Here is a 121,896-nt window from a genome sequence, read left to right on the forward strand (position 1 = left end):
AGGGCAGGTCGAGGCAAGGCCGTATGTTCAGGGCACCAGCACATAAGCCCACGGCATGCTGTTGCCACTGTCCCGTCTGTCCAGTGGCCTTTGCAGCAGCCGAGAGCCTCCTTAGATGGGGGCAGTCCCAGGAGGGGTGGCGTAGGCTCAGGCCAAGGGCATCAAGACCCCCAGAGCAGGGCCAGGAATGGGGGCTGTGTGCTCACAGTAGTGGGGTCCAGGTGGCCCGGGCCCGCCCACAGCCTCCCAGCTTTCCGTACGTCAGTGCTCTGGGCCTTCAGCCCTCCTGGGCAGCCTCCTTCTCACACCCCTCGTGGGCTGCCCCCAGAGCACCTGCTGTGCATGGCCTGGCCAGGCCCTAACAGAGCAGCAAGTGCCACTTCCTGTGGTTGCTACGGTCCCGGGGCCTGCAGGGTCTCACAGCAAGAGGCAACAGGCCCACCGTGGCCTGTCTGAGCTCTCGGGCCATGGTGAATTGGCCTCACTTTTTCCACCCTTTCCCTCCCCCTCATCTTCCTCTCCCTCCTCCCCTTTCTCCAACTCCTCCTTCCTCCCCTCCCCCTTCATCTTCCTCTCCACCTCATCCTGTCTCTGAAGTCATCCTGGAAGGCAGGTGGGATCCAGCTGAATACCTTCCCAAAGTGCAGGCCCGTCTGAGACGTTACCTAACCGCACCTTCTTACCTAATCCCCCAGCCATCTCCTGCTTCCTGCGCCTGCCCCCACCCCAGCAGGGCCAACCTGGGCTCGAGCCCAGACTTGCCTCTGGCCACCTGTGGTCTTGGGCTGCCTCCCCAGGATGTGGTCCTACAGGGCAGGCCTTCCCCTGCCTCAGATTCTGGGCGGGCCAGCACGAGCTTGTCAGCGGGAGGAGGCCAGAGACAGGGGCAGGAGAGACTACAGTCACTGGGCAAAACGGGTAGCTGGAAAGGAGAGTGACAGCCTGGCACTTTGTCCTCACAGTGCGCACATTCACACATACACACGCACAGACACGTGGACCCAGCGCCCCCACATGTTTGCACACAGGCACACAGACACAGACACATGCAGCGTTAGCCAGGTGCACAGAGCTTATCCACCGCATATGGAACCCAGGATCGAGGGGAGACCTGGGTGCCCAGATAGGGATCCTCGGCAGGGGGCCGAGTGCCCAAGTAGGAGGAGGTTGGCCCTGGCAGGCGGCTGTGCATAGTGACCTGTCCAGCCTGTCCTGCCTGGCTGGCCCCTTCTCTCCTCTGCAGCCCCCACCCGCTTGCAGCCCTCAGCCTGCACCTGGGTTGGTTTCAGCTACAGTTTCAGCCACCCGTCACCCAGGAAGAATGGCCACATTCAGGCTGCCTGCTCTCTAACCCAGGCAGCTCGCAACCCTCTCGCACCCGGGGCACAGAGGCCTGAGCCCTCTGCCTGCCCCTCCATAGCGGTGCCGGGCAGGAGGTCTCGGTTTTCACAACATGCGAAGACGGGGAGTTGCCCCCACGGGCCCCCCACGTGGCGAGAGGGCCCTCAGTCCCCCTCTGCCCTGTTGCCACCCACCCCCATCCCTCACCTGTGGATCCCGGTGCCTGGCTGAGGGGCCTCTTGGAGCTGCCAGGTCACCTTCGGCCTGGCAGAGGGTCTGGCCTCAGGAGGAACCATCCGGTCTCCAGTGGCAGTGTTCAGGAGGGCAGAGAGGGGGTACTGTAACCCTTCCGCCTGAGTACAGTGATTAGGCAGATAATTCCACGTTCCTCGTGCAGCAGCTCCTCTCCTGGGTATCCAGGGGGACTTGGACAAGACCCGAGGTGCCAGGGAGGTGACCTCCCAGGAGAGGGACCACCAGGGTTCCAGCAGGGCACATCACAGCTGTGGGGGAGGAGGACACACGAGATGGGCTCGAGGGAAGACAGAGGCCAGCAGGGAGGGTGGAAGGGCTAGGGACTGGGGACAAACTCGGTGGAAGGGGGTTGTGTTGGGCCCAGAGGGCCCCAGACTCAGAGCAGGTGGACGGACAGATGGACAGGCTGTGTCAGGGACTCAGTGCTGGGATGAGGCACAAGGAACCTGCTTCTGGAAGAGGTTGCAGGCTTAGAGTGAGGGAGAGAAAACTGGGGGTCGAGCAGGCATCCTGAGAGGAGGCAGAGGGCGCCCTCCGGCTAGCCAAGGGCCCCCACACACATGGGGGGTCACATGCCCCCGTGAGATAGGGAGAAGGTGGCCAACACAGGGGCCTAATTCATGTACTGCGGGATGGGCTGAACCTTCAGCCGCTCTCTGCAGGAAACAGGCCTTGAGGTGATGAGGGAAGAATTGCCAAGAAAGAGAAAGTCTTCTTTCCTAACTGAGCAAGAGAAGGAGATGTGCTCTGTCCTGTCCACCACAGTGCCTGGGCCCACCCTTGCTCCACACTCCTTTCCCTGCTCAGGGACCAGGTCCCAGGTCTCCTGGACTGCAGTGGTTGGGGCTCTGTCCCCCAAAGTTCACATCCACCTGAACTTCAGGATACGACTTTATTTGGGAAAGGGTCTTTGCAGATTATACTTAGTTACTTGAGTCAATGATTTCAAGATCAGAGCATCCTGGACTGTCTAGGTGGGCCCTATGTTCCATGGCAGATGTCCTCCTAAGAGACAGAGGGGAGAAGACAAAGAAGACACGGAGATGGCCACATGAAGATGGAAGCAGAGACGGGAGTGATGTGGCCACAAGCCCAGGAATGCCTGGAAGAGGCAGGAAGGGTCATCCTCTAGAGCCTCCCGAGAGAGCTCAGCCTGCCCACTTCTGGCCTCCACAGCCGGGAGAGAACAAATTCCTGTTGCTGTAAGTCGTGCCCCTCACCCTGTTTGTGGTCATTTGTTATGATTGCCCCTTGACTAATACAGGGGACAAAGCCCCCCAGCAGTCCCCACACTCCTGCTCCAGAGGAGAGAGTGAAACAGGGCCTCAGCAGGCACTCTGGTGGAGATGAGGGTTTGGAGGCTCACTGAGAGCACTGCTTGAGGGTGTGCTGGGACAGAGGCCAAGCTCGAAGGAGCTGGGCATGTGGTCCTCCAGTGCCAGCCTATGAGAGGATCCATGGGGCCACTGAGTGACAGGGGACCTGGGATATGGTCCCTGCACATGAGAGCTGCTGCATCTCCAGGTGCTAACAGGGAACTACCACCCCCTCCCACCTCTGGGGAGGGCTGGGCTGGACTTGGTCTGTGAGAGGTCTGTAAACCCTCTCGTCTCCCTGGGCCCTCCTCCCTCAGGCCTCCTCCTCACACAGGCCCTTCTCCCCAGGACCACTGGAACCCCGCTGAAGGCAGCCAATGAGATGAGGCTATAATTTAAAAATACATTTATTTAGTGTTTCCATTTGTTTCTGTTCTGTTACACAAGGCCATTAAATAAATACATTCTCCAAGTCACTCGAGTACACACCTACTCGCTATACAGATGAGGTAGAGAAATCAACAGGCTCACACAAGACTTCTCTCGTGTGTGAATGCCCCTCTCCTCCCGCCCGCCTGGACCTGGCCTAACCAAGCTCGGAGTCACGTCTGTGCATGCTGAGAAGAGAGCAGGTGGCCGGGACCCGCCTGGCCCTCAGCATGGCTCTGCCCCTGCGGCCCTGGGGGGGTCGGGGGATCTGGACCCCGCCACAAAACATGTTTTCTTTTAGAGATCCTCTGCTGCACAGAGAGAAGCATGTTAATGAGAGGCTCCGTCAGCGGGAGTTGTTTCTTTGCTTAGCAAGACATTTTGATATATATTTATGTATAAACAAACCAGCCAGCAGACGTTTTCAATCTGCCTTGTTTAAAAAAATACTTTTCTTAATATTTATGACATAGAGCTAAATGTGGTATTTGATTAAAAAAAATCCTTCCTCTGACTTGCCGCCTTTCCAGACCCAGTAGTGACCGAGCTACAGTCTTGTCATAGAAGCATGGCCAGGTCTGCGTGCAGGTGGGAATGCTTGGGGACAACTGGGATGCACCCCAGCCTATCCTCACCCTCTCCAGCCAGGCGTGAAGGAGACTGAGGGGCAGACCCACATCGTCCACTGTCCCCTCCCAGGGGACGTGCCTTGGCTGCACCACTCTGTCAGCATGCACTTATTCATGGGGCTGTTCTCTGAACCACAGGAGAATAAACTTTACTATTTACACTATAAAACAGGGACAAAGAGACCCACATCCACATAAATAGGTTTTCTTTTAAAAACACAGTCCCCAGGGTTCCTGAAGCCCCCCTGGACTCCGAGGAATCCCTTCACTCAGTAGTTCCCGTGTCCACGCTGCCACCCAGCTCTGCGCTTGCCCAAACCCCAGTGCACACCCTCGGGGCACAGTCATAGAGCTGAGCAGGATGGGCCCAGGGCTGGAGGCCCCACCAACATGGGAAGTAGAGCTCCACACTTAGGAAGGGCACAGGGCAGAGGCCACACCCCAACCAACCACTGACCACAACCCAACACAGTGTGCATGATCACACACACCACACACATGCAGACATGCTTACGCACATGCGTGCACGCACACACGTATGCTCACACATGCACACGCAAAGCACAGACACCACACATGCACAAACATGTGCACATGGTCACACGCATACATGCATCCGTGTACATACATGCACACCCATGCACAGATGTGCTCATTCTCACGCGTGAACACACACCACATGCAGATAATATACGTGCTCACGCACATGCACTTATGCATACACACATCACATACTCACACACATGTACACTCATGCATGCACACAATCAAACATGCTCATGCACACACACCACACACTCACGCATGCATACACACATGCACACATGTGTGCACACACCCTCAAACCAAATCAGGTCAGCGCTGGCCATCCTTTTCCCTTCCCTGCAAAATCAACAGCATGGCCAAGGAGAACGGCCTTCCATTTGCCACATCCTAACCTAGACTCTCTCCACCCATGTCTGTCCCCGCCCTGCCTCCCCCACAGTGATAGAGAGCAAGCTGTGCCTTCCTCATGAAATGAACCTCCAAGGGGCTGGCCCTGCCCCTCTGCCCATGCCCACCTCTGGGGGAGAACAGGCCACCTTCTGCCACCCCCAGCCCCAGAATCTGCATTGAGGAGGCTAGAGTGTGGAGCCACGTGCCCACAGGGTGCAGAGCAGGGCCCGTCCACTTCCCAGGTCAGCCTTGCTATGGGTAGCCGGCCTGGACCATGGGACCTGGCTTCCAGAAACCCTGAGGGTGGTGGCCAGACACAGCCTGCTTTACTTCTTCAAAAACAACGACAGCATGTCTCTCTGGATTTAGTGGTTTCAAACGACAAAGCAGATCAGGCGAACAGTTTAGGAGGGGGCGTGGAGGGGAGGGAGAAAGGGGCCCCTCCAGGCGAGGCTCTGCTGAGAGGGGGAGGAGCCACAGCCTAGGAGACTGCAGGGATGGAGAAAATAATAATTATATATTAGTTAAATAAAAATAACTTAAAAGTCACTGATATCACTCCAAAGAGAAGTACTCGATGTCAGAGGGGGCCGGCAGTAGAACCCCCGCACCTGGGCAGCCAGGCATCTGCTCTCTACCCTAGTGGTTTGACTCTAAGCCAGTGCTGGTGCAGGACAGGCCACAGGCAGCTCACACAGAGGCCGTGTGGTCACGAAGGTGTGCCCACTGCTCCTCAGAGGGCACCCAGCGCAGGAGGGCCACCTGGTGACTCGGGGACACAGCTTGGAAAGCATCTGTGCAAAGCTCTCAGGTCATGGGGAGGGACAAACAGAGGGGATGCAGAGGTCAGACTAGGCCTTTGAGATGGGGAGATAAAAGGGCAGAGATGGCCAACCCAGCCAACTCCCTGGCCTCTGCCCCTGCCTTGTAACCAAGTATACTGGGGGCGCCCGGGTCAAGGACTCAGCCCCTGCAGGTCTAGACCCCTCACATGGCACACACCACCTGTACCCCTGCAACAGCCTGGCCAGGCCCAGGGGCTCAGCCCCTGCAGGTGTACACCCCTCACATTGCACACACTGCCTGCACCCCTGCAGCAGCCTGGCCAGGCACAGGGGCTCAGCCCTTGCAGGTGTAGACTTCCTCGCGCTGGGTGCACTGCCTGCACTCCACATAGCAGCACCAGCGCACCTGGCACTGGCAAGGCCGGGTCACCACCCGACTCTGTGTGTTGTGACCACGCCCGCAGCAGATACTCTCGCAGTTCTTCTCACGGTGGCACCTGCGGCCGGCAGTGCCTGGGGAGAAGCGGCCGGCCAGGCAGAAGCTGGGTGAGTCGTCCAGGTGCACTAGCTCCGGAGTGCGGGGCAGTGGGTCGCCACCACCCGTCCCTGTGGCCCGGCCCCGCGGTGGTGAGATGGCGCCGGCCTCGCCGGTGGCCTCATTGGTGGTGCTGCCCACCTTGAGCGCTGTCTCGTACTTGTGCTTCAGGCGCTTGCCCACCTCATGGAAAGGCGCCAGCTGCCGCCAGCACGTCCGCACGGTGCACGAGCCTGACACGCCGTGGCACTTGCATGTGGTCTCCACCCCAGCCTTGATCACCTGGGAGGGAGGTGGGCATAAGGGCCACTCTGAGCAGATTGGAGACCAGTCCCCAAGGACAACCCTCAGAGGGGCTGGAACTGCCATTCACCCCAGGGCCAGATCTCATGGCCCCCCAGACCCGGGCCCAGGCAAAGGGGGTCACCACTGCTCATCACCCAGGCCCCCTGGTACCCACACATGTCCCTCCCTCTCCAAGTCATGAACCACCCAGGACAGAAACCCCATAGCCAGCACCACACCTTCAGAGAGGCCACTGCAGCACCCTGAACCCACCTCCTGCACCATCATGGTCCTCCCTTCCCATCCCTGCATCCCAGGCTGCCCTCTGCAAGGCAGGGCACACCTCCCCACTAGCCCCCCTGTCAGCACCCCCCAGGACCACACAGTCTGTCCTCAGCAGTCTGCTCCTTGAAAAAGTAAGGACAAGCAAGTTAGCTTGCCTAGTGGACAGAACTGGCCATGCCCCTGCCTGAGCACAGGGATCAGATGCTACTGCATGTGCAGGCACCATCCCCCACCCTGCTACTTGGAAAGTGGGAGAAAGCCTCCAGAGAGGTCCAGATGGGAGGGGGCTGCACCCACCGCACACATGCAGGCAGGAGCAGGCATGGCCCAGCACCCACACTCCGCTTGGGATCTGGGAAGCTGCCCAAGACCCAGGCTGGGCCCTTCCCCTCCCAGGACTTGGGTCCAACCTGCAAAGCCGTGGAGTCAGCCCAGCTGTCCCACGGGGCCTCCTGCCTGACTTTCCACACTGGGGTCCCTAGAGGGACACGGGGAAGAAGAACGGCAGGGGAAGGGGAGGTCCCTCTCCCAGTGGGCCCCAAGCCAGGCCTGAGCTCCCACACTGCCCCCAGGGAGAGGCGGCTCAAGGGGGATTAAGAAACATAGCTGCCCTCCAGCCAGGCAACAGAAGAGTCACATTTAATGATACTTTGCTGAGAAACCCGGACAAATTTAATTAAAACGAGGCTTACCCAGGACCAGTGGAGCTAATGGAGCACTTTCATATTCTGACTTTTCATTAATAGCTTACAAAAGAGCGAGTGCAGAGGAAAAGAAAGGGCCTCCCATGGGGGATTTAATCAGCCTGCACCCCTCCCCAGAGGGTGGAAGGAGAGGCAGAGCTCCTGTGGAATAGGGGGAAACTGATTCTTTAATAAGCCCACACCTCAGAACTCTGGCTTCTCAATAAAGAGGGGCTCAGAGTGAGGCTGGCATTAATGACCTCACGCCCCCCTCCAGCCCCTAGGCTGGGGCTCCATATCGCAAGGGCTGCCCAGCAAGCACGCAGCTCCCCCTCCCAGCCCCTGACTATCCCCCAGCTCAGGCTGGGCCTTGGGAGGCGTTTGACTGGCCAGCCTGTGCAGGGACTAAGAGGGTGGGGTGTTCTGTCCACAGTGAAGGTGGTGGGACCCGATGCCTCCTCCAGCGGCGTGGAGCCAAGGGGCTGGCGGGTGGGTAGAGAGTGGCTGCGGAGCCAGGTCCCCCCAGGTCCAGCCATGCCTGCAGCCAGCAGCTCCCAGAAGGGCCCAGCAAGAGAGCTGAAACAGTCCTTTTCACCTTGAGTCTTTTGTTTCAAGTTTCCTCGGAACAGTCCTGGCCATAGACAGGGTCCCTGAGGTAGCAGCCGCCTCCCCAGCTTGAGCCAGCCACACCCCCAGCTTTTCCCTGGGACCCCTGGACCACACACTTACCTGTTTGCTGTCCACCTAGGTCCCTGGTGACAGGACCACCCACCCCTCAGCCCTGGCGGGTAGGGACCAGTCCATTGTCTTCCTGGTTAGATGGTGCCCAGCAGGGAGACCCTCCCTGTGGCCTTGACCAGCCAGGACCCACCTGCCTGTTCACCAGCCAGCAGCAAGTAGGCCTTCTGGTTCCACCCAACCATGGGAGACCACGGGGCACCCCTCCATGGAGTTCCCCACCATGACAACTAGTATCCCTGCCCATCTGGTAAGTAATGAGCCTTATAAGCAGAAGGACTGGAGGCCCTGGCTGTCACCAGTGGCTGGAACAGAGCCCCAGAGGCAGCCGACTTCACCTCCTTCCAGCCCTCTCCACCACCAATGCCCCTCCCTCAGCCCCTGCACCCCAGCCCTTAAACACATATGCACCCTGCCCACCCCTCTGCACTTTCCCGCCCTGCTCCCCAACTCACACCACCTGCAACCCCACACCCACCCCATGCCCTGCCCTGTGCCCTGTGCGCCCCCCACCCTGCACCGTTTCCCACTCCGCACCCCACCCTGCTTGCCTTCACACCCACGAGGTTGTTGTGGAAATCCACACGGGCTCGCAGATCCTTGCTAGACCGCCGACCCAGGAACTCCTTGACGAACTTGCTGCTGTACTTGAGATTGTCCCCGCAGCCACCCCACTGCCAGGCCTCTCGGTTCTCCAAGTCAGGGGCCTCATCACAAGTGCAGCGCTCCATGCGGCCTGCACTGCACGCCTTGGCCAGTGCATGCGTCAGGCCAGCAGAGGAGATGGCATAAAGGAAGGCTGTCTCCTTGAAGCCTGGGGTGGTGGGGGCAGGGGCAGGTCAGCAGGCCACAGCGGCCCCCGTCTCCCTCAGGTGCAGCCAAATCATGGCATCCCCAGGCACACATTCCGTATAGAGCAGGGTCTGCGGGAAGGATCCTTCCTGGTGTGTTCCATGCAGGGAGGGGCGTACCTGCCTGGGCTGCCATGTGCACCTGGGGACAGGAGGTGCTCCCTCGTGCCCCAGACATAGGACTGGTCAGGGGCAGGAGAGAACCCAGAGTGTACTGGGCCACAGGTGTGCCCAGCAATCGGAGACCCTATCCATCTGGGTCTCCAACCTACTAGACTGGCCAGGGCCCTCTGTGAGCCTTGCCATGCCCTGGGCCTCAGGTCCCTAGTTTTGTTTTTTTTTTAACATCTTTATTGGAGTATAATTGCTTTACAATGGTGTGTTAGTTTCTGCTTTATAACAAAGGGAATCAGCTATACATATACATATATCCCCATATCTCCTCCCTCTTGCATCTCCCTCCCTCCCACCCTCCCTATCCTACCCCTCTAGGTGGTCACAAACCACCGAGCTGATCTCCCTGTGCTATGCGGCTGCTTCCCACTAGCTATCTATTTTACATTTAGTAGTGTATATATGTTCATGCCACTCTCTCACTTCGTCCCAGCTTACCCTTCCCCCGTGTCCCCTAGTTTTTAAAACAACGCTGTTGAGAGACTCAGATGAGAGTCCCCCTCGGCACCCTCATGCAGAAGGAGACACAAGAGAGGAGGCTCCGTGCTCTGGGCTGGGGCACCAGCTGGACCCCTGCTCCTGTGCCCAGGCACCGGGCCTCAGCCACTGCCATGTGGCAAGAGCCATCAGAGCTGCCTCAGGCCTTGTCACAGCTGACCACATGTGCCTTGTGCCACCAGCAACTGTTTCATGCAGGTGTGAGAAGGGACCGGGCATGGGGGAGAGGGTAGGAGGCAGGGGAAGGGGGGATCGGGGGGGTCAGATCCCACCCACCGCCCAGTCACCTGGAACTCAGCTGAGGTGCTGCACTAGGGGCGCACACCAGGGCCAGGAGGTCCTGCCTCCCTGCTCCGGCCCAGTGTCCCAGCACACTCACCTCGCTTGAGCAGACTGGCCCGGTAGCGACCCTCCAACGTACAGTTCCAGCGCTCAAACCGGAACTGGTACTGGCACTCGAGAGCACTCATGCTGACCGCTTCCACCAGCGTCTCAGCCACACCGGGGTCCCGGCGGCACATGCGCCGCTGCTTGCGCTCCAGCTTCAGCCGGTCGCAGGCCTTGTAGTGTGCCTGGGCAGCTGCTTCCGGCTCCAGGGTCAGCGGGAGGATGGTCAGGGGCTCACTGCCCGTCAGCCTGGGCACAGAGAGGCCAGAGTGAGCCCTGCCCCAGAGGCAGAAGGTGGGCGCTGGGCGAGGGCTGCAGATGCTGGGGCAGCAGAAGAACCTGCTCAGCCGGAAAGCATGGTGGCAACTGGATAGGAGCCCCAGTGGGCCCACCTGGGGGACAGAAGGGGCAGCAGGCCCAGGGACGGTATAGAAAGGTCACAGAGAACCTGGCAGCGGAGGGGTGGTGAGAAGGCCGTGGGACCCTTGCCCACCAGGCATCCTCTCTACACCCGCTTGCCCCCATATCCACTCACGCCCTGCCCTGCCAACTGCTTGTGGACCCCTGCCTGGCCCCCTGCACGCCCTGGGTTCTCACACTGGCTGCCCAGTGAGCATAACTCAGGTATCCACACCGATGCTGACCACTCCCCAACAAGTCCCTTCAGGGAGTCACACCCCAGCTGACACCAGCCTCACTGCCCAGGTCTGATGACAGGGGAAGGAACACACAGCTAGAAACTCATACACACACACCTGGGAAGACTGCCCAGCCCAGGGTATTGGCCAAGGGCAGACAACCAAGGCAGGGAGCGGGCACAGTTGCCTCAGGCCGCATGAGACGTACATCTACTGTACCCTCCCCGACCCACTCCCATGTCTGCTTACCCAGCTTGCTCTAGGACCCCCACACTCTGCCATCCCCAGCTAGGGGTGCCCCCCACGGCCCTGTGGTCCCTTGAGGATGGCCCTGGCTCACTCCCTGTCCTGCAGCCTGTGCAGATGGCCCCCATGGTTCCAATGGGGTCTCCTGGAATATGTGCACCAGAAGGGGCCTCTCGTCCCAGGACCCAGGTGCCACCTGGGAAGTGGGCTCCTGGTCCTTGTGCAACTCCACCCCTTCTCTTGGCTGAGCCAAGGCCCTGGCCTGGGTCCGTCTTCCTCTGTCTGGCCTGCCTGCCCTAACTCCTTACCAGCTGCTCCATCCAGGGACTGACTGGCTCTGGCCTTCTGCCTGCTCTGTGCTCAGAACCATGGGCCTCAGTGTCCCCAGACAGACAACTGCACATCTGGGCTCCAGGAACGTCCAGGCCCAGCCCCACCCAGACCTTCAGCCCTCAGGAGGGAGAGGTGCCCACCTGGACGTGAATGGGGCTCAGAGCCCACCACTAGAAACAAGCCCCAGCCCCCACCTCTCACCTCAGCCAACCCCAGGAACCAGGGGTATCAGGAGTTCACAGATACTGGAGCCCCACACCATGCCCCATTCCATTTCTTGCTGTCCTTCCAAAGCCCCCTCAGGGGTACGGTGGCCACTGGGCTGACAAGGAGAGCTGCAGCTTTCTGCAGGGGAAGGGATGTGGGCAGGGCCTTCTAGAACCCAACCCTCTAACAGACTCCAGCAGTAATGCTGCAGGTTGAGGTTCCCCTGGGGACAACCTCGGGTACCACATTTTGTAGCTGCATGCACACACCCCCCAGCATGCCCTGCCCTGCCTAGTGGAGAGGGGAGTCGCTGCATATCCACCCTGGTAAGGGTGGGGCCCGTGCAAAGCAGAATCGGCCCTACCCTGAGGCCTCTGGATCCCGGTCCCTGAAGGAGTTGCCCCTGTCTCACCCTTGCTGATCAGCTCCCTGAGAACAGCAAAGCAGGATGCTGAGGCTTGGGAACCAGGCTGACAGGAGGCCCAGGCAGCATTGGGCAAGGAGGCTACCAGAACACCAGAGCTGACTGGTCAGGCCTAGGGGTGCAGAGCAGAAAGGACCACTACCCCCCACCTCTGCACACTTAGGTGCAGCATGAGTGAGGCCATGGTGGGCACGAGAAGACCCACCCCAGGCCTTGGCCCTGCTCTCCACAGTGCTCAGAGCTAGTGTACCGGTGAGCTGTGGGAGAGCAGAGGTGGCAACTGCTCCCAACCCTGAGACCAAGGGCGTGGGTGAGCAGAGCCCACAGAGGCATCCCTGCCAGCTCAAGTCTGTGCAGACGTTGCTGAAAGACCCGTGCCCCTCTCCGTAAGCAACACTCTGAATCAGGAGGCCCCTGGGTGTGCTGTGGGAGGCCAGCATGGGTGCTGGCTAGAGGAGAAGCTCCAAAGGTCCCTGAGACACGGACAGATCCTTTGTGGGCCACTGAGCAGTGGGGATGCAGAGGCAGTAAGACCTTCGGGGAGAAGACACGTGAGCTTGGAGCTGGGACGATGCATTGGAGGGGTAGCAGCACACGGCAGCCCCAGTTACCTGCACCCCTTATCTAGCATTAGGACTTCATGCCTAAGGACATGGGGATGTGGCAGAGGCTGACGTCAGGGGGCAGTTTTGTGGACTTCCAGGCCCCTGCCTGAGGACAGCTGCTGCACTGGGGCAGGGTGAGCAGGCAGGGGCCCGAGGACCCTGGGCTGGAGGCCGGAAGAGCCATACTCCTCACACAAAGACAGCTCACACAGTGGAGACTTGTCCCCAGACAGGAATGTCAACAGCTGTGCCCAGAACTGCGTGCCACATGGCTAAAGCACTGTAGCCTCCAACCAGCACATCCCCCAGGCAGGATTCAGATTAACCAAGCTCCCACCGCTGCCAAAACATTCCGGCATCCAAGAAGACCCCTACTGTAAGGCCATCCTGGGGGGACCTGGGGCCAGGCTGGAAACGGACGAGGAGAGGGAGACAAATGGCAGGTGATGCTGCCTTCCAGTCTTCCAGGAGGCATTGGGGGGGCCTGTGTCCAAATTCTGCACATGGGCACTGAGGACAGGGCCCCCCCCCCACCTGGTGCCAGCCTGTGTCCACACTGCACATGAGGAGCTAACTCAGGGGTCCCCCACACCCAGGACCAGTCTACATAGCTACAGGTAGTTTCACTCCCACCTGGCCTCAGCATGTCCACCAGGGTATCAGAGGCAGCTCCATAAACACAGCCACAGGCAAGCTGACACTCTCCTGAGGCCAGGTGGGGTCTACATCTGTTCTGGGCAGAAGGATGTTGAGGAAGGGTCAGCTCAAGTCCAGGAATGGCCATCTGAAAATCGTGTGGCCACATGGCTGAGGCCTGAGGCCCAAGGGCCAGGCCTTTCCCCTGAGCCATCACCCAGCTCCCATGGTAGGCATGAGGCTGAAACCCAAGGGGGCAGCACTGCTCTACCCCCCGGCGTCCCTCATCCCAAGATGGCACATCCCCACCTCCCTTTTATGGGGGCCCAGCTGGCCCCTGCCCAGGCCCCCTTAACAGTCAGTGTGGACTCAGTGCAGCCAGCCTGTGAACTTATGGCCCGGAGTGCAGCAACAGAGGACAAACCCTCACGGAGGTGCAGGGGTGAGACAATGCATGGGGTACAGGGAAGAGGGTGGCCATCAGGTGGGTCCGGGCTCAGTGGAGAAGGTCCCAGGGACAAGAGGCAGAAACGACAACACAACGAGGAACCCACAGAAGTGCTGGAGGAAAGATGAGAGGTTCATAAAACATTCTTAGAATCAGGGAGGCTTTTGTCAGAGTGACTCAGAATCCAAAATGCCTTTAAAATTTAATAAATTAGACTATCTAAATGTACAAGAATCTCTGCACAGAAAAAAGTAGCATAGAACCCCAAGACCAACAGAGGAAATGCTGCAATTCAGATCCCAGGCCAAGGACCAAGTTTCTTTGCTTGTGTGTGGGCATGTGCATATGGGCACATGTGCATGTGTTGCATGTACATATGTGGACACAGGCGTATCTTTTCCTCTAGATCAATAACAAAGGAATCAACTGTTAATTGGATACAGGATATGAACATACAGTTCAAGGGAAGGGAATATAGCTGGCTGTTAAAAACTTATTTGCATTTCACTCAAAAAAATGCAAAATAAAACTATATTGAGGGCTTCCCTGGTGGCGCAGTGGTTGAGAGTCCGCCTGCCGATGCAGGGGACACGGGTTCGTGCCCCGGTCCGGGAAGACCCCACATGCCGTGGAGCGGCTGGGCCTGTGAGCCATGGCTGCTAAGCCTGTGCGTCCGGAGCCTGTGCTCCGCAACGGGAGAGGCCACAACAGTGAGAGGCCCGTGTACAGCAAAAACAAAAACAAAAAACTATATTGATAGGTTATTTTTCATTCATCAGAGGAGTACAAATCAATGTCTGATAGGATTATTGTCAAGGACACAGGGAAGGAGGTGTTCCTCCTTGGCTGGAATTCTGGACTGACATATCTATAAAAATTCACCCACCAATTCTCTTTCTAGAAATACAGACTACAGATATGTTATCTTAAAACATATAAGCAAAAAAAAAAATTTAATGTCAGCAGCAAGAAAAAACGTACAAGTGTATGTCACTCACACGTTACCCAATGCAATGCTGTCGTGCAAAAACACTGGAAGCACTGTTTGGTATTCAAAAAGACTGGAGATCGGCTGAATAAATGGGCTCCATCCACTCCAGTATTCAGCAGGCCTCAGAAATGCCGCAGCCCACCTGCCGTGTACACTCAGTGCAAGGCACAGGCCTACCTCTGCAGAGTACCTGCGTGCACACCTGTGGGTGCACGGGGCAACCCAGGATAAAGGCAGCCTGGGGCAGAGGAAACACGTTCTTCTCCCTTATGGCGTGTGAGCCACTCACACGTTGTCCCATGCACTTGTGGCCCATTCAAAATGACAAAGTTCAACATACAGCCAGTGGCATGGAGAAGTCCCTCACAGGCTCTCAGCCCTGTATGCCAGCCTGGAGCAATGAGCCTCTGCCCACACAGCCTATCTCCAGGGGCTGCGCCTTCCAGCCCAGAAAGCGCCCAGGCCACCCGGCACAGCACAGACCCTCCAACCACCCAGCTGCCCACACCAGTGCACCTGCCACTGTGCTCAACACAGCTGCCCCTCCCTCTCTGTGGGCATCTGGTCTGAGACAGGCGGGTCGATGGGCACATAAGCCTGCCCAGGAATCCCATGGAGGACTTGAGTCCAGGTTGGCTGCCCTTGCTCCACCTGGCTGTCCTCTCCCAGCGCTGGACCCATTTCCTGGGAAGAAACGAGACCTAAATGTTGGTCTGGTACTTTACAACACTCAGGTATCTTCAAAAGATATAATACACACATGGAAGTGAGCAGCACAACTGGGAAACACAGCTCTCACCCAGCTCAAGAAACAGCCTTGTGCCCAGGCACTCTCAACTGCCACCACTAATGTCATAAACAATCTCCTAAACATCTTCCAAAAGCTTCCCCATCTTGCTGTGCACATCCAGCTCTCCATCCAGCTGACACCAACATCTGCCCATGAAGTATGGTGGGGCCAGCATCCCTCCCTCAGGATCCCAAAGGTTCCATCTCCTCGCTGCTCTGTGATGTCACAGCAGCCTCACATGTGGCTCATTTCCAGGCTCCACCCTGGGCTAGTGTCACGAGCTCCTGACGTTTTACTGGGATTCCGTCAGGAGCTCCTTCCAACAGATTCCAAGGGCACACGTTGGCTCTGCATTTGCACACACGTGACAGGGTTTGCTGGGGTGGTCATGACTGCTCTGTGCAATTTTTTAAAATAAATTTATTTATATATTTTTGGCTGCATTGGGTCTTCTTTGCAGTGTGCGGGCTTTCTCTAGTTGTGGCGAGCGGGGCTACTCTTTGTTGCAGTGCACGGGCTTCTCATTGTGATGGCTTCTCTTGTTGCAGAGCACGGGCTCTAGGTGCGTGGGCTCAGTAGTTGTGGTGCACAGGCTTAGTTGCTCTGCAGCATGTGGGATCTTCCCGGACCAGGGATCGAACCCGTGACCCCTGCATTGGTAGGCAGATGCTTAACCACTGCGCCACCAGGGAAGTCCCCTGTGTGTGTAATTTTGAATCTCTCCATTGGTGAGAACAGCATCTCTCTCCATTTACTCAGGATTCCTTCCTGCCTCTCTCTGAAGTCTTACACGTTCCCCCACTGAAGTCTGAAGTCTTACAGCCTCCCACAGGGCTGGCCTGTATTAGAGTCAGTCTGTGTTCCAGAGTGATAGTGTATAAAAATAAAATAACTTTATAAAGTCAGTCTTCCCTCTGTTGCTGACCTACAAAAGTCCAACTGACCCTATGCTGATTTAGTATTTGGTGACCTTGCTATGTGTTGTAATTCATCTCTGATGATTTTCAGATGCTCTGTGTACAATCATGCAGTCTGCAGAGACACCAGTCTATTTTCTTACTATGCGGTTCTTCCTGCCTTGCTACACTGGCTAGGGCCATCAGCATAATCGTGCAGAATCTGCCAGCTACCCTCTGGGACCCAGCCTCCTGACCCCCAGCTCCACAGCCACCAGCCAGCACAGAGCATATGTGGCCATGAAGTGAAGGAGAGAACTGTGGGCACCACCACCAGAAAGTGGGGACCCTCATCCTCGCTCATCTCTGCTACCCAGACCCACCCCTCCAGACGCAAGGGTGCCCTAAAGACTGGCACTACAAGGCGAGAGACCAGGAGTCAATGCACTCACAGAGCCAGAACGTGATTGCTACATGAGAGAAAAGACTCCCATCATGCTTGAGGGTCTGTTAAGACAATTGGCATCACCCAGATTTAGACAACGGTGACGACAGGCATCCCTGTCTGACTCTTGGTTTTAAAAGGGAAGCTTTTGCCATTTCACCGTTAAGCATGAGGTTTGCTGTGTGTTTTTCTGGACACCCTGTATCAAGTTAAAGAAGTTCCCTTCTGCTTTTAGTTTGCTATGAATGTTTTTAAAATCACAAATGGATGTTGAACTTTATCAAATGTCATCCCTGCATCTTTTGATGTGTGATTTTTCTCCTTTAATCTGCTAAATTGAGGAATTTCACTAATTGATTTTTCTAATGTTAGACATTAAGCATTCCTGGAATAAACCCAGTTGGCCACGATGGGTTTTATCCTTTCTCTGTTTTGCTGATGTAACTTGATGATGTTTTGTCTAGGATGTTTGCATCCGTGCTTGTAATTTTCTTCTCCCATGCTCTTCCTGCTGAGTTTCAGTGCCTTAGCAGGAGTTTTTTTTTTTTTTTAATTTCCTAGAAGAGTTGTGTCAGATTAGAATCGTGTCTTCTTGACTGTTTGGTGGAACTTGCCATGAAGCCATGCAGGCTGACCTTTTCTTGGTGGAAACATTTCTTTTCTGGTCCAATTTCTTTTTCTTTTCTTTTAGAACACCTTTATATATCAAGATATAATTCACTTACCATAAACTTTGCCCATTTAAAGTATATAATTCAGCATTTTGTAGTGTATTTGCAGATATATGCAAACACCACCACAGTCAATTTTAGGATATTTTCATCACTGCAAAAAGAAACTACTTAGCGTACTCTTTAGCTATTACCTCCCTATTCCCCTCCCCCAACTCCTGGCAACCACTAATCTACCTTCTGCCTCTGTGGGTCTGCCTGATCTGGACATTTCCTATAAAAGGAATCAAACAACGTGTGGCCTTTTCTGACTGGCTTCTTTCACTTAGCACAATGTTTTCAAGGTCCCTCCGTGTGGTAGCATGTAATAATATCCCCTTGTATGGATATACCACATTCTATTTTTCTACTCCTCAGGTGATGGACGTTTGAGCTGTTCAGTCTTTTTATTTATTTTATTGATTTAATTTATTTTTTGGCCGCGTCCTGCGGCATGAGGGATCTTAGTTCTCTGACCAGGGATGGAACCCGTACCCTTGGCATTGGGAGCGCAGAGTCTTAACCACTGGACTGCCAGGGAAGTCCCTGAGTTGTTCACTCTTCAGCTATTGTTCATAATGCCACTATGACCACTCATGTACACATATTTTTGTGAACATATGTTTTCATTTCTCATGGGTATAAACCCAGGAGTGGAACTGCTAGGTCATAGAGGAATTCCATATTTAATTGTTTGAGGAACTGTCAGATTGTTTGCCACAGTGACTATACCACTTTACATTCCCAATGACCCAATTTCTTTGCTTACTATAGTGTTAGTCAGTATTTCTATATCTTAAATCTGTTTCTGTTACTTTTTTGGTTTTCTCCATTTCCTCTGAATCTGCAGATTTATCAGCATGGAACTGTTCATTACATTCCCTTGTTTTTGTTTGCAGAATCTGTGATGATGTTCCCCGTAGCTGGACACTAGCACTCTGAGCCTCCTCTTCACTGGGTTAGTCTCCTCAGGTGTTTCTAAGACCTTCCCAGAGAGGGATCTGTTCATCTTTAATGCACGTTTTTTTTGTTGATTTCTGCACTACTTCTACTTTCTTTCGGTTTACCTTACTTCTCTTCCTCACTTTTGTGATGGACACTTGCTGAGTGCTTTCAAGTGTCTCTCCACTTCTAAAATATGCATTTAAGCTACCACTGTGGCTGCTTCAGCCTCTCCGAAACTGCAGCCTCAGGGCACCAGACTGAGCCTGACACAGCCCCAGGTCACTGACTAAAACAGTCACAGCTCAGATCACTGTGCTGAGTCTGAGCCTCTCTCTACTCTCATTTCCCTCTTTACCTTATGGCCCATTGAGCTGGTGTGTTCTCTCTCCATCCTCTTATGTTCTCTATCCTTACATCGTGTGTCTCTCACCCAGAGCCTATAATTAGACTCAGGACGTGACCACAACCCCAATCACCTCAGCCTTATGCCTGGAACATTTCATCCACTGGGGTCCTGGGGTCTCAGTTTATCCTTTCTGCTGGCCATGCCTCTTCTTTTTCTTTTCTCCTCTCCTGCCTTCTTTTGGGTTATTTTCATTATTCTCCTTTTCCTTTTGTTAATTTGAAGTCATATATTTCCATTATTTTCATGGTTACCCTCAAAATTACAACATGAGTCTATAAGTTACCCATGTTCAATGTTGGTCAATACCACCCCCTTCTCAGTAATATGAGGCCTGAGAACACAACCTTGCTGACTCCCTGGAATTATATGCTGTTGTGTATTTTAGTTCTACATTTAGGACCCAACAGGAAGTTGTTCAATGCTCCCTTATCCCCTCCTTCCCTGTGACCTTCTCCTTGCTGTTCACTCCTTTTTGTGTCTGGAACACAGCAGGGCCATTTCCCATGCCTAAGCTGCGGCATCAACATTTCCTTCAGAGCAACTCTCAATTTGTCTGAAAATGTCTTTATTTCACCCTCATTTTACAGTAATCTTCACCGAGCGTAGAGTTCTTGGCTGGCAGTTATTTTCTTTTCATGCACCAAGGGGATGGTCCCACCACCTCCTGGCTTTGCTCTCAGTTCTGAACTTAGCTGTCAGCCTGACAATCCTTGGAAGGTAATCTGTATTTTGTTTTTTGGGATTGCTTTGGTGTTTTGCAGTTGCAATCTGTCATGTTCTGGCATGAGCTTTTTTTTTTTTTTTCTGCTTAGAAAGACACTGGGCCTCTTGAATCTTCTTGATTGTTCTGATCAGTTTCAGAAAAACTCTCAGCCATTCTCTCCATGTATCACCCCATCAGTTTCTCTTCTCTTCTACCTCTGGGCCTCTGGTGGAGCATGTGGGACCTCCTCACTGTGTCCCCAGGTTTCTCACCCTCTCTGCTTTCTGTGTATCCGCCTTCCCATGCCACACTCTGTGTAATTTCTCTTGACCCATCTTACAGTTTGCTAATTCTCTTCAACTGTTTATAATCTGCTTTCAAATCAGTCTACTACTTAAAATTTTTCCCAGTTCTATTTGGTTTTTCCAAACTTGCTGGGTCAGTTTTTGTGGCTTCTCATTCCTTACAGATATCCCAAGCTTATCTTGCTCCTGCAAGCACAGTGAGAGTTGTTTTATTCAGTGTGGGATGCTCTGTTTACTGGTCTGCTGCCATCATTTCTGCAAGTCCTTTGGCTGCATTTCCCTGCACACCAAGCTATCTCTGACCATATGCTGGTCGCCGTATTTGAGAAACTGTTTGCAGGAATAATCTGAAGCACAGGATAAAGGTCCCCAAATTCACAGCCACCTGGAACCTCAGAATGTGCCTTCTTTGGAATAAGGCTCTTTGCAGAAGTAATCAAGGTAAGGATCTTGAGACCAGATCATCCTGGATTAGGTCCCACGTTGCTGAGGGCTCACCCCGCTGACGAGCTCTGCAGAGAGCACACTCCAGCCCTGGGGCAGCAGGAAAGAACCTAGGACAGACAGAGCCAAGTCTGGGGATGCCCAACCCCCTCTGTGGACCAGGCCTGAGGCTGTCATGCCTGACTGCTTGGGGACTACTAGCGCAGCCCCTCTGAGCACCCAGCCAGTCACACATCCTCACATCTGCCCCAAGGACAGCCAGGTAGCGGGACGGGCATTGTCGGAAGAGGGTGGGTGCAGGTTTGGCCCGCGCTGGTACTGGAGCCATCCTTGTCCCACATCACTCAGCCCCTAGAACACCTCACCCCTTCTCACTCACAGTTGGGGTAGGGGAACAGATTTCGATTGCCCTTCCTCCTGCCTACAGGCCCAGCCACCACAAGGGCCACCCTGCCCGCAAACCCAGCTCCCCGGGCATGGGGAGCTGAGACCCTGGGCTGGGCGGAAGGAGAAGAGGCCGGAGTTCCAGAAGCCACAGCGCCCTGCCAAGGAAACCTCAGCCCCACCAGACGGCGTTTAATTTCTGTGTGAATCAAATTCAAAACAAATTCCAGTGCTGAGAACTGGTTCTGAGATTAACCCTCCATCCTCCCGTGGCCTGCAGCCTCCCACCCAAGCAGGCGGGTGTGGGGTGGGCATAGACGCCACCAGAGCCTGGGGCTCCCCGAGAGCTCCACCATCACTTGGTGCCCTGCCGTGCCAAGGAGGAGGTGAGGGCCAAGGGATGGGGCTGAGCAGGGCGGGAGGGCAGCTCCCCGCATACAGGTCACACTGTGGCAGAGACCTTGTGTCTGTGACAGCTGTCACCTCCATCAGCTGTGAGAACTGCCAGGCCCCGACTTCCCCACCTCATGGGGCCCGAAGATTCCAGGGCACGAAGAGCTCTTAGTCAGTCCGCAGATCCATCACTGTCCAGGGGATTGCCTAGCTAAGGCCTGGCCACCCTGGGGGTCAGCTGGCAGACACAGGACTCAGCAAACTCCACTACACTGGGACCCACAGCACTGCCCACCAGGCCTGGCACCCCCAAGCCTAACAGAAAGGTCCTCATCCACACGAGGCCCCTGAAGCGAGCAGAACTCGTGGGACCCCCAGACTCTGAGGGCCACCAGCCAACTGCCCCCTTTCCAGAGCAGGACGGTGGAGCCCAGATTGGACAGTGGCATGCCGAAAGCCCCCAGGAAGGTGGCTGAGGCTGCATGGGACCCCCACATTCACTGACTGCCGCAAGGAGAAGACGGGCTGCAGTGGCTTCATGGAGGAACCAGAGTGACCAGGCCATCTCTGTGCCCTGGTCACCACACCCCCAGGCCTCAGAGATGGCTGTGGACCCACGACGGGGCTGCCACAAAGGACAGGCAAGATGCAGGGCAGGTGCTCGGAGAGCCACCGGACCCCACCACCACCGCCGCCACTACCAGCATCACTTTGATATCTGGTTTCCTTCCTGGAGCTGGCCTCCCAGGGGCCTAGCACCATGCCAGACACAGATGGGGAACACTGGGACAGCCTCAATCAACACCCCACCCTGGGGTGGCCTGAGGCAGCCACTGCTGCTCCCTCTGTCCAAGAGGGAGCCAGGTCTGGTGTGCTCTGGTCTGGGAGCCCCTGGCAGCCTCTACTCTCGGGCCAGACCACTTCCCTGGCCACGTCTACCTCAGGTATCGCTAAGAAAAACAAACGCAGCTTGAGGCTTGCCTTTTTCCATTCCCTCGTCCGGCTGCCGGTCTCGAGGTGCAGGGCCTGCCAGCTGGGCGGCCGGGTTTCCTCCTGTGGCTAGGGGCACCAGGCCAGCCAGGAACCTCACTGGGAGGAGCAGGGGAGCATGGCGGGCTGTGCCCGCAGGTCACAGAGCCAGATGGCCAGCACACCACCCAGGTTGATACTGTCCTGAGTGGGGCTGCCCTCCTCTGGAGACCCTGGACCAGCCCACAGATGTCCGTTAATGATTAGTCCCTGCAGGAAAACAGGCTGGTCATCGTCCAGCCCACGCTACCAAGCCCCACTCCAGAGGCCTGCTCAGACCTGCTATGCACCGTGGGCAGCCACCTGCTCCCACCTCCCCGACCCTCGCTCAGTGGGGTCCTCAACCCCCACCTCCCACCCTGGGAGCTCCAGCAGAGCCCTCTCCCCTCAGCACGGCACCACAGCAAAAACGCCCGCAAAGCCTCTGTCCAACATCTAGGCCCCATTGTCTTGTGTCTGCTGCACCTGGCCCACCATCCCTGCACTGGAAGGTGTAATGGCCCAGTCAGCAAGTGTGGGTGCAGCGTGGTGGAGGTTAGGGCCAGGGGTGAGCAGGGGGCTGGGCCACCTGGAGAACGAGCACCTCAGACCCCACACCAGGCTCCTGGGTGCAGAGCCAGGAAGCGGAGGGGCCCCCTCACAGGCCTCGGAAGAGTCAGCCTAGCGCAGTTTGGAGGAGACACCACAAGGGAACCTCCTGGCTTCCCCAGAGGTGAGCTACAGGTAAGGAGTGATACTTCTGGGCTATGCTCTGGCTTCCTGGAAGAGGCAACAGCTGAGGCAGACGCAGGAGGATGGGTAGCCCCATGAGGACAGTGGCCCTGCTCCCCACCCACCAGAGGCTGACCTTCAAGCAGGGACCTGGCCTCACCCACTTCCCAGACAACTGCGCCTCCTCTGAAACCTCCTGCAGTCTGCTGAGCCAGGGTGGGCACTGCAGGGGCACCCCCACCTCTGGGACAATACACAAAGGGAGCCGGGTGCCCCCCAGGCTGGGATTAAGGGGGCTGAGTGCCGGCCCTGCTGACAGGTGTCATTTTTCTACAGCCAGGAAAGCCAAGCCAGGCCCCTTATCAGCTCATCGCTCCTCCCCGAATTCAGGGCCCACAGCCCCCCGGGAGGAATCGTGTGTGTGCATTCTTTTCCAGGAGAAAAAATACCCACACACTTCTATTGTCCTCTATATCACAAGGCCCCTGGGGTGGGTGGTGGGCGCCACCCTCAGTCTGGGGCCACCCTGAGAGCCTGGGCAGGATCATGCTAGTGCCCATGGCTCTGGAGTCAGGTCCTGGACCACAGTGGCAAGGACGGGGGTGAGATTAGGCCAGCTGTCCTCCCGTCCAGACGGCCGCCGGCTGTGGCAGAACATCTGCTCACACAGCTGAGGGGAGCCAGATGGCGGCGGCTTCCTCCTCACCTCAGACCCCACCAAGAGGCCACCGGACTCCACAGCCTGTGTGCACGAGATTCCCAGCCCAGAGGCCCAGTCCTGGCCTGATGCTCCCACCTGCCTCTATCTGGTCTCTGTATTAGGGGGCCAGGGCAGGGCCCCCCCAGGAGCCTATGGAAGGGGACAATAGGCCAGGCAGGGGCCAACGGTTTGGGAGTCCACAGCCCCCCAGAGAAGACTGGCCAGGAGAAGGGGGGAGGCAGGAGGGACTCTGGAGACGAGAGATGCAAGGGGCAGTGAGCTCCCCAAGGGATCCCCTCTGCCTCCCCCGCCTGCTCTTTCCAACTGCCTCCCCATGTCTGCCCTGGACCCATAGGCTGGGAACTGGAACACCTAGGTCCCTCTACTGGCCACAGAGGTCCTGGACCATAGTCCAAGAAGAATCCCCCCTCCTTTGCAGGCAGGAAGCCCAGGCCCCTCCACACACCACCCCTCTATCCTCTCCTGTCCCTGGAGCTCCCTTCCCTGACCTGAAGCCCTCCCCACATCCCCAGGCACCTTCCCTCAGCCTGCTGCCCCTGCCCTGCATCCCTCGTCACCTGCTGTTCTGAGGTCTCACCCACAGGGCTTCCAAGGGGCCTCAGCAATCTCCCTGCCAGCCCCTCAGCTGCCCTGGACACTGTGGATAGGGCCCCATCGCCTGGGCCCTCCCCCACCTCAGCTGCCAGTGCAGGCCTACCCTCTCCTGACCCTCTGAAGCACACTGCTCTCCATGGCCTCTCCCTCAAACACCAGACCTGAGGCCTTGCAGGACTGTTTCGGGCATGTCTGTCCAGAGGTGGGTCTCCATGGGTAGCACCTGCCCTGTTGCCCAAACCCATGTGACTCCCCAAGCTCCTGCCTGCTTAGCTCACAGCACCACCACCCCTGGCCAGGGAATCCCCTGGGACACCTCTCCCTCTGTCAGCCCCTCCCTAGCCCCAGTGGACTCTGGGTCTCCCCAGCCTCTCTGTGAAAGGCTGACCTCCCCTACAGGTGAGCCCCAGCCCTCAGCCCCATACACAAGCCCGCCCAGCCCCTGTCAGAGCTGTCTCGTTCTCTTAGCAGGGCTCCATCTTACCCCTTGCCCACTCACAGGCTCACCGTACAGCCTTGTCATTCTACCATTCTACCATTAGGCTCGCTCCTGCTGCCCAGGAAATCTTCCCTCCTTCTTCCTACTCTAGGGACCAGCTGGGAGCCCCTCCTCCAAGCAGCCAGCAGGCACGTGGCCACACAGGACTGCCAGCTGAGCCCCAGGCTCAGTATTCAGAGAAGCAGAGGAGATGCCCTCACCTCCTGGCGCTGGGCAGTCGACCCTCCCTGACCCGCACTCAGAGCCCTCCCTCACCCCAGTGACAGCAGCCCCTCTGGGGCAGACCTCGAGCACAGTGCCAGGGCCCCCAGCTAGCCCCAACCCCAGACCAGGCTCCAGCAAATGAACAGCCACCTGCACCCTGGCCCCCCACATAGTCCACTGGGGGCCAAGCAGGGGGAAGATCTGTTGTGAAGACCCATGGGTGCAGCCCCTGTATGAAGGGGTGAGAGCATGCCAGCTCACAGGTCAAGAAAACAGGTTTTCCTCAGTCCAAGAATAGATCTAGAACATTTAAAGAGCTCTTACAACTCAACAGAAAGACAAACAACTGAGCCAAAAAGTAGGTAAAGAAACTGAATAGACATTTCCCCAAAATAAGACAGTATAAATAGCCACTGTGCACATGAAAAGATGCTCAACATCACTAGTCATCAGGGAAATGTAAATCAAAACTACGAGACACCACCTCAAATCGACCAGGGTGGTCAGAATTTAAAAACAAACAAAAAAATATGTTTTCTTTAAAATCAGAGAATTAACAAGCATTGGCGAGGAGTGGAGAAATTGGAACCCTGGTGCATTACTGATGGGAATGTAAAATGATGCTGTGGAAAACAGTTTGGTGGCTTCTCAAAAGGTTAAACGTAGCATTACTATACGATCCAACAATTCTACTTCTAGGTATGTACCGAGAAAAACTAAAAACATACAGCCAAAAAAAACGTGTACACCAATTTTCACAGGAGCATTATCCACGATAGCCAAAAGGTTGAAACTACCCAAGCGTCTATCAACAGATGAATAGGTGGAAGAAAACTGCCCTATGTCCAGCTAGTCAAATATTATTTAGTCACAAAAAGGAATGATGTACTGATTCTTGCTACAAAGGTGAATAAATCGTGGAAACAGCATGCTCGGTGAAAAGAGCCAGACGTGAAAGGCCACATATGGTATGATTCCATTTATATGAAATGTCCAGAATAGGCAAATCCACAGAAACAGAAAGTGGATTAGTGGTTGCCAGGGGCTGGGGGAGGGGGAGACGGGATATGAGGTTTCTGGGGTGATGAAAATGTTCTGGAATTAGATAGCGGTGCTGGCTGCACAGCCTTGTGGGTGTATTAAAAACCACTGAACTGTATACTTCAACTAAGTAAATTTACAGGATGTGAGTTACGTTTCAATAACAAAAAGACCTTTGGCCCTAAGGCCAACTGCCCTCCCCCATGTGCGATGGTCCAGAGCACCTCAGCTGCCTTTCAAACTGGCTCCCAGCACCCCTCATGGGCTAGGGAAGCCCTTAGTGTCACGCCTGGTGCTGCCTCTTCCATGCAGGCCTCCAGGCTACTTGGACCAGAGAGTTGGGACGAGCCCAGACCTCACAGCAGTGCCCCACTCCCCCACATCACCCTGCAAATGCTTCCTGTATAATGTGGAGTGCTGAAGCCAACACCACGAAAGAGCCTCAGGGCTCACCGTGCCCCTTCTTACTTCTATAGAAGATTAATCACGTTGGAAGCCTCAGGCCTCCGCTGGCCTGTGCAGCCCCTGGATGCCTGTCTAGCAGTTTCCCCAGGGGCCTCTGCAGGGGGCTGGCTCAGCACACACACGGGACCTCTAAGAAAGAGGCAGCAAGGTGCTGGGGAGCCCAGACCCTGCTCTGGCAAGCACAGATCCCCCACATCCCCAGATCCAGCCCCTGGCTCCAGGCTCAGGGGAGCACAAGGGTGGCTTGCCCCAGGGCCTGGGGCATCCCTTCCTGAGCAGGTTTCAGCACACAAGGCCCACCCTTTAGCTCTATATTCTCACCTGAGGATAACGCCAAGAGAGGAGCAAAGTATGGGAGAGCCCACCCAGATCTATGGGGTGGGGCAGGGGGCTTGGTGGTTGGCAGCAGGGAGGGGTGTCCAAGTTTGTATCTCAAACTTGCCACAAGACCTTGGGACAGTCTTTTCCTCCTTAGAGCCAGGCTCCACTTCCTTCCAAGAGAGCATCAGGCCAGCTGTCTAAGCCCCCAGAGCACAGACATCTCTGTAGCCCCAGGAGAACCAGATGGAAACACCACCTGCTAATCACACCAAAAAGAATGGTCAGGCCAGGGAGGAAGAGAGGAGAGCCCCTTTCCCATGGCAGGCAGGTGACCTGGAGGGCCCTGCCTGGTGGCCAGAGGCTGAGCAGGACAGCAGGAGCAGGGCGGGTTGGGTTGCAGCCTGGGGGGGTGGGGGGGGCGGGGCGAGGAGGGCTCCCACCACCCACGTGATCCTCCCCCAGGCCAGCCTCTCTGGGTTTCTGGGCTGTAACTGGAGCTGCCCTGCCTGTGAGCCTCTGTGCCAGGCAGAGCTTTCAGAGTGGGGGAAGGGAGAGGAGGGCTGGATCCCAGCTCCTTCCCCCTGTTCCCTCTGTACTTGGGGTGGGGAGGGAAGCCCCAGCACAAGGCACAGAGAGGCCCCCTGGCTCTGGCCCAGCCCTGCCTGGCCCTGCCTGCCTTGGGCCATCTCCTCCTCCCCCTCCCCTCTGGCTCCTGCCCCTTTATTAAGCCCGGAGAAAGGGCCCCAGACCCAGGCTCAGCCAGTCACTGCTAGCCAGAGGCTGGGCCTCCATGCCTGGTGCTATCCTGAGTGGACTCCAGCACCAGGTCCCTTACCTTCCCTGCCTGTGGAGCTGGCACAGAGCCTGCCATCCTCCAGGACCTCCATCCACCAAGCTGAGTCTTGTCTCTCTTGTCTGGTGGCAGGGGGAGGGGGGAAGTGGGGTGTACCCCCAGCAGAGGCAGCAGAACTGCTTTCTATGCTACCCACGGGGCAGGACTTGGGAAGCCTCATTTGAGGGGGCCTTTGGGATTAAAGAGCAGGGCCAGAAGGGCTAGCTGGAGAAGCCACAGGGGCTCCAAGCCCTCCTGACTTGCCACACAGCCACTGGCCACACTTCCCTGAAGGTAACAAAGTGCAGAGGAAACACGGAGAAAAAGAGGGATGCTACAGGGGTTGGGATGGAGGGCGGGAGCCAGGACCCTGAACGCCACCCTGTGGGTCTGATCTTCCCAGAGAGAAAAGGCCAGCAGCAGGGAGACTCCAAGCAGAGCACAGCGTGGCGCAGACAAGCCTAGGGTGTGTCTGAAGCCTGGTGAGCAGACCCATGGCTGAGCCCGGACAGCGAGAAGGCACAGCTGGCTGACAGGCCATCGTGACTCACCGTGGACCTGCAGCCAGACAGCCAGCCTCTGACCCTCCCTCTGCCCGAGAGGGTGAGGCAAAGGCTGCACAGATGGCATGCAGGGGCGTGCCAGCCTCTGCACAGCCTGGGCCCCAGGCGGGCCAAACCCACAGCCACAGCTCTGGCTGCGGGGTGGGGTCTCCAGGGTAAGGAGACAGGGAGCTGACCCTGGAAGACAACCCAGGAAAAAAGAACAGGAGAAGGGGGAGGGGGGAGAAAAACACAAAGGGAAAGTTTCCCATGAAAATATTTTATTTTCTTTGAGAACAGGATACACCTGCAGGGCTTCTCGCCCAGTCGGCCTCTCCCCGCCCTGGCAGTGCCACATTTCTGGACCAACGGGGCCCTCTGCCGGCCAGGACGCTGCGCGCCGGCGCCTGGTCCAGGGGAGAGGGAACAGGTGACGACGGGTGGAGGGCGGCAGCCCGGGAACGGCCGCAGGGCACGCAGGACAGGGACTGGGCAGGACGCGAGGGTGGCCTCGGCTCCAGGAGTGGCACGGGGTAAGGAGGCGGGGAGACTGGGGAGATCCGGAGGGCTGCCCACACGATGCCACCCAGACCCCGGTGTGCCCATCTGCAGAGTACAGCGAGGGTCCCCAAAGCTCGCCCGTCTGGACATCCCAGATCTGAGAGCGAGGAACGAGGAAGGGCAGGAAGGAACGTCGGAGAGAGACGAGCCCAAACCACACTAACTGCTACTGCGGAGAAGCGCGCAGGACAGCGACCCTGGAGGCGGCGGGAGGCAGCATTCACGGCTGGGCTGGGCCCTGCGCACCGGAGAGGTCCCACAGACGCGCTCCCGCGGGCCGGGGCCCGAGCGAACGTCAGAAGCAAAGCGCAAGAAAAATAAAATTCCTCCAGTCTGGAGTTTTTTTTTCCCTTTGGGGCTCAGAGCAAGGAACATCTGGATTTTGTACGTATTTTTTTGTTGTTGTTAAATTAACTTCTCGAGGAGAGAAAGGAGGGGGAAACTGCAAGGGGGGGTGGGTGTGCAGGGGCCAGGGAGGCTCCAGACGTTTGGCAAGAAATCCTGGCCTAAGGGAGCCGATAACCAGAGCTTGGTCCCGGAGCTCCAGGGAGCCTCACGCACGGCCGCGGGAGCGGCCGCAGCGACTACGGCTCCGGGGTCACGGAGGACCGGGGCCTCACGCCAGCCCGTCGGGTACGCCGGCCCCTCTCCGCGCTCCGCGCCACGGGGACACCGACTCGCGGACCCAGCGACGCGGGCTCCGCAAACAAACAGCTCCAGGCAACCCGGGGGCCCTCGCTAGCCCGGGCACCGCGCCCCGCGCACCTGGGTCGCCCCCGCCCTCGCGCCCGCGCCGGCCTCGGGCACGGCCCGCCCGCCCCGCCCGCCGGGCTGCCGAGGCACCTACCCGAAGTAGGCGGCCGAGGGGCGCAGCGCGGCGAGCAGCAGCGTCAGCGCGAAGGCCGCGGCCAGCCAGCGCGCCAGCAGGGGCCCATCCAGCATCTTGCCGCGCCGCGGCGGCTGACCATCGCGCTCCCGGCCCCGCGCTGGGCGCCCCGCAGCCGCCGCCCTCTTATAGCGCCCGGAGCGCCAGGCCGGGGGCGGGGCGCCGGCCAGCTGGCCCGGCCCCGCCCGCGCCCGGGGAGGGGTCACGCCGGCGCCGGGGGCGGGCCGAAACCCGAGCCAGCGCCCCGCCCAGCCTCGTTGCTGCCCGGCCACTCGGGTCTCAGGGCGCGCCTCGCGCGTGGGAAGGGAGGCACGCGAGGGGGCGGGTGGGAACCGGGGCGGCCGGAAGGGGCGGGAGCGTGGCGGGGGCCGGGGGAAGGGAACGAGCCCCAGGGCGGCTGTGGGGGTGGAGCCAAGACAGAGCGTTGGTGGCCTGGGGCAAGACGGCGGGGCCGGCGTTGGGCGGCTAGCCGGGTGGGAGCAAGCGGGTGGGAGCGTTGGGGGACCTGGGGGTGGGGGACTTGGGGCGGCCGCGGGGGCGGGGTGTGGCCTGGGGCGGGGCCAAGGCGGAGTTCTTGGCCGGGAGGCAAGGGGTAGTGCCGCAGGGGACTCCGGTGTCAGTCCGGAGCTGGAGCGCGCGCGTCGGCTCCCGGAGGAGTTTGCATGAAAGGGGAGACAAGCCAGCAGGTGATGCCCCTGCCTTTTGCGAAGACTGACAGTTCAGGAAGCGAGGCCAGAGGGGCTCTGCTCCCTGGTTTGTTGTCCTGGGAATGAGGCGACCTGATGAGGGATGGTGCGGGCCGGGTCGCTCAACATTTTGGGACCTCTCTCTTCCTATCCTTAAATCAAGGGAGGTGAACTAGAGGCTGAGGTCACTGCCAGCGCTGATCCTCGGGTGACCTCCTTCTCAGAACCTCTGTACTGTGAGAACTGGACAAAGGAGTCTTGGCGCTGCTAGAGGCAAGAGGAGTTGCCAGGGACACGGAGGAGAGATGACGCAGAGCCACTGCTAAAGCAAGTCAGTGTCCGAGAACCGAAAACCAAAATTAAAACAGGTAACACGAATTACCAGACACAGGATGGGGTCAAGGAGAAACCTTAGAAACCCCTGAGCCAAGGGTTCTCCATGTCAACAGCCACAGACCAGGGAGGAGAGCACTGCTCTGGGGTCCAGGCTGTGGGATAAGTGTCCACGAAATGCCAGCCTTCGGATGACACTAGAAGCTCCATGGGCCCACTAGGCCAGGGCTGCCAGAGCCCTCAAGTCCTGGGCCTGAAGGGGAGAGCCCAGCTCCCTATCAGACATCTGTACTCAGAGTTGCTGCTTCTGGGCACAATGACCCAGAGTCTGGGAGTCTGAGCACCCCCCAAAGGCTGGGCTAGTGGGCTCTGAGGATCTACTGCTTTGTGACCTGTGTCAGGACAGTGCTGTGACGCAAAACAGGAGGGCCAAAGATGTACCCTGACAGTGGCCCGTAGAGCAGGACATATCCTTGGGCTCTCCCCTCTCTTAAAAGGCCACCCAGGTGAGCATACCCCATCTTTCCTGGGGACCTGGGTGCTTGGCTGGGTGAGAAGAGGGTGGGGAGAAGATGGGGCCTGAGCAAATCACTTCCTCTCTGGGCCTCAGTTTCCCCATCTGAGACCCATCCAACTCCAGGGAGTCGTGTTTCTAAGTTGTAATGTCACACTGTAGAAACCTCTGCCCATAGTTCTGCCTCTCTGTGGGTGTGACCAGCCTCACATCATTCCCCAGTCCGGGGACTCTTCCTGTGGGAGGGGGCCCTCCAATGCCTTCATCTGCTCACACCACACTCGGCCACCTCACCAACAGGGCTGGCACAGCAAAGAGAACACCAACCAAAGCAGCCCCAGCCCACCTGGACTGCAGGGCTTGGGGACACCCTGTCATCCCCACCTCCGAGGGCCTCAACACAGCCCCCAGGGCCTCCACCTGAAGGGCTGGCTCCCACACCCGGGAAGTGTGAGGCATGGGGTGAGGGGACGCAAAGTGATGACATGTTTAAAGGCACAGAGATTACGTCCAAAAAAATGAAGTGTGAGATTGTAAATGTGTGTCTGGAAGGCGCTGTAGGCCTTATAGAGTTCCATTCTGTGGGGCGTGGAGGGTTCTCTTCTGGCCACCCAGAAAGTCCCAAGGAAAGAGGCGGCCAGCTGAGGTTCCAGCCAGTGACTGGCAGGGCTATAGTTGGCAAAAAGGGGACTGGAGAGATGAGCACCATCTGTGGAAGGGGAAGGAAGACTGGGGTTCTGCTTTCACTGGGGGCTGTCAGCTCATAGCAGCTTGGGGGGCTATCCCAGCCGGACTGAGTGGCCCTATGGCACCTGATTTCGAGTGCTAAGCCTCCCCCAGGTATCAGCAGGGGAGGAATTCTGAGAGACCCCTTCAGTCCAGGGAGTGAGAACCAAGGTCTATAGGAGGACCAGACTTTGCCGGGCCATGCAACATGGGAGTGGAGTGGAGGGGGGGTTGGGGGGGGCAGTGCGCGGTGCAGAGTGACGTTGGGAATACCCCTGAGGGTCTGGGAGAGGCTGCCCTTGCCCCCTGTGCCTGGGGTGACGGCAGCAACTGAGGTGGTGCCACCAGCTACCCCCACCCCAGCTGGACCTGGGGACACAGGTTCCCTCACCCGGGAGTCTCCCAGGCCTCATACCTCCCCATCAGGTCTGACCTCCTCACCCCGCCCCTGCCTGCATTCCCATCTCCTCCATGGCCAAGGTGGCCCTACTGCCTACAGACCTCAAGGCGCCCATGCAGTCTGGACCTCTTTGGAGGGGGCCAGGTGCTTCCCACCTCTGTGTCCACAACTCCTGCCTCCCCCACACCCAGCCCCAGCCCACCTTTGCAGCTTCTGGTCACCTGCAACACCTCCCCTGGCCATCCCACGTTGGCCTCGCCTCACTGTGTCTGCCCAGCGTGGAGAAGGAAGGTAAATTAACGTGGAACAGCCACTGACAGACCAGCACCTGGTTCAGTTGACCCTGGATGGTAAACTGAGGCCTAGAGAACTCGGCAAATTAGCTCAAAGGACACAAAGCAAGTGGGGGTGGGGCAGTGGCAAACACATGATCCCAGTCTCCTGCTTTCACCAGCTAAGCCACCTCCAGATAATCTTGCTGGCCTCAGCACAGCATGAGGAGGGTGTGTTATCCAAGGAGGTCAGAGCTTTTTCTTCCAGCATAGCATGCTCTGGCCAATGGCAAAGTGGCCCCGTGTTTCTGTTAGAGAAACCTCGGCTTGGGGCTTTTTTTATTCCCCCTGCCATGGCCACCCAAGCCTGCTTGGCATAGGCCAGCTTTCTGGGAAAGGACATCCAGAGTATGAGGCAGGACAAGCTGACACTAATAAGGGGGCTGCAGCCACCCTGTGCAGCATGAGGGAAAGCAAGGAGTGGTCCAGGCTGGGCTGCGTCTCTACCCTGTACATGTTCCTAACCAGAGTTATGGCAGTGCTCTCCAAGGGGCTGATGGGCACAGCTCCAAGAGGACCTCATCAGCGCCAGGGAGGGGTGTGTACTGTGAAACAAAGCCCACCCCGAGACAGGAAAGATAAGGGTGGTAGGTTGTGACGGCTCACTGGCACTTTTGCAAACATCCAACTTCATGGAGACCTTGGCGCTGTGAACTGCCAGAATCATGCACAGCAGTGGGTCCTGAGAATGTTGACACCCAGCCATGCAGAGGGGGCTACCCAGGTCTCAGCAGAACAGCAAACTCCTGCAAAGCTGGGGGTGCCCACCATGACCCCAAGCTGGGCAAGGGCAGCCCACCTCCCTGGGCCAGGCCCACCCGACATCTTTAAGGCCTAGTTTGGATGCAGAAGCAAGGCCTCAATTGTCAATTCAGTGGCTTTCTCAGTCGCCTCCTCCCAGGGCCAGAGACAGAGACTGAACGCACAGAGGACCGCCTTCCCAGCTGATGCCCACCCACTCCTCAGCCACTCAGGCCTCAGTTGCCCAGCCAACAGCATGATGAGAATGAGGTTTGGGGAGGATCTAGGAGGGCCAGACTGGGGAGCTTGCGCTGCCCAGATGCTGCCCGGAACAGGGAGTGGTTCTCTCAGGTGGTCTGGAAGGAGTGGGTGAGCAGCTGCTTATCAGAAAACATTGCCTAATTGGGGCCTAATTGGGAAGGTTTATGGGGCCAGTAAGGGGGGCTCCTTGGGGAGATGGTGAAAGCCACTCATGAGTCATTTGAAACTGAGCCGGACAAAGAGCTCAAGGAGAAATGATCCCACCCAGCCTGCTAGCCATGGGTAGAATGAGCTCATGGGCTCTGGGATGCACATGCGTGCATGTGTGTGCACGTGTGTGTGTGTGAGAGAGAGAGAGAGAGAGAGGGAGGGGAGGGGAGGAGAAGAGAGGAGCTGGTACTCATACAGCTGGTACTCAGAAGCTGAGCCCTGCAGAGCCTCCACTGCGGGCCCCATCACTAGTCTAGGGGGCTAGACTGCCCCCTGCAGGTCGGGGAGGGAAGGGCCCAGTATCTCAGCCAGCGTCCTGGCTTAGCATCCTCACCCAGCATCCAGGCCAGCATAAACATACCTTCTCTGCAGTGCCCAGCACAGGACCTGTCCTGGGACAGATGCCAAATGGACATGGAGCTTATTCTTCACAGTGGGACACCATCTGTTCACACCATTTCATCCTCTGTGAGATGTGTGTTGGAGACTTGGATGCATAATAAACATTTTAACATGTTTATTCAAATGTTTAAAACTTGTTTTGAAAGAAATGTAGATTCACATGCAATTGTGAAAAATAATAAGAGACTCGTTGTACCCTTCACCGGGCTTCCCCTAATGGACAATATGACAGCCAGGAAACTGACATTGACAAAATGCATGGACCTTGCTACATGAACTTATCTGTGTGCATGTGTGTTTAGTTCTATGCACTTTTATCACACATGGAAGTTCATTTGTCCACCACAGTCACACTGAACATCTCCATCACTCATGGAGATCCCTTATGCTGCCCTGTTATAGCCACACACCCCTGGCGTCTACTAAATCCACTCTCCATCTATCATTTTGTCAGTTCAGGAATGCTATATACACGGAATCATACAGTAACCTTTGGGGATTGGCTTTTGCACTAAGCAAAATTTCCTGGAGATCCATTCAGGTTGTCAAGTGTATCAACAGCCCCTTCCTTTTGATTGCTTCATAGGATTCTACTGTATGGATATACCATTCACACACTGAGGGACATCTGGGCTGTGTCCAGTTTCTGGTTATTATGAATAAAACTGCTGTTAACATTTGTGTACAGGTTTTATGTGAACATAAGTTTTATTCGTCTAAGATAAATGCTCGGGAGAGCAATGGCTGGGTCATATGGTAGCTGCATGTTTAGTCTTGTAAGAAAATGCCAAACTGTTTTCCGGAGTGGCTGCACTGTTTTACATTCCCACCAGCAATGTACAAGAGATCTAGTTTCTCCACATTCTCACCAGTATTTGGGGTTGTCACTGTCTTTTTATTTTAGTTGTCCTTATAAGCATGCAGTGGTATCTCATTGTGGCTTTAATTTGCATCTCCCTAATGGCTAATAATGTTGAACATTAATGGATTTTATTGCCTCTTTGGTGAAATGTCTATTCATCTTTTGCCCATTTTCTAATTGAATTTTTTAACATTGAGTTTTGAATGTTCTTTATATATTGTAGGTATGGTTTCTTTTGTCAGATGCTGGTTTGCAAATATTCTCCCAGTCTGTAGTTTGTCTTTTCATCCTCCTCACCTGGGCTTTTTCAGAGCAAAACTTTAATTTAGTATTTCCTTTTATGGTCATGCTTTTGGAGTTATGCCTAAACTCTTTGCCTAAGCCAAGATTCTGAAGATTTCTTCTATTTTTTAAATAAAAGTTTTATAGTTTTACAGTTTACCTTTAAGTCCATGATCCATTTTGAGTTTTTATATAAAGTGTGAGGTTTAGGTTGAGGTTCATTTTTTTGTCTATGGACATCCAGTTGCTTCAGCACCATTTGTTATAAAGGCTTCTTCCTCCATTGAACTGCTTTTGTACATATTTGAGTGCAGCTATTTCTGGATTCACTGTTCTGTTCATGTATGTGTCTAACCCTCTGCTGATACCACACTGTCTTGATTTCTGGAACTATATAGCAAGTCTTAACGTTGGATAGGGTGATTCTTCCACTTTGTTCTTCTTTTTCAAGACTGTTTTAGGTATTCTAAGGCCTGCACCTTTCCATATAAGTTTTAGAATAAGCTTGTGTGTGCCTACCAAAAAAAAAAAAACCTTACTGGGATTCTGATAAGAATTACATTAAACCTATAGACAAATTTGGAGAGAATTGGCATATTTGCTATGTTGGGTCTTCTAATCCGTGAATACAAAATGTGTATTTATTTAGGTTTTCTTTGACTCCTTAAAATCATCATTTTGTAATTTCAGCATAAAGATCCTGCACGTTTTGTCAAGTTTATAACTGAGTATTTCATTTTCTTTGGAGTGATTATGAACAATACTGTGTTTTACATTTCAGTTTCCACATGGTTGTTGTAAGTATATGGAAATGTGATTGACTTTTGTGTGTTGATCTTACACACAACCATACAGAGCTTACTTAGTGCTAGAAGGTTTGGCTTTTTTCTTTTGAAAGGTTCATTGGGATTTCCTACATACAATAGATAATTGTGTCATCTGCCAATAGAACTTCCAATACTATGTTGAAAAAGAGTGGTGAGAACAGACATCATTGTTCTCGAACATTAGGGGGAAAGCTTTCATCTTTCACCTTTAAGTATGATGTTAGGTGTAGGGGGGTTTTTTAGGTGTTATTTATCAGTAGGGAAAATTCTCCTCACTTCCTAGTTTGATGAGAGTTTTTTTCATAAGTGGATGGGTTTTTTCAAATGCTTTTTCTATATCAGTATAAGCATATGATTTCTCTTCTTTAGCCTGTTGATGTGATGGATTACATTGATGGATTTTCAACGGTTGACCAAGACTTACATATCTGGAATGAATCCCACTTGGCCATAGTATTTAATTCATTTTATACATTGCTAAGTTCATTTTGTTAATATTTTGTTGAGAATTTTTATTTCTAAGTTCATAAGTGATATTAGTCTGTAGTTCTCTCCAGCTCTGTCTCTATCTCTGCCTCCCTGTCTATCTCTATCTCTCTTTGGTACTGTCTTTGCCTGTTTTGTGTATCACACAGGGTAATACTAACTTCCTAACATCAGTTGGGATCTATTCCCATCTCTTCTATTTCCTAGAAGAAATTGTATAAAATTGGTGTAATTTCTTCTGGTCATGGGGATTTCTTTGGGGGGGTGCTTTTTATTTACACCAATTTTTGAAATGGTTATAGGACTATTCAGGTAGCTTATTTCATCTTGGTTGAGTCTTGGTAGTTTATAGTTTGTGAGGAATTGATTCATCTCTTCTAAGTTGTTGGATTTATAAGTATAAAGTTGTTCATAGCTTGCTTTATTATCTTTGTAATGTCCCAGGGTCTGTAGTGATGTCCCCTGTTTCATCCTGATTTTGGTGATTTGTGTCTTCTCTCTTTTTACATTCTTCAGTCCTGCAAGAGTTTATAAACAATTTTAAAGACTAGCTTTTAAAAATTGATTCCTCTATTGTTTTCTGTTTTTTATTTCTTACTTCTTGCTTTGGTTTTATTTTGCTTCTCTTTCTAGTCTCTTGAGACAGGAACTTAGAATATTGACTTGAGACCTGTCCCCTTTTCTAATGTAGGCATTCAGTGTTACAAATTTTCCTCTCAGCACTGTTTAGCTGCATCCCACATATTGTGACATGTCGCACTTTCATTTTAATTTCCAAATATGTACACAACAAACAACAGAGCCTCAAAATCCATGAATTGAAAACTGATAGAGCTGAAAGGAGATGTAGACAAATCCACAATTATAGTTGGAGACGTCAACACCCCTGTCAGCAATTGATAGAACTACTAGACAGAAAATTAGCAAAGACATTTAAGAACTCAACAACCCATTGACCAAGAGAGTTTGATAGACGCCACCCAAAGTACATTCTTTACAAACACCCATGGAACATTTGCCAAGATGGACCATACCTCATGGTGTGAAATAAACCCCAACAAGTTGAAAAGAATTGTAATCATACAGGGTGTGTTCTCTGACCACAGTGGCATTAAACTAGAAATCAGTGCCACAAAAGACATCTGGAAATCCTCTAAACACTCTGAAACTAGACAACACACTTCTAAATAATCTATGGGTCAAAGAGAGTCTCAATGGAAATCTTTAAATATGTTTTTCAAATTTAAAATTTTTAATTAAAGCAGAAATAATCTACCCCCTATTTGGAGAAAAGATTTCATTTCTATAATCTACTCCAAACCAACTTTCTGAATGGTCTCTTTTCCTCCCTTGGTTTATCCACAGCTAACAGGGACAGTGCCACTCCAGAGACACTCTCACATCTGTAGGGCGGGCAGAGAAAAGGGGAAGGCACTCAGACTGAGACACCATTCCACCTGGACCACAGGTTGGGACTTGGTGGAAGGGGAGCTATTTGCACTTAGGGGTTATACTGGAGTATGCCAGGTGCAGGGCCAGTGTCCCATTTTTGAAGTCCCATCCTCATGGCTGGGACTCCCGCCCAGCCTGCAGTCTCCCTGTTGGGGCTAGGGAGCACGAATCCTGCATCCAGGCTTTTCCTGGCCCCTTGCACCCATGCATTCCTACCCCCCCCAGGGAACAGCCTCACTCTCCCATCCAGGCCTGGGTGGAGTTCTGACGCCAAGACCATCATATTCAGTCAGGTGCCCAGATAAGATGCCCTGAAAGGTGTTCCTGTTCCATGGGGCTCACTGGCCTCCCCGGTGGTTAGCATGTTCCCCAGTGCCTGGCCCCAGAATTAGGAACTCACCCCAACAATTTCAGGTTCCTCTGAGGCCGCAGGGATGACTGTTAGGCTCAGCAACAGGTTCCAGACTCTGCTAGCTGCCACTTCATCTCTTGGAGCCCTGACTGCCAAATATCACCATTTGCCAGGTTGGACCTGCATTTCCCATGGCTTCTTCCTGAAGATTCAGGCAGCCTGGACACCCCAGGAACACTTTGTGTGGAATTTGGAATGAGTAAGTGGAGGAGAGCTATGTGCTTTTGTGCCCAAGGGGTGGATGCCAGGCCTGGGTGCTCCCCTGTGGTCAGTGAGGCCCTCCAGCTCATGCTGGACCTCCTGGATTGGCCAGGGTGTGCTTACCACAGTACAAAGGGCAATAGCACATCCTGCTAAGACACCTCCATCTGTCTCCATTCCCTCCTGGATTTCCAAATGAACAGCTTCATAGAGACTGTGTAACCATCTCCAAAACTGCATGAGGTCAAATCTTTGTCATGAATATGAACGCATCTCTGAACAGTTTACGTCTGTGCTCAGACCCTACAGTTTGATGACAAAGACTTCCTGAGATGCCAGTTAACTTGGTGGCTGGTAAAGGTGCTATTTCAGTGTCAGTGAGGGAGGCTGCTGGTGTCATAGTAGGGCTGCCAGGGAACAGCAGTCATCCTTGAGAGTCCAGGCCCAGAAGCTGGTCCCACCCTGTCTGTGTCCCTCCCAAATGCCAGGGCCAGCCCTAAGCCCAGTGTGAGGATGGAAGAAAGCATAAATGTCCAGCAGGGTTGAAAACTGATTTAACAAGAACTAATGAACTATTTGAAAAAGAAAAAGAAAGTCACACCCTAGCTTTGCCATAAACAATTTTCAGAGGGATCAGAGACTTTAAAATAATGAAAATATAGGACACCTTTCCATTGAAGGGTTAGAATGATTTTTGTAAGCATAAGTAGAAAACATTGGTAAAATGATGCACCTTTTTAGGCCACCTGGCAATATATCTGAAAAGTTTTAACACTGTCAAAACTTTGACCCAGTCTCTGGGCTTTTATGCTAGAAAAGGAACAGAGATTCACAAACATTCTGGGAGGGATAGGGATCAAAGCATCATTTTTAATAGTACAAAATTACAAACATTATAAATGTCTTCCAGAGGAGATCTGTTTCCAGGAATGTTTAACTGCTTAAAGATACAAGAAAATTTCTGGTTAAAGATGGCTGTTGGGGCTTCCCTGGTGGCGCAGTGGTTGAGAGGCCACCTGCCGATGCAGGGCACATGGGTTCATGCCCCGGTCCAGGAAGATCCCACATGCCGTGGAGCGGCTGGGCCCGTGAGCCATGGCCGCTGAGCCTGCGCGTCTGGAGCCTATGCTCCGCAACAGGAGAGGCCACAACAGTGAGAGGCCCGTGTACTGCAAAAAAAAAAAAAAAAAAAAAAGTTGGCTGTTGGATGTTTTTTCAAAATGGCGGAGGAATAGGAGAATGTGGAGTTTATCTCTCTTCACAAATGCATCAGGAATATACCTACAGATGGAACAATTCACACAGAGCACTGGCTGAACACTAGCAGAAGACCGTGAACACCGGAAAGGACAGGAAAGATCCCTTCATAACCAGATAGGATGCAAGAAAGAGAAGGGGAAAAGAAGAGGAGAGGAAGGAGGGTGGGACCTGTGCCCCTGGTGGGGAGCTGAGGAAGAGGAGAGGTTTCCACATCTGGGGAAGCCCGCTCATCAACAGGGAAATCAGTTGGGACAGAAGGAGCATCTGAGGCTGTCAGAGGAGGGTGAAACAGCTGGTCTGTGGCAGACAGGACAGAGTGTGACCTACACAGATGGTTCATGCCACAGCCCTGTGGGGCCCAGACTGGGATGTGTGTCTGCCAGTGTATAAGGGCTGGGAGCTGGAATGTGGAGATTGGAGAGCAAAGCCGGGGAGAAGACTGTCATTGGCTGTGAGGAGACAGCCTTAGGGGACAGGAGGGAGGTAATCCAGAAATGGGAATGCTTATGGAGGAAATCCAGACTGCCACAGAACCAAGGTGACACTGTTGAGTGATGTGCAGGGGGTGGAGCCACCATTGCAGCCTCTCTCTTCCCACGTGCCAGCCTCTGCCCCCACCAGGCACTAAGAAAAGGCCCCTGCCAAGGCTGGCACACACGTGCCTGCCTCCAGGTGCTAGGAAAAGCCCCTTCCAGGGCTGGCCTTCTCATGCCTGTTGCTGGGCAATAGGAAAGGCCTCCACCAAGGCTGGCACACACGTTCTTGCTGCCAGGCACTAGGAAAAACCCCTACTAGGGCTGGCCTTCTCGCACATGCTCCTGGGTACTAGGAAATGTCCTGCAAAGGCTGGCGCACACAAGCCTGCTGCCAGGCACCAGGAGAAGCCCCTGCCAGGGCTGGCCTTCTTGTGCCTGCTGTCAGGCATTAGGTAAGGCTCCCGCCAGGGCTGATCCTCTCACAACAGATGCCGAGTGCTAGGAAAGGCTCCCACCAGGGCTGGATCTCTCGCACCCGTAGCTACCAGTTTCCCCGCAGACCTCCTCACCATCCAGATGGATCTCTCGCAGCCGCCAATCCCCCACCCACCAACGCACCTGTTGCCACTGGGGCTCCCGTGACCCCAGAAGTCATGCCACCTCTGTGTCCTGTCCTCACCAGGGCAGACCGACACACAGAGGTGGGGCTAAAACCACAGCTGAGCTCCACGGGCGGAGCAGCTAAGGAAGAGGAACGAAAATCTTTCTCTGCAGCTGCACAAGCCATGGATTAAATTCCCACGATCAGCTTGGTAAACCCTGCATTTATGGAACATCTGAATGGACAACCAGTGTTCCCACAACAGAGACTGGTCTATGGGGGTAAGTACATGTGAGAGTTGGGCCAGGTCACAGTCTGAGCTGCCCCCACAGTGCCCACAGTGGGTCCAGAGACCTACCTAGAGGTATTAGAGGGCCTCCTGGGGAGGCGGAGGTTGGCCGTGACTCATGGTGGGGGAAAGGACACTGACAGCTGAGACCCCAGGAAAATATTATTATTACTAATATTTTTAATCTGTTGTTCTGTTCTTATTTATTATTATTTTATTTTTTAATTAAAAAATTTTAATGGTCTTAATTTTTTATTGTTATTTTTTATTTTTCTATTTTTACTTTTTCATTGTTCTGTGTTTTTTCCTTGTTATGTTTTGTTTTTAATTTTTTTAATCATTTTTGTGCATCTGTTTTATCTTTTCTTTGCTTTTTTTTGTTTGCATTCTGCTTCTGTTTTGTTTCTTGTTTTTTGTTAGTTTTGGTTTAAATTGTTTGATTTTATTTTGGCATTCTTTTCTTTGTTTGGTTGTTCTCTGGTTCTTTGTTTTTGTTTCTTTTGTATGTGTGTGTTTCTTTGTTAGTTTTTGTTTGTTTTTGCTTTTACCATTTGTCTTGGGTTTTATTTGTCTGTCCATTTGGTTTCTTTTTTTCTTTTTTTTTAACTGTTGTTACTGTTTTTTGTCTTTGTCTTTGCTATTTGTCTTGGGTTTCATTTGTCTGTTTGTTTTCTTCCCCTTCCCTTTTTTTTTTGCCACACCATATGGCTTGCAGGGTCTTGACTCCCCAGCGGGTGGTTGGGCCTGAGGCTCTGGGATGGGAGTGCAGAGTCCAGGATGCTGGATCGCCAGAGAATTCCCAGCCCCGGGAAATATTAATCAGCAAGAGCTTCCAAGGAAGTCTCCATCCAACTGGCCCCACCCAACTGCCTGCAGGCTCCAGTGCTGGAAGCCTCACACCAAACAACAAGCACAACAGGAACACAAACCCACCCATCAGCAGACAGGCTGCCTAAAGTCATACTAAGCTCACAGACACCTCAAAACATATCACTCAACGTGCCCCTGCCCATCAGAAGGACAAGATCCAGCTCCACCCACAAGAGCACAGGTACCAGTCCCTCCCAGCAGGAAACCTACACAAGCCACTGGACCAAGCTCATCCACCAGGGGCAGACACCAGAAACAAGAAGAACAATGACCCTGCAGCCTGTGGAAAGGAGAACTCAAACACACTAAGTTGGACAAAATGAGAAGACAGAGAAATATGTTGCAGGTGAAGGAGCAAGATAAAAACCCACAAGACCAAATAAATGAAGAGGAAATAGGCAATCCACCTGAAAAAGAATTCACAGTAATGATAGTAAAGATGATCCAAAATCTTGGAAATAGGTTGGAGGCATGGATCGAGAAAATACAAGAAATGTTTAACAAGGACCTAGAAGAAATAAAGAAAAAACAAACAGTGATGAACAACAAAATAACTGAAATGAAAAATACACTAGAAGGAATCAATGCCAGAATAACTCAGGCAAAAGAATGGATAAGTGAGCTGGAAGATAGAATGGTGGAAATAACAGCCACAGAGCAGAATAAAGAAAAAAGAATGAAAAGAAATGAAGGCAGTCTCAGAGACCTCTGGGACAAAGTTAAATGCACCAACATTCGAATTATAGGGGTCCCAGAAAGAGAAGAGAAAAAGAAAAGGTCTGAGAAAATATTTGAAGAGATTATAGTTGAAAAGCTCCCTAATATGGGAAAGGAAATAGCCACCCAAGTCCAGGAAGCACAGAGAGTCCCATACAGGATAAACCCAAGGAGAAACACACCAAGACACGTATTAATCAAACTAACAAATTAAATACAAATAAAAAATATTGAAATATTGAAAGCAGCAAGGGAAAAGCAACAAATAATATACAAGGGAATCCCCATGAGGTTATCAGCTGATTTTTCAGCAGAAATTCTGCAGGCCAGAAGGGAGTGACAGGTTATATTTAAAGTGATGAAAGGGAAAAACCTACAGCAAAGATTACTCTACCCAGCAAGGTCCTCATTGAGATTCAACGGAGAAATCAAAAGCTTTAGAGACAAGCAAAAGCTAAGCAAATTCAGCACCACTAAACCAGCTTTACAACAAATGCTAAAGGAACTTCTTTAGGCAGGAAACACAAGAGAAGAAAAAAGACCTACAGAAACAAAACCAAAATAATTAAGAAGATGGTAATAGGAATATACATATTGATAATTACCTTGAATGTAAATTATTTAAGTGCTCTAACCAAAAGACACAGACTGGGGGCATCCCTGGTGGTGCAGGGGTTGAGAATCTGCCTGCCATTGCAGGGGACACAGGTTCGAGGCCTGGTCTGGGAAAATCCCACATGCCATGGAAAACTAGGCCCATGAGCCACAACTACTGAGCCTGCGCGTCTGGAGCTTTTGCACCACAACAAGAGAGGCCGCAACAGTGAGAGGCCCGTGCACCACGATGAAGAGTGGCCCCCACTCACCGCAACTAGAGAAAGCCCACACACAGAAACGAACACCCAACACAGCCATAAATAAATAAATAAATAAATAAATAAAAGACACAGACTGGCTGAATGGATACAAATACAAGACCCATATATATGCTGTCTACAAGAGACCCACTTCAGACCTAGGGACAAATACAGACTGAAATTGAGGGGATGGAAAAAGATATTCCATGCAAAGGGAAATCAAAAGAAAACTGGAGTAACAATACTCATTTCAGACAAAATAGACTTTAAAATAAAGACTTCAAAGAGACAAGGAAGGTCACTACATAATGATCAAGGGATCAATCCAAGAAGAAGATATAACAGTTGTAAATATATATGCACCAAACATAGGAGCACCTCAAGACATAAGACAAATGCTAACAGCCATCAAAGGGAAAATCGACAGTAACACAATAACAGTGGGGGACTTTAACATCCCACTTATACCAACAGAGAGATCATCCAGACAGAAAATAAATTAGGAAACCCAAGCCTTAAGTGACACATTAGAACAGATAGACTTAACTGATATTTATGGGACATTCCATCCAAAAGCAGCAGAATACACTTTCTTCTCAAGTGCACATGGAACATTCTCCAGGATAGATCACATCTTTGGTCACAAATCAAGCCTCAGGAAATTTAAAAAAATTGAAATCGTATCAAGTATCTTTTCCATCCACAATGCTATGAGATTAGAAATCAATTACAGGAAAAAAAAAAACCTGAAAAACGTAAACACATGCAGACTAAACAATATGCTACTAAGTAACAAAGAAATCACTGAAGAAATCAAAGAGGAAATCAATAAATACCTATAAACAATTGACAACAAAAACACGATGACCCAAAACCTATGGGTTGCAGCAAAATAAGTTCTAAGAGGGAAGTTTATAGCAATACAATCCTACCTCAAGAAATAAGAAAAATCTCAAATAAACATCCTTACCTTACACATAAAACAACTAGAGAAAGAAGAACCAAAAAACCCCCAAAGTTAGCAGAAGGAAAGAAATCATAAAAATCAGAGCAGAAATAAATGAAATAGAGATGAAGAAAACAATAGCAAAGATCAATAAAACTAAGAGCTGGTTCTTTGAGAAGATAACCAAAATTGATAAACCTTTAGCCAGACTCATCAAGAAAAAAAGGGAGATGACTCAAATCAATAAAATTAGAAATGATAGAGGAGAAGTTAAAACAGACACCACAGAAATACAAAGGATCATAAGAGACTACTACAAGCAACTATATGCCAATAAATGGATAACCTGGATGAAATGGACAAATTCTTAGAAAAGTACAACCTTCCAAGGCTGGACCGGGAGAGAATAGAAAATATGAGCAGACCAATCACAAGTAATGAAACTGAAACTGTGATTAAAAATCTTCCAATAAACAAAAGTCCAGGACCAGATGGCTTCACAGACAAATTCTATCAAACATTTACAGAAGAGTTAATACCTATCCATCTCAAACTCTTCCAAAAAATTGCAGAGGGAGGAACACTTCCAACTCATTCTACGAGGCCACCATTACACTGATGCCAAACCCAAAATATCACAAAAAAAGAAAATTACAGGCCAACATCACTGATGAATATAGATGCAAAAATCCTCAACAAAATACTAGCAAACCAAATCCAAAAGCACATTAAAAGCATGATACACCATGATCAAGTGGGATTATCCCAGGGATGCAAGAATTCTTCAGTATATGCAAATCAATCAATGTGATACACCATATTAACAAATTGAAGGAGAAAAAACATACGATCATCTCAATAGTTGCAGAAAAAGCTTTTGACAAAATTCAACACACATTTATGATAAAAACTCTCCAGAAAGTGGGCATAGGGGGAACTTACCTCAACATAATAAAGGCCATGTATGACAAAGCCACAGCAAACATTGTTCTCAATGGTGAAAAGCTGAAAGCATTTCCTCTAAGATCAGGAACAAGACAAGTGTGTCTACTCTTGCCACTATTATTGAACATAGTCTTGAAAGTCCTAGCCATGGTAATCAGAGAAGAAAAAGAAATAAAAGGAATCCAAATTGGAAAAGAAGAAGTAAAACTGTCACTGTTTGCCGATGACATGATACTATACATAGAAAATCCTAAAGATGCCACCAGAAAACTACTAGAGCTAATCAATGAATTTGGTAAAGTTGCAGGATAGAAAATTAATACACAGAAATCTCTTGCATTCCTATACACTAACAATGAAAGGTCAGAAAAATAAATTAAGGAAACACTCCCATTTACCATTGCAACAAAAAGAATAAAATACCTAGAAATAAACCTACCTAAGGAGGAAATAGACCTGTACGCAGAAAATTATAAGATGCTGATGAAAGAAATCAAAGATGACACAAACAGATCGAGAGATATACCATGCTCTTGGACTGAAAGAATCAATATTGTCAAAATAACTATACTACCCAAAGCAATCTACAGATTCAATGCAATCCCTATCAAATTACCAATGGCATTTTTCACAGAACTAGAACAGAAAATTTTACAATTTGTATGGAAACACAAAAGACCCTGACTAGCCAAAGCAATCTTGAGAAAGAAAAAAGGAGATGGAGGTATCAGGCTCCTGGACTTCAGACTATACTACAAAGCTACAGTAATCAAGACAGTATGGTACTGGCACAAAAACAGAAATATAGACCAATTGAACAGGATAGGAAGATAAACTCACGCACATATGGTCGCCTAATCTATGACACAGAAGGCAAGAATATACAAATGGAGAAAAGACAGCCTCTTCAATGAGTGGTGCTGGAAAAACTGGACAGCAACATGTAAAAGAATCACACCATACACAAGAATAAACTCAAAATGGCTCAAAGACCTGAATGTAAGGCCAGACACTATAAAACTCTTAGAGGAAAACATAGGCAGAACACTCTATGACATAAATCACAGCAAGATCCTTTTTGACCTACCTACTAGAGAAATGGAAATAAAAACAAAAATAAACAAATGGGACCTAATGAAACATAAGCTTTTGCACAGCAAAGGAAAACATAAACGGGATGAAAAGACAACGCTCAGAACGGGAGAAAATATTTGCAAACGAAGCAACTGACAAAGGATTAATTTCCTAAATTTACAAGCAGCTCACGCAGCTCAATATCAAAAAAAAACAAACAACCCAATCAAAAAATGGGCAGAAGACCTAAATAGACATTTCTCCAAAGAAGACATACAGATGGCCAACAAACACATGAAAAGATGTTCAGCATCACTAATTATTAGAGAAATGCAAATCAATACTACAATGAGGTATCACCTCACACCAGTCAGAATGGCCATCATTTAAAAATATACAAACAATAAATTCTGGAGAGGGTGTGGAGAAAAGGGGACACTCTTGCACTGTTGGTGGGAATATAAATTGATACAGCCACTATGGAGAACAGTATGGAGGTTCCTTAATAAACTAAAAATAGAACTACCATATGACCCAGCAATTCCACTAGTGGGCATATACCCAGAGAAAACCATAGTTCAAAAAGACACATACACCCCAATGTTTATTGCAGCACTATTTACAATAGCCAGAACATGGAAGCAACCTAACTGTCCATCGACAGAGGAATGGATAAAGAAGATGTGGCACATATATACAATGGAATATTACTGAGCCATAAAAAGAAACAAAATTGCACTATTTGTAGTGAGGTGGATGAACTTAGAGACTGTCACACAGAGTGAAGTAAGTCAGAAAGAGAAAAACAAATAGCATATATTAATGCATATATGTGGAATCTAGAAAAATGGTATAGAATGATCTTATTTGCAAAACAGAAATAGAGACACAGACATAGAGAACAAACGTATGGACCCCAAGGGGGTAAAGGAGGGGTGAGATTAATTGAGACAATGGGATTGATATATATACACTATTGATACTATGTATAAAATAGATAACTGGGACCTCCCCAGTGGCACAGTGGTTAAGAATCCACCTGCCAATGCAAGGGACACGGGTTCGAGCCCTAGTCCAGGAAGATCTCACATGCCATGGAGCAACTAAGCCCGTGCACCACAACTACTGAGCCTGCACTCTAGAGCCCGCGAGTCACAACTACTGAGCCCGTGTGCCACAACTACTGAAGCCCACGCACCTAGAGTCCATGCTCTGCAACAAGAGAAGCCACTGCAATGAGAAGCCCGTGCACCGCAATGAAAAGTAGCCCCCGCTCGCCGCAACTACAGAAAGCCTGTGCGTAGTAACGAAGGCCCAATGCAGCCAAAAATAAATTTTAAAAATAAATAAATTTATCTAAATAAATAAATAGGTAACTAATGAGAACCTACTGTATAGCTCAGGGAACTCTACGCAGTGCTCTGTGGTGACCTCAATGGGAAGGAAATCAAAAAAAGAGGGGATATGTAAATATGTATAGCTGATTCACTTTGCTATATGGTAGAAACTAGCACAACATTGTAAAGCAATTATACTCCAATAAAAATTAATTAATTAAAAGAAAGAGAAGAGGGCTGTTGATCCCACATATTGATTTCTTCTTCCTCCTAAGACCACACTAAAATGATAATAAGTGAATAAAAAGACATGAGGCCCATGGAACAAAGTGATCCAGAGAAGCCAATGAGGGATTACAACAAATTTTTGAAGGAAAGAAAACAGGTGGGTAAGCCTGGGTTTGCGGAGTGTAGTATAGGTTGGGGTCCAGCAGACCCCCGACTGAGAAGACAGCTGGAGTCCAGGGAGGCTGTTATGGGCTAAATTGTGTCCCTCCCCACTCCCCGTTCAAATATTGCCCCAACCCTCAGGACCTCAGAGTGGCTGTATTTGGATGTAAGACATTTAAAGAGGTGATGAAAGTAAAATGAGGCCATCAGGGTGTCCCTAATCCAAGGGAGGAAGTGGAGATGAGAGCAGGGACCGCGCAGGATGAGAACGGAGGAGGGGGACAGGGTGGGATGGAGGGTCCTGTCCAGGGCATACCACTCTGCTACATCTGCAGGCAAGTCTTAACCTTCCCAGGCCTCAGTTTGTCCACCTGTAAGGTATGAGGACTCGTATTTGAACTGACATTCTGCTATTCTCTGTTACATAGCATGGCCTGGCAGGGTAAGAAAGGTTAGAGGTGAGAAATTGGCATCTATCTTCTCTATGTCATGATTTTTTACCAGGATCAGCAACAGGTGGAGACTGCTGCTATCTGAGTCACCTTTGACATAACCGGGCTTCTGGGGCCCAGGGCCCAGGTGACCTGCGGTGGGCCTTCTGTTAACTTCAGGGTCTTCCTCAACCAGGCCAAAGTGAGGCCCGTCCTGGACAGCTGAGCTCCCCACTGTGGTTTTCCTGTCTGGCCAAAGCAAGCTGAGATGCCTGGAGGTCAGTGAGTGAGGGCCGGGGATGGGGGGGAGGGTGAGTCAGACAGACACCAGGAAAGAAGATCATTCAGGGTCTTGCACTGAGCAAGTGGTCACACAAGTCTGGAGCCCAAGGCTCCCGAGTCCCTTGGGCTGCTGCGCTATCAGACTACGGGGCGAACAGAAGAAGGAACCAGGTGAGAGTAGCATGTGCTTAGATCAGAGAGCTGGTAGTGGTGGGGCAGGCTCTGGCCATCCCTGCAGGGAGAACTGACAGGCCTCTCAACACTCCTGTGGGTGTGCGAGGAAAAGAAGAGCCAGACAGCTCCAACGGTGGGCTGCTATCAGCTCAGATGGGAGGACTAAGGGACCAGCAGTTTCGGGGACAGAGTAAGTGTGAGGTGTCAAGTTGATTATCGACATCAAGGTTAGAATTGAGGGAAGGTGGTCATCAGCGTATCAAAGGCACTTAAGGGAACAGATTTGAGATTCCTGTCACACTGGTAAGTTAGAACAAGCTGCATCCCCCATCTTACAAATTCAGCCCTGTATTCCAGGGACCTAGCACATCTGCAACAAAGCAATCAACAACAAACTGCATAGCAGCTACAGAAACCCCACCAGCACCTTGGACACCTGAAAACAGCTGTGGACTTGCACTTGGTGGAAGCAAGTCCAAGGTGGCAGGGAAAGGCCATTGTGAGCCTGTGGACACTGCATGTCCATCAGCATAAGGACTTGCTTTGAGAAGACTTTCCCCAAACTCATAGACAATGAGGATTTTGCTACCTGAAACCATGATGGTGAGAGTCACACAGCCCATTCTTTCTTGAGAGATAGGAGTCCCACGGATCACTCTGACATGGACAAGCAGTGTTGGTTTCCAAACCTGGTGTGGCAGGCAGGGTTCTAGGGTGCCCCCCAAGATTCCCACCCACAGGTGTTCACACCTTGCCTAAGCCCCAACCTTGAGTGGGAATGAATCCATGATTGTGATGGGATCTTGCTACTGACCAGTTGGCTTTGAAAAGGCTGAGTATCTAGGTAGGCCTGACCTAATCTGGTGAACCTGTAGATGGGACTGGTCCTCTCTGAGGTCACAGAGGTTGGAGGTGTGAGTGGGCCCAGGGAGGGCCAGAAGATGAGAATGATCCTTAGCTGCTGAGAGCAGTCCCCAGCCAACAGCAGTGAGACAACAGGGACCTCAGCCCTAGAACCACAAGAACACAGGTTCTGCCAACGACCCACAGGTGTTGGGGTAGCTCTTTTCCTGGTCCAACCCCCAAGTGAGAACACAGCCTGCCTGCCCCTTGATTGCAGCTTGGTGATACCCTGCTCAGAGGCCACACTGCATCCAGATTCGATCTACAGACTGAGATGATACATGAGTCTTAAGTGCTGACCCCGTGCTAATTTGTTATGTGGCAAAAGAAAACTAACTCAACTGTTACAAAGCTTAGATCAAGGGGTTTCTTCTGACATGACTTTCTACAACAATCTCAACTTATGGGTTCCAGCAGGTGAAGGCCATTTGAGCAACATTTCTCCCCAGACAGTGCCATCCATTCCCAAGTGACCGTTACTTGCTAACCTCTCCTTCTCTCCAGCCCCTATCCTGCCCCACCCCCACAAATACCACTGGGAGCCCCAGTTGCTGACAGCACACAGACCAGAGCTGACCCTGATCTCCCAGACCCTCTCAGAATCACTCAACACAACACCAGACCCTTTAAAAGGCCCCTCCTCCTCCCTAGGACACTTCGAGACTCCCCTTGGCATAAGGCCTCCCCAGCAAGTCAATGCACTCAATGTGGCTTCATTACAAGGGTGCCCCTGGTGGTCTTTACCTACCAGGCTTTATCAGCAGGTAGGAGGAGCACTTTGAATGTTCTGATCTTGTTTTCTCCCACCACCTAAATCTGTCCCTTGGACACAGAGATCAGTCATGCATCCTGTTCCTTGGTCCCTCTGTCCATAGATAAACTAATCCCAGGGCCATGCAAAAGCCCTGCGGGGGGTGGTGGGGGAGGATTAAAACCAGATTACATCTCTAGGCAGGTAGAGGCAGCTTCTTCCAGTCCTGTGTTTCCCTGAGTGTCAGGTGCCTTCCGTGCCACCAGAGCATGGAATGACAGCAACTGCAAATGTTCACAGCGGCTTTTGGGGGTCTGGACCCTTTGTTCTGGAGCTCATCCTATGCCATCTTCTTAAAATCATGAATTGACCCAGACCACGTCTGCCTCTGGCCCTTCTCAACTCACACTACTCGGCAGAAAGCTGGAACCACCAGAGGACAAAGAGCTGAAAATGCCAGCCATCTCAGGATAAAGGTCACTGGACACCATTCACCATCTGAAGCAGAAGTAGCATGATGCCATTACCTAAGGAGATAACATGAATCATGAACAGGAAATTAGTTCCAAAAGGATCAAATGAGACAAAAAGACTTGAGAGGTGGAGAGAAGACAGCCCACCTGTGGCCTTGGGATCTGAGAAAAGATGCAGAAGTGGGTCTCATGGTTTTCTTTTTGCCTCCCAGTTCCCAGCCTGGGTGCTGGAGAAGCCAGAAACCCAGACACAACAAGGGGTGCATACCAAAAAAGCCCTAAGAAAATCTGCTTATCTCTAGCAAGAGGACCAAGAAAAGACACCTTAACAAGATAAGACATTTTAGATGGTAATTGCTCAATCCCAGCCAGACACCATGGGAGAAAACATGCCCACCACACCCCTGCCATCAAGGTGGGACCCTTGACCTCCTCCTCACCCAGACATAGTGACACTCTCTTTCCCACTCACCAGGGTGGTGTGAGAGAAGGCCCTCAATGGGAAGCCAGGTGAACACCACCTTCCAGGGGTTACAGGCTCCTACCTCATCCTTCTGGTGTTGGTGGAAGCCTGATAAGGAGCCATACACTGGCAGTAATAAAGCAGTGCCTCTCCTTCTCCACTGATCAGTATCAGAGGAGGCCCGCTAAAACAGACTTAAATGTAATACCCTACATTCATGGTACCAACAGCCAGTAAAACCTCAACCTAAATGACAGAGACAATCAACAGATACTGACACCAAGATGACACAGATGTTGAATTTATCTGACAAGGAATTTAAAGAAGCCATCAGAAAAATGCTTCAACAAGCAATTACAAATGCACTTGAAATAAATGAAAATATAGAAATTCTCAGCAGAGAAACAGAAGATATAAAAAATAACCAGGGACTTCCCTGATGGTGCAGTGGTTAAGAATCCCCCTGCCAATGCAGGGAACGCGGGTTCGATCCCTGGTCCAGGAAGCTCCCATGGAGCAACTAAGCCCGTGTGCCAAAACTACTGAGCTGAGCCTACTCTTTAGAGCCTGCAAGCCTCAACTACTGAGCCCTCATGCCACAACAACTGAAGCCTGCATGCCTAGAACTCGTGCTCCACAACAAGAGAAGCCACCGCAATGAGAAGCCTGCACACCTCAATGAAGAGTAGCCCCCGCTCGCCGCAACTAGAGAAAGACAACATGTGGCAATGAAGAACCAACACAGCCAAAAATAATTAATTAATTAAGAAAAAGAATAACCAAATGGAAATTTTAGAACTAAAAATGCAATTTAAAAAACTCAATGGATGGACTCAACCACAATTCTAAGTGAAAAGAATCAGTGAACTTGAAGATAGAATATTAGAAACCACCCAATCTGAACAACAGAAAGAAAACAGACTGTGAAAAAAATGAGCAGAACCAAGGAAACTGTGGGACTATAACAAAAGATCTATTTGTGTCATTGGGCTCCTGGAAGGAGAGGAGAAAGAGGGCAAAGCTGAGAAAAATTTCCCAAAGTTGGTAAACGACATAAACCTACAGATTTGAGAAGCTGAGCAAATCCCAAGCACGATCAACCCAAAGAAGGCACTCCAGGACACATCATAGTAAAACTTCTGAAAACATAAAGACAAGGAAAAAGTCTTGAAAGCAGCAGGAGAAAAGTGAATCCTTACTGATAAGGGGAAAACCATTCTAATTATAATGTATTTCTCATCAGAAACAATGGATGCCAGGAGGGAGCAGCACAACATTTTTCAAGTGCTGAGAGAAAAGAATTGTCAACCCAGAATTCCATATCTAGCAAAAAAAAAAAAAAATCCTTCAATAATTAAGGGGAAATAAAAACATTCTCAGAGAAAAGAAAATGAGAATTTGTCCCCAATAAACCTACCCTGAAAGGGTGGTTAAATCATGAAACAGAAAGGAAATGGTGAAAGAATGAATCATGGAACATTAAGAAAGAAGAAAGGGTGAAAATATGGATCCTATAATAGGATTTTCTCCCCTTCTTGAGTTTTCTAAATTGTGTTGATAGCTTAAACGAAAATTATAACATTGTTTGGTGTGGTTCTAAAAGTTTAGAGAGGAAATGTTTAAGACAGTTGTATTATAAGTGAAGGATGTAAAGGGAAGTAAGTTTCTAGACTGTACTTGAATTGATAAAAACATCATATCACAGTCTACATCAGCAGACTATGATGTCGTATAAAATATAATACCTAAACCAACCATTTAAAAAGCTAGACAAAGAGATATACTCAAAAGCACAGTGGAAAAACCAAAATGGAACTCTAAAAAAATTTTCAGGTAACCAACAGGAATGTATGAAAAAGAAAACAGAGAAACAGAGGAAACAAACAGAAAACAAAAAATACAATGGCCGACATAGCCACAACATATCAATAATTACACTAAATGGAAATGGCCTACTTTATTTTTAATAGCCAAAAATCCCAAACAACCAAAATATCCCTCAATAGATGAATGGTTAAACAAACTTTAGTACAACCATTTATTGTAATACTTTAAAAAACTATTGATCCACACAACAACTTAAATGGAGCTCAAGGACAGTGAAAAAGCCAATTTCAAAGGTCACATGCTGTGTGATTCCATGTATGTAACATTCTTGAAATGACAAAGTTATAGAGCTAGAGAACAGATTAGTGGTATGAGGGTAGGAGTTTGTGGGGAGGGGTAGATGGGACTATAAATAGGCCACACAAGGGAGAGTTGTGGGGTAATGGAAGAGCTCTGTATCTTGATTGCAGCAGTAGTTCCATGAATCTACACAGGTAGATGAAATGGAAAACTACACACAAACATCATATCAATGCCAATTCCCTGCCTTTGATATTGTACTATAATTATGTAAAAACAACCATGGAGAGAAACAGAAAAAAAGGGCACACTTTATGTACTATTTTTGTGAATCTATGATTATTTTTAAATAAAAACATTTTTTAAGTGGTAAGAGATTTGAACTGACACATCACCAGAGAGGATGTATAGAAGTCAAACTGGTCCATGAAAAGATACTCACTAGTATTAGCCATTGGGAAATGTACATGAAAACCACAGTGAACTGTCATTACACACCTATTAAAATGGCTAAAATAAAAAACAGTAACAATAAAATGCAAAATGCTAGCAAGAATGTGGAGCAACTGGAACTCATGCTGCTGGTGGAATGCAAAATAGTGCAGCCACTCTGGAAAACAGTTTGGCGATTTCTTATAAAGTCAAATATACACTTATCCCTGTTTCTAGGTATTTACTACCAAGAGAAATAAATCTTTGTTCACACAAAAATGTGTACAATTTACCCTAGATAAATGAAACACTAATGCTTATAGCAGTTGTATTCATGATTACCAAATACTGCAAAGGACCCAAATGTCCTTTGGGACAGGAGAACAGGCAAACAAACCATGGTGTCTCCATACAGTGGAATACTCCTCAGTGATAAAAAAGGAATGAACTATTGTAAATTTAACAACTTGGATGAAGCTCAAAAGCAATATGCTGAGTGAAAGAAGACAGTCTCAAAGGTACACATACCATATGATTCCATTTATACGATATTCTCCAAATGACATTATGGAGATGGAGAAGACATCAGTGGTTGCAATGGGTTATGGGTGAAAGGACACACATAAGGAGTTATTTGTGGTGATGGAGTAATCCCATATGATTGTGATGGTGGTTCTACACACGTGGTAAAATTTCATAAAAACACACGTGCATATGCACACGCACACACACACACACACACACAAAGTGAGTGCCTGTAAAACCTGGTAGAATGCAGAGAAGGTCTGCAGCCTAGGAAACTGAATTATGCCAATGTCAGTATCCTGGTTTTGATAATGATATATATCATTATATATTTATATAACAGATTATCACTAGAGGAAGTTTGGTGAAGGGTATGTGAGAATCCTCTGTACTATTTCTGCAACTTCTGCTGGAACATGGGGGGTTTGCAGAGTGGACCCAGGGAGGGGACAGCTGTTGGCTGTGAAGAGACAACCTGAAGGGACAAGAGTAAGGAGCTCCACAACTGGGAAAGTTTGCAGAAGAAGGCTGGGCCACCATAGAAGCAAGGTACCATTGTTGCATGGTGTGCAAGGGGTGGGGCCACCATTGCAGCCCCCTTCCCCACCTGCCAGCCCCTCCCTCCGCCCTAGGAGAGGAGCCCACCTGAGTGGGCTCGCCCACTCCTCAAGCCAAAGCCTCCTCCAGCAGCGCAGGCCCAGGAAGGCCCAAGCATAATCCCTGCCAAAACCTCCTTGGGCCATGCTGGTCCCAGTGACCCATACACAGCCCCCACCAAAGCCTCCTCCAGCCCACCTCAGTGTCCACACGCATCAACACCTCCACCGCTGCTGATCTGCTTGGGCACATGCACTCTGGGGCAGCCTCAGGAGCAGACACTGGTGGGAGGAACACACACAGAGGTGGGGATGAAACCACAGCTGAGCCCCAGGGGCTGTGCAGCTAAGGAAGAAGAGCTGAAATCTCTCCTCATGGCTGTGTGAACCACGGAGTTACACCTCTGCTGATGGCTTCCTAAATTCAGTGCCAGTGGAACATCTGAACAGACAACGGATGCTCATGCAGCTGAGACGGATCTGGCTTTAGCAGCAATGGGCTTTGTGGGCATGTACATGTGAGGGTTGGGCCAGGCCAGAGTCTGAGCTGCCTCCATAGTTCCCACAGCAGGTCCAGGTGCATGACTACTGCAGTCCTGGGACCAGACCTCAGGGGATCTGCACCAGTGGCCTGGTGAAAACAACACCTGAGAGTCACCAGGACCATTTGCCAGCATACCCACAGTTAAGGTGGGACCAAGAGCAGTGCCAACAACAGTGTACTTTGTGAGCTCACATAACAGGCAAAAGGGGACACAACAGAGCACACTCACAGGTGAACAGCCCCAGACAAGGAATACTCAGAGGCTTCTCTCCCAGTGGGAGTGCTCCGATCCCACCCACCTCACACCACAGATCAGAAACACAGCTAAGAAACAGATCTCGGTGCCTCTACTTCAACAACTAGGAAACACACAATGCCCATGATAGGTCAGTAACAACCACAGAGCTAATGGGAGGCCCCTCTCAATATCCACCTCACCCACCAGGGGTCAGAGGGGAGCCCCACCAGAAGCAAGAGGAACTATGATCCTGCAGCCTGCAGAAAGGAAACCACAAACACAATAAGACAGACAAAATGAGAAGACAGAGAAATCTGCTGCAGATGAAGGAGCAAGATAAAAACCTACAAGAAGAACTAAATGAAGAGGAGACAGGCAATCTACCTGAAAAAGAATTCAGAATAATGAGGGTAAGGATGACCCAAGATCTTGGAAAAAGAATGAAGGCATAGATTGAGAAGTTGCAAGCAGTGTTTAACAAAGACCTAGAAGAACTAAAGAACAAACAAACAGAGATGAACAATACAATAACTGAAATGAAGAATACTCTAGAAGGAATCAATAGCAGAATAACTGAGGCAGAAGGATGGATAAGTGAGCTGGCAGATAGAATGGTGGAAATAACTGTCACAGAGCAGAATAAAGAAAAAAGAATGAAAAGAAATGAGGACAGACTCAGAGACCTCTGGGACAACATTAAATGCACCAACATCGAATTATAGGGGTCCCAGAAGAAGAAGAGAAAGAGAAAGGGCCTGAGAAAATATTTGAAGAGATTATAGTCAAAAACTTCCCGAACATGGGAAAGGAAATAATCAGCCAAGTCCTGGAAGAACAGAGAGTCCCATACAGAATAAAACCAAGGAGGAACACACTGAGATACATATTAATCAAACTAAAAAATTAAATACAAAGAAAAACTATTAAAAACAACAAGGGAAAAGCAACAAATAACATAAAAGGGAATCCCCATAAGGTTAACTGCTGATTTTTCAGCAGAAACTCTGCAGGTCAGAAGGGAGTGGCAAGATATATTTCAAGTGATGAAAGGGAAAAACCTACAACCAAGAATACTCTACCCAGCAAGGATCTCATTCAGACTCAATGGAGAAATCAAAAGCTTTACAGACAAGCAAAAGCTAAAAGAATTCAGCACCACTAAACCAACGTTATAAAAAATGCTAAAGGAACTTCTCTAGGCAGGAAACACAAGAGAAGAGAATAAAAGAGGAAGTAAGAAAGAATACCTACATAAACAAACCCAAAATAATTAAGAAAATGGTAATAGGAACATACATATTGATAATTACCTTAAATGTAAATGGATTAAATGCTCCAAACAAAAGACATGGACTGCTGAATGGACACAAAAGCAAGACCCATATATATGCTGTCTACAGGAGACCCACTTCAGACCTAGGGACACATACAGACTGAAAGTGAGGGGATGGAAAAAGATATTCCATGCAAAGGGAAATCAAAAGAAAACTGGAGTAACAATACTCATTTCAGACAAAATAGACTTTACAATAAAGACTTCAAAGAGACAAGGAAGGTCAATACAAAATGATCAAGGGATCAAGCCAAGAAGAAGATATAACAGTTGTAAATATATATGCACCCAACATAGGAACACCTCAATATATAAGGCAAATGCTAACAGCCATCAAAAGGGAAATTGACAGTAACACAATAGTAGTGGGGGACTTTAACATCCCACTTATACCAACAGAGAGATCATCCAGACAGAAAGTTAATAAGGAAACCCAAGCCTCAAATGACACATTAGACCACATAGACTTAATTAATATTTATAGGACATTCCATCCGAAAGCAGCAGAATACACTTTCTTCTCAGGTGCACATGGAACATTCTCAAGTATAGATCACATCTTGGATCACAAATCAAGCCTTGGTAAATTTAAGAAAACTGAAATCATATCAAGCATCTTTTCCAACCACAATGCTATGAGATTAGAAATCAATTACAGGGGGACTTCTCTGGTGGTGCTGTGGTTAAGAATCCACCTGCCAATGCAGGGGACATGGGTTTGAGCCCTGGTCCAGGAAGATCCCACATGCCACAGAGAAACTAAGCCCATGTGCCACAACTACTGAGCCTGCACTCTAGAGCCTGTGAGACACAACTATTGAGCCTTCATGTCACAACTACTGAAGCCTGTGCACCTAGAGCTCATTCTCCACAACAAGAGAAGCCACCACAATGAGAAGCCCGCACACCGCAACAAAGAGTAGCCCCCTCTCGCCATGACTAGAGAAAGCCCACGCACAGCAACGAAGACCCAATGCAGCCAAAAATATATAATAAAATAATAAGTTTTTAGAAAAAAGAAATCAATTACAGGAAAAAAATTGTAAAAAGCACAAACACATGGAGGCTAAACACTGTGCTACTAAACAACCAATGGTTCACTGAAGAAATCAAAGAGGAAATTTTAAAAAAATCTAGAGACAAATGACAATGAAAACACGTTGATCCAAAATCTATGGAATGCAGGGACTTCCCTGGTGGAGCAGTGGTGAAGTACACCTGCCAATGCAGGGGACACAGGTTCGATCCCTGGTCCAGGAAGATCCCACATACCGTGGAGGAACTAAGCCCATGCACCACAACTACTGAACCTGCGCTCTAGAGCCTGTGAACTCTATAGCCTGCACACCACAACACTGAGCCTTCAGGCTTCAACTACTGAAGCCTGCACTCCTAGAGCTCATGCTCTGCAACAAGGGAAGCCACCACAATGAGAAGTCCATGCGCCACACTGAAGAGTAGCCTCTGCTCACCACAACTAGAGAAAGCCCGCATGTAGCAACAAAGACCTAAAGCAGCCCAAAAAATCAAATAAAATAATAATTTTAAAAATTAAAAAATAAAAACAAAACCTATGGAATGCAGCAAAAGCAATTCTAAGAGGGAAGTTTATAGCAATACAATCTTACCTCAAGAAACAAGAAAAATCTCAAATAAACAACCTAGTCTTACACCCAAAACAACTAGACAAAGAAGAACAAACAAAACCCAAACTTAGTAGAAGGAAAAAAATAAAAACCAGAGCAGAAACAAAAAATAGAGATGAAGAAAACATGAGCAAAGATCAATGAAACTAAAAGCTGGTTCTTTGAGAAGATAAAAAAAATTGATAAACATTTAGCCAGACTCATCAAGAAAAAAAGGGAGAGAATGCAAATCAATAAAATTAAAATGAAAAAGGAGAAGTTACAATGGACACCACAGAAATACAAAGGTTCATAAGAGACTACTATAAGCAACTATAAACCAATAAAATGGACAACCTAGAAGAAATGGACAAATTCCTAGAAAGGTATAACCTTCCAATACTGAACCAGGAAGAAGTAGAAAAAATGAACAGACCAATCAAAAGTACCGAACTTGAAACTGTAATTTAAAAACTCCCAACAAACAAAAGTCCAGGACTAGATGTCTTCACAGGAGATGTCTGTCAAACATTTACAGAAGAGTTAACACCTATCCTTCTGAAACTCTCCCAAAAAATTGCAGAGGAAGGAACACTCTCAAGCTCATTCTGTGAAGCCACCATCACCCTGATACAAAAACCAGACAAAGATATCATGAGAAAAGAAAATTACAGGCCAATATCACTGATGAACATGCAAAAATTCTCAACAAAATACTAGCAAACTGAGTCCAACAACACATTAAAGGGATCATACACCCTGATCAAGTGGGATTTATCCCAAGGATGCAAGGATTCTTCAATATACACAAATCAACCACATTAACAAACTGAAGAATAAAAAACATCTGATCATCTCAATAGATGCAGAAAAAGCTTTGGACAAAATTCAACACCGATTTATGATAAAAACTCTCCAGAAAGTCGGCTTAGAGGGAAACGACCTCAACATAATAAAGGCCATATATGACAAACCCACAGCTAACATCATACTCAATGGTGAAAAGCTGAAAGCATTTCCTCTAAGATGAGGAACAAGATGAGGATATCCACTCTTGTCACTTTTATTCAACATACTTTTGGAAGTCCTAGCCATGGCTATCAGAGAAGAACAATAAATAAAAGGAATCCAAATTGGAAAAGAAGAAGTAAAACTGTCACAGCTTTCAGATGACATGATGCTATACATAAAAAATCCTAAAGATGCTACCAGAAAACTACTAGGGCTCATCAGTGAATTTGGTAAAGTTGCAGGATACAAAATTAATGCACAGAAATCTCTTGCCTTTCTATACACTAACAATGAAAGATCAGAAAAAGAAATTAAAGAAACAGTCCCATTTACCATATCATCAAAAAGAATAAAATACCTAGGAATAAACCTACCTAAGTTGGCAAAAGACCTTTACTCAGAAAACCATAAGATACTGATGAAAGAAATCAAAAATGACACAAACAGATGGAGAGATATAAAATGTTCTTGGATTAGAAGAACCAATATACTCTCCAAAGCAATCTACAGATTCAGTGCAATCTCTATCAAATTACCAATGGCATTTTTCACAGAAGTAGAACAAAAAATTTTACAATCTGCATGAAAACACAAATGACCCCGAGTAGTCAAAGCAATCTTGAGAAGGAAGAACGGAGCTGGAGGAATTAGGTTCCCTTGTTCAGACGACACTACAAAGTGACAGTAATCAAAACAGTATGGTACCAGCACAAAAACAGAAATATAGACCAAATGAACAGGATAGGAAGCCCAGAGATAAACCTATGCACATATGGCCACCTAATCTATGACAAAGGAGGCAAGAATATACAATGGAGAAAAGACAGTCTCTTCAATAAGTGGTGCTGGGAACACTGGACAGCTACATGTAAAAGAATGAAATTAGAACACTCCCTAACACCATACCCAAAAATAAACTCAAAATGGATTAAAGACCTAAGTGTAAGGCCAGATACTGTAAAACTCTTAAAGAAAACATAAGCAGAACACTCTTTGACATAAATTGCAGCAATATCTTTTTCAATCCACCTCCTAGAGTAACAAAAATAAACAAATGGGACCTAATGAAACTTCAAAGCATTTGCACAGCAAAGGAAACCATAAAAAAGACAAAAAGACAACACTCAGAATGGGAAAAAATATTTGCAAACAAAGCAACTGATAAAGGATTAATCTCCAAATTATACAAACAGCCCATGCAGCTCAATATCAAAAAACAACAAACAACCCAATCGAAAAATGGGTGGAAGACTTAAATAGACATTTCTCCAAAGAAGACATACAGATGGCCATCAAACACATGCAAAGATGCTCAACATCACTAACTATTAAAGAAATGCAAATCAAAACTACAATGAGGTATCACCTCACACTGGTCAGAATGGCCATCTTCAAAAAATCTACAAACAACAAATATTGGAGAGGATGTAGAGAAATGGGTACCCTCCTATACGGTTCATGGGAATGCAAATTGGTACAGCCACTATGGAGAACAGTATGGACTTTCCGTAAAAAGCTAAAAATAGAGCTACCATATGATCCAGCAATTCCACTCCTGGGCATATATCTGGAGAAAACTATAATTCAAAAGGATGCATGGGGGCTTCCCTGGTGGCGCAGTTGCAGGCGACACGGGCTCGTGCCCCGGTCCGGGAAGATCCCACATGCCGCGGAGCGGCTGGGCCCGTGAGCCATGGCCGCTGAGCCTGCGCGTCCGGAGCCTGTGCTCCGTGATGGGATACTGCAGCACTCTTTACAATAGCCAGGACATGGAAACAACCTAAATGTCCATCAACAGAGGAGTGGTTAAAGAAGATGTGGTACATGTGTACTCAGCCATAAAAAGGAAAGAAATAATGCCATTTGCAGCAATACGGATGGATCTAGAGATTGACATACAGAGTGAAATAAGTCAGAAAGAGAAAAACAAATATCATATAATATTGCTTATATGTGGAATCTAGAAAAATGGTACAGATGAACTTATTTGCAAAGCAGAAATGAAGTCACAGAGGTAGAAAACAAACTTATGGTTAGCAAGGGGAGAAGTGGATGGGATAAATTGGGAGACTGGGATTGACATATATACACTACTATATATAAAATAGATACCTAATTATTTTATACTGTGATAATGGGAGGAGGACCAGATCTGCCCTGGAGAGGAGTTTGGGACAGGAGGAGATTCAATCTCCTCCTTGAAGCATTTCCTGATAACCCAGACAGAAGGGCTCTCTCCCTCTTGGAGATTTGAAAACTCTGAAAGATTGTATCTTGTTCAATCTTTAAAAAAAGAAAAAAATCTTATGGGAAAATTGAAGAGCCAAGTGAGCCTCTTTCTGCATCCCCTTTGCACTAGAATCTGTCCCATAACTAAATAGTCATGAACAGTGGGATGTCCACCTACCCTGGGTGTGGGCAATAAGGGAGAATATTGTCTGTACAGAGTTTTAAAGCAAATAAAAGTTGGTCTACTTTTAATGATCACCATGTACCAGCAATTCTGAAAAATATCAGTGATAAAATGTTCCTCCATCCCCAAATATTTTGGTCTAAGTTCTAAATAATGACCATGGTTACTCCTAAATTTTAATAATATGTATGTAAGTTTCAAATTAGCACATTTTCAGTACTTCCCCTTTAAGAAACATTGCATCTACCTGAAAGTTAACTCAGAGAACTTCAAATTCAGCTATATGTGTTCACTTCAAGAGCAAATTCATAAATGTTCAGAATCACATGAGCTTGCTCTAGGCATAGTTTGTGTCTCCAACCCCTGTGGTACTGTATATTTCTACATTTAAACAGTAGATTTTAAATAAACAATAATACCACAGTGATTAGAGACAAGAAACAAAATGTGTGTTGTTTCATTTCTTTCATTCTATGCAACCATTTTGAATATTTATTTGTTTAAAATTTAAAACAGTGAAACAGAATACAAACTGTGAGATACAATTGTTTTCTCATGCATGAACTAAAGTTTATATCTGAACTGTTTTATTGATTAATATCTTTATAATTTATAATCTTTAAAGTGTTGTTTTAAAATTAAAGAATGGATCAAGAAAATAAAACTTTACATTAGCGATTAAAAAAAAATAGATACCTAATGAGTACCTACTGTATAGCACAGGGAATTCTACTCAATGCTCTGTGGTGACCTAAATGGGAAGGGAACCTAAAAAAGAGTAGAGACATATATATATATATTTATTTATATATATGTCACTTTGCTGTACAGAAGAAACAAACACAACATTGTAAAGCAACTACGCTCCAATAAAAATTAACTAAAAAAGAAAACAACTTCTAAAAAAAAAAAAAAGCTACTAAGGGCTTCCCTGGTGGTGCAGTGTTGAGCGTCCGCCTGCCGATGTAGGGGATACGGGTTCATGCCCCGGTCTGGGAATATCCCACATGCCGCGGAGCGGCTGGGCCCGTGAGCCATGGCCGCTGAGCCTGCGCGTCCGGAGCCTGTGCTCCGCAATGGGAAAGGCCACAGCAGTGAGAGGCCTGTGTACTGCAAAAAAAAAAAAAAAAACTTCTGTTCATCTAAAGACAATGTTGAGATAATAAAAATGCAAAGCATCAGACAGAGAGAAGAAATGTTCACAATATACATATGTGACAAAGGTCTTGCATCCAGCCTGTATAAATAACACCTACAAATCAAAAGTAAAAAGACAGCATAATAAAACAGTGTGTTAAACACTCAAACGGATACTTCAAAGTAAGAAGATATACAAATGTTATTAGAAAAATGCAAAGTAAAACCACAGTGAGCTACCACTTCACACCCACTAGCAGAACAAAAATTTAAATGAATGAATAACATCAGGATTTTTGCTTCCATGGAGTAACAGGGAGTGGATTTACCTTCCTATCTAAAACAACAGCAACAAAGACTAAAAAAGAAAAGAAATGGGCAAAATACATAAAACAACAGACAGTGAGTGTGAAAACAGTGCAAGACAGTGATCCCTAAAAGAGGGAAAGCGAGCAAGGTCAGCTCTACAATTGCTCAGTTGACTGTCTGGGGAGCGTCCACGTTGAGGTAGGGAGAAGGACCCAGAAGGAGCCTGGGGTCTTCCTGAGCTGAGGATACAGAGTCGGGAGTCTAAGAATCCAGATTGGATTGAGTTCACAACACAGAGCACTGGAGAGGAGAGAGCCGCATGGCGAGTGTTCTTGAGAGTTGCAGAGGGCTCCCTCAAGTCATCCATGACTGCTGATCAGCACATACATGCGATGAAACTACTCAAAGCCAGAGGAGGGACCACCTGAAAGAATCAGAGAAATAATCTCCGTAGCTCACACAGGTCAGCAACAGTTTATGTTCCCAACAGCCAGACTGGAAAAGCCTCATAATTCAGAGGACGTCAAATGGAGTCATCAGAAGTACACTGCCTCAGTGCTAGGGAAAAGTTAGCCCTAGACTAAATCCTGCTCAGGTCCTGACAAACAAAGCTTTAAAGAAAGCATCAGAAGAAGTGTTCAAGTAACTTAACTGTATTCAGAATAAAGCTGAAGAATTTTTATAAGAATACAAAAGTATTCAGCGAAATAAGCTAAAATTCACAATGTCTGACTCTCAATTGAAAATTACCAGACCTGCAAGTAAGCGGAAAAATGACCCATAACGAAGAGAAAAAGCAATCAAGCAATAGAAATAGACACAGGTGAGACAGATGAGAAAAAGAGTAGACAAGCACATCAACACAATGACTGTAGGGATTTCACATATTTGTGGAGGTAGAGGAAAAACTGAACAGGTTATGTAGAGACAAGGAACATAGGAGGGTAATCACACTTCTAAAGTTGAAGACTACAATATTTGAGATGACACATACACTGGATGGGACTGATGGCAGATCAGACATGGCAGAAAAGAATATTAGTGAACTAGAAGACATAGCATAGAAGAAAAGGCTGAAAATACGAACAGTGAATCAGTGAGTTGTGGGAGAACTTCAGGCAGACTAATACTTGTATAATTGGAGTCCCTGAAGTTAGAACACAGATTTATTTATTATTTATTATTAGAATTGCCTCATACATTTGTGGAGGCAAAACAAATCCAAAACCCACAGAAATTTAGGAAGAGATCACAGGAAGGTTCAAACCATGGGCTCTTTGAAAAGATCACTCTAGCCAGGCTTATAAGGAAAAAGAGAGAGAAATTAATAATACCAAGAATTAGAAAGGTTACATCTCCACAGATACTACAGATATTAAAAATAAAAAATATTAACATCTATATGCCAATAAATTTAACAACTTCTATGAAATGAACAAATTCCTTAAAAGACAGACTATCAAAGCTCACTCAACAAGAAATAGATAACCAAAATAGCCCTACATTTATTATAGAAATTAAATGGATGGTTACAAACCTTCCTATAGAAAACTTTTCTTCCTGAGAACACTTTAGGCACAGAAGGCTTCATTGGTGAATTCTACCAAACATTCAAGAAAGAAATAATAGCAATATTCCACAAATTCTTCTAGATAATTAGATTTGGGAACACTCATGAGTAGTCTATGAGGCCAGCATTATCCTGATGGCGAAATCAGAAGAAGATATTATTAAAAAAAAAGAAAATATCAGACCAATATCCCTCATGTACATAAATGCGAAAATTCTTAAATAAGTTTTAGCATATCCAGTTGAACAATATGTAAAGAGGACAATACATCATGACCAAGTGAGATTTATCCCAGAAACGCAAAGTTGGTTTGACATTTGAACATCAATTAATATAACTCAGTAAAATAACAGACTGAAAAATAAAAACCATATAATTGTCTCAATAGATGCAGAAAAATCAATTGACAAATTATGACATTTGTATAAAAACTTTCAGCAAACTAGGAACACAAGGGAACTTCCACAACCTGATGAAGGACATCTCTGAAAAACCTACCATTAACATCATACTTAAATGAAACACTGTGGGCCTGTTCCCCATTATCAAGAACAAAGCAAGGATATCTACTCTGACCACTTTTATTCAAAATTGTCTTAGAGTTTCTAGCCAATGCACAAAGGCAAGAAAGAGCTGAAAGGCATCCGGAATGGAAAGGCAAAAGTAAAAATGTCTTTATTCACAAACAACACCATTGTCTATGGAGAAAATCCTACAGAATCTATGAAAAAAACCACACTAGAACTAACAAGTGAGTTTAGGAAGGATACAAGATCAATGTACTCAAATCAATGGTATTTCTATGTACTAGCAACAGATAATGGAAATAGAAATTGAAAGAAACAATATCATTTTAAATAGCATCTATCTCCTAGACTAAGAGGAAAGAGCTGGTCTAGAGGGCAGGTGGAAGATTTAAGAGAGAGAAGAGCCTGAAGACAACGAGAACAAATGTCTGCTGAAACTTCTGGATGAACTGGGCTGGTGGAAATTTCATCCTCTGAGGCAGGAGAGATGGAAGCCCCACAGCAGGTCATATGGGGAACGCTGATGTCCTCGATTTCCCAGTACAACCCTCTGGACAACATGAGAGAGGAGGGATACCTATTGAGAGCAGGCAGAAGGAGCTGCACTGGTAGGGGGAGGTGGGGATGCTAGGTAGAAAGGCTCTGCAGAGCAGGGAGGTAGGGAAAAGGCCCACCAAGAGGCTGATGGCCTCGTAGGAAACATTTTGTCAAGTCTCATTGGAGCCAGAGAACAGCAAGAGGGGAAGGGAGTGGTCAGAGAAGACCTTGGACAGCCTCAGCCCCCCTCCCCTCCCTCCCATGATCACGCCTCACCTTTCCTGACCCACTGACCACGACCTGGAGGTGTGGGAAGGTAACACCCCAGCCTCGCTCAGCCCAGGGAGATGGCAGCCGATGGTGCATATTCTTCCCCCACCATCACTGATGGAGGCACCGAAGGTTATGCTGAGGGTTCAGTGCACCAAAGGAGAGGGCAATCGAGTGCAGAGGGAGTTGCAGACTGTGAGCCTGGGCTACAGGGAGGCAGGAAAGATGCTGCGTAGGAGGCACCCAGTCCCTAACCCTAACCCTCTGAATGCCAGCCCCATGGATCTTGCGCTCAACTCCTCCAGGCCTCAGCTCTGACTCATGTCCTGAGGATGGTAACACCGCTTCTCAGGTGGTTCTGGGACCAAGTGATCACCCAGCTTGCCTAATGCAGACCAGCCGGGACTGTGGTCACTGCCATTACCAGGAGGAGGATCATCTGCACTCAAGACTTGGGAACACCAAAGGCTGGGGAGGTGCTGAGGCTTGTTCCACCCACAGCTGTGCCCAGCTGGGCACTGACTGCAGGTGAGGGACCTAGGAGTGGCCCCAGGTGTCCCATCCGTGCCACCTCATTCAACATCTCCACATGGTGGCAGTATTGTCCTAGAAGCGGAATTTTGGCAGGTGGCCCCTCAAACACTAATGGCACCACAGGGAGGCTGTCGCAACAGAACTTAGCACATTAGAATGGCTGGGATAGGACTTCCCTGGTGGCCCAGTGGTGAAGAATCCACCTGCCAATACAGGGACATGGGTTCGAGCCCTGGTCCGGGAAGATCCCACATTCCACGGAGCAACTAAGCCCATGTGCCACAACTACTGAGCCTGAACTCTAAAGCTCGCGAGCCACAACTACTGAAGCCCACACACCCTAGAGTCTGTGCTCCGCAACAAGAGAAGCCACCGCAATGAGAAGCCCGCGCACTGCAACGAAGAATAGCCCCCGCTCGCTGCAACTACAGAAAGCCCACGTGCAGCAACAGAGACCCAACGCAGACAATAAATAAATATAAAAATAAAAATAAAAATAAATTTTAAAAAACAAAAGAATGGCTGGGATAATATAACACCCTCATCTTACAGGTGAGCGAGGCCTCAGAGTCAGGATTCTAGGCCCCACAGGAAGCCAAGATTCTGGGACAATTAATCTACAGACCCTAATTGTTGTGATGAGACTCTAGGATTCCAGAAATTCCACGACGTTGATTTTGAAATTCTTTTTTCTTATGGTTCTACGACTCTATCGGTGGCTTCCTGCTTTGAGAATCAAATGATGCCGAGATCTGACGGCTCTACTTATCCAGCTGCTCTGGGCCTCATGATTCTATGACTGAGTGCTGCCAGTATTTAGAGAGTTCATTCATTCCTTTAAGCAGAATTCACCACGTGGCTACTTAGGAGGTTAGAAAACTCAGTAGCCCTACTTCCATGACTCCTGGATTCCACCCTCCCTTCGCTCCCCACACAGAGATCCACAATTCCCACAACATCAGGCCACCTCTGTCCATCTGAGGAGAGCAGGCTCAAGAATCATGCAGCCTGGGAATTCCCTGGCGGTCCAATGGTTAGGACTCGGCGCTTTCACTGAAGTGGCTCAGGTTCAATCCCTGGTGGGGGAACTTAGATCCCGCAAGCTGCATGGTGTGGCCAAAAAAAAAAAACCAAAAAGAATAATGCAACCTGGAACCAGAATAGGACCAGCCATGTCTCTTGCTCTCCAGGTCCTAAGTGGAGGGGATGGAAGGTTAGGGTGCTAACACAGAAAGACACATGAGGTAGGGCTGCACACTGGAGACTGGATTATGGGGGATATTTGTCCCACAAGCCTTTGATGATAGCTTCCCATTCGACATCCAGAGGCTGGGTGCTTGGTGATCCAGGAGCAGATGTCCTGAAAGGCGTGAAGAATCCCTGGGGTATGAGATCTAGAAACCAGGGTGCATTCATCCTCACTCTCTGCTGCTCACCCTGAGCCTAGTTTCTCTGTGCAAAGAGGGGGCTGACCTAAGGTTCCAGTCATTTCCATAAATCAGACCCTCTGATCAAAATCAAAATGGAACTCTCAGGGGAACTTAGAAGAGGTAACCATGTGAGGGGAGAACCAGCTATGGGATGGTATCTTGAGACAGATGGATTTGTTCTCAAAGGGACTTCCTCAATCCTCTGCAAATGCTCTCTCCAGAGACTCCAGAGGGCAGGTAACCCAGCCCAACAGGTACCTCACCCTTCATCCACAGGAGTCAGCTCAGAAACATGAGCAGACACAGACCAAGTTTGCTCTCCTGTGGACACATGCCTCCCTGCATGCCCTCTCCATCCCAGCCATAAGCTTTTCAGGCTCCTGCCACACAGCCTTCAGAATTATGAGTCCCGCCACCAGTATTCAAATCTTGGAGGGACTTACTCTTGTGAGGAACACATTATCTCCAGATACACAAGTCTCAGAGAGACTGAGACCCCAATCCTTCCTTGACTCCCTCTGGGGACCCGGGGAGAGTTGTATCATAACCCTCACTGAGCCTCCTTGCCCAGAATGCAGAGACAGATGCTTCTAGCGGGTGCTGGGTGAGACCATGGCCCCACAGTACTGGGCAGAGCCCTGGGCACCCAGAGCATTTGGTATTGTCACCATCTCAAAGAGCACTGGGGAAGTCATCTGATCCAACAGCCTGTCTTTACAAGGAGAACCTTCCAGAGAGACAAGAGGAGGCAAAAATTTCACCAGGGATCTGAACTGGAGAGGAGAGGCTCTTAGAACATAACAAAACTACAGACTAAAATGGAAAGATGTGGACAATAGTAAGAGCCAATGAACACACAGCAGGATTAGACACAAGGTAGGACACATGAAGAGGTGCACCTGCAGCAAAGAAGGGGATGGGGGAGGCAGAAAAGCCAAGATGACCCATGCATCTCAGGCCCACCCAAGAATCATGGTTCCCAAACTTTGTGCCAAGGCACCCTGGGGTGCCACAGCAAATTCCCAGGGTACTGCAGGATATTTTAAATGTTCAAGGAACACGTGGTGATATGGTCCTCTCTGTAGGACAGACACCTACTGGATCCAGGCAGTTCTGTTTCAGCTTGGACGGTGGCACATTCCTTTGTGAAGCTGAGTTTCTGGCTTTTGCTGTGATTAAAAAACAAATACCGGGCTTCCCTGGTGGCGCAGTGGTTGAGAGTCCGCCTGCCGATGCAGGGCACACGGGTTCGTGCCCCGGTCCGGGAAGATCCCACATGCCGCAGAGCGGCTAGGCCCGTGAGCCATGGCCGCTGAGCCTGTGAGTCCAGAGCCTGTGCTCCGCAACAGGAGAGGCCACAACAGTGAGAGGCCAGTGTACCGGAAGAAGAAAAAAACAAGTACCAAATGAAAACTGCTGAAGAACAGAAAGTAAGCTGTCCTCCCTGGGGCTGCAGGCACACACTTCCCATTGGTAAGTAACAGCAGTTATGTGACAATGAAACAAAAATAGTATTTTTTCTTTTAACTTATAAACATTTCTTTTCCCAAGAGCTACTAATTAATACATTATTTGGACCTAATTATTTGCTAAACAAAACTTTTAGGCATTTCTTTTGGCCTGGGGCACTGTGAAAAAAATGACAGAGCATGGACAGAAAGTCTGCCTCTGAGTACAAGCACCCCACCCCTGAAGAGCAGGTGTTCCAGGAATGACAGCCCCCCAGGCAGGTCAGGGAAGCTTCCAGAAGGGGCTTAGAACCAAATGGGCCTGGGGGTAAGAAGAGCACCCGCTCTTCTGACCCTAGACCTTCATCCTGTCTGCTTGTGGCCCCTCTGAGGTGACAGCTGCAGGGCTCCTCAGCTTCCAGCCACTGACCACCCAGAGCCTTTCCTGCCTCCCCTCAACTTTTCAGCAAAGAAGGAAGTGAATGAATAATTAGGCAGTTAGTGTCTGAAAGTCTGGCTCCCTTCTCTCCAGTACAGGAAGGACCACTACCTAATACTTACCAGGCAGGGATTCAAATGCTACCACAGATGACAGTTCACTACCTCAGAAAGCAAAGTGCCCTCTCATCTGGCCTCTTTCCTCCACACCAGGTCCTTGCCTTCCCTCCCCCACCTCCCAGCAGGGGCCTCCAAAGCTCCTGGGACCATACCGTCCTTCCCCTCCAGGACTATTCTGGAAGGAACACAGCCCCAAAGGGGCCTCTGGAAGATCTATGGTGAGGCAAAAAAAAAAAAAAAAGATCTTTTCTCCAGGGGCATCCATAAATTCTTCAGAATGTTGAATTAGACCTGTGACCAAGGGTCCGTCATGGAAGCTCCCTCTGTGTGACAGCAGAGGGCGCTGCCAGGAAGGCATCCTCCCCTTCACCTTCAGGGAGGGAGCCCAGACTCCATGGCCAGGGTGAGCAGCTGCGTGGAGCAAAGGCATGCCACACCACCCGGTTGACTCTATCCTTAAGTCAGGTTGCAGAATTTCCAGCTGAACATCAGGGAGCAGGAAAGAATCCCACTCACTCAAGTTATGATAGAAACATCCCCCTCCTGCACCTGCATTCTCTCTACCCCAACCTGGGGATGGCCCCCCATCCCCATGCTCCTGGGCTTCTGGGAAACAGACTTAGGGAGCTTCTATCATGCCCAGAAAATGGGGCGGGACCCCCGTTCCCCCATGCCGTAACCTCTATGTAAGTCTCACAGGGTCTGTGGAGGGCTGGAGGCCCCTGCCATCCAGACTCAGGTGGCACCACTCTCCAGCCTTCTCTCCGAGGTCCCGTCACCTGTCTGGAGATCCCTGCTCCCCCTCTTCTGTGCACTCACATGGCTTGTTTGAGGTCAAAGCTTTCAAAAAGACCACAGGATGGGGGCAAAGGAAGAGCGCCCTGCAAGATCACCATGTGGAAAGGGCCAGCTCTGGAAGCTTCCAGACCAGTGCCATCATGCAGCTTGCCCTGGTTGCAGCTCTCCCAAAGGAGCGCTGTGATGCACATTTTTCAAGGAACTCTAAAGAACTGGGAGTCTTCACGTGGGAGTGGGAGCGGGGCAGTTCTCAGCTCTCCTTCTCTCTCCCTGCACCATGGGAGGCTCCCCCAAGCTCAGGGTGCCCAGCTTACTCTCCCTGCCTACCACCTAGTGTAGGCAGAGGGCAGGGACCAAATGACGGAGAAGAAAGCAGCAAAAGGAAGAAAGAAGGGGCCTGGCAAGTGCGGTGGCAGGAGGGAGGACTGAGGCTGCAGCGCCCACCTGCTCCATTCTCTGCAGAGCCCATCACAGCGGGACAGCCAGTCCTTTGGTCCTTCGGTAGGGCACAGCCACCGCCCTTTGTGTGTGAGGAGCCAGCAGCCTCTAGGGGGCTCCTCATAACAGCTCTAATCCCAGGGCCCCACAGTTGGGAGGGCGGGGGTGGGAGCCTGCTGCACTGGGATTGGCCCCCACCCCACTCCCACAGCCCAGTCCCCAGTAATGCGATAATTGGGTGGGATTTTCACTGAGAGAGAGGGGAAGTCCAGGGGAAGACGAGCTAACTACCCACCCCGCCTCATTCCAGAATTCTTCCGTCCTTCCCTCTTCAGGTGAGGGGGCACAGTGACTCAGAGGAGGGGTAGAAGGACAAGGCATGCGTAGACTCAACTGGATCCCACTGGCAGTGCAGAGAAAAGAGAACATTCCTTGAAAGAGAATGGCTTTCCCTCCACATCTGGGAAGGAGTCCCTGATGCAGTCACCGAGGTGACCCCTGGTCCAGAGTCCACAGGACCCCACAGGCTCCCTTTACAGATGGGGAAAACCAAGATGGATAGGGGCAGCATGCCGTGGGGTACGGCCTGCCTCTTGTTCTCCAGCCACTGCCTAAACCTGGAGGGTTGCTGAGTCACTCCCTGCCCCGAGAAGCAGCCACATGCCGGCCAGTGGCCTCTGCATCGGGCCCCCACATTCTGCAGGTCACATGGTGAGGCAAGGCTCAGGCGCAGTGGAGGAGCTGATGTTCACTTGAAAAGAGACATCATAGAAGAGCCTGGAGTGGGGATTTTTATTCACGGCTCTCCTCCCCTCAGTTGCGAAACGGTGACATGGATTCCTGCTACCCTTTCTTCACAATCACTGAGACTGACTGGGTCTCCTGCTAATGCACAAGGTGGGGGAGAGAAGGGAAGTTGGGAAGACATCTCGACTTGGATCTTCCTCTTCCTCTCCCCAAATAACCCTGGCTCCTTTCTCCCTGGGCTGCAGGTGAATATGCAAACAGAGCTTTGCGTTGGACTGGGAGCTGGAGAATTGGCTAGCCACTCTTTGTGACCTTGGATAAGTCACTTTCCCTCTCTGGTCTTCCCTTGCTCCATCAGCAAAAATCATAAGGCTTACCTAAGTTGTCAGAAATCCCTTCTGGCTGAAGAGGCCAGCAGCCCTGGGCAGACTCGGCGGTCAGTGGTCGCAGAGCCAGGGCGCTAACCGGCTACACTGTCCCTGGGGACCGGAAGCACCAGGACTGCCGTTCCCTTTCCTGGTGGGGTGTAGGGGAGAAAGAGGAGCCGTCAACACCTGGGCCCTAAACAGAGCTGGACTGTTTCCCAATAGTGACTTTCAGAAACGTGGCTGCACCCTAGATGCACCCTAGATGCCCACCCAGCAGCTGTCCCCAGACAGGCCGCCCCCATTCTGGCCGCTCGCCATCGGCCCAGCTCCCAGCGGATCGGCAAGGGGCCGTTCGAGGAGACAAGCCTCGGACGAACGGAACCCCAGCAAGGAGATGGACGAAAGGGAGGCGCAGCCCGACCACCTAGAGGGCAAGGGACAGAGCGCGCGACAGAGCAGGGGCAGGAGCGAGAGCTGGACAGCGCGTCGCACGGTGAGCGCAGGGCGCGCGGGGCTCCACACCTAAGGAGCCGCCCATGAGCCCCGAGGGGGCGCGGCCCGGGAGGTCGGAGGGGATACCTGCGGACCATGCAGTCCTGGGTGCCGTCCGGCCGCCAGGCCAGCTGCCCATCTGGCACAGCGCAAAGCTTGGAGCCGGCGCACCCGCGCACCCCCGCGCACCCCGCGGCCACGGGAGGGGCCCGCGCTGAAGCCGTCACCGAGCTAGCTCCCAGGGCCCCGCCCGCCCCCTGCCTGCCCCGCCCCGGCCCAGGCCCCGGCGGGCGCCCCCCGCGGCGCTGCCCCGCCCCCGCCGTCCCGCGCCGCCCCGGGCCCCGGCCCGCCGCCCGGCCGCCGTCCCACCTGGCGCAGCGCCGCCCTCGGAGCCCGCGCACCCGCGCACACCCGCGCACACCCGCGCACACCCGCGCACCCCGCGCACCCCGCGGCCGCAGGAGGGCCCAGCGCCGCCGCCCGCGAGCTCCCAGGGCCCGGCCCGCTCCGGCGCCCGCGCTCTCGGGGCGGACTCCTGGCCCTCCGAGATCTCCCGCCCGGCGATGGCCCCGCTCGGATATTTCATATTCCTCTACGGCCTGAAGCAAGCGCTGGGCAACTACCCGATCTGGTGGTGAGTGAGCCTTCCTCACGTTCTCCCCGGCCTCTGTGCGTCCCCCAGCCGCCGTCCCCTCGGGCAGGGTCCCGCGGTGGCCCAGAGCCCGCGCTCTGCCCAGCCCTCCTGTTCCGAGGGTGGTTTGTTTTCCTTGGCGGCCAATTTCGACCTGTTCGGGCCGGGGCTGGGACGCGGGTGGCGGAGTTTCCGCGGACATTGATCCCTCGGGCATAGAGGGGCTCCCAGCGTCGGACGGGGCGAGCAGTGAGCTGGGGAGAGGCAGGAAGTGGGACAGCACAGATGGCATGAAAGCTCGGGCACCAGAGGCCAAGAGAAGCCAGGAGGGCGAGCTGGGAGAGGGAGATCCGCCTGAGACTTTCCTTAAGGACATGTCTCACACACACACACACACACACACACACACACACACACCTTAAAACAAAGTCAGTGAGACAAGACCGAACAGCTCGGAGCAGCGTAGTTACGTAAAGACTGCGGGGACCCGGCCGGGAGTGGCGGGCGCATTGGGGCCAGCACCCGGCCTTCCTGCGCCTTCCTGCCGCTGTCCCGACCGCGATGCTAAGGAGGGGCTTCTGGAGAGGTAAAGAGGGAGAAAGCATCGCGTTTGAAGGCTCCTTAGTGAGAGGCTCCGCGAACCCACATCTGAGAGGGCTGGGGCGTTCCGTCTTCCACCCCAGACAAGACACATTCCCGTGAGACCCTCCTAAATCTGGCGATGGAAGTGCAGATAAACCAAGGGAAGGGTCCTGAGGGTCTGCAGCACATATCATGAGGGGAGGAGGGAAGCGAATTTGGTAGAGCTCCCACAGGCAAGGGCCACCCCGGCTCCCCAGTGGAGAGGGGAGGGGCGCTTTGAGATGCCCAACATTTGACGAACACAACTGGGGGGAATGCGGGAGCCGAGCGGCCTGGGCGCGCCGCTGGAGGAGACCCAGATCGGAGACAAGCCTTCACACACACATGCGCGCGCGCACACACACACACACACACACACACACACACAGCCAGGAACTCTCTCCGACGGCTTGCCTGGAATTATAATAATTACGCCGAGGGGAAGTTGGGGCGGGGGGAGACTGAGTGAGCCGAAGTACATCTAATCCGATAATAATTTTTCTCTTCGAGATTGTTCAGGAGCGGGGGCGCCCTAGGTGTGGGGCGCGGGTCCAGGCGCAGCCTGGCGGGACAGGGCGGGGCAAGAAGGAGGCACCGGCGGGTACGAGGGCCTGGGAGAGGTGGCGGGGCGGCGGGGACTTGCTTCGGGGACCCCCGCGCGTCCCGCAACCCCGCGGCACCTGCAGCGCCCGGTCGTCTTCTGGAGCACAGGATGCAGCGGGCGTGCCTCTTGACGCGGGGACACTGACGCCGGGGGAACCAAGGGAGCGCGTCTGAGAGAGCCCCGCGGCCGCCCGCTCCCGCGCAGGCTTCTAATTAGAACCCGCCGCCGCCGCCGCATTCCTGGGCGCTAGTGGAAGCCCTTTCGCCCCTGCGCTTCTTCCATAAACGAGGGCCGTGTCACCAGCCTCTGGCCACCCTACGCGGTGGAATCTTTGTCCTTTTGGCCCTGAGTGTCCCTGACCTTGCTCCCCTCAACACACATATGTCACCCTTTCCACCTGGGCCGTATGTGTTCCATTTGAAAGGATCCTGGGACATGCTTGGTGTATCCGGCATTCTCCAGATCCGTGGGGAGGGGCGTCCCCTCCCCACCGACTCCTGGTCAGTGACCCACCCAATCAAGAGTCTAGAGCAACCTTTTGGCCCCAGAGGGAAGACGGCGCCATGGACCCCCCCACACTTTGCTCTCCATAGGATTCTCACATTCAGTGATTCTCTTGTTTCCTGGGAAGAAGCATCTTCGGTGGCCACAATCTCAGGGCTTACTGAGGACCAGCAGTTTCCTCTCCTCCTCCCCTCTGCCCCCAGGCTGGACACAGGAAGGACGTGGTGTCTCCACAGTGGACATGAGCGTAATGAAAAGGAGGGCTCACAGAGAAAGAAATGGAGTTTCATAGCAGGCGGAAGGCTTTCTATCTTCATACCCTACCTGATGGAGTTTCCCACAGGTGGCTCCTTCTTTCTCTTGCCTACCCCCTCTCCCACTTCCCTCCCTTCCCCAAGTGAGGCCTTGGAGGGAGACCCTCTCTCTGTAACTTCTCACCTTCACACTCAGCCTCCCTAATTGGTATTCTGTTTCACCTTCCCTCCCCAAAATAAAGCCACTGTTCTCATCACTTCTCTCCACCCCACCCCCAGCTCCTCGCATATGAAAGTGAAAGTGACAGGGACTTCCTCACCTGGAGAAACAAGGAAACAACCCAAATTGGGAGTAATTAGGCTTTGAAGTTGGTGTGGTCTTGGTGGAAAGAGAGGAGGAGGTGGTGCTGCATCCTGTGGGAATTTAAAGAGCCAACTGCCTCCCTGGGACCGTCTCGGAAGAGTGTCCTTCACACTAGATGCTCAAGGTCCAAAGGCAGGTCCCGACAGAGGCACAGAGAGACAGCCCTAAGACCAGAATGTTGAAAGCTAAGGAGACCTCCAAGAGGTCTGTGCTCCTTGTGTGACAGACAACGGGGTGGGGGGTGGGATCCAGAGAAGAGACCTGGGAGGTGACAGGACAGAGGCCTGGGCACCTGACCCCAGAGGCATAGCATGGCCAGATGCCAGCTCCTCACAGGGCCATGTACTGCAAACCTACAGGGAGGCCCTAGCCCCCTCCCCCTCACTCCCCTTGTCCAGACTGAGCTCTTGTTTAATTAGAATTGATCAGAAGGATCCAAGCGAACACAGAACAGGCATCGTGGTCAAGGGGTGAAGACCAATACCCAGTGTGCACCTGTGCTCCATGATGTGCTTTGGGCACCTGCCTCCTACTTCCCGTGTCTGGGCTGAGGGCATCTTGTGATCCCCCTGTGGCCTAGCCAGGGCCCTGGAGGTCAGCCTGTTTTCTCCCCTGCCCCCTCACCATGGGGCCAGGCCCCTTCATTTCCCCCCCCCCCAGGTTGCAGTGCTCCATTCCCGCCATCTTCTGCCTCTGTTCTCACTGCCCTCCCACCCTCCGCTCTAACCCCATACCCTCACTGCCCCCAGAGCTCCAGCAGCAGTGCTTTTACCTGCCCAGAGAGCCCGGTCCCCCTTTCCCTATCGGGACCCCCTTCCTGCCACCCAGCTCCTCACCAGTTTCTGATGGACCTAGGGCTCCCCAGCACTGAGTGGCACCTGGAGTGGACATCACCCCAGCTGGCCCGGGAAGTTCCCATGTTCACGTCCCGTCGTCTCCCACCCCTGGGCCAGCTCAGTAGCCTGAGACATGCTCCCAGTGCAGCATTTCTGGTTCTCCCACCTTTCACTGCCTCTTCACCCTCCTCCTTAGTCCCCGGCACCCCACACTCATGTGCACGCAGACACCCTGCTCTGAGAATGTGTCCAGACCCCAAGGAAGGCCAGCTCAGCTGTCACCTGCCCCCCACCTTCTAGAACCTCTTCTCTGCACAGCCTTTCCTGGCACCAGCCCCACTGGTTCTTCAGGCCCAGGGGTCTTCTCAGTCCCGGGTGGGACACAGGCTTCCCTCAGTGGGACGCACTGTTTGGGGGTGAAGGTGCATGTGGAGTTCAGGGAGAGTGAACAAGGGCTCTGGAGGCACTGCCCAGGTCCCACAGCCTCAAAGGGCGGGTGAGGTGGGGGCTGAGGAGGAGGAGGGACGAGCAGCCACACAAGGTGAGAGGTTGCCTGTGTCAGATGACACGGGACCTGGTAGGGCTGAGCAAGGCTCTGAGGCTTCTCAGGCAGGCAGGGCCCAAGCAAGCAAGACTTCCTGAGCTGCCCTGCCTCTGTGAGCCTGCACCACTGCGAGTCCCTCCCCAGGGCAGCCCTGTCCCTCCCTCCAGTCCTTCCTTCTCACTCTGCCCTGTTTGCCCGTCCCTCTCTCTCTATGTTTCTGTCTCTCTCTGTATCTCTCTACCTCTCTGTCTCTGTCTATCTCTCTGTCTCTCTGTGTGTCTGTCTGTCCCTGTCTGTCTCTGTCTCTGTCTGTATTTATCCCTCTCTACCTCTGTCTCTGTCTCTAGCTCTCTCTGCCTCTCTCTGCAGCTCTGAGGCTGGTGATGGTAGTGGCTAGCCTATGAAACTAGAGAAATCCAGACACCAGTTCGACACCCCCAGCGTTGTAGGATCTCAGGGTGCTGGGAACGATGTTCCTCCGCAGAACCACCAATGCACATCCTTGTCTTGAGGAGCAATGTTAGAAACAACCATAGGTAAAACATATGTGGTCAGAAAGCTTGTTTGGTACCACCAAGTTCAATACCCATCATCTTGATTCCTTGACAGCCCACCACGGCACACGCTCCTTCCGGAGCACAAGAGCATCACTCATCTCTCACATCCAACTCTCTCTGACTTGGCCACCTCAACACTTGGGACTCTGTCTGGGGCTCAGGTGCAGCAGCTTCTCCCAAGCTGGCTAACCCTGCATTTTACTGGGCTTCTTGTCATTTTTTTAAAAAATAATTTTGTTTTATTTGCACAAGCCTGCTGGAATTCTTTGTGATGGGGAAGAGGGTGAATAAATACAGTTGAGGAGGAATACAGTCTGGAGGGGTTGTAAAAACCACACTTTCCGCGGTGGGTCCCAATGACAAATCTCCAGCCTGCAGGAATAGGAATTGCCTCGTTCCAGAGGGGCTCTGCCACCATCCTGCAGGTGTGGCCCGGGACAGGGCAACCAGGGCTTGGATGTACCACCTGTCCATGAAAGTATCAGTTATACTCAAAATGTAGTCCACAGACCACAGCCCATCCGTGAATGGTTGTCCATGGAGAAATAAGAACTGAAGTTGAAAATACGTGTTTGGGAACAGTTGTGGCAGTTTTTTAAATGTATTATTTTGTGCAGCATTTTAATGTCATCTATAAGAATGGGTTAGAAATTAAAAAAAAAAAACCAAACCAAGTTCTCTAGCTAGTTTGAGAAGCCAAAGCCCCCCACGGTAGGCAACCCCTGCTGCGCCCAAGTCTGGGATCGTCCGTATGGACCACATCCCCTCAAGGCTTTGCCACCCAGCACTTGCCATTTGCGCTTTGGAACCAAATGCCAGAGTTTGTATTTGCCCCTTTTAAGTGTAGTTGAAGGACTGGAGCCACCCATTGTTGAGAAGTGTCAGGGGAAGACCCCCACTGCTGTTCAGTGTGTGAGAGGCTCTCGGGGAAGGAGGACTGGACTTCTGTGCGGCTCCAGCAAAGGCTGGGAGCAGAGGCTACAGGTGACCAAGAGGCAATTTTGGCTCAGTATAGGAAAGGCTTCCTGGGTCTGAGAGTGGTGGTGGTGAGCTGCCCATCCCCGGAGAGGTAGAAACAGAGGCTGAGGAAGGAGCAGCCTGCTTTGGGTGGAGGGTTCCCATGGACACGTCAGCGGCTGAGAATCCGAGGTTTACAAGGCCCACATCCTCCCCCCACCCCCACCATGGTCAGCACTGCAGCTAATAGTCTTCCTGGTTAAGTCCCCTAGACTCTACCAGGCACAGCTGGGGTAGTTTGGTTCACAGTTACACAGCAATCGATGACCCCATCCTGACATGCCTTTACCCGCCACCCCCCAGCAGCATGCCCTCCCCACCGAGTGCACCTGCATCACATCACACTTGCCCCTAGCCTCGCTCAGCTGGTCCTGGATCTGACTATACCCGCCTCCTCACTCCTCACCTGGCTGGGCTGGACGCTGTGGGGTGACATGAAGAGATGGAGAGTAAGGCTCTGACTCTGGCCAGGCTGCCTGATCCCAGGGGAACCTGTCCTTCCCTTTGTAGAATTGTCACAAGGACGGCACCTATATCACCATGCTGTGAAAGCCCATGGGGTATTTGTTCTCCTTCCTCCCCTCTTGACCCTTCACCCCTTGTAGCTCCTAGATAAGATTTGGTTGAACAAATGAATGAAGGAATGAATGGATGGAATCTTTCCTGTTAAAAACAGAAATTATCAGGTGGCCTGTGCTTGGGGACATGAGGACACAGCTGACTGTTTTTACAATCCCCCTGACTGAGCCCCGGCTCTGGGGCTGGGTCCCCACCATGCACCAGAGCAGCTCTGCCTCGGTCTCCCTCCCAGCCTCTCCAGGTGACACCCTGGAGGTGTCTCACACTTTGGTGCTTCCACATTCCATCCCCGACAAAACGTGCCGCTGCCGCCCAGGGAAGCGGGCAAATGCATGGCCGCGGGCACGGGAGCCTCTGCCCGCCTGCTGGGACTTGCGCAAAGTATGTGTCAGTAATCCCGGCTCGGCCCGCTGGGGCAGGAGGGGGTGCTGGGAGGGCTGCAGGCAGGGCCATGCAACCCAGGGGCTGGGAAGAGATGGCCCCCAACACCAGGGACCCAGGTCCTGGGACCCCTCCCCGTGGGCCCTCCTATCGCCAAAGGTGTTCCAGCTCCTGGGGAGGGGTCTTCCAGGCAGGAGAGAGAGAGAGCATGGAGGCATGTGGGCTTTTCTCAGAGACGCCATAGTGGGTAGAAAGAGAAGGCAGAAGCTGGAGGGCTCTGGGGCAGGTGAGCACCCTTGGGGGAGTCTGGGTCCTGTAAGCCTCCTGGACAGCTCCATCCAGAAAGGACAGAGCCTACCCATCAAGCTGGGTAGCCATCAACCCACAGGGCAACCAGCCCCACACTCAGGGCCTCTGGTCTCAGGACAGCAACGTGGTCCAGCTGTGGAGAGGCCCTGACCTTAGAAAACAGCAATTTGGGACAGGACAGGCACTCTAGAATCCTCATGTGTCACCAAAGGGAAGACCCATGAGACCAGCCAGGGTCCTCCTCAGCAGAGGCCCTGCAGGCAGAGTGCAGAACAGGGGCCCCCAGATGAGGACTGAGCAGAGATCTGTGCCTTCGAAGGACAAGAGAAGATGTGGCCTTGCTCTCTGGGAGCGGCCCCTCCTGGCTCAGACATGGGAGGTTGTGCATGAGGAGTGGCAAGTTTCAGCAGGGTCCAGAGAGGGCGGCTAGCAGGGCTGGGAGCACAGAGCACTTCCTGGAGAGGTGGCCCCGGATGACGTGTGGACAGAATGTGCCCCAGCCCCGCCAAGGTGTGAATGAAACTGCCATGCCCATTGCTCACTTCCCCTCCAGGAGCCTCTGATAGAATGTGGTCCAGCACCTCCTTGGACAGACGGAGAAACTGAGGCCCAGGAAGGAAGGGCAAAAACAGTTAATTCAGTGAATAATACAGCTGGTGACCACATCCTGCCCTCCAGGCCCAGCCAAGCTGTCCTCTCCCCAGAACCCCTCTCTCTTTGAGAATTGCTGTGAAGTCCCAGCTCTCCCTCCAAAATGCGCACAGCCACAGGCAAGGGCAGAGCTGTGCCCACAGTGCACAGGTACCCTGTGTTTGCTGGTCTTGCAAAAAGAAATCAAACCAGCACTCAAGAAAACTAAGAGCCTATGACTCCGTTAAGATCTGCCAGGTAACGGTGCACAGGCACTTAGCCTCTCCGGTTGAGGATCCACCCCCAGAGGAGCCAGGCAGGGGCGGGCAGAGAGGGGGCCTGCTCCAGGTCCTGCCTTTGCCCCCAGCCTCTGTCCACAAGAAGAGCCTTCTGTCCTCTGGTTTCACGGCACATTTACGGTAAAATCCGCTTGAGTGAAGGCCGTCAGCTCAGGTTGGGGCAAAGCTGGCCCAGGCTGGGTCCTGAGTGGCCTCCTTCCCCTGCATGTCACAGCCAGCGCCTTTGCTCTATCTTGAGTAAGACTGCCTGGCAAGGCGCCTGGCCTTTCAACAGTGCAACAGCGCAGTCCTCAACAGGAGCAAACCAGGGAGGAGGGAGAAAAACCATTAGTACTTTCAGGAGGCAGCCGTGGCTCACGTGGCCCCAGCCACAGGCTGGAACCAGAGTCTAGGAGCCACTTTGCAAACTGCACACGTGGTTGCTTTGGGTTGAAAATAGTACCCCCACTGAGAAAAAAATTAGTACTAAAAAATTAACCAACAATAGCATTCACAAAAACCTGGAAAAAAAAAAGTTCATCATCTTACCAACTTAATACAGGCATTTTCCTCACTTCAGGTTCTTATTTCATTCACACATTTTTCATGATCATAATAACAGGGTGCAGAGAAGATCGTGGTCTGTTTTCTAAGGCGTACCATCTCCCATTAAACATTTTGCATTTGTGGGGCCTTCTCAGCCTTGGTGCTAGCAGTTACTCAGGCCTGTGGTGTGAGCGTGCTGCAATCTGCTTGCCTGACCATTGGCCCTTTCTGCTGTGTGGATGGCCCTGCAAGGAGGATCTCTCCAGAGTTGGAATTTGGGGTACAGGCTCAGGGCTCAGAGGAGGTGGGGGGGTCCTCCCATATCTGCGCAGGGAAGGGTGCATTCAGTTTGGGACAATCTGGTTTTTAGGGGCCTTCGGGACATCCGATGTGACATCCAGTTGAGCATTTAAAATTCTAGCTCCCAGCCAGGGGGCGGCTGAAGGTGAGGGTGTGGGTGTTTCCTGGTTGCCAGCCTGCACTTCAGGGTTGGCAGCAACAAGGGAAATGGAACAAATTCCTCGTGGGGTGAACTGTGGTGGCCAAGTGCAGGGTGAAGGAAATGGGTGCAGTGAGGGCAGGCTGGCCTCTTGGCCTCTGCCCGCAGACTGGGCAGGGCCTTCATGGCCCTGTGGTTCCCAGGCCCCCAGGCCCACCACCCCAAGGGAAGGGCAGCACAGCCCCCTCCTGCCTGGCTTTCCCTGAGGCCACAGGACGCAGCTTTCGCCCATTAGGGCAGGGCCAGCGACCCCTGAGGTCATTGTCGGTAGAACATCCTGAATTGGCGATGGCCGTGAGGAGGAGGAGATGCGTGGTGATCCCAAGGCAGGGTCAGGACCTCACGGTGACCCAATACATGGGCCCGAGGGTAAAGGAGGGGTGACTGATTATGGGGTTCCCACCCCCAGCGCTCACCTGAGCACCACCACCCCTCCTGTGAGTGGCCCTAAGTCAGGCCCCTTCCATCTCCATCTGGTCCCCAGTTTGCACACCTGTCAAGCATGTGAGAGGCTGAGGGGGAGATTGGAAAATTAACCTGAAGCCCCAGACACCCAGGTGAGAGCTCAATGAGGCCTGGTCCACGCTTGTTACCCCTCCAGAGAACCCCTCTTAGCAACACTGGACAGAAGACCATGACTTTGCCTCCTCAGGGTTTGGAAACGGGCAGTCCATTCCCTGCCTCAACATCCCCCTTCCCACCACAACACTTCTGGAATGTTCACCATTGCTGCTTCCTTCGTCTGTCACCACCTTGCTCTTTCTAGGATCTTCACCACCTCTGGAAGAGAGATGTGGGGTCCGGCCCCTGCTTATTGCTGGCTCTGGGACACTGGACTGGAGGGAAGCAAGTGGGCAGCCCCATGCAGACAGACGGGGCTGTGGAGGGCGGGGGCTCACGTCCTGAGCCTGGCTGAGTGCGCTCTCCCCTGCCTCTATAACAGACCTCGTGTTCTCAAAGAGCAGCACTGGAAGTTTCTGGAAGCCTTGGGATTCAGAAGCAGAAACCAAAGGAAAACCTTGACTGCCAGACCAAAGGGTTTGGACTTGAAGCCTTGGGAGGCTCCTTGGACTCAAAGTCCCAGGACTCAAAGCTGGGCTTACCTTCAGTGATACCAGAATTGGTGGTTTTCAAACACCAGCAAGCATCAGAACCCCCGAAGGGCCTGTCAAAACAGGGCACTAGGGCTTCCCTGGTGGCGCAGTGGTTGAGAGTCCGCCTGCCGCTGCAGGGGACGCAGGTTCGTGCCCCAGTCCGGGAGGATCCCACGTGCCGCGGAGTGGCTGGGCCCGTGAGCTGTGGCCGCTGAGCCTGCACGTCCGGAGCCTGTGCTCCGCAGCGGGAGAGGCCACAGCAGTGAGAGGCCCGCGTACTGCAAAAAAAACAAAACAGGGCACTAGCCCCGAGTTTCTGATCCAGCAGGTCTGGGGGGGCAATGCCTTGGAACTTGCATTTCTGACAGGTTCTGTGGTGCACCTGTTGCCTGCCCAGGGGCCACCTTAAGAGGACCCACCTGTCACCCAGCTACCTGGCATGATAGCTGGGGAAACCAAGGTGCAAAGGGTCCAAAGTAACAGGCAAAGTTGACCAGCCAGGGGACAGATTGGGGCCACCACACACATCGCCCTTCAGTGATTGTTCTGTGTTGGAAACAGGGTCATATTGAATCAGGGAGACCAATAGTGTTCTGTGTCTTTGGGTTTAATGGTGTCTGTGTGGGATTTGTTTATTAATATGATGTTTATCTTACTCTCTGTCATGTTCACGTTCCCCCAGATTTATATGTTGAACCCCTGACACCCAATGTGATGGTGTTAGGAGGTGGGGCCTTTGGGAGGGGATTAGGGTTAGATGAGGTGATGAAGGTGGAGTCCCCATGATGGAAATAGTGTCCTTAAAAGAAGAGAAGAGGGCTTCCCTGGTGGCGCAGTGGTTGAGAGTCCGCCTGCCGATGCAGGGGACACAGGTTCGTGCCTCGGTCTGGGAAGATCCCACATGCCGCGGAGCGGCTGGGCCCGTGAGCCATGGCCGCTGAGCCTGCGCGTCTGGAGCCTGTGCTCCGCAACGGGAGAGGCCACAACAGTGAGAGGCCCGTGTACCGCAAAAAAAAAAAAAAAAAAGAAGAGAAGACACTAGAGTTCTCTGCTATGTGAGGACACAGCGAGAAGGGGGCCATCTGTGAACCAGGAACCCTTCGCCAGAACCCCACCATGCCTGCACCCTCATCTCAGACTTCCAGCCTCCAGGGCCGTGAGAAATGAATGTGTGTTGTTTCAGCCATCCTATCTACTCTTTGCTGTGGTGGCCCACACTGACCAAGATAACTGCTCATAAATGTTATCTTGTGTGTACTGGTATTTAATACATCTTAAGAGCATAATAGCATATTAGAAAGGGGGAGCCTTGGGAAGCCAACCTGCCAAAACCCCATCCTGCCATGTTAACTCGTTGACGTTGGTCAGGTGTCTTCCTCTAGCCCCAGATTCTTGGTCCAAGAGATTCCCCGGGGTTCCACCTACCAGGTTGTGTAGGTTGGAGAGAGTCATATAGTGGGCAGGGCCAGAGCCAGGACCACACAGGTGATGATGATGGAGCAGGTAGGCCAGTTAAGTAGCTAGGCAGTGGCTAATGGCAGGTGGTGGCAGAAGTGATGCCTGGGGCTTTGAAGGAGGAAGTAACCAGCCTCCAAGAGAGAGGCACTGGTCCCTGAGGAGGGGTGGTGCTGGGGACACAAGCAGAGGAGGGGGAGGGAGGGAAGAGCTGTCTAAAGGCTGTGGTAACCAGCCCTTGAAGGTGGCAGACCCTTGGGCTACACATGGAGGGGCTACCTCCTTGCGAGGTTCAGTTCCTTCTGGCCTGAGCAGCTTGGAGGATGAGAGAAAAGAGCCAGCATGAGCAGAGGAGGGAGATGGGGAATATTCAGTCTTCACTGCATGACAAATGACCAGAGTTATGGCTTCAAACATTCCCTGTGCATTCACAGAGTTCACGGCTCTGCAGGTCGGAAGTCTGCGCAGCTTGTCTGGGTTCCCTGTTCAGGGTCTCTAGAGGCCAAAATCAAAGTGTTGACCAGTCTGGGGAAGAATGTGCTCGCAACCTCCCCCAGCTGTCAGATTCTGGTCCTTGCAGTCCCCATGTACTTGCGGCTATCTGCCGAGGGTGGTTCTCAGCTCCTCGAGGCCACTTTCTGGTCCTAGAACACAGCCCCTTCATCTCAGAGCCAGCACCAGCTTCAGACGCTGCTGATGTCTCCAACTTCTGCTACCAGCTGGAGGCTCTGCTTTGAAAGCATGCGTGTGGATAGATTAACTCAGCGTGGTGGCCCTGATTTATGTCTGCTGTCCACTGCAGGTCCTGCAGACATAGCAAGTGTGATCTGTCTACGTTAAGAGTTCTGGACAGGAAGGTGGGCACTCTTCATGCCATATCAGAATCTGGGCCTGGGGGGTGGGAGAACAGGAGAGCAGCCACCTCCTTCCAGGGGTGCATAGCCGCCCTCTGTCCCATCCCCCCAAACCACGTCCCCTCCCAAATGCTCCTTAGATGTCCCCCTCTGGATGCCAGGCCCCTGGGACAAGGAAATGACATTTTTATTTGTACCCACCACTAACAGCAGTTGAACTCACCTTCAATTATGAATGGAGGTGACAAGCTGCAGCAGCATTTGTGGCTTCTGAGATGCTATCACCAGGAGAAAGCAGATACTTTCGTCTCAGATGACAGTTTGTTCAGAGATTACAAAATGCCATTGAGCTCTCAGCCCATCATGTAGGCTCAGTAAAGAAACACACAGCCCTGAATCACAAGCTTGTTCCCTGTTGTAACCCTATGTCAGTCTGCTTGTTTTCTTGTAACTGTTTCTTTCTTCTCCACTTGGTCTGGGATGATGACTCGACTGTAGTGCAGAGAGTTTGTGCCGGCCAAACCCACTTCCCCTAGTGGTCACATCTTACATAAGTATCAGAATGGAGACCACGCTAGTGCACAGCCAGACACAGGCTGACTTCACCAGTCTCTCCACGGATGCCCTTTCTCTGTCCCAGGATCTGACTCGGGAGCCCAGGTCGCATTTGGTGTCATTGCATTTTATGCGCTCTGAGAACCTGGGGAGGCGTAGAACACCAAGATGGTGGTGCCCTGTAGTTGCAGCACTTTCCAGTTTACAGCATTCCTCTCCCACTAGGCTGTCTCTGGTCCCTGGCGAGACCCTTAGACAGGACAGTACGTGGTTATCCCTGGGGTCTGGGGCCCAGAGTCCTGGATGCTCCCCAACATCCTGTCCAGCCCCCAGCCCCAGGCCAGTGCACCCTCCACTTCCTCCTGGAAGGGCATGGGAGGAAGGAGTTACAGATCTTGGTTTTCCAAGTGTTAATCGACTGGGGGCAACTACCTTCTTCTCAGATTAGAAATTGGAATCCTGGGGGTGGTAAGGAGATAACATATGTCCAGTTTGGAATTTTTTCCAGCTTTATGGAGATATAATTGACAGATAACATTGTGTAAGGTTAAGGTGTACAACATAATGATTTGATGTATTTACATGTAATAGGGATGTATATATTGCAAAATGATTACCACAATAAGGTCAGTGAACACAGTTTGGATCTTTAATATGAACTTTTTATGAACCAATTTATCCTTCAAGGCCCAGCAAGATTCAGTGACCTGAGTTGGGCCCCCTTGACCCTTCCCTGCCCACTTTCTCCCACACACTGGACCCTCCTGTGTCTGACAGGACCCCCCCCCCCCCACAACTTTCTGCCCTCCTTGGGCAGGGTCTGCATCACCCAGATCCTCTTGGTTGCCCAGCTCTGGAACAGAGGAAACTTTCTGGAAATAATTCAAGGAACTAAAGGGGCCGCCAGGTCCCGAGGGGGTGGGAGAGGGATCCAGTCAGGCTTGGTGGAGGCCAGAACAGCTGGAGTGGTATCTGGGCTGGGAGCTGGCTGTCAGTACTCTGGCCGTGCTCTCGGAGGTGGTCATACGGGGCCTGACTGGGAGGAGGTCTGGGAGGAGACAGGGGTAGGGGAGCCGACTCAGCACCCCAACCTCGGAATGAGCCTGGGGAGAAGCTGTGAACTTGAAAGTCCCACTCTGCTTTCCCTGGAGCTGCGGCGCGACGGCGTGAAGGGAGGTGGGGAGGGGCCGAGGTGGGGGCAGGCTCTATGCTTTCTGTGGGTGGTGGTGGGGTTCTGGGGATGCGCAACTCAACCCCCACTCAGAATGGGTCCTGGCCTCTGGCGTCTGGCAGAGGGACCAGCACCTCGGGAATGGTGAGGACCGAGAGAGACTGAGTCTTCTTTCTCTTTCTGTCTGAATTGAGTGACCCCTTCTTCTTCCACTTGTTCTGAGTCTCCGAGTACATTCAGCCAGTAAAAAGAAATCAACTGAGTGGATTTGCCTTCTGACGGACCCTCTTCGTCCCTTCTCCAGTTCGAGCCAGGCTGCCAGCAACAGAAGAGAAGAAGGAGAGAACCCCCATGAACCTCAGGAGCCAGCCCCTTCAGAAAGGCTCCATTACCAGAGCCATGAAGGTCAAACCTTACCCTAATGTTCCATCAGGAAATGTTCAAACATCCAGAAAAGATGCAGGACGTCGACGGAGAACATCTATGTACCCACAACTCACATTTTACCTGACCCAGTGTATCCATACCTAAGCGTCCCTCTGTCCACCCACCTGTTCATCTCATGGTTTATGTGCCCTCAATCCACTCTTTCCCTGAACACTTTGGCTGGCTCATCGTTAACTAGAGTTCAACATTTGTTTACAAATCACATCCCACGTGGAGCATCAAAATGCGGCACAGATAGATGTGAAGTACCCTGGCTCACGGAGTGGAAGAGCCACAGCCTGTCAGGGCAGCCTCGCCCGGAGTGACAGCTCATCCCTGCTTCCAAATGGAAACCCCTAGTCCCAGGCACACTGGGACAGTTGGTTCCAGCCCCACCTCACCTGCCAGCCTCTGAGGCACCTCTGCTGGGGCTCCTGTGTGCTCCAGGGCACATAGGTTGAAAACCACTAGCCTGGCCCCCACAGTCACGTCTCTGGCCTGGCACTCCATCGAGGCCTCCAGGACTGGCCACAGCAGCCCTTTCTTGGCCTGAGACAGAAGGAGCCTGGTGAGTGACCAGCCAGGCTAGCCAGAGATGGACCCTGAGCTATGGGAGGTGCCATAGGAGCTGCTGAAGGATCCTGAGCCAGAGTCCTGATTCTCCCCCAATCCAGCTCCTGCCCTGTGTCCTACCTGCTGTCTTCACAAGGCTACTCAGTTCCCGTGACCCTTCCGCATGAGCCTCTCCACTCTTTTTTTTTTTTTTTTTTTTTTTTTTTTTTTTTGCTGTACACGGGCCTCTCACTATTGTAGCCTCCCCCGTTGGGGAGCACAGGCTCCGGACGCGCAGGCAAAGCGGCCATGGCTCACGGGCCCAGCCGCTCCGCGGCATGTGGGATCTTTCCGGACCGGGGCACGAACCCGCGTCCCCTGCATCGGCAGGCGGACTCTCAACCACTGCGCCACCAGGGAAGCCCGAGCCTCTCCACTCTTTACAGAAGATGTCATCCCAAACTCTTGTGCTGCCAATTCCACGTTACATCCTGTTCATGCCGAGTGGCGTGGGGGAATAATGCTGGGCAAGGGTGGGAGGCGGGGAAATTCAGGGTCACCGGGAGGGGTACCACATGGTGGAGACAGATAGCCGACCTCAGCCAAGGGCAGTCGGAGGCCAGCCACACGCGCCGATATAGGCAGAGTGGTCACCGGGGCCGGGATGGGATGTCTCAGTGGGTGGAAGGGTGTAGAAACTGGCTGGAGCAAGTTGGGTAGGAAGTGGAGGTGATGATGTTCTGGAGGAGGACTGGGATCCAGGGAGTTTTGCCCTCTGATTTACAGGTGGGAGGTTCTCCACGAAAGCATGGGCTGAGAGTGGCAGCGGGCACGCAAGTTAGACACGGCCTACCTCCCCCGCTGCCCACCACCAACCCGTCCTGGACATCTGACCTCAGCCTGGAGTGGGCAGAGCTGGCCCATCTTCTCCACCCTGCCCACTGGGTGCCTCCAAGAGCAGACTGCTGACCTTGGCCTGCATGCCGCCTCTCAGTCCAAGGGCCAGCTTCCCTCCCACCCTCCCATCCGTGCATTCAGCCTGTCCATCAGGAAGCTAAGCACCTAGGGCAGCCCAGGGGTCCCGGAGAAGCAGCAGAGCAGCCCCTGTGGTCTCCGCTCAGAGCCATCTGTGCAGGACAGGGTGCAGGAGAGCGAGGCTCAGATCACAAAATACTTCCTAGAGAGGAAAGACCTCACAGCTGGGTGAAAGCAGAGGGCTGGCCTTTCTGAAAACCTTGGGGTCCCAGACTGTGGGGTGGGTGTGAGAGAGAGCTGGGGAGGGTCAGGCCTGGCCGGGCACCCAGCACCCAGTAGGCTCTGCAGGTAGTGAAGGAACAAGCAAGGGAATGAGCCAGCCCCACAGTTGAATGCCACTCGGGAATATGGACTCAGGCAGTGGCATGGGGACGTCCGTGATATCTGGCACAAGGTCATGGCTGGTCTTTGGCTCATCGAGTCATGAGGATGGACAGGATGGGGAGTGTGCCCAGGGAGGGGGGTCAGCTATTGGAGCATGGATGTGGGAGGGACCCAGGAGGCCAGGAGTCTGGTCTGGAGGCTTCGGGCCTTCCCCAGGAACGGGGACTCTAGGGCTGGCCACTCATTAAAAGAAGGCTCAGCTTCACTTGAACACCTGACTGCAAGGTGTCATGGACAGTCCCTGGGGAAAGACAGGTTTTAATTCTTGAGAGATGCACTTGATCAGGAAGGGAGAGCAAGCAGAGGACAAGGGCTGCATGGTTGCCCAGAAATGGTGGGCAGGAGGGCACGGGATGAGAGGATACCATACATGGAAACCCTGTGTTCAGGACTTCAAGGAGCAGTTGCCCTCTCCCAACCAGCTAACTGAATACAGAACTACATAAATGCTGCCGAGGCGAGGCGTAGAGGGTGGCCCTCACACAGAAGGGCAGGGGGACTGTGGGGGACACCAGGGACTCCGTGTGGCCATGGAGATGCATGGGACAAAGCCCCACGTCAGCTGAGAGATGGGTGGAGACAGGACGTGTGCGGGGAGGCTGGTGTGACAGGAGCAGGGAGCTCACAGGGTGTGAGAGGAGTGAGCTGGACAGATCCAGATTCTAACAGGACTGTGCAGTGAGGAAATGTTCTCTCTGGGTCATCCAATGAGGCACCTCCAGGTACTGAAGGGCGTGGGTTTTGTGCCTTAAGGCAAGGCAGCCTCTGAAGATTCTGAAGACGAAGAGGGAAACATGTTAGGATATGATGTGTATTTCCAGAGGGTGGGTGTGTTTCTCTGAGAGACAGTGATCCTGTTTCCTACCATTCTCACCACAGCTGAATGGAACTGGGTTAGACTCAGAGTAGGACTTCCTGAAAGTCAGCATCTTAATGCAGGTGTGTGGCTTGCTGAGGGACACAGAAACCTTTGTCCCACCTTCTCAGGGGTGCTTAGCCCTCCCAGGGGAGAGGAGGTGCCAAACAAGAGGAACCTCTCGGGGGGGGTGGGCAGCTGAAACGTTTATAAAGCTGCCATTGCTTTGGTTTCCCCTCCAAACAAAGGAAGGGGAAACAGACATTTCCACCTGGATCCCACCAGAGAAAGCTACCAGATAAGCAGGAAGCGTCCTGCCAGGCAGAGGGGCCACTCTGGGCCTGGGACACACCACACCAGACACCCCACAGGGAGGAGGAGACCCGGCTCCCTGAGGAGGAGAGAGCGCAGAGGCCAAAGGCCTGGGTGAGCGTGGGTAGCATCTGCACCTCTCTGTGCCAAGAGAGTCCACAGATCTCTGGGGACTAGGTAAGAAGGCACAGAATGCTGTTTCCCTGGAACCACCCCACTCCCAGTCGCCCTCCTAGATCCGTGGGGCCTCCCATGCTTTGGTCTTCTCCTACCACCCTAAGGGTCTTCATAGCCCCTTCCAAGAGCTGAAGAGCCTTTGTGATATCAGCGGTTGATGGGGGGCAGGCTTCCACAGCCGGCCCTGAAGAGTAGCAGTGGCCGCACAGCCATTCACATGGAACACCCAGCCAGGGGTGAAGGAAACACTGAGACGCAGAGGAATCAAGCAGAGCTCTGCGAGCAAGAGCTCATCAACCCACTACAAAGACAGATGCATCCACAGGTGACAGGACTGTGGGTCATCCATCGGGATGGGCAGATATAACAACATGGCACCATGGGATTGGAGAAGCTCTTTCCCCTCTGCCCCAAAGAGGACCTCGTGGTTCTTCCTCTTAAATCAAGGTGTAGTCACATATAGTAAAATGACCCCATTTCAGTCAGTTTTGACACATAAACACATGTGTAACCAACACCTCCATCAAACACAGAGCGCTTCCCTCACCCTAGACCAGTATGGTCCAGTAGAACCTTCCACAGTGACTGAAATATCTAACCATCCAATGTGGTAGCCACAGGCCATGTGTAGCTGATGTGACCGAGAAGCCAAATTTTTCTCTCATTTATTGTCATTTTGCTTAATTTAAATTACATAGGCATGTGTGGTGAGTGGGAAAAATTTTGCAAAGCACAGACTGAGAAACATTCTCTCATGCTGCCTTCAGGTCAGGCCAGTCCTCCCTATGAATGAGGAAACTACCCCGATTTCTGTCCCCATCCACAGTGTTGCCTGGCCTTGGTCTCCATCAGAGGAATCGTGGTCACCCACACTGGGTCAGGCCTCTCTTCAGCGCCCTGCCAGGGAGATCCCTGCCCTTTGCATCAGTTGTCCACTCCTCTCTGTTTCCAAGGAGAATTCCACTGCAAGCGTAAACACCGTCTGTTCAGCCACACTTCTATGGATGCATACTTGGGTGGTTTCCACGTTTTTCTCTGACGATCACAGCCCTGTGAATATTCTTGAGCACATCTTATTGTGGACATATGCTGTTATATCTGTTGGGTAAATAGCCAAAAGCCGGCTGGCATGGCCGGTATGAGTTCAGCGGTGATTTTCACGCATATGATTTAGCCACTGCTGTACCCCATCTCACCGCTGCTCCAGAAGTGGCCCTCCTCCCTCCTACCACAGACCCAGCCGCTCCTCTCTGTGCTGACCCAGCATCACACTGTATCCTCGAGTTCTCTCCTCTGCGCTCCTGAACAGTTTCAGGGTGCTACTGTCTCCACCCCAACAGAACGGGGGACACCTGCAGTTGCGCAGAGAAGCAGGCAGGCCTCCACCGCTTCCTTGATTTACTTTCTGTCAATCCACGTGCACATCATGATGTCTTGTGCTAAGTCTCAGGTACAGGTTAGGGACAGGCTTCCTGCACGGTAGAAGCACACCTTGCCCTGGAGTGCACAAGCGTTTGGAAGGAAAGGGCCTGTGTGCATCCTCCAAAGAAGGTTCACACTAAGGCAAGCCTGGCTCCTGCTCCTGTTTCATGGGCCAGCAGTGCACCCCTCTTACTAACCAGGCCCCCTTGTCCTCCTCCCCCAGGTCCCTGGCTGTCGGGCCCCAGTACTCATCTCTGGGGACGCAGCCCATCCTCTGCGCCAGCATCCCAGGCCTGGTCCCCAAGCAGCTGCGTTTCTGCCGGAACTATGTGGAGATCATGCCCAGTGTGGCAGAGGGCATCAAGATCAGCATCCAGGAGTGCCAACACCAGTTCCGTGGCCGCCGGTGGAACTGCACCACTGTCAACAACAGCCTGGCCATCTTTGGCCCTGTGCTGGACAAAGGTACACGTGGCACCCGTCATGGCTTTTCAGGCAGAGGTGGCAGCCCAGGGATGTGCGTGCAGCAGGGTCCAAGCCAGCTTCCCCCTCAGTGAGGGTGGGCACAAGCCACTACATTCCCCTCTGCCTCCGTGTCTCACCTATGCTCAAGTGTGGGAACAGCACTTCCAGCAGAGGGGGCAGTGCTGCACAGACCTCATTACCGTAAGCATCTCCCATGTGGGTCCTTTCCAATGCTCACCCACTCTGGAGGGTGCTCCTGACACTGGGAAGGATGTAAGAGAACGCAGAGGTTCCTCCTGCTTCCCCTTTCCCAAAAGCAATTACGTAGTTCGACGGGGACAAGATTAACCATTGCAGGTTTCCTACAGGAGCCAGGACTTCAGGCAGGTCTTAGAGAGAAAATATAAAAACAAACAAAAAACACAGAAAGGGAGAAGGTTGGAGATCACAGAGGCACACAGCAGAAGTTATTCAGGGTCATGGAGCCAGGGGTTTATTTTGGGAAGGAGAGGAAGATTGGGAGTGCTGGGTATTGGTTAACTTACGGTGAAGAGCAAACGTTCACAAAACCTAGTAGTTTAAACAATATTAATCATGTGTTATATGTCCCAACATCTGCAGATGTAGACAGATGCAGTAGGCAGGGCTGGTCTCTGCACCTCTGCTGGTCCTCATTTCTCTTACATATCTGGTGGCCAATGCTGTGGTCAGCAGGAATACCCACAAGTAGCCTCTTCACGTGACCTGGGTTCCCTTAAATATAGTGGACAGGCCCTCCAGCAAGTGGGGAGAGAAGGAGGGAGAGAGAAAAAGAGAGAGAAAGAGGGAGAAAGGCTACTTTCACCGAGCAAAATGTTTTCAAGATGTATCCACCTGTAGCATGTTTCAGCACTTTATTCCTTTTTATGGCTGAATTATATTCTACTGTATGGATGGGTCACCTTCTGTTTATCCATTCATCTGTTGATGGACACTTGGGTTGTTTCCAACCTTTTTTGGCTATTGTGAATAATGTTGATATGAGCACTTTTTACAAGTATCTGTTTGAATACCTGTTTTCAGTTCTTCTGAGTATACTCCTAGAAGTGGAATTGCTCAGTCATATAGTAATTCTGTGTTTTGAGGAATTACCAAACTGTTTTCCACAGCAGCTGCACCATTTTATATCCCCACCAGCAGCACATGAGGGTTCCAGTTTCTCCGCATCTTGTGCCAATATTTGTTATTCTTTGTCTGTTTTTTCCTTTAGCCCTCCAGTGGAAGCGAAGTGATGTCTCATTGTAATTTTTATTTGCACATCCCTGATGGCTAATGATGTTGAGCATCTTTTCATGGGCTTGTTGAACATCTGAATGTCTTCTTTGGAGAAATGTCTATGCAAGTCCTTTGCCCAGTTTTTAATTGGGTTGTTTGTCTTTTTGTTGTCGAGTTGTCAGAGTTCTTTATATATTCTAGACACTAGATACTTATCAGAAATACAATTTGCAAATATTTTCTCCCTTGTATAGATTGTCTTTTCAGTTTTGTGACAGTGTCCTTTGATGCACAGAAGTTATAAATTTTGGTGAGATTCAATTTACCTATTTAGATGTCATATCAAAGTAAGCATTGCCTAATCTAAGGTTACTAAGATTTACACCTGTGTTTTCTTCTAAGAGTTTTACAGTTTTACTTCTTACATTTAGGTCTTTGATCTGTTTTTAGTTATTTTTTGTATATGGTGAGAGGTAAGGGTCCAGCTTCATTCTTTTGCACGTGGGAAACCAGTTATTTCAGCACCATCTATTCCAAAGACTAGTCTTTCCCCCATTGAATGGTCCTGGCACTCTTGTCAAAACTCAATTGTCCATAGATGTCTGGGTTTATTTCTGGAATTTCAATTCCATTCCATTTGTTGATATTCCTGTCATTCTGCCAATATCACACTATTATGTTTTCTGTAGTTTTATAGTATGTTTTAGAGTTGGGAAGTATAAGTCCTCCAACTTAATTTTTGTTTTACAAGATTGTTTTGGCTTTTTTGGGATCCCTTGTAATTCCATATGAATTTTAGGATGGTTTTTCCATTTCTGAAAAAAAGGCAGTTGGAATTTGTTTTTTAACATCTTTATTGGAGTATAATTGCTTTACAATGGTGTGTTAGTTTCTGCTTTATAACAAAGGGAATCAGCTATACATATACATATATCCCCATATCTCCTCCCTCTTGCGTCTCCCTCCCTCCCACCCTCCCTATCCCACCCCTCTAGGTGGTCACAAAACACTGAGCTGATCTCCCTGTGCTATGCGGCTGCTTCCCACTAGCTATCGGTGTTACATTTGGTAGTGTATATTTGTCCACGCCACTCTCTCACTTTTTTATGGAGATTGCATTGAATCTTTGAGAAGTATTGCCATCTTAACAGTATTAAGTCCTCTAATCCATGAACATGGGATGTCTTCCACCTATTTAGGTCTTCCTTAATTTTTCAGCAGTATTTTGTAGTTTTTAGTGAACAAGTCTTGTACATCTTTGGTTAATGCATTCCTAAGCATTTTTATTCTTTTTGATGCTATTATAAATGAAATATTGTTTTATTAATTTCCTTTTCAGATTGTTCACTGATTATGTATAGAAGTACAATTGATTTTTGTGTTTTGATCCTGTATTCTGCAAATTTGCTTAATTGTTTCATTAGTTCTAAGAGTTTTGTGTGGATTCTTTAGGATTTTCTATATATGAGATCATGTCATCTGTGAATAGAAACATTTTTGCTTCTTCCTTTCCAATTTGGAATCCTTTTATTTCTTTTTCTTGCCTAATTGCTCTGGCTAGCACTTTCAGTACTATGTTGAATAGAAGCAGTGAGAGTGGGCACCCTTGTCTTCTTCCTGATCTTAGGGGGAAAGCTTTCAGTCTCTCACCATTAAGCATATGATGTTAGCTGTGGGATTTTCATAACTGCCCTTTATCAGGCTGAGGAAATTCCCTTCTATTCCTAATCTGTTGAGTGTTTGTATCATGAAAAGGGTGTTAGATTACATCAAATGTTTTTTCTGAATCAATTAAGATGATCACGTTGTTTCACCTTCATTCTATTAATGTGGCATATTATTATTGGTTGATTTTCATCCATTGAACCACCCTTGCATTCTTGGGATAAACCCCTCTTAGTCATGGTATATAATCCTTCTAATATGCAGGACTTTTGCATCAATATTCATAAGGAATATTAGCCCGTAGTTTCTTTTCTTGCAGTGCCTTTGTCTGGTTTTGGTATCAGGATAATGCTGACCTCATAGAATGGGTAGGAAGTGTCCCCTCCTTTTCCATTTTTTTGTAAGAGTTTGAGAATGATTGGTGTTGACTCCTCTTTAAATGTTTGTTACAATTCACTAGTGAAATTCTTCTTTGCTGGGAGGTTTTTCATTTCTAATTCAATCTCTTTACTTGTTATAGGTCTTTTTGGATTTTCTATTTCTTCTTGGGTCAGTTTTGGTAGTTTGTGTGTTTCTAGGACTTTCTCCATTTCATCTAGGTTAGTCCTTCATTTTTGAAAGATAGTTTTGCCAGGTGTAGAATTCTTGGTTGACAGTGTTTTTCTTTCATCACTTTAAGTATATCATCCCACTGCCTTCTGGCCTTATTAGTCTCTGATGAGAAATTGACTGTTAGTCTTATTGAGGATCCTTTTTACATGATGAATAACTTCCTTCTTGCTGCTTTCAAGATTCTCTCTTTGTCTCTACCATTTGATAGTTTGATTAAAATGTCTCAGTGTGAAGCTCTCTATGTTTATCCAACTTGAAGTTTGTTGAGCTTCTTGGGAGTATCTTGAGTCTTCGAGGTTTTTTTTAAATCAAATTTGGAACTTTTGGCCATTATTTCTTTAAATATATTCTTTCTGCTCCTTTCTCTCTATTTTCTTCTTCTGGGACTCCCACAGTGTGTTTGTTGCTACATTTGATGGTGTCCCACAGGTCTGTTCATTTTTCTTCATTGCTTTTTCTTCCTTCTCCTCAGACCGTATAATTTCAGTTAAACTATCTTCAAGTTCACTGATTCTTTCTTTTGCCTGCTCAACTCTGTTGAAAACTTAAAGTGAACATTTCATTTCAGTTATTGTACTTTTCAGCTCCACAAATTTTATTTGGATTCTGTTTATAATTTCTGTCTCTTTATTGACAGTCTCTCTTTGTTGAGAAATTTTTCTCCTGGTTTCCTTTATCTCTCTGAGAACATTTAGGACAGTTGATTTAGAGTCATTGTCTAGTATGTTCATATTTGTGCTTCCTCAGAGATAGTTTCTGTTAATTTAATTTTCTTTTTCCTATGGATGGGCCATACTTTCTTGTTTCTTTGCATGCCTAGTAATTTTTTGTTGAAATGTGGAGTTTTTGAATATTATAATATGGTAACTCAGGAGATTAGATTCTTCTTCCTCTTCAGGGTCTGTTGTTGTTACTATGGGTTGTTGTTACTTGTTTGTTTAGTGCCTTTTCTAAACTATTTTTAATTACTGCATTCTATGTCATGTGTGGTTCTCTGAAGTCTGTTTCTTTAGCTTAGAGTCAGCTAGTGGTTTGGCAGAGATTTCCTTAATATCCTGGGATAACAACAACAACAAGAAAAAGGCCCCCACTCTGCCATATTGCTGATGCCACTTTGTATCATCTTTTGAGACCTAGCCTCAAAGGCTGGGCAGTGCCACATTCTGTTGGTCAAGGCAGTTACAAAGGCCCACCCAGATTTTAGGGTAGGGGACACAGACTCCACCCTTGATAGCATGTTAAGGTCACCTTGGGAAATGAGCATTAAGGATGGGACATTCATTGGTGTGGCCACCTATGGAACTGCCATCCAATGGGCCAACAGAGATTTGATGCCTGAGGTGGGTCCCCAGGGGCCACCGCTGAACATGCTGTCAGTAGCAAGAGTAGGCCACAGAAGACATAAGAAGAGAGGATGCCAAAGGAAGGCTACTAGGACAGAGGTAGGGTGGGTCACATCAGCAAAGATCTGCTGGGGGCCCTGTAGTCCCAAGGGGCATTGGTGACAGGATGGCAAAGGCCATGTACCACCTCTTCCACACACCTGCTTTCCCATCTTGTAAAGGGCAGCCCCATCCTTCTGTTACTTGGAGTCACCCATGATTCCTCTCCGTTGCAAGTCCCATCAGCAGTACCTTCAGAGTCATTCCTGAATCCAACAATTTACCACCAAGCCCAGCCACCCTGACACCCTGCATGATCAAAGTGGCTCCTATACAACTGCTCAGTCCCATTCCCAATGTCCCTGAGGCCAAAAGAGCTGTGTCAACCACACCCCTCCTTCACTTGGGCCCTCCAGGGCTCCCAGCTCTCTCGAATCCTCTGGCCCTGCTGCCTCTTTTCCCTCCACCTCTTCATCCTCCCTGTGCCCCTCTCCAGCCCCACTGGCCTCTTGGCTGCCTCCCAAACACTGGGTACAAGTCTATCTCCACCTTTGTTTTTGCATATCCCTCTGCCATTGCTCTTTTCTCTGCCTTGTGTGTGATTCCCTGCCCATTTCCCTCAGTCTCCTTCTAAATGCCACCTTGTCTCCTGTGTCATGTAGCATCCCCCATGCTGACCCTCTCTATCCCATCACGCGCTATCACATCTTGCTCCCCGTTGTCCTCAGTCCTTTACCATCACATCCATCAACCACCCCATGAGTACTGTGAGGCCCACCCCAGCTGCCCTGTCTGTCTTGCCAGCACGTGGCCTGTACATATGGGAGGAACAAATGGCCTTGCTCAGACCTGGCAGCCAGAATGCAGAGGAAGGAAGAACAAAAGATGTCTGGGAGGAAGACACACCAGGCCCTGAGACTGCTGGCATACTGTGGGCAGAGGTCCTGAGAGTGCAACTGAGCATTGCATTAAGGGCAGGTGGGGCCCGGTGGTGTTTGTTCAAGGGGTCGGGGCTCTCCGACATCAGGCAGTCATGGTCATGCCCCTCAAGGTTGGTCTGTATTCTCTAGGAGCAAGAAGGGGCAGAGGAGAGTCATGTCATGTGACCTTGACCAGCAAGTCAGCTCACTTCCTGGAGCACTAGCGTCCCCATCTATAAAATGGGAGAATAATTGCCACAGCCAACTTCACAGAGCTACTGGCTGGGTTAATTATACATCAGCTCCTGCGGGGATGGCCACTGACATGTGTGGGAGAAGTTAGGGCCACAGGGTGATGTGACACATTGAGTGTGGGGGCATATGTGTGTGAGTGTGTGTGTGCATGCATGTACATGTGCATGATTGTGTGTGTGGTGCCTGCACGTGTGTGTATGCATGTGTACGAGTGTGTACGTGTGTGTTTGAACACGTATGTGTTCACGTTTTTGCATGTGCATATTTGTGTGTAGTACGCGTGTGCATTTATGTACGTGTGTGTGTGGTGTGTAGTGTGTGTGTGGTGCAGGGTCCCATGCTGTGCCATGGTCAGGGAGGTATGCCCATCAATTTCACCATGCCCGGGAGGGCCCAGACAGGATCATGGTGCCATCTGGGTTCCTGGCTCCAGAGCCTGATGCGGGTGTCTAGGGTCCCCACACTCCTAAGTAAGAAGAAATGTCAGGGATTTGGGGAAGAAGGCAGAAGGCTGTACACCTGACACGGCTGCCATCCTGGTGGTGGAGGAAGGCTGTGTCAGGTGGGATCAGGCCCCACCTGGAAGCCAGAGAAGGAAATGTGGATTTATTTCTGGGCTCTCTTCTACCCCATTGGTTCACATGTCTGTCCTATGCCCAGGCCACACTGTCTTGACTTCTGTGGCCCTGTAGTAAGTTTGAAAACAGGGAAGTGTGAGTCCTCCAACTATGTTCTGCTTTTCCAAGCTTGTTTCAGCTTCTTGGGGCTCCTTATAAAGGGATTTTAGGATCAGCTCATCAATTTCTGCAAAAAAAAAAAAAAAAACGTGGTTTTTTAGAGATTGCATTGAATCTGCAGATCACTTAGAGGAATATTGCCATCTTAACAATTTGAAGTCTTCTGATTCATAAACATGGAATGTCTTTCCGTTTATTTAGGTCTTTAACGTCTTTCAATGACATTTTGCAGTTTTCAGCAGACAAATCTTCTATTTATTCCTAAGCATTTTTTTCTCTTTGATGCTATTATAAATGGAACTGTTTTCTTCATCTCACTTTTGCATTGTTCATTGCTAGTGTATAGCAACATGGTTGATTTTCAAATATTGATCTCATACTCTATGACCTTGCTGAAGGTTTATCAATTCTAATAGATGTTTCATGCATTCCTTAGAATTTTCATGTCATTTGCTAATAGAGACAGTTTTCTCCCGTCTGGACACTCTTTATTTATTTATTTTTTTCTTGCTCAGTTGCCCTGGCTGGAGCCTCCAGGAAATGGTGAATAGCAGTGAGCAGAGCAGGTGCCCCTGATTTCTTCCTGATCTTAGAGGAACAGCTTTTGGGGCCCATTCTGTTCTTAAAATTTAAAGATCTAGGCATGAGGATCATCCTTCAGAAAAATAAACAGATAAAAGGGAGAGTTTTGATATAATGTCTCTTGATTCTTTGAATTTTTTCTGAGTTACCTGTGCCAAAAATCTCACAGTGATATATTATCAAAAAGTTTTAAAAATTTTGTCAGCTCATCATTCAATTGGGTCCTCTTTCATTCTGAAACAAGAAATTGGAAACACCTGATTTATACAGAGCTTGGTGTCCCAGTCTTTATAGATGGTACCAGGGCTGGACATGTGCCAGGAAAACTGGGCGTCTCTTCATGGGTCAAGTGGGAGATGGGTGGTCCTAGAAGGGGAGGCGGGAGAAGAAGCAACAATGCCAGTGAGGTTGCCTTGGAATCACCCATGCCGACCTACGCACCCCTAGGGATATGTGAACCTGCCTTGGAGACCCCTGGGGCACAGCATCACCCTCACAGGCCCACAGGCTTCGTCCCTTTTCTGCACGTTCAGACACAGGATCCTGTCATGCTCAGCTGCAAACCCGCAATCTTCCAGCTATGGTCAAACACACAAGCACCTTAGTCAGGACAGCTGTGGAGGCCCTGAGGCCTGCCTCTTGACCCCTGCCCATACTCCCTTCTGTGTTACCCACATCGGGGTGCCACATCAGCCATGCTGTCTCCCAGGCGACTTTTCCAACATCGTCATTATAGAGGGACCTTCCCTGCCAGTCCAGAGCTGCCTGCACCTGCCCCTCGCTGGACCCCACAGTCTGAAATGGAGTCAGTCTTTGTGGGCCCCATTTTTGCAATCCTCATCCTCTCCAGATCCTTCTTATCTTTAGCTCTCAGCCCACAGGAACTACCTGGGGGGCAGCTCCTGGCCTCCAGAGCAGCTCCTAGTTTCCTGCCTCCAACCTCAACATCACTCTCCCGGGACAAAAGCTGAGCCCTGCAGGGTGATCTCAGGTCTGGTGTGGGGCCTCCTGCCATGCACAGCAGGCACATAGGGCAGTACCAAGGTTTGCTCTGGCACAGAATGGGTGCTTTATAAGGATGTGAGTGACTGAAGGATGAGCACATATGCCTGAGGGTGCCCACATGGGTAGGGTTCCCTGGGGAGGGGGGCGTCTGAGCTGGATCTTAAAGGGTTTTCTCTCTTTCTTTAAAACATGTATACAGTGCTTTTGGAGCTGTGTGTTAAGTGTTTTACACACAGCAGTAAACTGAATCCTAGCACCCATCTCATGAGCCAGCACTATGGTTACAAGTTAAAGAAACTGAGGCACAAAGAAGGGGCTAGGCCAGGACTCCTAAGAATGTGCCAGCCTGTGGTGGAGGGGGTGGTGGTGTCTGTAGGGGCTCTCCAGGTGAGAACAGGCGCTGCAGGTGCCCAGGGCCTGCCCCAAGGAACAGACAAGTCACTAACTTCTGGGCTGGGGGCCCAGGGAGTTCCCCCTCTTCCTCTGCACTCCCTCACTTCCTTGAAAGCCTCTCAGGGGGAACCAAGACTCCAGCAGGCCTCTGGGACCCTCGTGTGGCCTTGGTGTCCCAGTCCCTTTGCCCCCATATCCACCCTTCCCATGTCCACTCTCCCCTCTTGTCCTCTCTCCCCCGTGTCCACTCTCCCCCATGTTTTCCCCTTCATGTCCACTCCCACATGTCCATGCTCCTTCCTCTGCCCTTTGCCCCCTCTGCTCCCCCCTCCCCCGACCTGATCTCTGCCCCTCCCTCCCTCCTCCATTTTCAGCTGGATGAAAGTCATCTCAGCTCCCATACGCCCTCACCACTTGGTCTAATGAGAAAGAGGAAGCCCTCTCTCCCCCATCGCTTGCCACGGGGCTGAGAAATGGCCGGATTCATTGTGGCGCAGAGCTGAATGGCCCAGGAGGAAGGAGCCTGCCAGGTGCCCCAGAGAGAGGCCAGCTCTGGGAGGCCATTGTGGAGGCCCCCGCCTGGCCACCGGGCCACACTCACAGTAATCAATCTGATTGGATTAGGGTCAGGGCGACCCTAATCGTGTCAGAGGTCACTCAGGCTTTGTGGCAAGGTCCGTGGGGTGCTTGACCACCCCTGCTGAGGCGGCCTAGTTGAACAAAGCTTAACACTGTCAGCTGAGCAGAGGGCCCCAGCCCCGTGTGGAGGTGTGCGAGTGTGTGCGTGTGGGGTGAGGATAAGAGGGAAAGAGCGTGTGCTCATGCCTCCTGCTTCCAGCTCACACACACACACAAACCACCATCTGCCTGGCCTGGGGCTGGGGGCTGGGTGGGCCAGGTGGACCCCTGAGAAGCTGCCACCGAGGAACGTGGGGTTGGGAGACAGAGGTGAGCCCGGGCTCGGAAGAAGTACCCTCCACCCTCACTTTCCACAGCAGCAGAACCATGGAACCTGCATTAGCCAGAAAGTATTTGAAGAATTTTGAGTGCATGAAGGCTGGCACACGATTGCGGCTTATCTGTCCCTCCAGGCAGGCCCCTGGACACCTGGAGCGCCTGCTTTCCCTGAGAGCTGCCCGACACCCACTCTTGACCCCCAGTGAGGTGAAGGGGTGGGGAGGCCAAAAGGCAGGGAAGGCAGGTCCCAGACCTCAGCGCCTTAGCAGACACTCCTGGAGGAAGCCCAGCCAGGGCCATGCCCCTAGGGAAGCACAGTGGGTGCAGCCGGTCCAAGGTCCAGGCCAGGGGGTTTGTGGGTGGCACACGACTTTGGGGGGACCTGGGTCTCAGCTGGGTGGGGCATTTGCAACTTACAGACATGGAAGGGGCCATAAAGAGGTGAGTCATCCACAGTGGGGAGCAGGACCCTTGATGCCTCTCCCACTGGTGTCCCAGCACGTCAGCACGAACAGGTGGGGCATGGTCCCCAGCTTCATCATCAGTGACCTCTAGAAACTGGACCTCAGCCTGTGTCCATCCACTAGTTTAGGGCCCTCGGTATAGTGCCCTTGGCAGTGGCTTTCCCAGGCACCCCCAAGCCTGGGCTACAGTGGCTTCCCTAAAGAAGAGACTGGGGGAGCCACTCAACCCTGCCTCTGATTCCAGCATATGTGCCTCCAAAACTCCCTTCGGGGGTCTCAGGACCTGGAGGACACAGGGCCTGCACATCTGCATTCCAGGTGGGGCATCCCCATTGGCAGAGGGAGCCTTGCTGCTGGTAGAAGTGGGCTGACTCTCACTGTGGGGTCTGCACTTGGACCTCACCCATTGGGCAGCTGAGCTGGGGACCCTGGCTGACCCCTCAAAGCACATCATGTCAGAGTCCTGGCTGGTTACCCTAGGGGCAGGGTCTGTGGGTGTCAATCAAGGTCTCCGCAAGTGTGTTCCGGGTGCCTGTTGCCTTCTCTGGCTCCCCAGACAGTGCTCCTATCCCCTCGCAACCCTCCGCCCGTGCCCTTGGACAGCCCTGGGACAAGCACCCACGTCTGCCTGCCTTCTTCCCCATTCTCCTTGGAGGTTGGGCTGGGGAGGATCAGGAGGGGGGACAGCATGGCCTGTCCCCTCCCCAGCAGAGCCCCTTCCCTTGGCCAGGCTCCAGGGGGTGGTCTGTCCACCTCCTTGTGTGTCCCGGCTTGATCTGCGGAGGGCCGGCGTGCAGGCACGGGGCCGGGGCAGGACAGCCAGGACGGCACAAGCCACAGGGCTCAGGAGGGGTCAGAGAGAAGAAGGGGCCCTTGAGGGAACCGGCATCCCTGAATCCAGGTTGCAACCCCTGACCCTCATCGGAAAGTGTTTCGGTTCACGGTGGTTGGGGAGCTCCGACTGTCTCTGCGGCCTCCCCCGTATATCATTAACTCTCCCCAGTTGGGGGTGTGTGTAAAGGGGCCAGGAGAGACCCCGGCGACACCCTGCCGCGCCCGGCTCAGAAAACAATATCCCCACGACGACGACAAGATTAAGCACAAGAGAAAAGTGAAAATGCTGCTGGCGATTCACACGCCCTCGGGAGTGCTGTGTTAAAGCGTGTGAATAGCGAGCTCCCCTCGCGCCCCAGGCCCCTGGGCTGCGCATACCTCCCGGTTGCTATGACTGGCTTGCTATGGCCTAATCGCCGACGAGGGGGGAAATTCATATAAAATATCGAGAGCCATTGTGGGCCTAACGCGGCGTGACAGTGGCTCACAAAGCCAGATTCATTAGCCCCAGCAGGTAATCAGGACGCCGGCCGTGCTGGCGGCCGGGCGGTGTCAGGGGCCGCAGCTAGAGCGGGGCGCAAGCTGCATTCCGCTCTCAGGTGGCTCCATCCTTTGTGCAGGACGGGCCAACGGGATTACCAAATGCCATTGCCCATTGCGACACCCCCTCCTGGCCGCCCCGCTAGCTCTGAGACCAAGGAAGGTGGGCTGTGTGGGAAGGGAGCAAACTGCCGGCTAGGGGCTCAGGCCAGTCTCCCATCTCTTCTTCCCTCACGTTGGGGCGTCGGTAGAGGGAAGAGGTGCCAACCTCTGAACGCTCTAAAAGTGCCCTTGAGGCCTTCATGGGCCAGGGAGACAGACACAGAGCATTTGCTGACCTCTCTGCACTTGCACAGGCACTGCAGGACTTGCTTGTCTTTTGGGGGGTGGCCATCCCCGGAATTGCCTCTCTGCATCCTCCCCCTCCTACAGCCTCTCACCTGCCAGGTGTGCAGAGGCCCAGGCCTGGCCCAAGGAGGCTGAGTGGTGCCTGAGAGGGAGCCACAGTCGCTGCCCTTGAATGTGGGCTAAGGATGCGGCATGAGTGAGGGCACTGAGTTCTCTGTGTCCTGCCAGTGATGCTCTGTGGGCAGGTGGGAGCAGAGAGCGGCCCCCACAGAGGCTCCCGTGGAGGCTCAGTGCCCACAGGAGCCATTTGCCCTGACCTGGCCTCTCTGTAGTCCTGTCCAACTGTGAGCACCAGCAGCTGCCACAAAGAACTCTTTACCTGGAACGCCAGGGAAGACTCACAGAGGGCCCCCAGCTGAGTGGGGACGAGCCTGTAGGATGGGGGATTCTCCTCACATACCTGGCGAGAGAGAAGCTTCCCTGCAGGGCAGTAGACTGGTGGGGCTGGGGCCCAGGACTCCCCACCCTGGGCAGGTGATTGGGGTTGCAGCCATGGTCCTGACCGTGGGGATGGCGTCTCCATGGAGACAAGGGAGCCTGCCTTAGGGCTGCACCCTCTCTGCTGACCAACCCCAGCACCAAGGCAGGGAGTCTGACCCAAAAGTCAACACTGCCCAGGGGAGTAGTGGAGCCCCAGGTCTCCAGGGGCCACGGGGCAGGCACGCCCAGGAGAGAGAGGGCTGTCCCTCAGGCCAGAACTCAGGCAGGAGGAGGCTTTGACAGGCAGGTCCTACAGTTCCCAAGGAGGAGGTCACACCCCACCCTGCCCCAGGCTGAATCCCCACCCAGCCACCAGATGATAGCAGCCAGGCCCCAGTGACCCAGGGCCTCACTTCACATACGAGCCAGGCCAGAGATGCACAGCCCACTGCAGGAGCCCGGAGCAGGGGGAGTATGTGAGACCCTCCGTGTTAGCCACCTCCACGTCCCTCTAATGGGGGGGGGGAGTGTGTCAGAGACACCCTTGCCACGGTAAACTCCTCCCCTCTCCCTGCAGAATCCTGTCCTGGGACCTCCCTCCCAAACACCTCCTGAGTCTGGCCAACTTCCAGAGGAGGGGGCTTAGGAATCTGAGACCATAATGGAGCCTGAGTTCAGCTCAGGGATGCATCAGAATCACCAGAGGACTGCTTACAGATATAGATGCCCCCCACCCAGAACAGTGGGCCTGGGTCCACTGGTAGGTCTGCAGTGACCACTGCTGGGGCACCTGGTTACCTGCAGAGCTTCTCAAAGGGTCCACTGGGTGGACTCAACAGATAGAACACCCAGGAGCTTGATCTCATTGGTCAGTGGTCGAATTTGAACCACAATCCCCTTCCAGGAACTTCCACTGCCAGGGGTCACACTCTATCCTCCGAAAAGCGCGCTCCAGCGCCCCCTCAGGCCAACGGGCTTATCCCAGGAGCCCTTGGCCATCCCCTTCTTCTCATCTGGTATCAGGCCTCCATAGCCTTCCCCTTCCAGGAGAGGACAGATGGGTCTCTCCTCACTCCCTGTGGCTGTGAAGTATGGGGCCCAGCAGGGCAGGTGGGCCCTTTACCTCCTGAAAGCTGCAACTACTGAAACAGCCTGGTGGTCATGGGACCTACGGCTGGGGGGGGTGCAGGAGCCTCTCCTGCGACCCCTGTCTGGGCACAGTACTCACTGTCGGGCAGCCTGGGACCGGGGCTGACCCATTTTGAGCCTTCACACGTCATTGGGACTGAGAGGGCCTGCAGGGTCCATGGGGGTGGCTCAGCAGAGAGGAGCCCTCTCTTTCTGTCCGGACCAGTCCTCTCAGCAGTTATAAAAAGATGCGCAGGGCCCAGGGCAGGGAGGCCTCTGGGCAGTGCTTTCCTATCAATCCCTGATAAAAGGGCCTTCTGGGTAATCTCCCAGAGGGAAAATCAGCTCTGGGACAGAGCCTGCAGCCTTCTTGTCCACTTAGAACACAGTCAGTGCTCAATAAGTAGTTGCCAACCACCAGCTTCATGGTGAAATGTGAAAGGCGAGGCCCTTGAGGTAATTTTTTTGAACTTTCTTCAGCATATTGGACTTTGGAACTGTATCCTTTTTTAATGTTAAAAGTTCCTTTTCTGAAATTATGATAGTCATTTCTTACGTGTCTTATTCTCTCAAAAAAGTGACAACATTTTGCAGTCCTATTTCAGTCCCCAAGTCATTTCTGGTACCTGCCAAGCCTATGAAATCCAAATCTGGAGACAGGATTTGTTAAAATCTCTCTAGTTCTAAAGTTCTGAGACCCAGGGAAGTGAAGTAACTGCCAAAGCCCATCTCACATGTGACACTCAACCCTCGTGCCCAGGGCTGGGCTGGCCTCAGTGATGATGCAGCCCTGCCAGGTGACTCCCCCTGCCCTCCCCCAGACTCCCAGCTCTTGCCATATAGTCCTCCTTCACCTGCCCCAGACTCTACCTCTACCCTTCCATCCATCCACAATTCATCCACCATTCCATCAATCCATCATCCAGCCAACATCCACCCACTATCCTCTGTCCACCACCACACATCCATCCATCCACTCGCCCATCCACCCACTCTCCACCATCTACCCATTCATTCATCCATTCACCCATCCACCATCCATCCATCCCAGGCCTGCCCCAGAGCTCACATTGCCAAGCCTACTGTGTGTCCTTGTTCCCCTTACTCTCTTCATCATAAACTGTAAGCTCCCAAAGGCAGGTGACTCAGCACAGCCCAAAGCAAGGAACCTGACTTGCAATAGCAGGGCCTCCCACTAAAGGAATGCAAGGATTCCTCTGGTTCACCCTCCTTCCCAGTGCAGGGATTCCCTCCACCTAACAGTGGGTCATCCAGTTTATGCTTGATTACCGCAAGAACAGGTAGCTCCTTCAACCTTTCAGAAAGCCTGGGTTGTTAGACATTTCATCAGATAGAGCAGCAATCCACTTTCTTGCAGACTTCTTACCTTGGTTCTTGAGAATGGGCACCCTGCATCTTACTTATTTTATATTCCTAGTGTATGGCTCATTATAGACTCTCAGGTCCTGGAAGGGTGGATGGATGGATGGATGGTAGAAGAATAAATGGATGGATGGGTGGATTGTAGATGGATGGATGGCTAGATGGTAGAAGAATGAAAGGAAGGGTATATCACTGATACTTTGCATGAACTCAATAAATAATTGCTAATGAGACAACATCAAGTTTCTGGGGAAGATGTTTTTCTCGATGGAAGACGCTTGTCTTACAGAAAGACTTTGTTACAAGATTCCCTTTCTTCTTCCTTTTCCCAAGCCCTAATTGCAGTGTGGGATAAGAGTCCTGGGCTGGAACAGAGCAGGACTGAGATAGCTCAAAACACTCATGCAGGCTCTATCGCAGCAACTTGGTAAATTGACAAAATTGGTCCTTAAGCACCCCCCTCTCATAGCCCGTGTCCCCTCCTCCTCTCTTGACCTGTCATAGCCCATTCAAAAGAAGACATTTTGCTGGTGACAGAGGTATTTCCAGTCTCATCTCCGAGATGCAATTCTCTTCCCACAGGCAGGATGGTTCTCTCTCCCCCTCCCTAGCTGCCTGTGTTGTATAATCTCTGACAAGGCTGCTGTCTGTGGCTAAAAACTTTGCTGTAACTGGGGCAGCTGCTGGGCTTCAGACCCTGGTCTGAGTCCTGGTTGTGCCTGCCCCACCCATGACCTTAGGGGAGCCCTGTCCCCCTTCCTCTGTAAACTGAGGCTACTCCAGCCAGTCAGTCATGACCTTCTTGGTTCAAACCCCTGTGGAAATCTGATAAAAGTAATCTATCCAGAAAAACACATGAGTTTTCAGACATGCCCTGGAATTCCAGCTCATGATTTTGGCAGGGTTAAGAACCCCCTAAAGCCTGCCCATGGCTTCCTGGGTTAAAAGCCCCACCACTGTGGGATGTCATCTGGGCATTCAGGGGGTCTTCCTTCTGTGCAGTCTCAGGATGTGTTTTAACTTTTTCTTTGGAAATAGTTGTATACTTACAGAAATACTGCAGGAGTCCAGATCTCTTCCTAGGCCTCCCCAGTGCTGACATCACACAAACCCAGCTAGATCCATCAAAAGTAAGATCCATCACTACTAACTGAACTCCAGACTTTACCCAGATTTCACCCAATTTTCCACCAATGTCCCTTATCTGTCCAGGATCCCATCCCAAGTCCCTAAGCCCAGCCCAGCCCTGCCCTTCATGCCCTTGAGACTGGGAGGAGCTTGGTTAGGCCTTTGGGTTTGGTTTGTTTAACGTTTCCTGATAATTAGATGCAAGTTACGATTCTTTGGTTAGAATGTCTCAAAGGAGGTGGAATGTCCTGATGGGAGCCTCGTCTTAGGAGGCACGTGGCATCCATCCGTCTTCTGTCCCATTGCTGGTGACCGCAACCCCTATTTCTCTGGTAAGGTGGGGTCTGTCAGATTTCTCCAATGCAGAGTTTCAGTTTTTCCCTTTGTGATTGATCAGTATCTCGGGGAACTACTTCAAGACCTGTGTCTTCCATTTGAAAAGGGACTTTCTTTGCCAGAATGGACCACCTCAAGTTTTTCTGGCTCGTCGTCTTCGTAAAGGCTTCTTTTCCTCATGAGCAATTTAAAGGCCGGCTCCAGGGTATCCTTGGCCCTCAGGACTTTATTTGTGAGGAGGCCCTCTCTTCATTTAGCAGAAGAGGAAATTGAGGCCCCCAAAGGAAAGAGAAGTGTGCAGGGTCACACAGCTAGTTGGTGACACAGCAGGGCAGGAATGAGTTCTTTTTCTTCCAAGTTCAAGGGGGAACACCCCTCCCAACTCCCGCACACCCTTCCCCTCAAGTGTGTCTGGCAGCCCTGAACTGTTTACCTGAGCTCGATAAGCAGAGATCTCCGAGCCCTGTTCGGGGCAGAGCAAAGCCCCAGGCCTGCTTTCTCTCCCCTTATCTCAGAAGCTGGAGAAGGGGAGGTAAGGAGGGGCTAGAGGAGGGGGCAGAGCAGAGGCAGAGACAGAGGCAGGATCCTCCTATAGGAGCTCACCCTGGGCCCTCAGGGGGCAGAGTCAGAGGGAGTTGGGGGAGCATATTCAAGACTTGGAGAATCTGAGCCTTGAGAAGGGCCACCAGAGAGGATGCAGTGGAGGAGGCGCCCGGTTGTGTGCAGTGGGTTCCAGGAATGCCCAGGACATACTGGCTCTACCCTGCCCTGGGAGGGGTGGTAAGGAACCCTCAGGCCACCAGCTCACAGCCCCTAACCCAGGGTCATTGCCTGGGCAGGAGGGCAGATACCACACCAGGGCCCTGGAAGGGTGAGAATGAGGATCTGAGCCCACCCTCTAAGGAGCTGGAGGTGGGGGACAATCTGAGTCCTTGAAAAGACAAAATAAGGGCAGGGGTTCTTCTGAGTGGAGGGACAAGAAGGAAAGGGGTCTGTGTCCATGCAGTTGTTTATTCATGGTGCTTTGAGTCAGCAGAAGGTGGCTCTAGGCTGGGCTGTAACTAATCAGTTGTATTGTAAAAGGAAAACGGGGCAGGGGCTTCAAGTGTCTTGAGGAGGCAGCTGCCTGGCTGACATTTGGGAAAGGGAGCAGTGAGGGGAGCTGTCTTGAATTCATTCAAGGACAAGCTGAGTAGAGAGGGGCAGAGAGCCAGGTCCCATGGGGTAGTCCTGCCCAGGTGGGCTCAGACCCTCCTGGACTCCCTGCCCCAGCCCAGGGCCCGTGCCCTCTCCTCTGACCAGGCTCTCACTCCCCAACAACCATCTGTGGGATGGGCTGGGACTCCAGGTTAGAAACAAAAGGTGAACAGGACACAGCCCCCAGCTCAGGGAGCTTTCAGGCAGAATGGATGTAAGAGAGTGCTCCTGAAGCACCTGGGGAGCCCGAGGGCTCCAGGGCCAGGTGTGGACCGAACCCAGACTGCAGGGTCAGGACCCTGGCCTGTGCCTCAAAGAGCAAGGATGGGGACATGACAGATGCACATGAGCAGAGAAGCAGTTGGAAAGAACCCAAGGGAAGGAGGAGGGCTGAGTGTGGCTGGAGGCCAGGGAGTGGTGGACAAGGCTGAGAGGGCAGGAGGTGGGGCAGAGTCAGCCTGTGTGTGAGCCAAGCAAGGACACAGTGGCAAGAACTGGAGAAGGGCTGGGCAGAGCCAGATGGGCACTGGACCAAACGCTCCTCCTGCAGTATGTGTGAGTGTGTGTATGGGCATGTGCGTGCATACCTGTGTAAGAGTGTGTGCCTACGTGTGTGTCTGTGGATGTGTGTGCATGCATATATTGGTGAGAGAGTGAGAGAGAGAGAGTGTGTGTGTGTGTGTGTGTGTGTTACATGTGTGTGGATGGGTGGGGGAAGCTGGAAGCTGGAGGTGCCTGTCCCAACTAGGAACCTCTTCTGGTGCAACTGGGAGATATTGCGGGCTGGACTCATGGTGAAGAGCCAGGAGAGGCAGGATGGGTCAGGGCCATTTCAGGAGGCCAGAGCAGCCTTCAGACTTGGGCAGTCCCCAACCAAGCTGTCAGTGGGAGGCTGACAGAGAAGAAATGGGGAGTCCCTTTCTGGGTTTGTGGCTGGGTGCTTACCACCTGGGAGTTTCCAGAAAGCAGCAAGAGTCCAGGCCTGCTCTGGGCAAAACATGGAGAGTACACAGGTTGGCCGGGGCCTGCAGAGGACCATCCAGAACTGTTGGCAAATCCACAGAAAGAGTCACCAAAAGCAGGGTGGGGCCTGACAGCTATCGGGAGGCTCGTGCAGAGGGCACTTCCTCAGACACATCTCACACTGTGTGTTCTTGGTATAGGAGTGAATGTGCTCTTTTCAGTGGCAGGTGTGTGTGGATGTGTATGAAGATGTGTGGATGAGTGTGTGCACATTGCTGGCTGGAGCTCTATCTTACCATTTTCCTGCCCCAGCCACCTGAGCTTTGGGACACACATGCTCAGATGCAAACCTGGGAGCAGGCGAGACCATGCAGCTGGAGGAAGTGTGGAGAGCAACCCAAAACTTCTACTCACTCCCCAGGGTGAAAGCCACCTGCCTCCAGGGCACTGATGTGGGGTGAGGAGACAGCAGCCCCCTTTGATAACTCTTCTGTAGCCATTTGGAGCCCTAGCAGCGTCCAGGCCTGCAGTGGGGCGTCTGCCCAAGAGGAGCTCAGGGACACAGCAGGGCACACACCCCTTGTCTGGCACAGAAGGTCCTAGTTGGTCCTGTTCCTACATCTCTCCTGCTCACTCCACAGCCCATAGCATTTTTTTTAACCTAGGATTTTAAAATTCCTGCTAATCAGCAGGTAAGCTCCACGAGGTCATCTTGCTCCCTGACGTTTCTCCAGCAGGGCTTGGCAAACAGCAGCTACTCCCACACACACATGTGGAATGGCGAGTCCAGGAGTGAGTCCTACCAGCTCACACGGGACCCAGGGCACCCCCAGGCCCTTGTCCTCCACCTGGAGTGGATCGTGGCTTGGTGCCCTTGAAGAAATGTTTACACACACTCAGGAGGCGTGATGCATTCATTCATCCCGTCTGGGGAAGCCTGGCTGGAAGTCCAGCCTCTGCAAATTCCAAGCTGTCCCCCACATGCCCTGTACTTCCCTCTGGTCCTGCCAGCCCAACCCCTCCCCACCTGAGGCCCTGCCCTTGTGGGCCTCCCCATGCAGAATACCCCTGCCCCCTGCTTTTCCTCTGTCGATTTCCTGCCTGTCCTTTGAGACCAGCTCCTTTAGCCTTCTGTCTACCAGGGTCAGGCTAGGCCTCCCACACCCAGCGACCCCCTGCAGCTGGCCTCGCCAAGGCAGGCCTCCCTTGACTCCCTCACATGCCTGTCTCACCCAGTTCGGCCCCACCGGCTTTTCCTTCCCAAGCTCCAGCCATCACCCACTGGCATTCTGAAAACCGATGCCACATCCCCTGACTCATTTTCTCCATGTGTAGAAAGAGAAGGCTGCATGCAGGCGGCAGCTCCAATACCAGGTCAGAGACATCCTGGATGAGGTTCCTGGCAGGCATTCAGTTCCAGACCCAAGCGCATGGGGCCAGCAGGAAGCGAGGTGCCAATGGAGGCACTGACCTTCGGAAGGTTCCAGAAGAGGCAGCCTTTCAGCTGGGCCTCTCAGTACCTGGTGTCCGGAGTGGAAGAGGGGAAGGGTGTGCAGGCAGAAAAAGAGGCACAAGTGGGCAGCATGTGGACCAGGAGCCATGCCCTGGGCAGGGCTGTGGGAAGCTTCCAACCAGGACATCTGGGCACGGGGGCTCCACCATGGGTTGGTGGGACACTAGAAGGACCCTTTTTTGTATGCGTTTTAATCAATCCGCATGATTGCTTTGAGATTCATCCATGCTCTCTCTCCTGGTATGCTAAATAGAATTCCATTTCATGGATGTGCCACAATTTTTAATTGAAATGTAATTGACATACAACATTATATTAGTTTAGGTGTACAGCATAATGATTCAATGTTTGTATATATTGTGAAACGATCACAACAATAAGTTTAGTTTAACATCTATTACCCCACACAGTTACAAGATTTTTTCTTATGATGAGAACTTTTAAGATCTACGCTCTTAACTTTCTAATATACAATATTATTAACTCTAGTCACCATCTGTACATCACATACCCACGACTTATTTATTTTATGCCACAATTTTTCATCCATTCACCTGTTGATGGACATTTTGGGGCTGCCAGTTTGGGGCTATTACAAGTAACGCTGCAGTGACATTTGCTTCCTGGTCTTTGCAGGGACACAGGTTTCCTCCAGGGTAAATACCTCAGAGGTGAATGACCAGGTCATAGGGTAGGTGTATGTTTTCAACAAGCTGCCAAACCCATTTCCAAGGGGCAGCACCAGTTTCCTTCCAGCCAGCAGTGTACAGCGTTCTGATTTCTCCACATCCTCACCAGCACTGGTTATGATCTGACTTTCTGATTTCAGCCGTCATTGCTGTTCTCCATGACAAGTTATGTCCAGCATCTTGCCTTGGGCTCCTTAGCCCTCCGTATACTTTCTTTGGGGAAGCTCTCCCTCCTCCTTGGGTCCTCCCTCGGGGACGCGCGCTCCTGTCCCACCGAAGCCCTGCCTCCCCGACTCCCATTACTGTACCGCGGTTACCGTGCTGCGAGTCTAGCACCCCACGCCCACTGTGAGTACCCAGGACCCAGCCCGGGAAGAGGCAGCCACGCCCCCACGCCAGTCCCACCACCTCAGCCCTGCCGGGTCCTGCCAACCACGTCGCGTCTTTCCGCAGCCACCCGGGAGTCCGCCTTTGTGCACGCCATCGCTTCCGCCGGCGTAGCCTTCGCTGTGACACGCTCGTGCGCCGAGGGTTCCGCTGCCATCTGCGGCTGCAGCAGCCGCCACCAGGGCTCGCCCGGTGAGGGCTGGAAGTGGGGCGGCTGCAGTGAGGACATCGAGTTCGGAGGGATGGTGTCTCGGGAGTTCGCAGACGCGCGGGAGAACCGACCAGACGCTCGCTCCGCCATGAACCGCCACAACAATGAGGCTGGGCGCCAGGTACGTCCGCGGCCCCCGCCCCCATCCTGGGTTGTGAACCCGAGAGCCCTGAGACCACACCCCTGAGGGTCCCTGGGAAATAGCAGCTTTCTGAGCAGGGTATGTGCCCTGGTCCCTTGAGGAGTATGGCATGGTGTAGGCAGGGTGGTGGGCTGTGGGAGGGATGTATATGGTGGCCAGGCTGGGGGTCTGCTCACCTCCTGCCCAGCGGTGTCTGAAACAAGGGCTGTCCAGTTGCTCCACGAGGTCTAGGGCATTCCCACAGTATGGCAGGTCCACCTGTGCAGCTGGGGTCACAAGGAAGGAGGGATGGGAGAAAGGCCTGCCCTGCAGGAGCTCCTGCACATCCAGGGAGGGAGACAGCCAGTCTGCTACACCACAGTGTGGTAAGTTCTACGATGAAGAAATGCACACACACAAGGTGATCTGGACATAGTGGAGAGGTCAGACCCAGGCTGGATTCTCAAAAAAGACTTCTCGCAGAGGTGGTGAGTGGAGACAAGCAGAATAATTGGCAGTTATCTAGGTGAAGGGAAACCAGGAGAGCCTCTGGGTAGCTCAGAGGTGAAAGAATGCATGTGAGTTAGTCCAGGTAGAATATGGAGAACAGAGGAAGAAAAAGATTTGGGGGATGGAAAGGCTGGCAGAGACCAAGCTGTACAGGGCTTTGCGAGCCCTTCTGAAAAGGGGGCTTAGTGAACTTAGTCCGAGGTTCAGTGGGGCACTGCTGATAGGAAGTGATATGTGTAGGGACTGAAAAGTGTTCAGCAGAGTTGGCCCTGGCCTTGGCCAGTGGAACCAGGGCACTGCAGAGAGCTGAAGAGTGAACACTTAACTTCTAGCAACAGGGAACTAGGTGACTCACATTAATCTTCCGGCTTAAAGACAGGTACAAATGTAGGATGAAATGTAAAAAGTACCCTTTAAAAGTATAGAATACTCACCTGTATAAGTTACCTGATTTATCACAGGGAAGATGGTGCAGCAGAGGGGGAAGTGGTCTTTTCCATAAATGGTGCTCAGTCAATTGGATAACAATGTGGAAAAAAATTAATCTTGACCCCTACCTCACATCATATAAAAAATCAATTTCCCATTTCCAAATGGGAAAGATAAAACAAAGAATGTTTAGAAGAAAACATAGAAGAACATCTCTGTGACCTTGGAGTAGGCAAAGATTTCCTAAACAGGCCAAAGAAGCACTCACAATGAAAGAAAAATGTAATAATGTGGACTATATTAAAATTTATAAAAAGGCACCACCATGAAACTGAAAAGGCAATCCACACAGAAGGAGATGTTCACAATATATACACACAACAAGTATATGAAAGTTATAGTATAAAAAGAACAAAAAGACTGATAACCCAATAGAAAAGTTGGCTGAAAAATGGAAAGCCACTTCACAGAAGAAAATCTAGAAATGTCCAATAAATATGTGAAAAGGTGATCAATATCATTAGTCATCAAGGAGATGCTGTTAGAATATATGCCCTGGAGAGGGGAGAGTGTAACAACTGGAACAGAGCACGGTGGGAGTTCCTGAGGAGCTGGTGTTCTGAGGCTGGTCATTTATGAAATTTTGTCATATTCCATGCTTACGATATATAAACTTTTGCATGTGTATTACACTTCCATAAAATAATTGTTAAGTGTCAAATAACTAACCATATAGTGAGGAATTAGCAGTCCAAAGTCCAGGAGAAGACAAGACTCTGAACCTGGTGCCTGGGGCAGCTTTTGTCCAGGGATCATTTGCTGGTCTGGGAAAAAAGTGCATATGCTGAGCTGCATTTTCAGCAGCCTCACAGAGCTAAAAGGGGCCCACCAAAGGTGCTATGTCTAGGAAAAAACTCCTCGGTTTAGGCTGGGATCCCGAGGAGTAAAGGAAGATCAGAAGTAGACAAGCCCTTATGCACATGTACAGGCTAGTAAAATCTCTAGACTGAATGGATTAAGGTGATCCCAAATTGCTGCTATCCCCATGTACCTGGAGAAGGCAGATAAATCCTCTTTGGAGGATGATAACCTTATGCTAGGCTGAAATTTTTTTCTACAAACAGCTTTTCAAACACAATGTTCCACACATAATCAAAGATAACCTGTTAAATGAGTGATAATCAGCAAAACAAAACAAAACAACAACAACAAAAAAAAAACAGAAACAAGACTCAAATACTGGAATTATTAGACATAGATTATGAGAAAAAATATGCTTACTTATGTTCACAAAGCTAAAATGTAAGATCTGGGAAAGAATCTCATAGAAATTGTAGACCTGAAGAATGACTGGGAGTTTCCAGTTAAAGATGACAAACAAAATACAAATATTTTCCTCTGCATTCTCCTAGAACTCCACTAAAAGGACAATGAATTAATTTTAAGATACATAAATAGACTATTGAGAACATGGAAAACAGAAAAGGTGACAATGGCAACAAAATTTTGAAAGCAAAAAGCAGATAGATGAACACTCACTATCTTAGTACACTCGAGAAAGCTGAATCTTAAGCCAGTAGAGAGCTCTGAGAACCAACCAAGGAATTTCTAGTATCAGATATCTTGAGAAGTAGAGATAGATATGGGACTGGAAACAGAAAGACTGGTCATTTGCTGGTCTGGGGAAAAAGTGTGTATGCTTAGCTGCATTTTCATTTTGAAGTCTATTTTAAAAGCACTTTTTAACGTACCAGCTCTTCTATCCAACCTCTTGCATCCAGACAGCACCCCTCCATCACCACAGCCGAAGTCTGGAGGCTTATTCCCTAAAAAGGGTAGAGCAGAAGGCGTCTGGACTGCTGAGGGTGAGGCTGCCCAAGTGAAAGTAGTCTGTCTACATACACATTTGTCTTCCTAATGTCCTAGTGCCACAGTGAAGCTTGATTATGCTCTAGGCAGGAAAATGGAAGATTCTCCCCTGAGAATCAGGCCATCCCAAGAGAAGAAACTAGAAGATATTGAGGTGGGGGTTCCCCCAAAAGCAACGTGGCCAGATCACTCTACAGTGAGGGCCCAAGTAGATGAGTCCCTCCCGTGTACAGGAGGTTCCAACAAGATTTTTGGCGCCCCACTTTCAAATATGAGCAGGCAGCCAAGGATCACTGAACATCTGAGGAAGGCCTCCAGCAACCACAAAGGTAAAGACCAAAATAAAGAAAAAAGAAACTCAAACTTATGGGAAAGAGACATTATAAAGGGATGAAAACTTCAAAAAACCATCAGTATCCCCGGAGAGATAAAACACTGAATCCATAAAATTGGAACAGGATGTTAATTTAAAAGAACATTCAGGGGAAAAAAAAGCTCTTAGGAATTAAAAATAGGACAGCAAAAACAAAACTCTCAGCAAAAAGGTTGGAAGATAGTTGAGACACGCTTCCCACAAAGTAGAGAAAAAAAGACAAGGAGATGGAAAATAGGAAAGAATAGAAAATATGGAGGATCTGTCCAAGAAAGACAATGATGAACATGAAGATGAGGAATTTGGTAAAGAAATAAGACGAGAAGGTTCCCAGGGCTGAAGAGCAGAAGTTCAGACAAAACAGGCCCCGTAAGTGATTAGCACAAGAAAGGGGAAGACCCACATCAAAATTTGCTGTGAAATCCACAGCCTGTGACACAGAAAAGCCTTCCAAGCTTCCCAGAAAACGCTTTGGTTTCATGCAAAGGATCAGGAATCAAAATGTCATCAGAGTTTCTAAGAACAACAGTGAAATCTAGAATAAAATAGAGTAATGCTTTCAGAATCCTGAGAGGGGGAAATATTTTAAGCCAAGACTTTTATATCCAGCTAAATCATCTTTTCAACTTTAAGTAGAAAAGATTTGTTTTCAGACATGCACATTTCACAAAATTTACCAGAAGCCGTTTGAAAAAGATGTCTCCAAGAAGATGAAATCCATAGATCAGCTGGTGTGTTTGAAAGTCTTGAAGAGACTATTTAGACAACGAAAGGAGTTAGTGAGACTGAACCTGTGATGAGTACATTAAAAACAGCAACAACATGGGCTTTCCCTGGTGGCGCAGTGGTTGGGAGTCCGCCTGCCAATGCAGGGGACACGGGTTCGTGCCCCAGTCTGGGAGGATCCCACGTGCTGCGGAGCGGCTGCGCCCGTGGGCCATGGCCGCTGGGCCTGCGCATGCGGAGCCTGTGCTCCGCAATGGGAGAGGCCCCAACAGTGAGAGGCCCTCGTACTGCAAAAACAAAACAAAACAAACAAACAAACAAAAAAAACACACAGCAACAACAAAACGTTTTGTAGAAAAGGAAGAGTTATCATGGCACGTGGCTCAACTAAGTATGACATTTACCACAGCCCCAACACTGTCAGCACTAAATTTTGATCTAACTGGAATTATGCTATAGATTTTAGTGTAGGAAGGGGGCTGGGAAAAGTGTGCATCAGAGTTGTGGAGTGAGGTCCTATGGGACCTCCATGGTGAGAGGTCCATAGACAATGCCAAACACTGAAAAATCAAGAAGTAGCAAGACAAGCATCTTATCAGAGGTGTAGAGGTACAAGGTGCTGCCTCAAGTGGTCCGGAAAGTGCTGTGAATGAGAGTGTGGGGTCAGAACTCCTGTTTTTCTTAATAGGTCTTAGGAACTCTTGGACTTTTCAAAGTATGTGCATATATAACTTTGATCAAAAGTAGAACTAAAACAAGAGACTGAGGAGGCAGAGATGGGAAGTGGCAGCTCCTCTCTGGAAAAGCTTGGTCACAAAAGAGAAGAGAATGGAGATTAGACAGAACTGGACTGCGGTGGGGGAATGTAATTTACAGATACTCCTAAAAGAGTGCCAGTATGAGAGGGAAGGGTTGAAGAAAGAGCAGGCAGAGGGGGACAGGGTAGAGGCAGCATCTGGACACGGAGCCCACAGGAAGCCTTAGATTTATCAATTTCTAGTAGCCACATTTTAAAAGGAAACAGGTGAAATTTGCTTTAATAATGAATTTTATTTAACCCAATATAGCCAACATGTTATTGCAATAATGCAATCAATATTAACATTTTGAATGAGATATTTTACATCCTCTTCTTTTACGAAGTCTGGGGACTTAGTATGACCCAGCATGTGGTTTGCACTGAACAGCACTTCTCAATTTGGACCACCAGCCGCATCTCAGGACCTCACATGTGGCCAGGGCCCATCATAGTGGCCAGTTCAGCCTTAGTTCTGATTATGCCACAGGACCTTTCACCCCCAGCCCCACTCCTTCCCCCAAAGAGAGAAGGGAAGACAACCTGACGTTGGGATGCCCACAGGAGAAACACACACAATCCTCAGCAGCTCCCCTACAATCTGATAAAACCAGCTTCCTGGGCCCTGAAGGTACCCTGCTCCAGCCACTACCATTATCCGTGCTCAGGTCAGCCCCTAGCCTTGCCACCCATCCCATGTACATCTCCTGTAGACGGAGGTCTTGGGTTTCCCCAGTCAGAATGAACGACTTCCCTCCTACACCCCGGCACTTACATATCACGTTACAGCCCTTCTTTCCTTCACTCAACATAGATGGCCTAGAAGTAGACCCAGCCCAGGAGGGGGTCTCCCAGGCCCTGCCCTCCAGGGATCTTGGGTCTACCAGGGGAGCCACATGGCACAAGAACCTGTAGCACCACACGGAAGGGTGGTGCTGGGAGAGGGCACCTGCTCCACCCGGGAGTCCCGGAGCTTTATGGAGCAGGTGGGGGGACTGGGTTTGCCAGGTGAGCGGAGGGGGACTACAGGCAAGGAGTACAGCCACCCTACGTGGGAGGTGGGGAGACTGAGGGCCTGCCCTGACGCCCCCGCTCGCACGCTCCTGCAGGCCATCGCCAGCCACATGCACCTCAAGTGCAAGTGCCATGGGCTCTCGGGCAGCTGTGAGGTGAAGACCTGCTGGTGGTCGCAGCCCGACTTCCGTGCCATTGGTGACTTCCTCAAGGACAAGTATGACAGCGCCTCGGAGATGGTGGTGGAGAAGCACCGCGAGTCGCGCGGCTGGGTGGAGACCCTGCGGCCACGCTACACCTACTTCAAGGTGCCCACAGAGCGCGACCTGGTCTACTACGAGGCCTCGCCCAACTTCTGTGAGCCCAACCCCGAGACGGGATCCTTCGGCACGCGCGACCGCACCTGCAACGTGAGCTCGCACGGCATAGATGGCTGCGACCTGCTGTGCTGCGGTCGCGGCCACAACGCGCGCACCGAGCGGCGCAGGGAGAAGTGTCACTGCGTTTTCCACTGGTGCTGCTACGTGAGCTGCCAGGAGTGCGCGCGCATCTACGACGTGCACACCTGCAAGTAGTGGGCGCCTCACCGGGCTGGGGGTCTTCCCGGTGGCGGCGGGGGGACTCCTCCATGGATGGGGCGGGGCTCTGGGATGGAGCTCCTGGAGGGTGGCGGGGTCCTCCGTGGTAGGGCAGGGGTGAGGCTCATGAGTGGGATGGAGTTCTTCCCGACAGGTGTGGGGCCCTTCCTGGGGTGAAACTCCAGGGATGGGGCTCCTGGAGGGTGGCGGGGTCCTCTCTGGGGGCGGGGCTCCAGGGGTGGGGATTTAGCCTGCCATTACCTTCCTCCCAAGACCACATGTTTCCCTCCACCTGACCTCGTCGTGTAGGGCAGTATCTCCTGGCAGAATGAGCTGTGGAGAACCTGTGG

The 121,896-nt window shown here is 51.0% G+C and overlaps 2 protein-coding genes across 2 annotated transcripts; one reads left to right on the forward strand and one right to left on the reverse strand.

Moving 5' to 3' along the window:
- Positions 1-6,025: 6,025 nt before the first annotated feature.
- On the reverse strand, positions 6,026-29,748 carry WNT9A (Wnt family member 9A; the record flags this gene model as incomplete). Its single annotated transcript, XM_079915827.1, has 4 exons — positions 29,444-29,748; positions 10,120-10,376; positions 8,769-9,031; positions 6,026-6,508 (listed from the first exon to the last, which is right to left on the reverse strand). Exons 1-4 carry the CDS (start codon positions 29,536-29,538, stop codon positions 6,026-6,028), a joined length of 1,098 nt encoding a protein of 365 aa, XP_079771953.1. The 5' UTR covers positions 29,539-29,748.
- Positions 29,749-74,418: 44,670 nt separating this feature from the next.
- On the forward strand, positions 74,419-121,543 carry WNT3A (Wnt family member 3A; the record flags this gene model as incomplete). The annotated part of the gene is made up of 4 exons (XM_079915828.1): positions 74,419-74,489; positions 93,526-93,767; positions 114,986-115,251; positions 121,064-121,543. The coding sequence occupies 4 exons, from the start codon at positions 74,419-74,421 to the stop codon at positions 121,541-121,543; spliced, it is 1,059 nt and encodes a 352-aa protein (XP_079771954.1).
- Between the last annotated feature and the right edge of the window lie 353 nt (positions 121,544-121,896).

Source organism: Stenella coeruleoalba (assembly GCF_951394435.1).
Source record: "Stenella coeruleoalba genome assembly, chromosome: 3".
NCBI lineage: Eukaryota > Metazoa > Chordata > Mammalia > Artiodactyla > Delphinidae > Stenella > Stenella coeruleoalba.